The sequence below is a fragment of the Brienomyrus brachyistius genome, chromosome 2, assembly GCF_023856365.1.
Source record: "Brienomyrus brachyistius isolate T26 chromosome 2, BBRACH_0.4, whole genome shotgun sequence".
NCBI classification, from domain to species: Eukaryota; Metazoa; Chordata; class Actinopteri; order Osteoglossiformes; family Mormyridae; genus Brienomyrus; species Brienomyrus brachyistius.
In genome coordinates, this window is record NC_064534.1 from 25287850 (window position 1) to 25427163 (window position 139314).

General features: G+C 38.7%; 2 protein-coding genes across 2 annotated transcripts in view; both read left to right on the top strand.

Moving 5' to 3' along the window:
• The first annotated feature begins 40661 nt into the window (after window positions 1-40661).
• On the top strand, window positions 40662-121306 carry LOC125725646 (EGF-like repeat and discoidin I-like domain-containing protein 3). The gene is made up of 11 exons (XM_049002517.1): window positions 40662-40993; window positions 57879-57953; window positions 65050-65079; window positions 69685-69813; window positions 92210-92323; window positions 93686-93867; window positions 98028-98183; window positions 99536-99680; window positions 99936-100120; window positions 112946-113101; window positions 119434-121306. Exons 1-11 carry the CDS (start codon window positions 40930-40932, stop codon window positions 119581-119583), a joined length of 1386 nt encoding a protein of 461 aa, XP_048858474.1. The 5' UTR covers window positions 40662-40929; the 3' UTR covers window positions 119584-121306.
• Window positions 121307-139114: 17808 nt separating this feature from the next.
• LOC125719993 (hyaluronan and proteoglycan link protein 1-like) overlaps window positions 139115-139314 on the top strand; it is a 17412-nt gene continuing 17212 nt past the window's right edge. The window contains exon 1 of the mRNA XM_048994929.1: window positions 139115-139230. The gene's annotated coding sequence lies outside the window, so the exon portion shown is untranslated. The remainder of the gene's footprint in view (window positions 139231-139314) is intronic.

A 139314-nucleotide genomic window follows, 5' to 3' on the forward strand; every position in this document is an offset into this window, starting at 1 on the left:
TTCCTAGCTTACTCTCCCACCATGTGTGCACCTTACAGTTCGGCGTCTGACCATCTTGTGTTTTGGCTGTGTGTATTTGGGTTCAGTGCTCATTGGGTGCTTGTCATAATCCTGTTAAGGGCTGCAATTAGAGAGTTCTCCCCAGCAAGCAAGTCTCCTTGTCCTTCACTGCTCTTGTGATGTTTCATTCTGCCTGGTGCTACAATATGTATCAAACACGTAATATGAAAGTTGCATGGTGTGCATTGTTCCCCATAGTTTAATGCTTGATGCACATTTAACACATTGGACATGTCTGTATCATTTCGGTTCATACTTATTAGTCCAGTTGTCTTGCTTAAGGTCACTGGTGGTGAATTTACACAGTGCAATTAAGAAATAAAGGCATGTAAGAATACATACAGTAATATGAAAGTTACATGGTGTGCATTGTTCCCCAAAATTTAAGTACAACATTACTTTACAGTAGGGTTTACAGGATATGCCTGTATCTCTTAGGTTTATACTTATTAGTCAATAAATGAATTCCATCATTTGTACTTTAAATGGACACAGCACAGTTATTAATGGTAATGGAGAAGTCCTGCAAGGTCTTGCAGAAGGTTTTGTGAGATTTTGCAAAAGTGCGTGTTTTTTTTTCTAGCCAACAATTTTTTTCCCCTTCATATTCCATTCACAAGATAGTAACTTGTATGTTACTATAATTTCCTATGTCGTATCCACAGAGAGACACACTCCAGCTATTTTTTATCCTGGATTTTTGCGCAGAGATCAAAAACAATGTTTAATTTTGTGCATGGAACTGATATCAGCGACTTGCATTTTGTGGACAGAAGAAAATCATCAACTAAATTCATTTTGTGCACAAAATTGATTTTGTGAATGATAGGAAATCATTTTCTGTAATGAAATATATGCCATAAATGATACACAGTCATTTATTTGACAAAATTGATTCTGTGGAATGCTATTGTACCCCAACCCCAAAATGCATTTTATCTTTTGCTGAGTCTCAGAAGGCACCACAAAATGCCTGATTTTGTCATCCATTTATAATAGATCATTATTGTCATTGTGTTACACTTTTTACCTCTACAATGTCAGTTTTTGCATATCCCATATCCCTTATAAGAAAACACAGATAAGTGAGTGCAAAGCTTAGGATCAGTACATCTGGCACACCTTATCAATAATGATATTACTCTAATGGTTATTGTATTTGAAATGGGAAACTTCTGGACAAAGACATGCTAAACCAGTGAGCCACAGACCACCACACTGCATTTGATAAATAACTCTGATTTAGACTATACATCATGCTTCATAAATCACAACTCCATAGAAGTTCCATATAACTTCTGTCACAGCAAAATCAAATCACTTATAACAAAATTCACATCACCACTATGCAGTAATCGATTGCATGACCACAAAACACTGATAATGTTACCTTTTGAGACAGATTTCTATTGCTTCTACTGTATGGGCTTGACATCTCCTCGACAGATGAGTCTGTTACTGATTGGGTGACTCCAACCTGACCTTCCCAACATCCCAACTATTCCAACAATTATCCTTGAACTTCCCCACATTACACGCACACCCAAGCCCGGGACCCCTATTTGGTAAGTTATATTGTAGGTTGTCGATTTAAACAGCAGTTTCTCTGGACTCATTCTTGTAAAAAATCCATAGCATGTTTGTATTCACGCGCAGTCATGGCTCATTACAATTCTGACATTGTTACATCACCTTTAATATAGTATATTTATATGTGTCATAATTTATTTAAATGTATTCGTTTGTTTGTTTATTCACTGATATCTCATGCATAGAGAAATTAATGCTATTGTGTGAGTTGTTGTTGTTATTACTAACATGGTGATGTTTCTAGTGCTTTTAGTTTCCACCTTGGATGGAGATTGCATTTCCTTTCCCAAATGGCATAAAAGCCAAGTTCCAATGAATTATTTAGACATTCCCTTGGGGAGGCAAGACGGATTGATTGAAGTCCATAGGCAAACTTTCTAAGGAAATATTGGCTTGCATGTTTGCTTAGAAGGGAAAAACAGCCTTGAAAGTTGAAATGGGTTGATTGAAATATTTTAGACTTTTTAGAGTGAAATGGAAAAGAGAAAATATATATTTATTGTCCCATGTCTCTGCAGTTTTTGACACTCCAATTATTGGAGAAAAACAAATTCCAACATTATAATAAATATAACAAACAAAAATATTTACATACACACGTCATAGTCCACATTATGCGGGGGGGTGGGGGTTCCTGAGGGGGAAAAAAAAACATAACTATATATATAGTACATTCGACCACATGCTTAGAAATTATATTTTATAGTCTAAATATATTAATTAACCCCAACATTCGCAACATCTCCTCATAGATGCTACAAAAACAGCATACTTCTTGACTCTTCTCTGTTTCAGCTTTGTAATAATCGCTTTTCCAAGACTGAGAATGTTATGGTAATGCTTTGATTTTAACTCTCAGGATTATATGTGCAGCAATATGCTTTGTAAATTTACACCAGTACTTCATAGACCGTAATAAATATGAAACATTTTGTGGGTTGTGTTGTGCTCCAGTCTAGGGTTAGAGCGCAACAGTAAGGGAAGGAAAAGGGAAGGACAGGACAACCAGGGGCTAGGAAAAGGGAGTCCTTTTATAGTTTTTTTTTTTTTTTTTTTGTTAATAAATTTATTCACAGACACGTTTACAACCACGAGGTAACAAACTTCGGGAGTGACACTGGTTAAAGTAACAAATAAAAACACATCTACCGAACACACACAGCCCAGACTAACTAAACTAAGGGAAACTAAAGTGGAAATGAAATGACAATTCCTATGCCTAAATTCCCTAACCAAACAGTAATCTCCACGTAACGCATAAACAAAACAGCAGTCACTCCTTACACACCTACAGTAGTGAGATATGAACAGCAATAACACTGCCAAAGCAAAGGTATCCGAAGGAATAGCAAAGAGAGTGGTCGATGTACAGGCAAGAGTTCGAAAACCAGGAGAGCAATCAAAGCGAAGGTGATGGTAAAAAAAAAAGAAAAGGGCAAGGCGGGAATCGGAAACCAGGAACGAAACAGTCATACACAGAGCAATCATACAAAGGCAAAGCTAAGGAAAAGCGAGCTAACAGGCAAGAAGTGAGCAGCAAGTAGCCGAAATGACGAAGTGGCGGCCTCTTCTGTTGCCGAACCGGAAACTGCTCTGAAGGCGAGAGAGGCGGGCCGGGTTGGGAAGGCAGAGTCGAAAGAATAGCGGCGAACATAAATGCTGCTCCCACGAATCTGAATAAATGACCATATCATCTAAGTAGGCCTCTTACGATCCCCAGTCTAGGGTTGAGGACCGTCAGAAAGGTAAAGGGAAAGGAGAGGGGAAAACGAGACAACCAAGGGATGGGAAAAGGGAACACGGGAAACAAAGGGATCTTTTTTTGTATATTTTTATATTTATTCACAGAAATTTTTACAAACACGAGGTGCAACAAACTTCGGGAGTGACCCAGGCCAAAACAACTAAAACGGCTAACACGTCCCAAACTAAGCTTATTGTAAAGGAAATGAAAACGAGAAAATGAAATGACGAAGACTAAATCTAACTTCCTAGCTAAAACCACAGTAAACCACACGTACGCATAAACAAAAAGGCAGTCACTCCTTACACACCTAACAGACATAAACATACAGGAAACACAAAAGCCAGAACAACAGTGTCCGAGGGAACAAGCAAAAGAATAGTCAACAGGCAGGTGGGAGATCAAACCAAAGAAACAGTCAAACCAGAGTGAAAGTACAAGAGGGTAAAGCAAAAGTCGGAAACCAATACATCAAAACTGTCATACACCCAAAATCCAAAACACAAGCAATCCAAACAGTGAGCAAAGTTCCCGCTGTACTCCTGCCATGGCCTTTTCAGTCTGGGATCTGGAAGCAGCATCGAAGACCAGGGGCGTGGCCAGGTCTGGGAGGCGGAGTCAAAGGGAGCAACTGGCGAATGGCGACGAGCAGGACCTGCAGGGCAACCCCTCCCCTGAACCTTACGGCAGGTAACAAGACCTCATAGTTTTGGACATCACCAAGCACTCTATGCATCAGTCATTGGAATGTAGCCTGGGGCATTACGTAATCCGAAAGGCATAACAGTATACTGTAAAAAGATGTCAGGGTTGCAAACGTGGAAATTTCTGAAGCACGGGGTGTTAGCAGAACTTGCCAATTGTCCTTTAATAGGTCTAACATAGTCACATATTTGGCAGAGCCAATGTGGTCTACACAATCCTCTGTGCTTGGAAGCGGATAGGCATATGGTTTGGTAATGGCATTAACCTTCCAATAATTGATACAAAAACAGAACATACCATCAGGCTTGGGGACCAACAGGCATGGGGAACACCAGGGACGACTACTAGGGACAGCTAGGCCAATTTGTAATAAATATGTGGTCTCGCGTAACAACTGTGACTGTTTTTATAGGTTGACCCGATAGGGGTGTTGCTTAATGGGAGTGTGATCGACAACATCTATGTCATGCTCACCAGCAGGGGTGTGTGAAGGGGTATCCGAAAATAGGGACTGAAATCGCCTCACCAGGGACGAAATGTCGGCTTGGACAGACCAGGGCAGATGGTCGAGTCAGGTTGAAAGGTTCTGCAGAGCTTCTGAGTTGGGGAAACGTGCACAGGGTAAACAGTTTCTTCCAAGATGCAAATCATCAGTTTCTGGCAATTAATTATTAACAGAGACAATTCCTATACAACCGGAAAGCGAGCGAGGTACTGACTGATCGAGGTAGGGCTTTAACATATTCACATGACACACACGAGTCTTTCTCCTGTGGTTTGGAGTTGCTAGTGCGTAATTTGTAGGGCTAAGCTTGATCTGTATCAGATAAGGACTGGAAAAATGGGCGCGAAGGGAAGAACCTGGCAGCGGCAGAAGGACGAGGACCTGATCACCAGCTTGAAACGATCGGTGTTTTGCAGATTTATCAAACTGTTTCTTCATCTTATCTTGCGAGACTCCCAGAGACCTCTTAGTTAATACCCTGATTGCTAACATGCAGGAATGGAGAACACCTACAAATTTGAACACATCCTGGGGAGATGGGGATACACATGTAGACAACCACTGCTCTTGTAACACCTTCAGAAGGCCTTGCACAGCATAAACTTGATTGATTCCTGTTTCACAAATCGCAAAAAGGAGGAGAGGTACACCCTCATCCCACTCCTTTCCGGTTGCGTCTAAGCATCTAAGCAAACCGTATGCAGCATCTTTTTAAAGGCTTGATGAAACCTCTCCAGCACCTCCTGACTCTCTGGGTGGTAGGAACTGGATACATAGTGACAGACTCCCAATTCATGAACTACCTGTGCGAAAATCTTGGAAGTGATATTGGAACCTTAATCCGATTGCACATATTTATGAAGCCCAAACCTGGTGAACTTAACTAGGTTCTATCACAGGTGTGCGAAGGCTACGTATGGGGATGGCTTCCGGGTAACGAGTTGCAGCACACAAAGTAAACAAATAACAATTACCTGAGTGAGTCTTCGGCAACGGACCGACCCAGTCTATGATTATATGTTCAAATTGTTCCCCGATTGCAGGGATTAGGTGTAACAGGGCAGGTGCAATTATCTGATTGGACTTACCGATAGCCTGGCAGACATGGCAAGTTTTACAAAATTGTTTCACATCCAAATTGACTCCAGGACTGTAACACTGGAACACTGTAGTCCACTCAAAAGGTGAGTCTCAGTGGGGACCAATGTCGCATCAGAACCCGATCGCGGAAGAATTACACCCTAGGATGCTTCTTCACCCCGGGTTCGAGTCTCCGCCTCCGTCACATGTGTGTGGAGTTTGCATGTTCTCCCCATGCCGTTGTGGGGTTTCCTCCGGGTACTCCGGTTTCCCCCCACAGTCAAAAATCATGCTGAGCCTAATTGGAGTTGCTAAATTGCCCGTAGGTGTGCACATGTGCGTGAATGATGTGTGAGTGTGCTCTGCAATGGGCTGGACCCCCATCCTGGATTGATCCCTGCCTCGTGCCCATTGCTTCCGGGATAGGCTCCGGACCCCCCGCGACCCAGTAGGATAAGCGGTTTGGAAAATGGATGGATGGATGCTTCTTCACGTCAGTCTTGTCCTCCTGTGCCAAGACCACTGCCTCCCTAGTGGAGGGAACTTCAGGGGAGGTAACAGGGCTATCAGGAACTGGAGTCACAGACTCAATTTTCAAAGGTTTTTCTATCACTGACCCAAACATGAGCATGTCCATGAGGTTGATATCGGCAAGCTTGAGCCACTGTGCTCATGTAACCATGCAAGCAGGGAGCACTTGGGGCAAATTCACAGCAACATCATTATTGGAAATCACAGGGTCTGGAACTACCTCGGGTAAGGGAACAATTCTTTCCCGCTAATAATAAATGTAATACCTGGGACTGGATCGCAACACGCACATATCTCAAGAAATCAGGAGTACACAAATAAATGGTGTGCAGGGGAATGCCAGCCACACACAAGTTAATACATTGTACTAAAACGTCAGTAAAAAAAATGACTGAGCGGGACTGAGTCCTGTCGGGGCAGGCAGCAACATGCACCTTTCTAGCTGCAGCACCAGCTTCCTTTCGCTTTAGCACAGGACAAACCTAGATAATATGACTAATTTCATGGCAATAAAACATTTGCATCTCTCCACGGATGGTGGTAGAGGAGTCTGTAAACACAGTTTGGTGAGTTAGTATAGTATAAACTCATCAGCGAGGGTGGCAACTTCGGAGAGAGAAGCAACCTTCTTCTCATTCAAATAAACTACCACTCGATCAGGAACAGTTTTTAAATTCCTCCAGCAATACCAGTTCTTTAAGCTGGTCGAAGTTAAACACCCCACTTGCACTGCACCACTTGCTTTCTCATGTGCAAACTTCACCTGTGTTTGGCGGGCGGATTTCTGAAGTTCCCTAAAATTCCTAAAAATGCCTCCGGTACTAATTCATATGCCCGAAGCACAGTAACCTTCACAGTATCATAATCGAGGCTCTGCTCTAATGCAAGAATGGAACAAACCACCTGTGCCTTACCCACTAGTTTGCATTGCAATAACAATGACCAAAGATGTTTGGGCCAGTTCTACATCAAAGCAATGCGCTCGAAAATGGAAAAGTAGGCATCCACCTCATTTTCCCGAAACACAGGAACAAGATCAATGTGTCGGCTCACATCAAAGGTCAACTTACCGGTATTTGGGGAGACAGGTGAACTCAAGGGAGAATGGGGACTAGGTCTAGGAACATCTGGGGCATCAGCTTGGTCTCAGGCGGAGCGGCCTGCTTGTGCAGTTGTACCTAGTGTGGTACCTTACGCAGAAGAGGCACCGGCTTTCATTCACCCATGCTCAACCGCCATAACTCCAGCTATTTATCAGCCTCGATTTCCACAGCCCGGAGACAGAGTAGCTGAGCCTGGTACTCCTGTCTCTTGATCTTGAGTTCGAGCTCCCTTAGCTTGATTGTAACTATCAGGTCTTCGTTGGTTAAGCGAGGATCTCCAAGATCTATGCGGTGTCCAAACCCTATATCGTCGCTGCTGGCCTCCACTGCAGCAGACAACCGAACTGGGTAGCAGCAACACTCGGGAACCCACCCAACTCAGGCAGAATACTTTGTCGAATCAATTCATCGAGCAGGGTTTGCTTAATAAGTCGCTTGGAAGCCTCAGCGGGAAGAAAAACATTAAAGAACTAAACTCCATGCATTAAAGAATTAAAAAAGAAATTTTTAGCAGATCGTCCTTACAGTACTCATCGAATTATTTGAGTGTGGGGTACAGGGTAAGAGCGATGAGGTTGACCCGGGCTATCACTAATACTGCCTGCATACTTTCACCATATGAGGCTGGGCATTGTTGTGCACCAGGAAGAACCCAGGACCTACTGCACCAGCATAGGGTCTGACAATGGGTCCAAGGATTTCATCCCGATGCCTAATGGCAGTCAGGGTGGTGTTGTCTAGCCTGTAGAGGTCTATTTGTCACTCCATGGATATGGCTCCCCAGACCATCACTGATCCACCACCAAACCGGTCATTCTGTTACAGGCACCAGACCCTTGCACATCTGTCATATGTGCTCTAGGTCAGTGATTCCCAACCGGGGGTACGCGTACCCCTAGTGGTACGCGAGCACATTACAGGGGGTACGTGGAAAAAATTTTTATATTTAATTTCCCTGATGATGGGTAAATATTATCAGCCATTCCATTAGCTGTGCCCTGGTATAGAAAGAAAATATAGTTATTTATTTTAGTGTTTTGCTCCTGATGTTCTAAGTTTAAATGTCTGTTTAAAGGGGACTCATTCAGCTTTTGTTATAACAAAGGGAGGTTTATTTACTTTTTTTTAAATTTAGTATTTATTTTCAGATTTATCATTCACTTTCGTGGCAACATATATATTTATGTTAAATTTAAACTGAAAAGAATAAAATGCCCAATAATTAAATGTTCAAGTTATGGAGATTTAATAAAATGTTTTAAATTTGATAATCAGTTGTACGTTCTACTTTTATTGAATCATCAACACATTTGACAAAGGGGGTACTTGTGGTATGAGAAAATCTCTCAGGGGGTACACAATTCAAAAAAGGTTGGGAAACACTGCTCTAGGTGAACCTGCTCTCATCTGTGAAAAACACAGTGCACTAGTGGTGGACCTGCCAATTCTGGTATTCTATGGAAAATGCCAATCGAGCTCCACGGTGCCAGCCAGTGAGCACAGGGCCTCAGGCCACCCTCATGAAGTCTGTCTCTTACCAAACAATCAGAAACATTCACACCAGTGGCCTGCTGGGGGTTATTTTGTAGGGCTCTGGCATGCAGTTCTCATCCTGTTCCTTCTTGCACAAAGGAGCAGATACCGGTCCTGCTGATGGGTTATGGACCTTCTATGGCCCTGTCCAGCTCTTCTAGAGTAATAGCCTGTCTCCTGAAATCTTCTCCATGCCCTTTAGACTGTGTTGGGGGACATAGTAAACCTTCTGGCAATGGCACGTATTGGTGCACCATCCTGGAGGAGTTGGACTACCTGTGCAACCTCTATAGGGTCCAGGTATCGCCTCATGCTACCAGTAGTGACACTGATGGTAGCCAAATGCAGATCTAGTGAAAAAATTGTAAGAAAAGATGAAGAGGGAAATGTCAGTGGCCTCCACTTGTTCAGCAATTCCTGTTTAATTGACCTGATGCTATTCTCTGATTAAAATGTGTTCCTTTTAATCTTTTGAGCAGTGTAAATACATTGCAGCTTACCTTTAAAATATAATATTTCTGTATTTGCCCGTTTACCCTCCTCATCTTCTCCTGTCGTCACCTAGGAGCCTGCCTCATCCCTTGCTGGTAGCTGCCAAGCTGATGCCCAACTCTCTGGCTGCCTCCTGGCCAGCTCCCAACTTTCCGGCTGTTGTCATGCTGGGTTAGGATGACCCAGATGATGCTCAGCCAGAGGAATTGGAGTGGAACCATTTGGGCCTGGCCCTAAGTCCCACTCCGTTGGTTCCCACCTCAGCCCCGCGCCCACCTGGTCTCAAATCTTGATGCGGTCTCCGGGGCAACTGACCGCCCAGAAGAGGTGTATGCCGAGTCTCCCTCACCAGGAGGGGGAGATGGGGACACACTATCCGGGGCCAGCCACCCAGCCCCTGGTCTGCCTGATGTTGCCTACCCAGGCACCTCTCACGGCCCTGAGGAGGGGAACAAGCTCCTGTTCCTGTTCCTGTTCCTGTCCTGCTGTCCCTGCAGCGCCTCTGATTCCTTCCCAGCAATTACCTCACCACCTGCCTGCTCTGGTCCTGTGGGCCTTTCAGCACCTGCTTGCTCTGATCCTGTTGTCCCCACAGTGCCGCCTGGTCCCACTGTTCCCTTGCCACCACCTGGCCCTGCTGTCCCCTTGGTGTCACCTGGTCCCGCTGGCCCTCTGCACCCCTTTGGTGCTGCAGCCATGATGGATCCCGCCTCATCGCTGAGTTTAGCCGAAGGAGAGCCACATCCCAAGGTTGGCCCCAAGCTTCCCATATTCACACCTCAGATCCTGTCCCGTCACCCTGGTCTGCCTTTGTTTCACGCTGGCCTGTATCTCCTGTGGTCCTCTTCTGTGTTTCTATCCTTGTTCTTCCACCTATCTGCCTCCTCAAAGACACTGTGGAAGCGGGTGTATCATGTGGGTTAACTAATGAGTCAATTTAATTCTTGTCTTGTAGTGTTTGGAATACAGAGAATTGCTGCTTAAAACCATCTCTGTTTTACACTGGGCCCTAAGCACTATATCCAGGAGCATTACCCTTAACTAATTAAGGAACATGGTTTTCTTTGAGATGTGTGGATAATATGGTTTGAGGGCAAGTACATTTTTCACAGAAGGTTATTCATGACACCCAGACTTTCAAAAATATATTGTTTCATTGACTGTGAGTCATGAGAAAATTCTGGGGTATCATTTAGACTGTATTACCCTTCTCAAACCATCTGTGGAGATGAAAATTACTGCAGCTCTGAGTTCCACTCCTGAAAATGTTCTGCACATGTTTTGCCAGAGAGATGCACAGCTAGTGTTCTTGTAGGATCATCTGTGCCACGAACCAAACAGGGGGATGCCCTCTTGCGTCACTCCCTCCACAGCAACCACACCCCTCAAGGGATTCCCACTGATGGAGACTCCATGCAGCACACAGCCCGGGATAACCAGTAATTTCAGTTTGCGCCTCCATTCCTCTTCCTAGCTCAAGCTTGTCCAATGCAAAGAAACATCACCCTAAACAAGCAAACACAGCTTTCTATTCATTATTCTTTCGTGCCAGGAATGTAATTAGGATTGTGTTGTTGACAAATGTGTTGTTTGTTAGTGAATATGTACACATATGACTGATGCTTTTGGCTTTTTGTACTTCAACATTAGTGGTTTCATACAGGAATTTTATCATTTTAACTCATCACTTTACTCCAGGGTGGTTTAGTTCATGTTAGTAATTCATGTGTTGTCTTGTTTCTTCTCTCATTTCACCAATTAAGACTTTAGATATGTGTGCAGTGAGAATTACACTTCTTATGGGATTTCCTGTCATCTTGGATGATGATTAAATTCCTACTAAAGTCCTCGCCACCCCCAAAAAATGAAATAGTTCATGATTGTATCTGATTAAATCTGTCAGTTACAATAATATCTTTTTTGTTTGTTCAACTTAATACATTATCTTAATTACTTCAAATCCCTGTAAGCACTCTATTTTCCTGATATAGCAAGTGAAGCTTTTTTATTTAAATATGTCACAATAGCACATACAGTATGGGACCCTTGGATGCTTTCCATTCTGGTTGATTGACAGGTGCCCATGCAAAAAAGGCAGTATCATAGACAGTGGCCACTGGTCAAAACTTCAGCATCCAGATTTTGTACAGCTGGTCAGCAAATGCCCACTGTGCTCCACCTCTAATTTGGCACAGCCAATAACAGTGTTTATGACAGCTGCAACCACTCTCCCAATGTTCACATCTTTTAGAAACTGCCCCTTCGACAATGCCAGATGTCATGTCAAAGGCAAGGACGGAGGCAAAGGCAGGCGTGGGGAAAACCAAAAGGGGCTTTATTAAATGAAACTACAGGCAGGGCCAAAGGAAACAGACGATGAGGGGTCAAAACAGAGTAGGGAGGATCAGGCAAGAACACAGGGCACACTGGGGAGCACATGCAGGCTGCAGCATCAATGATTAGACTGGAGGATCAAGACAGGGAGACACTATATACATCACTGACAAGGGAGCAGACGAGAAGCACCTGGAGTGATCCACACGAGGGCTGTAAGGAGAGGTAAGATTAACAGGTGTGGCTTATTAGTCACACAACAGCGAGAACGAGGGGAAAGGGATGCAGGGCGTGACTCCAGGGAAGCCTGGGTATTATGACTCATTGGCTCCAGTTATTGGCCAGCCTACTTTTTTGCTGTGGATGAACTCCTGTATTTGATTTCTTTTTTTACCCTGGATAAAATATTGCTACTTTTTTATCTTTCTCTCTCATATCTCCTCTCTGCTTCCCCTTGTTTACGTGGAATAAAACCTTTCACCAAATCTTTTGAAACTGCCATTTATGCTCACACCCTGCCCCAAAGAACATATTGACCTTCATTTCTCTCCAGAGTTTCCGAAGTGTAAATATATTGGTCATGTGCATCTATAATGCATTAGATGCATTTAAATATTATGTGATGGAAAGGGCTTTATTTGGAAACATTTCACATTCATGATGGATGCTTTCCCTGTCTACTCTGACCAGATGTAATTCATTGCTTTTTCTGCCTTGAATGCCTGTACGTGAAGATTCTGTATTGGAGGATGTAGAGGTTGCTCTGTGGGCCCATCCCTTACTGTTTCCTTTGTGCTTCACTTCTTTTGTAATTTTGGTTTACTGGTGTAATTTCCATGTCGATATTTTTTTCCAGTATGCTAATGCTGTTAGGTGTTTATGATGTCATTTGTGTACAGGGGCCACGTGAGGGCCGCTCCATGCATAAGTTATGCAACAGTAGTTGTCCTCACTGACAATCCTGAAGATACTGAGCAGCAGCCAAACTCACTGAACCTGATTCACTCTATGGTTTCTATAGTTGTTGCACAGACTAACCCCGCACATACCGAGAAGGGATTCAAACCACTGGACAACAGTGCGACCAAATGAGCCACCGTACCATACTGGAAAATTTAAGGGAATGATGATGATGATTATTATTATATTATAGTTTTGCTTGAACAAAACATTAACAAAAGATAGTAATTTATAATATATAATAATGATTATTATATGTTTCATAGGGCAGCATGGTGGTGCAGTGGTTAGCACTATGGCCTCACACCTCTGAGACCCGGGTTCGAGTCTCCGCCTGGGTCACATGTGTGTGGAGTTTGCATGTTCTCCCCATGTCGTCGTGGGGTTTCCTCCGGGTACTCCGGTTTCCCCCCACAGTCCAAAAACATGCTGAGGCTAATTGGACTTGCTAAATTGCCTGTAGGTGTGAGTGGATGGTGTGTGAGTGTGCCCTGTGATGGGCTGGCCCCCCATCCTGGGTTGTTCCCTGCCTCATGCCCATTGCTTCCGGGATAGGCTCCGGACCCCCCGCAACCCAGTAGGATGAGCGGTTTGGAAAATGGATGGATATGTTTCATAAAATGTCAAGTCATTTTTACTTATATAGCACATTTAAAAACAATGTATGTCGTGCCAAAGTGCTGGGTCCTTTTTCAGGAAGCAGGATTCCTTGCTTAGTCAGATACCTTATCATATTTTTTTGATTTGGAGACCTGTCATAAGACAGGATAAACTACCAATAACAATAATGATAGCAGTTTTCACATGTCGGCGGTGTGCAGCTTTCATTCATTCTGTAGCAGGTAGGATCACAGAAGCAGTTTCACTGGAACCCACAGTGACAGTTTCATTGTTTATGCCCTTTTACCATTGACATTTGTAAATATTGTAAATAAAGTTATCATTGAGTTTTCAATTTGATCATTTAATTTTCAGTTAATGTTCCGTGATTTTTTGTCTCACTAACTAAGCTGTCTACAGCCCTATGTTCAAAATGGTCAAATCATTTGAGAGGGAGTCATGCTGGCTGGAGAGGATAATAGATCACAAAAAAAGGTAGAATTTATATAGAAGTTTATATATTTACATATAGTGGATATAGAAAATAATCACCTCCTTCTAAATACTCCCATTTTTTGCTTTACAGCCTTAGCTATTTCTAGTGATTAAACAAGTTACATTGCCTACTGACTCTATCACATAATAAGCAGTTGCTCATATATTGATTCTCTATTACATATTCATTAGAATGATTTAAAGAGCAGTTTAGGCATTTACAGATTCCTCCATTGTGTGCAAAAAAGCATTATTATTCGGGATATGTGTGAAATATCCAACTGATCATTTTATATTTTAATCAAAGAAGCCTGACAAAAAAAAAACTACATCGTTCTGGTAAACTCAATTTTTTAAAAGGAACTTTAGAGTGAGCTCAGGAACAAGAATGATTCCATGGTCTAAGTGGTTTGACAAACAACCTTGCAGACAATAAATTAGAAGCACTAAGGTTTTTTTGGTGTCATAAAAAAAGAAAATGAAAGAGTATATGATCCACATATATAAATTCCTGTGGGGGTAGGCAGCAAAAACCAAAATGGGTATTTCAAAATAGAATTCAAAGCATAACATCAACTACAATTTAGTATGAGAATATAATTAACATAGAAGAATGCATCACCTATTAATACTATAGTGTTACATTTTTAATCAAATGCAGAAAGACAACATTTCTTTCACTTATAGTGGAACCATTGTCTTTGTAGTAATTCAGCTAATACCAATATAAACAAAAACCAAACAATATGACAGGTGTGTTGGGGGTTGGGGTTTCCTTTTCATGTAAGAGGGTCAGAGTAGGGAAGGCATGAAATCATGAAAAATGATGGAGCCATTTGGGCAGACACGAAAAGAAAAATAATCTGGGTGTTTCAGTATGAAATGGTAAGACCACAGCTTCGCTAGCACTTTTAAGAGGCATCTAGACTGTGACTCAGCTTACTGGGGCAAAACCAAATGAATCAAAATAATTTATACATAATCTGCAGAGAAAGGAATAATTTTCATGCCAAACTCCAGTCAATTCATTGTTACGGGAAAAATTAAGACCTTCTTCTCTTCACTCTTTCAAAAGTCCAGGTAACTTCCCTGAAGATTTTAGGTAACGGGGGTGCATTAAGCACAGTGCTGGGTTCTCTGAAGATTTCTGTCACCACAACAATTGATTTTTTGCCCTGTAACAATTCCCCGAGACTAATAAAAGTGGAGAGTGGTGAGAGGATGGAAGAGCTTTGTTAGTCTGTTAGATGTGAGCTTTCTGTACATTGCTTAACTAAAGTATTTTTTTGTCTATTCTTCTGAGTGCAATTTTTTGTCGCTACTTTCTTTTCTTTGCTCTGTCTCCTGCTGTCAGTTATCCACCCATTCATGCAAACTATGAAAAAGTGGATAATGTAGACCTCCCAGGACACACGAGGAAGATGTTTTACTTTAACCCCTTAACCATCCCTTCATATTCAATTTATTCTAATAACTGATTATTTTCTTATTATATTGCTCTTAAAGTAAATTGTCATTGTGCAGCTTAGATTAATATTTGAGGTATAATGGATTGTTTAGTGAGCAACATATCACAATAGCAGCCCATTCTGTCATGCCCTTAAAGACTTCAGTTGTACCCAAGCAGAACTGCAGCAGAAACAACCCCCCATACCTGAATATTAGATAATATGCTGGTCCCCAATTGTGTGTCACAGTGCCACATTACTGGGCTGGATACTTTAATCCTGGGGAATGCACCATTCTAAGTGATGGTGTTGATTTTGAATGTTCTTTATGTATTTTTAACTTCATTCTACTACTTGTTCTTTATGTATTTTCATTCTACTACTTGTTTTGCTACTCTGGACTTTTCCCAAAATCCTGTTAGTTAATGTCTTGTCTGGTAAGCTATATTTCACTTGTAAATATACATTTATTCCTGCCCTTCAGACCTTTAACACATTCCAAATAAAGTTGCCATGGGGGCAATTTAGGGCTAGTACTGAAGTAAAATAGACGTGTTTTGAAACAGGTGACGTCAACAGGTGATTGTAATCATGATTTGGTACATAAACAGCATCCAAGAAAGGTATAATCTGTTAAGGGCAAAAATGGGCTATGGATTGCTAGTTTGCTAACTAATGCATGAGAAAAGCATTGAAATGTTTAAAAACAACATTCCTCAAATAATGATAGAAAGAGATTTGGATATTGCACCCTCTATATTGCATAACGTAATTTTAAAAATCAAAGAATCTGGAGGAATTTCAGTGTGTAATGGATAAAGGTGCAATCCTAGCCTGCATAACTGTGATCTCTGATCCCTCAGACTGTACAGCATTAAGAATCGTCATTCATCTATAATCGACATAACCACACGAGCTTAGAATTACTTTGCCAAGCATTACGGTACATAATTACAGTACATCCATGAATGCCAGTTAAAACTTAAGGCTCATGTTAGCCATGTCTAGCAGCGTCATTGACTTCTCTGGAGTCAGAAGCATTTGAGATGGACCATCGCACAGTGGAAATATGTATTGTGTTCAGAAGAATCAATATTTATGAATTCTGGATGTTGTTATACTTTCAGGCGGACCTCAGTTTGGAGAACCTTCTATAAGTGAGATGGATTGTACAGCATTAAACCAGTACTGCTTCTGCAGCAGCTGTTGTGGATTCTGTTGAAGACAGAAATAGTCAGTTTTGTGCTGTGTGCGTTTCACTAATATCTGTAGTGATCTTTTCTGTACTGTGGTGTTACCATACCAGACTGTGATCTCACTACAGGGAATTGCTGAAGGCAAACTGAAGGCAAAGGGCGACTCTAATCCTCATTAGATCCTTGAACTATAAACATAAATGAGACTTCACAAGCCAAGTATATAACCCATACTACAAATTTGCAACTGGTTAGAATAGTACATGCCATTGCAACAGTCCTACAGACATAACACTCGTGCCTGAAACAATAGAGCTTAAAATACAGTTTAAAAAATCCAGTCAAGCACACACACAGCTGCATCAGACTGTTAAGAATTTAAGGAATCTTAAAATCAGTACAGGAATAATGCAAAGTATGATTATGTTTTGAAAAAGTGCATAGTCTGCAGTAGTGCAATATATCAAGATTATTAAATGTTGAATGTATGTATGAATGTTTAGTAAATATACTGAGATCAAGCGCAAAATTATTCTTTTTACAGAAATACAGCAGATGCATTATGTCTCAGCAATTTTATTCATTCATGAATGCCATAGCTTATGGGAAGAAGTTATTTAGAACTTTTTGAGTGTGTGACAGAGGGAAGGAGTCCAAACAAGCGATAACCAGGATGTGAGAGGTCACAGTGATTTTCACAGTCCTCATGTTGGCTCTGGAAATGAAGAGAATTGTTTTTCTTTCTGGTGAGGACATGTTTACAAGGTTAAGCAGGGTCTCAAAGTGTTCTTTCCATTGCTCAACACGACCATACTCTAGTGCATCATCACGTCTGCTCAAAAGATCATTGGCTGTAACCTCCCTTCCCTCCAGAACCTTTCCAACTCCAGGGCCAGGAATTCAGCAAACAGAAGCTTTGCCAACTCCCCTCATCCTGCCCACTGTATCTTCCAGATTTTCCCTACAGGTTTCAGATTCAGGTCACTAAAATCCAGGACCAAGGCCCAAAAACAGCTTCTTTTCCCCTAGCAGTGGGCCTTTTTATCAATTGATGGCACACACCAACCAAAACAAACACAGACAATTACTACTGATGGATATACATTACGGGGTGGCATGGTGGTGCAGTGGTTAGCACTGTTGCCTCACACCTCTGGGTCCCAAGTTCGAGTTTCCGCCTGGGTCACATGTGTGTGGAGTTTGCATGTTCTCCCCATGTCGTCGTGGGGTTTCCTCTGGGTACTCCGGTTTCCCCCACAGTCCAAAACCATGCTGAGGCTAATTGGAGTTGCTAAATTGCCCGTAGGAATGCATGTGTGAGTGGATGGTGTGTAAGTGTGCCCTGCGATGGGCTGGCCCCCCATCCTGGGTTGTTCCCTGCCTCGTGCCCATTGCTTCCGGGATAGGCTCCGGACCCCCGCGACCCAGTAGGATAAGCAGTTTGGAAAATGAATTAAAAAATAAATGCATATTTATTTTTTAATGTCATTGTAAGTTGATTATATATTTTATCTTTCATTATTCTGTAATGTTGTTTGATTTATATCAGTACTAACACCAGTCAAGGAGGAAGGTGAAAACATGCACTTAAGTGTTGTTAAACCTCCTTCTTTCATTTATACAGTAATGCTAATATGACTATATTAGCCATTCCCTAGGCTAGATTGACCAAACATTTCTGCTTGTTTGCAACCACCTTGCTGTCCCTGAACTGAGACCAAGCTGATTTCACATTTGTGGATATTATTTAATCAACCAAAAGCATATCCTTTGCAACTTAATGTTCCTGGATGAACTTGCTCAGTTAAAAGTATTGGGAAGTCTAGGAGTAACTAGAACAATACATCACTGAAATATTTTTAAATAGTCTCTAAATAAAAATAAGTTGGAGTCAGATTTAATTCAAATTGATTTAAAGAAATCATCATTCTCCAAGTAAGTAGAAGATGGTTTATATTTGGTACCCTTTTGAGCACCTTATGCACTTCCTTTTATGAAGGCTGAGTATTGTAAACTTCGGTGCATACCGGTGCATTCACCGGAGATTCTCTGTGGCACCTCACACACACTGGAAAAAGCTAGACAGTCTTATCCTGGCACTTTTGAGTGGTGAGCCCAGAAGATGGCTCCACATAGCCAGTTCAGGCTTGGATTCCATGGATGGCACGGCTGTCAGGCACTTTCTGGTGAACGTTAACCCGAAAAAAGGCTCCAGGGGTGGGTCCCATTAACCCTACCCTGCGGAGGGTATCTTTATTGTTTTTGGTGCCTTTCATTGGGGATCTCCATTGGACCATAGTTTTTCTGAAAGACACATCCCACAAATTGCCCCGCATCAAGATCACAATCCTTAATGGCTTAAGATAAAAGCATACTGTTTTTTTGGATGTGCTCCTATAGCTCAACAAGTAGAGCACTGTATTAATAGCATGAAGGTTGTGGGTTTAAAACCCAGGGAGAAAGCCTATAATTGTAACCCTTTCCTCTACTGTAAGTCACTTTAAAAGTCATCACAGTAAATCATGTATATACAGATTATGTTTCAGGGGTCCTTGGAATCATCCTAAGTTTCCCCTGCTTTACAGCCCCCCTGTGTTATGTAGTTGGAGGCATTTTTTTATTATTATTTCAATACACTGACTGTTTTCAATTGCATTATAAATGTTCCTTGTGAAGCTCTTGAATTTCTAAAATTAAGAATAAGCAAGCATTATTTGTATAATCTGATATTTTCCATAATGTGTGAGGAAGACAAAAGGTCCTCTCCTTATTTTCATAACCTTCAGAACCTTTACAAACATTGCCACTGCACCTAAATTTTATTAGTAGTCTATTGTTTGAAATGCAGTGTCTGTTCTGCACAGAACTTTAATATAAACTATGCAAGTCTGAGTATTCCATTACTCTCTCATCCACCAATTTTTTATTTTTTTTTTCATGCTGGCATATATTTTAATCAAGAACGTTTGTTTTGCTCTTCCATCCTGCACTGAATATGCAATTGAAAGATGAATGGACCTTTGTTATAGATCATATTATTTTCATCATGTTTTGTGCAAACACATCTTGGAAAAAAGAAATACTTCTCCTACAGTCATCCTACTAATTTCAGAGAAACCACCCAGAATGCTTCAAGAATGATAATGTTATGGCAGCCACAATACTCTCAGGCAGGCTGTTAATTTCTAACATGTGCAGCTCAGTGAAGTATTACATAGTGATTTATATGTATAGAACAAATGCCTTTATTTAATTCAGACATTTAAAATTGATAAACGCCTATTCTTTTAGACCATCTGCACTGTTAATAATCATGCAGTGAATGTACATCTTGACAGTTATATTTTCAGTGATGCAAGTAAATTACAATTTTGTCTTTAACATTATATTAATTTGAACTTTTTAAAAATTTTCTAGAAACAAATTTATTTAAAGAGATACAGTAGTAGGAGCTGTGTGTTTAAATAATTTTTATATTGAAAAAAGAAAAAACTAAAAATCAGCATAGATTAGCATCCATTTCTCTTTTGTAATGCTGTTATTGGTGATTTATGCCTCGTTAAAATAAAATTTTGAAATGCCTATGACTAATCCATTTGTCCATCTTCCAACTGGGGGGGCAGGGGGGGGATGGTGGTAGGGAGCTGGGAGGGAGCAAAAAGCAAAGACATGGACTGTCTGGGGGACCATGAGGGCCGGGTTGAAAAACTGTATTAGACTTTAATTATTACATGACAATTTTATACATACTGATTTAGTGCATGTTCTCGCTATGTTATGAGCATTCTTTAGCATGAAAACTAAATATTTTACTACATACATTTATATCCTGTACCTCGAGGAAACAAGTGAAGTTAACAAACCTCTCATGATGCAAAACAATTAAGGGAAAATAGATATATTACTGCTTATCACTTAGCTGTTGTTCTGAAAAGACCAAAAAGGTCATCAAAGGACTTTATTAAATGTATTTAACACTATGCTATTCTGTAAGGTATATAACCCTGAATAACTGGCTGAAAGATTTAATTATAATCTGCATATTATTAATAAAAATGTAATCCTTACCAAGAATTAACAACAGCAATAAATGTGAGTAGAAATCGCTTCACTGACACCCCATACCAATGACAACACTCTTCAAGCGTATGAGATCTGAGGTGCAAGCCTATTGTATTGTTATCCACAGATACAAATGGTTTACTTAATTGGTTTAAGCTAGTTGTTGTTATTCACAACTCAGGTAATGTATTCTATATGTCAGTATTGCTTTTTTATAGCTTATAGTAATAAAAAGCCATGATGCAAAATTAGCACTACAGTGAACAATCTAGCTCCATTTTATTATTTGTTATGGAAAAACAAATGCTGTAGATCCAGATTATTGTTATGTCCTTGTTCTTGTATGATACTGGAAAAACTGTTCCCTGAATAAGCTGTAATTCAATAATATGTTTTCACAGATTAACACATTGGTATTCAACATCCTAGCTAAGATTTTGCTAGCGCACAGTCTCAGCTTGGATTCTGATTTAGAATTCTACACTCAAGCATAAAAAAAAATGTTTGTATGCCTTAACTGTTTCATCATAGATATGGAAGTGTCACACAACAATGATGAATGACTCAGAACAGCAGGACTGCAGAACGGAAGGACACGGGTGAACAAGAGTAGCGACGTTAATGACAAGACTGGGGAGCGCAGAACTGGGAAGCACTTTTATACAAGGACTACCAAGGGAGCAAACGAGAGGCAAATCACACAAGGGCCGGAATGAGAAGTAAAACAAATACATCACAGGCATGTCTCATTAGAGCTGCATTAGGGAGAAAACAGGAGGGACAGGTAGGCAGGGCATGACAGGAAGCATTTCAACACTAAAAATGTTCTGCAGCTGTGCAGTTATACTTGAATTTCATTTGGTACGTGTTTACCATGTTTTTACACATGGTATTCTGTAAGTGTTTTAGCCAGTTTTGCCTGCACCACAACAGTTCTACATTCATGCTTGAAATTTATTCATGAGGGTGAATACCCAGCAAACAACAATTATGATGAAGACTAATTTAATATACAGGATAAAATGTGTGCTATCAAATTCTATTTCAGCAACATAACACTGAAGCTGAATTTAAGCTGATGTTTAAGTAAGTCTCATTGTCTGCTTGGCATCGCATTTCAGTGCATGTTGCTGACTTTAATACTGCCTGTCTAACATGTGACATCTATTTAGCTTCTGCATGAGTGCTTGTCACTGTGAAGGCAGTCAAGATTTCTACCTTGTTGAATCCAGATATTCTGTCCACTGATTACTAACTAAGCCAAATATTTTCTGAAGCCGTTCTCTGTATCCACTGCTGTTCCAGCTATTAGAGCATATCTGAATGGAGGAAAAGCAAAACGAGGGGACTGAGGGCTGCCAGTATGCATTTCATCAGCTGTGTTTGGTGACATGTTAGCACTTTGAGATGCAGGCAATTACCTCATACAGGACACTGACCTTAGTGATGTGGTGTTGAGTACTATCCTTTTCCATGCAAACCAGGACAAAGTAAGCTCAATTAGTCTGTGATTATATGGCTGTCGATGATGAGTTTCTACAGAAGATTCATCCTCAGTTTTAGCACAATTGAAGCTCAATTGACTTACCTCATGCACAAGGCTAGAAAACAGTTTGTTTGCAGTAGTTGCTACCCTGTTGCAGGTTTAATACAAATGCATATGTAGGAAACAGAGAACTGTTGACTATCAAACTAGCACATTAATAATGGAATGCTGGTTGGAGAGAGTGAATAATTCTTATACAGTTCTGACAAATCACTGAAACTAGGTTCAATGTCAGTTATGCATCACCCAGAAATGAAGGTTCTTCCTTAATACAGTCCCTCAATCCCTCACATTATTCCATCTTCCTTCTGCCTAATGGCACCTATTATATGGGAGATTATAGATGGCCTTCATGATGCCCTCTACTGTATATTGACCCAAGTCCATAAGGGACCCCTCCAAATGTGACCTACATTCCAGCCAGCATTCATCCTCAAATGCTCCAGTGGGTACATAGACAGTCACCCCAGTCATCACAACCTCGGAGCTGTAAATCTAAAAGTTCTGGTGGCCAGATTTGGCTAGTGGTGGGGATTGTCTCTTCCTGTCCTGTCTATGTGCAGGTATTGTTCCCTTCAGATGTTCTCAAACTTAAGTGTTCTCAAAGTATCACACAAAAACAATGGTCACACATGGCAACAAAAATTATGTTCGATCAACTCCTCTCAAATCGTTTCACTGCTGTTTTGGTTGAGGTCAGTCTATTCTTTGCTGTGTCATACCCCTCTTCCAAACACCATGAAGCTAGAAAAAAGAATTTTCAGGCAAGTTTTTTTTTTATTCTTCAGGATACCAAAAATCATTGTCACCGACCAAGGACTGAAATCCACATTGTGTGTATAGAGAGCTTTCTGTAAACATCTGGGAGTTACCTTTTGTCTCTTCTGGATTCAATCCTCAGCTAAACTGAGTGCTTACATTATGATATCAGGTGATGTTTGCAACATTATTGTTCTTCCAATCCAACTCATTGGAGTCAGTATCTTTTGGGCAGAATCTAGAACTCAAAGGTTCACAACATACAGAACCCTCTAATTCAATGTTTCTCCACATTTTTGCTCCGTCCCAGTTCCCAGCAATCTTGCACTAAGCAATCAGGAATGCCCATTACCCCTTTTCAATTTGTTCTAGGCTACTTGCCCCCACTATTTCCATGGAAGATAGAGGCCAGCAATACATGGGCCATCCATCCATCCATCCATCTTCCAAACCGCTTATCCAACTGGGTCGCGGGGGGTCCGGAGCCTATCCCGGAAGCAATGGGCACGAGGCAGGGAACAACCCAGGATGGGGGGCCAGCCCATCGCAGGGCACACTCACACACCATTCACTCACACATGCACACCTATGGGCAATTTAGCGACTCCAATTAGCCTCAGCATGTTTTTGGACTGTGGGGGGAAACCGGAGTACCCGGAGGAAACCCCACGACGACATGGGGAGAACATGCAAACTCCACACACATGTGACCCAGGCGGAGACTCGAACCCGGGTCCCAGAGGTGTGAGGCAACAGTGCTAACCACTGCACCACCATGCCGCAATACATGGGCCATTGAAGATTTATTTTAAAAAGAGCAGTCAATAGTGAGGAAAAAGTAGGAAATCGCCGCCTTCACCCATCTCCTTTCTTACATGCCAGACAATACATTTAGTTGTTCACACAGGACGTAAAAGTCTGTTTTGCCTGGTGATGTGTTTCTCAGGAGGCTAAGCCACTGTGGTTGTGAGTATGGAGGTCACCAACTCAATGCCTGGTCTCAGCAGAGTAGTCAATTCTGTGGGCCCTATAGCAAGGCCCTTAACCCCCAGCTCCCGGAGCACTGCATGCAGGCTAACCCTATGCTGTGACACCATACTCATTCCATTACATTTGAGGTTATGGCCCTGAGAAGAGTCTGTGCTTATAAAATCCTGACCCCTTCCTTTATTGAAGATTTACACTTTTCTCACCCATTATACTGATCCTCCCCTCCATGGTTGCCTGCCTCTAGGGCTTCCTGATTTTACCAGGGATGAGTAGTTTCCTCCTGCAGATTTTAATCCAGAAATGGTGAAGTGGTGTTTAAAATTACCCTTAGTGTGTGACTATGCTGGTATACCAGTGCTGTATGATGACCTGACATATCAGCCATTATATTCTCTGTCTCATGCCCTGTGCTTCTGTGCAAAGGCTCTATGCTTTCTATGCCACTTCCTTAAATTATTTGGTTAGGGAACACTGGAAGGGGGGTAGTGTGGGAGGTTACCTTGCAGAATGCAGTCAGAACCATGTATGTCAGCTGTAACCATGGTTTGCTAATCACCAGCCAAAATGAATGCTAAGGAGACAAGACTGGTAAGTCACTATTGCTCCAATCTGATACTGGGAAAAAGCTGAAAGATGAGAAAGTGGGAAGCCAGGTCTGCATGCTTTACATGAGTGTCCTGCAGGGAGCAGCACCCTGGAGCACTGGGGCTATTAGAGGAGGACCACCCTGAATGGACTGTTACTTCGCTGCAAGCCAACTAGTGTGCCCTGAGTCTCCTTGACTGTGACAAACGTTTAGACCCTAACTCATCTCTTAAAAATAAGATATTCATTGCACTCTTACAATACCTGAAAAAAAACCCCACTTTTCTACAAGATGTTTTATTTGGAAATGATGAGTTGTTCCTGTGGAAAGAAAGCAACTCATAAGTTTCATAAAATCATTCCACATACTTCTCGGAGACCTGCATCCAGATTCCATGGCTGACAGAATAATCATATCACTTTTGGACTCGTAAGTAAGGTCCTTAGACCCAGCTGCTTCAGGCATGGTAGCCTATTCTCATCTTTGTCCCCAAGTTTTCTTCATTTGTAAATTGCTCGATTGATGTTTTAATAATTTAACCACAAAATACATTTACTGTTTTTCTAAGTAAACTATATATCTTTAAAAGAATTTTTTTTTTCATTCAGATTCCTTTTTAAATGTTCAGTTTAAAACATGAAAAAAACGAGAGGACCTTTTGTTTATTGCAGAGAAAGAATCAAGTCTCTCTGTCCATCCATCCACCCACCCACCTTATCTTGGTTAGTCTTGGCACCCATCCCAAATATCAATATAAGAGAAAATAATATAAGCAGTTTTTCTGGCAGCATGAGGTGGAATAGATGGAAATGTTGTGATAGTTCCATGGGTGGCGCGTATGACTCACAACTCCTGGTTTGACTCACGTCTGAACCCCACCTCTGCTCTGTGTGAAGGTGAGAGTTTATTCTCCTCATGTAGTGTTGGTTTCCTCCTTCAGATGTAGTTACTCATTGGCAGCCCCCCCCACAAAAAAATTAATAAATTGATTCCGATTTCTTTATTCTGATAATCTGGAAAAATGAGTGTGAATTTCAAAAACAAGAAAATAGCTATATGCAGGAGTAAACCTGAGGCATATTACAACATTTCATTTACAAGGAGATATATAATTTTTCCAGTTATATAACTAATTGTAGATATTATAGGATCTGTTTGTCGCAAGGGTTTTTAATTTTGATATTCCACTAGCCCTGTCCACTGGCTCACTGTATATGATCCTCTAAAAATAAATACAGTATATGCACTGCATTTAATATAATATTGCTTTCTGGTTTGAACTGTGATCTCATACCCTCAGGGATTTAGATTTATGTTCTAGGCTGGATCTGTACGCATGGAGTTTGCATATTCTCCCATATGCTATGGTTAAGTCCCTCTCACAATCCAATGACATATATTTCAGATACATTTTTGCTTCTAAAGCTTTTTAAATATCTGTAATATGAGTACTTCTCATGCCCTGTTCTCCATGCAATAGGCTCAAGACTCACTGTAGCCCTACACAGATATGTGAAAGGGGATGGATCCAGCCAAGCATACAATTACCTGATAAAAATATATGTAAATATGTATTCATGTTTCATCCAATTCCTCATTAAACATTGGCTTATAGGAAAATAGTATTAGGTTGCTTAAAAAGTTTTTGAGCAAAGTATCTTAGAAATTTGAACATCAAAGTATATTTGAATTTCAAGAAACTATATGGCTGGAGAAAGAATGGAAATATAAATAATTAATAGATGTGCTGAGAATAAGTTTTACTAACTGGAGTGGTAAATTGATTAATGAAAAATCACAGGTAATATATCTGTAAGGTATGTAAACTTGTATAAACTTTTGCTAATATTAAAAATGATTTAGCACTTGATGCTGAAATTAATTTGTGATATGGTTTAATTAAAAGCTAACTAGACACATATTACAATGGAATTCTTACAGTCTCATGATTAGCTTTTTAAAACAAGATTGTGCTATACCTTTTCCATGGCTAAAGTGTTTGTATTTTACAATGATAAATCAATCCCTTTGTGAAGTCTTGTCTTTCTTTGTGAATTAGCCTGCATCCCATTTTGGCTGAATCTCAAGTGAAACATTCACTCGGCAGCTTGATCTGTGCATGCTGTCCACTGGATATTCCATTCTGTTCCATATTACATTTTAAATCATGAAAATTCAATACCTATACATTGAAGAGGAAAACTGTTTCCTCACTGCAAAAGACTTTCAACCAATTGTTAAAAAATATAATTATATTAATGATTATGTTACTTTGTTTGGTTACTTTTGAGTCCCTGGGGACTATGTACAAAAATACCTGGAAATTCCAAAATTACTCATGCCATTTTTTTGTGTAATTGTCACGCCTGCATTGGCGTAGACCCAACTGTCCTCAAACTCACCTGAACCACGATGTCACCAGTGCATTCCCAGTAATTAGTTACCTGATTTAAGCCTTGCGCTCACCTAGTCCAGTACAAAGTAGTATGATTGCACTGTACTGGGCGGTTCCCATGATTCATGTTTTTCACTTCCTGAACTTGCCTTTGTGCTTTCTTGGATTTGGCATCGACCTTCTGCCTGTATCTAAGTTTCCCCTTCAACTTATTTTGTTTCTTTACCTGTTTGTGAATACAATTTGAGCCTCCAAATTAAACATCAATTCTCCCTGCGATTGGATCCCTTCAGTCTGTTCATTCCGTAAACCTCTTGAATTAAAGCTGAAAGTCTACACTTCAATCACATCTCGATTGTTTCATTTCAAATCCATTGTGCTGGTGTGCAAGAACCAAAATGATGAAAATTAAGTCACTGTTAGGGTTACCACCATACCACCTTATTCCATTGCAGAAGTTGTATAGAGATGTGAAATGCAATTCTGTTTCTCATGCTGATGGAGAGTCCCACCCTGAGTCTAGATAAACATATGGCTACTGTACCTATGGACATTAACTCCAAAACCTATCAGTTCAGATTAAATGCTTAATATTGAGAATGAGGAATCCAGGTCACTAGCTCTCTGCCACAGGCATGGCTGTTCCTGATGTCCTCTCTACAGTACCTGTAGGAGATTGCATTACAATCAACCATACCTACTGTATAATCAATGTCTTCAAAGCTGATTTTCATCAGTGTTCAACCTAAATAAGACTTTGAGTATTTGACTTCTGGTCCAGAGTAAGGTCACAAGAAGCTTGTTCAATTTCATGATCAAACACAGTGCAGGTGTGACAGCTGTGTAACGCTGGTCTTGTAGCCCAGCAAAGATTTTCCACCTTCAGTGTAGGAAGATTCTGAATACATTACATCATTGTCCACAAAATGATTCTGTAGTTCATTCAGACAACCACAAGTATGAGAATCTTTCCCACCCACCCATCAGCCTCCAGTTTCCTGGCTTCATGGGATTTTATTTAGTGTCCTTTTCCATCTGTTTCTACTTTGAACATTATGATTCAAACTCAGAAAACTTCCTCTAATCAGAGCTATTGCAGTTACTAGTCAGTAATAAAATACTAACATTATGCTTATTGGTGTTATGAAGGACTCAGGGAATCAGCAATCCAGACAAAAAGGGTCCACCACAAAGCAGGGGTCCTATCCAGCTGCCAGGTTATCTATCGTATGATCCTCAAGACTGTTACAAAAGCAACCACAGAAAGCAGGGAACCAACGGGAATTAGGGCTGGTGACTCGGCTGGCAGTTCCAGGACAAAGTAAGCAGGAGAAGGACCCAAACGCTGAGAAGGGCTCGGAAAACAGGAACTAGGAAATGGGACTCCAGAAAGCTAGGATCGAGCAGACAGAGAGAGAATCAGGAACGCCATCAATCATTCAACCACATTTCCAGAGAAGAGTCAGAGGGGGCATAAAACTGCAGGCTGGGAAACACCTTGAGCCAGGTGCCAGCCCAATTCAGGGTAAACACACTATGGGCGACTTAGAGAAACACAAATGTACCTACCTGCCTGCCTTTGAATTACAGAATGAAACCCATATGGATAATGAAACCTATGTAAACTCCATATACAAAGAGGAAAAGTATCAAATTTACCCCTCCAATCCTGAAGGTGGGAGGCAACAATTCTACCCACTGAGCCATATATACCCCTGAGCAATGAAACCAAAAAAGACAGGTTTGCACAATTTACACCAGGTGAATGCTATCTTTTCCAGGGCATTCCAAACAAGGCTGAGCACCTAGCAGGGCACAAAGCCGTCGATATACAATTTCCTGACCCGAAAGCAGTGTCTATGCCGATTTTCTGATAGGCATAACAAATGGTTAAAATTCATCCATTTTCTATACCCACTTGCAATAAGCAATGAGGGCCTGAAGCCCATCCCATAGGCAGGGAATAACCCAGAACAGGGAGCCAGGACGATGCAGGGCATGCTCCTCACTGTGCGGACGGGGGCGACCCAAGGGAATCCCCACCACAAGACATGTAGAACATGCAAACTCCACACACATGGAGCCAGGGCAGATACTCACAGTCCTAGATGTGTGAGGTAACAGCGCTAACCACTGTGCCACCATGCTGGCCGACATGTAAAGGGGGAAAAAAAATCAACAATATTTGCATTGCATCAGTAGCCTTAGTGGAAAAAATTATAAGTTGTTTGTCAACACTTAAGTAGCTTTCAGCTCAATATCTGTTCATGCATTTTCCAGTCTCTCGTCCAAGCCACAATTATGCCTGGTCGAATCCTCAGCAGCAAATATGCTTGTAATGTGTTATTTGCCGCACTTGTAAGTTGCATTTAACCAAAGTTTCTGCTAAATGTGAATGACATATGACTGCATACAATGAGCAGTATATAAACAAACAAGATCCATACTCCTATTGGTACTAGTTATAGTTATAAACCATTACAGCTTTACCTTACTGTAGTGCAGCAGCTACGACTAGCCTACTAAGAAGCACAGGCACAGAAACAGCAGTTAATCTAACTGCATGTTTTTGAGCTGAACACATGAACAAACCTGCAAACACAGAGAAGGAATTGAACCCACAGTTGTCAGCATGTGAAACTACAATGGTAATCACAAGAGCCACTTTCCCAACATATTACTGAAAAATAATTCAGAACATTTTTGATACCATCACGGGTGTTGCTGAGGAGTGCTCTGTTACAAAAAAATTACCAGAGATAATTGAATTCGATATATACTGTGCAGATATCAACAGAGAATTAGATCAGTCTTCTAATACATTCCCTTGACATTACTAGAAAAGACTTCTACTCCTCTTTTGTATTGTGAGGCTATGGTGTGTACATTTTATGAACTAAACAAATGGTTCCTATCTTTTTTTCCTACTATCCGTGTCATTATCGAACCCATACATTTTTGTCTCCTACCATTTGATTTCGAACTGTAAAAAAATGCTGGCAGTGATGCTGGACTCCCTTTGTCCTGCATTGGTTCTCGCTTCAAGGGTAAGGGACAAAGCTGGATTCACAAATCCATTGTCAAACCCCCTACAACACCAACCCGGTGAGTAGTTGGTTGGTTTGGTTTAACATTTTTCAGAAGTGCCAAGAGAAATCTACAATACATCTATAATACATTTGGTTGCTTAATTAGACTCCAGTGGCCAGTGGGAAGTTTTCCTTATAGTGTGTAATATAATATTATTATATAATACTATATATCATTGGTATTAGCATTATCATTAACAATTACATTACTGGGGAGAAGCCATGCAAACTATGGCCCTCATGAGAGGTACCCCGCTTGGAATAAGGTTATTATAACCCAGCTGGGCTCAGCCTGAAATGGCTATTTGGAACTATCTTGTCGAAAGGACCGAAATGGATGAGACTGTGGAAATGGACACTGATTTGAGGAATGTGTAATGTTACCACTCTGGCAGGGAAGAACCTATGTAGCAGATGGAATGGTACACTCAGTGACAAAAAAAAGTCATGCACTCAGATGGAGTGGTGGAAATTAAATGAATATGCATGTGGTGAAAGGTCATGTGACTGCATCACGATGATTATAGCATCAAAATAAACGGACAACAGAGTTGGCAGTATGGGCACACTGCTGATACCATGTCAGTCTGGTGTGGCACTCCCCCGGGCCTGGATGCATGTGGTGAAACGGTGTGGAAGGGAGTCGTACAGCCATTCTATCCTCTCTTGCGGCAGGTCGACTGTTATAACTGGCCCTTGAGATCCTACAGATTCTCACTGGCTCTGAGTTGAAGTCCAAGCTGATCTCACACATGTTCGATTCGGGAAAGATTGGGGGACCTGGCTGGCCACAGGAGGACCTCAACATGATGCAGGCAGTCCATAGACACACCTGGCGCTGTCTTGTTGAAAGACTGTACCAGGGTGCTGTCTCAGGAGGGTTAAGTCGAGCGGACACAGGATGTCACTGACGTAGCTCTGTGCCATCAGGGTCCCCTGAATCACTACCAGAGATGACCTGAAGTCATACCATATGTCTCCCCACACCATGATGTCAGGAGTAACGCCGGTGTGTCTCTCCACAGCATTGGCAGGATTGGTCCTCTTCCCTCGGCGCTGCCATACGCACACACACAACAGTCATCTGTGGTAATGCAGAACCGAGATTCATCACTGAACATGGTACGGTGCCATTCGTCATCAGTCTATGCCTCCCGGTTATGGCACCACTCCAAACGCAGCCGTCTTCCCACTGGTGTTAACGGCAGCCTATGCATGGGACGGTGAACCCATAGTCTGGCTGATGCCAGTCGTTGAGACACGGTGTGGATGACACACGGTGTTGTAGAGAGTCCAGTACCTGTGTCCGGATGGGAGGCGCAGATGTCATGGGATTTTGTAATGCCAAGCCCACTCTGACTGTTTATGGCTAAAAAGCTCCATTACGTTTCATCATTCCATTGAATTGGGTTCCAGTAGAAGTAGTAGTAGTGTTTTGCGAACTCCAGGTGCTTAAGTTTAAGGTTAACTGACAAAAAAAAGCACTTTTTCTGGCATGCCTTCCAAATAATCTGTTAGCATGAAGGTAGTTTCTGATAGGTTTTCGGAGACTTGGTAACCCCAAGATTTTACTTGGTCTTGTAATTTACCAACAGTGATCCTTGGGCATTTTTTTGCCTCTCTTATGATCCTCCTCACTGTACATAGGGGAAAAATAAACTTCCTCTAACAGTAGAAATAGGCATTTTCAGGCGAGTAGCTATTTTCAATACCCATTCCCTGACTTATGAAGATCAACACACTTCTCCCTCATTTGGTTTGCATGTTCTCTTATCTTTCCCATGTTGATGGATGACTAAGGGAATTTGGGCTCTGTGTTACCTCACGTTTGTACCCCAGTTAATCAGGAAGTCATGGATTAATGGTTGAAGGTTCATATTTCCAATCATCTCAAAGATGTACAATTTACAGGGTAAACATGCTTCAGTTACATTGTATTCACTACAATTTTCAGGGCTGCCAATAATCGTGGCACATTTGCTTTTGTTAAAGAGAATTATTTCTTGATTTTTTTTTTCTTTGAATAAATTTATTTCAATGAAAGGATAGATTTTTCTCATTTTTTTCAGTGTGACATGCAGCTACTTCACCAAATGGTGGATTTTTCTTCTAACCCTTTTTACGATGTCTTTACAAGGGTGCCAATAATTGTAGAGGGTGCTGTACATGTATGCAAAGTAAAATTAAACTAAATACTTTGTGCAAAAAGACACAAGGTAGTGCAAATATGGTGGATTCACAATGCAAATGTAGACAGTTTTTCAGTCTATGTTGTGGGTAAGTAAGCAAAATAAAATAAGTAGCTGGTGCTGGATACGGGTGGATGGGGGTGACACACTAGTCTTATTTTCCATAGAAAGGAACGTCTTCAGCATCCTGACAGCTTTGTGGATGAAACTATTTCTCAGACTGGTGGAGTAGGCATGGAGGCTCCGGTACCTTTGCAGGTTAGGCGGGTGTAAGAGCGGTGGGTGGGGTCTCCCACAATGCTGACTGCTTTGCGGGCTGGGCGGGTGTTGTAGATGTCTAGGAGGGAGGGGAGTGGTGCTCCAATGATCTTTCCTGCTGCGTTCACTATGCACTGCAGGGTTTTTCTATCATTGCCGGTGCAGCTTCCAAACCACACAATGATGCAGTTTGTCATATAGCAGGGGGCTAAGCAAGCTGTGCAGTGGAGTGTGTCAGTTGTGGAAAATTCCTGCTGACATGCATGTGTTAGGCTCTGCTAGTGAGCAAGTCCAGGATCCAGTTATAGAGGGTGGCTCTAAGCCTCAGGCCCAGGCGCTTGGTAGTCAGTCTGGATATGACAGTGTTAAATGACAAGCTGCAAATAATAACCTGGCGTATGAGTTCCTATTTTCCAGGATGGTATGGAGGGCAATGAATAATACCATCCTAAGTGGACCTCTTGTGGCAGTAGGCTAACTGTAGGGGTTCTGAAATGTCCAGGATGGTGCCTTTACTGTGTTCCTGCATAGACCACTTAGAGCACTTCATTTTAATGGGTCAAATGCCACTGTTTTTGAAGCAGTTTGGAATCATAGAGTTTCTCAGAGAGAGATAAAAAAATGCTGGTGAAAACAACTGCTAAGTAGTTGCTGCAGATTTTCAATACATGAAAAGAAACTCTGTCCGTTCAGTCTGATTGCGGATGTTGACGCACTTCCTCACCTTATCCACAGAGTGGAACTGGGTTCATGCGGTGCTGCATGAACTTCAACGTTTATTAGCATGCTCAAAAAACATTTCATTTGGGAGGTATTTTCTAGTCTCTGTGATCCGTCAATGTCTGGATGCCCTGTCATATCTGGTATGAAGCACAGATACTGCCCAGTTGCATTTCCACTTTGTTGCTGAATTGCCATTTTTATATTTTTATTTTTAAGAACTTTTGATTTGGAAATGTGCAGATTGTCTTTCTAGGTATGCAGTCATCCATGCAGCTCCTAGCATCGGTTCCTCTCTAGTACCTTAGCATAGGTTCCTCTCTAGTACCTTAGCATATTCTCAGACAGATAGTTGCGTACTCATCTAGGTCAGAGGAGGAGTCTCTGCACAAAGCCAAGCCTGCAGGATCAAAAGTCCTGAACTTTTTCCTGTCTCTTGTTCCCAGCACTGCATCCTTCTTGACACCAGATCCACATACTTCAGCCTCTTTTTATACACAGGAAGTAACAGCACAGAAGTGATCCGATTGTTCATGGTGTAGCAGTCATCCATAATATTAGTGCCCCTAATGGAGGATGACATGTGCGGATGGTACTTGGGAGAAACTTTCCAGAATTTTTTTATGTGTTAATCTCTACTGAAGTCACCAGCAGTAAAAGAACTTATTTCAGGATGCTCATTTGCATATTTGACATGATGATGTTATACAGTTTAGTGTAATAATGGTATATTCTGGTGGTCATAAAAACCGTTGAGAACTCTCTAGGCAGATAGCACTTGATCAGCAGATACTCCAGGTCAGGTGAACAGAACTATGAGATATGAGATTCACATCTGTGGGCAATGTATTTTTTCCTGGATGATTCAGGCCCACCAGTGTGGTAGACAGAAAAATCTGGTGGTTGGATTTCAGTCTGACATGCTGGCAACCAGCAATGTCTTTGTGAAACAGAAGACCTCAGCTCCCTTTGAAAATGCTGGCTGTGAGTGATGCTTTGAAAATGTCTGCCTCTGAGTAAGTGAACTGACTAAGTAAACAATGAGAAGAACATGACTGTAAACATACTACCAAAGAGTCTGTGAGGAGCAACATGCAGTGAGAGGTGGATCCATGCTCAGGCTGTTTTTAGCAAGAATGGAGAAGTACTGACCAATTCTGGGGATATAAGGAATAGGAACTCCTCAACTTATTGGATATGCCCACTCGCCAGGAGACAGTGTTGGACCTCTGCAATAGCATACAGGGATCGAGGTCCCTGTTTTAAACAGGGATACCAGAAGGTGCGTTCCAAATCAATCTTCTCGGGCTGTCTGAGAATATGCCAAAGTACTAGAGAGGAACCTATGGTATGGTACGAGAGGGGAGACTCTATCCAGTGGTTGAATCTCAGGTTTAGGAGGGAAAATGCAGATTCCTACCTGGCCATGAAACTGGACCAACATTTCGTTCTCATGCAGCTCTGAGGGGTTTTCGCTGGAATATGCTTAAAGATCACATGTACATGTACATGACTGTGTTCCCTGACTATAGGAGGTGTTTTGGTATACAGGACAATTGTGCTACCAACACATGCTATTACGTAGGTCTCTGCATGAATCTAGCAAGTGTTGTGCCTGCGTCCTTGACACAGAAAAGCTATTTAGAGTGTGTCTTACCCTCTATCAAGGGTGTGTCACTACTAATGTGATTTTACAGGCTAGGATATCAAGACATAGTCAAGGCTGAAAGGGTGACCAGAATGAGCTAGAGGTAGCATCCTTGCTACTAGAAGATGATGTTGTGATTCTGCCATCATCCAACCAGGACCTACATTACAATACATATGTGAATCAGCTAAGCTAGGATGTTTGGATTAAGATGTTCCACATGAGGTGGGTCAGGCATCTTATAAGGATGCCATCTGGGCCTGTACCACCAAACCGGACGTCCAGCTTACCCGGACAATTTGTCCGATATAAGGTAGTCTAGGTAAAATGTAAATGAATGTAGATAAAGTCCATTTAAACTGGGGTACTTCAAATCTTACAAATTATCTAGCTAAGCAAGAAATCCTGTTTTGTGATACAGGCTCCTGCTTGGTTCCCCAGGTAGCTATTCATCCCACTGGATGAAGCCCCTGAGGAAGATGCAGGACACACTGGAGGAAATGCATCGATCTCATGCATGCGGTAACATTAAAACCATCAGCTTAATATCGTGTAGTATCTGGGGCTAGCGTTAGCAGGAGATCCTTTCAGTTCCATAAACTGGGGCTGCCGTGGATTAGACTTCTTTTTCCAGCACATCCCACTCGATTAGATTGACATCTGGGGAATTTGGAGGCCAAGCCAGCACTTTGACCTTTTTTCATGTTCCTCAAACCATTCCTGAACAATTTTTTGGCAGGGCACATTATCCTGCTGAAAAAGGCCCGTGCCATTGGGGAATACTGTGGCCATGAAGGGGTGTACTTGGTCTGCAGCAATGTTTGGGTGGGTGGTAAATGTGAAAGCCAGAACCCAAGATTTCCCAGTAGAACATGTACTAGTGCATCACACTGATTCCACCAGCTTGCAATTTCTTCACCAGGTAAATACATCTTTAACCTTGTCCATTTTTCCTGCCTTCAACACATCAGCTTCAAGAACGAACTGTTCTCTTGCCTAATATATAATGGCAAGTGCCTTTGTAACGAGAGAGTCAATGGTTTTCACTACACCCGTCAGTGGTTTTAATGTTATGCTTGGTAACTGTGTATCTCCCAACCGACTTGGTTACATCCGGTGATCCCCCAGAGTGAGTGTCTGTCCATGGTCTCAGTAAGGGTGGTCTGAGATGACCTTCTTGCAGTACTTCCATTGCAACCCTCAAATTGAAAATCAATGTGTAAAAGATGAAGCAGATGAAAAACTTAATAATATTGCTATTCAATTATTAATAATCACCCCAACCATTTCCTAGGTTCAAAAAAGCAGTTTTACATTAATTCTTTATGCTATTGCAAAGTAAACAGTGCACTAGCAAGTAAAATACTCCCTGGAAGTACATAACTGTAAGAAATGACTTGTTTCTATAGTGTTTGTTTTTAAATAGAGGAAAATTAACATAGAATTTCCTTTTAAATTTGGTCAGACCAGATGGTACTTTGAATACAGTCTTGTTGATCCCCCTCCTTCAGAAGTCCCACCTATGAGGCATATTTAGTACAAGTCAGTTCGGTCAAAGCAAAGGGCAGAAGCCATCCAATACCAATCCCAGTTCATTGGGGCCAGCTTTCTCGACTTAGTAAGATTGTTGAAGCTGGGATGATTTATCAAGCAATGTTTGATATTTTGTTTCCTGAAAAATTTTGTTTCCCAGTATGGGAACATTGGGATCTTTTTACAGGGAAATACATACCTCCAGTCCATTAACTTTTAATGATATACAGGATAGCACTGTAGCAAATGAGTCACAGGCTGTCGGAAAAGTTTGGGCTGAGATTCTACAGAAAAATGATTTGTATGCCTTTATGAAGATGGCTGGGTGCTTAAGTAGTGATAACAATGGACTTCTATGTTCCTCAACTATCTACTCAAATGATGCAAGCATATGTACAATTTCCAATGAAAATTTCAAGTTTTGTCACAATTGTACACTGTGCCTTTCCAACTACATCCAACACTGTGCTTAAAAGGAACTGAATAATACAAAGCGAAACAAAATAATACATAAAAAGAGTTTATTTATAATAATAAATATGCATAAGACAGCAATAAAATAAGATTGCAGAATAAGATAAAAATAGGAAGCAATGGTATCTCCATGCAAAATGGGAATTATTTCCTTGCCAGACATATGATGAGTAATGCTTTGTGAATGAAATACTGTAAGGATTATATTACTACTGGAAATGTAGTTTATCTATGATATTAGTATTGGAATATACATTTACATCCTGGCCAACAATTTGAATGAAGGCCATATAAATTATCTTTATGCATAAAGTGTTACACATCAAGATGATTTATAAAGTGAATAATGAATTATGATTGATTTAAAATGAGCTTTTTAAAACTTTCAGCCTTCTCTAAGGAAACTTAATCTGGTTTGGAGAGACATTAAATTAGTCTCGAGCTTAGATGTCAAATGTGAGGGTTGAAGCTTGGCGGCATACTAACTTAGTGGTCAGCGTTGTCGCCTCATGCCTCCAGGGTGGTGGGTTTCACTTCTGCTTTAAGTTGTGGGCGTCTATACTTTTTGCTTATTTGTGTGGGTTTTCTTTGGGTTAATCTGGTTTTCTCTTGGATTCCAAAAACTTGCAATTGATTGAATCAGTGTCTCTGCATTTCCCATTGTGTATGAATCTGCCTGTTGCTGTGTACCATGCTTTGTTCCATAGGTTGCAAGCCAATTCGCATATATAAGTGGTTATGCAAAATGAGTAGAGATCGAGACATAGTTCCGTTATTAATCTTTAGCATAAAAACCAAGATTCAGTTCAACTACAAATTTGGCCCACCTACTCCCTTAATGCTTTGTAATGAAGTCTGAATGTTGCTTAATGGTTTCATATTTAAATTTTGATACTCACAGGTAATTTTTACTAGTTTGTCTCTGTACAGCAGCTCCTTGGGAGAAACACAAGCAAATGCATGATGAGGCAGAGGATTTCAGCTTGAGGAGATGTGTGTGATGGCTCCACAGTGACCAGGGATGTAAAAAGTACTTAGGATTTGATGACTGGAATACAGTGCTTTGCCAAAATATACCCCTTTAAAAGTATTGATTTGGAGTCAGTCAAGAAAAAGCACACTCTCACCTCCTGGACTATGATATCATACACAATATTTTCGATGTTATTTCACAAAATGCATGATTACAAACTCCATCAAAATTCATTTGAGGTGGTAAATCAGGCACTTGTTTTTTTAATCCGAGGTAATGTCCACATCGCATACCAAATATTGATATATACCTTATATTTTTGAGCATAAAACACAATTTTAGTCTTTTGGACAAAGAAGTTCTCAGCCAATTGATGAGGGAACATAAGTAGATAAGTAGCTAGAGAAGAGTGTGATTATGTTGAGTGGGTTGTGTGCCACAACTGGGGAAAATCTAGGCTCTCTTAAAGCTAGAGGTTTTGTGGATAATTTCAGCAGGACTGCGCATATATGTGTATATATATATAAATTTTGTGACGGTAACAGAAAAACAGTTCAAGCTAAAAATACTATGATAGCTTGATTCAACATTATTTCCAACCTCAGTATAACTTGAAATTGTAGGTTTCTATTCTCCATGATTAGTCCAGCTGTATTAAGAAATATGCCGATGTCTTTAGTTCACAGATAATTCCTGTTAGAGAATATTTCAGGTTTTCTTCTACTTTAAGTCTACTTTAAATGTATACATTTAAAAAAATAAAGTCTGATCATCAGCACTATGCAATATATGAGTTTTTAAATGTAGAAAAAAGTGTACTGGTCACTGACTGTGATTGACAAACCCTTAGCAGACAGTTTTTAAACACCACAGAAAGTATGAACTCAAAAATTACTACCACAGTGAATCAGTACTTCTGTGACCTAGTCTCACAAAGTTCAAATTTATGATAGAACTGTTTGCAAATTGGAAGGATCAAAGACCAATGCAAAAAGATACATAACTTGGTATAATGAGCACAAACTGTGGACCAGATACACAGGGGGGTAACTAGAAATTTTGGGTCCTTTACAAACTTAAGCCCCTCAAACAAGGGTGGTGGGAGGTGGACCCACGTGATAAATGTTACTGAGCAGATGTATAATGTATCTTGGGTGTCTCATATTTATTGTATCAAGAGGCTCCTGTAAAGTCCTGGGACCCCCAAGTCTGTCAGGGTATCCATGCCCCTCCAAGGCACCTGTTCCCACAGTGTTAAACAAGGTAGCAAATCTATAATGATATGGGAAGCCATCTTTATTAGGTCTACAAATTCCTCTGCATGATTGTATGACAACTGAGTAATATGAGCCTAGGTACAGCTTAGGGTATGAACTCCGTGACCTCATAATGTTCCCCTGTAACAAGATGATAGCACCCTCGAATACACTACTGAACAAATTCAATCAGGGTGTTTGTATGAAACCCCAGAATGAACTTAAATGCTTTCCATCTATAATAACAAGACTAAACATCTTTGAACTTTATTATTTGTGCAGTGCAAGATCAATAGGCAGACTCCCACACTGGGAAACAAAATTTACAACATTGGTTGATCAATCACCCCAGCTCCAACAATCTTAGAGTCAAGAATTCCGAGCCGATAAGTCAAGAAATCTGACCATGGTGAACTGCGATTGGTATTGGATGGCTGTTGCCCTTTGCTGTCACCATCTCCAGCATCCCTTAAAAAACTAGAGGCTTTTCTTCTTGGGACAAAAATGATTATTTGTGGATGGATGGATGGATGGATGGATGGATGGATGTAAGATCTGGGACTGCTGGGAGGGTGAATGAGAAGTTTATTAGCACCCTGTTTTGTATTGAAGTGATTGGTAGATGAACGGATAGAAAGACACATGCTCTGCTATAGAACAATTAGTTAATGGTATTATTTTATATTAAAGCATCTTGCATTATTCCACATTTTTCAAGAGCTTCATGATCAATGCAACCATAATTAGGCAGTACCTGCAAGTAGGTGTCATCACCTCTTTCTGTCCTGCATATTATAAATATGCTACATTATAATTACCTCCAGTCTTCCATTCCTTTCCAGTTCTTAAATCAAAATGACTTTTACTACTTTTACTTACATGAAAGCATAAAATGGAAGCATAGTGAAAAACTGAAATATGTCTCTTTTTATCTGTTTAACTACTTCCCACAATTCCTGAATCTGTCTCTTTAAAATAACCATTGCTGCATCCACCCTGCCTCACAAACAGCTCTTTGTCAAAAACTCAGTGCATACTTGGCAGCAGATGTAATGCATTACAGTATTGCAAAATGCCATTTTATTTGTTTGCTTTCTAAGTGAGAGGAAGGCATGCACATTTTGATTTGTCTATGTTAACATATGTTTTAGTTCAGTACACATTAAGACCCGCAATGGGTTGACACCCCATCCTGGTTTGATCTCTGCATTGTGCCCCAAACTCCGGACCCCCGCAACCTTGAATAGGACAAGCGATCACAGAAAGTAGATGAACAGACACACATTAAGATACTATGGTTTATTTTGGATACCACTGCTGTTTTGCTTTTCTGCTAAGGAATTGAAGAAATACTTTTCAGCCATATACAATGTAACATAACAATTGTTTTGAAAGACCTTTTTTTTTTTACTGTGGTAGTGCATATTTGGAAAATTCATCCCATCCAGGGTGTACCTCAGGTTTGTGCCTGTCCTTGGGATCGGCTCAGGTCCCACTTAGGACACTCACCTTCCCTCCACAGTTCTATATAGCAGTACAGAAGCATTCCTGTGTACTTATTCTGTTTTAATTTTCATCCGTTTTAAAGGTTTTCTGTTGCCTTTTCCTAGTGACTACAATCCTGAGCAATAAAATCATCTTGGCCCATCCCAGCTAGATTCCACGTTGTTATGTATTGGCAGTGCTAACATGTGTGGGGAGGAGCAGAGGTTGCCTTTATCAGCAAAACAGCGCCCCGATTGGTGTTCCGCCTCCGTCTGCTTACAGCTCTCTCTCTCTCTCTCTCTCTCTCTCTCTCTCTGTGTTTGCATGTAGAATAAGATCCACATCCCACAAGCTCACATTCCCTCCGTTATTAGGCTATTACTGCGGTTAAGCGATCAGGGCAGAAAAGCTCAACCCTTAAAACATTCAGCATTGTAGGCAGAATTGTTTTTTCTTTGAAAAAACGACTTGCAAAGGTCAGCTCTGTGGATACTGTTATTTATTACTGCAGTTAACCATACGGAACTAAAGTTTTATTATTGTTTTATTGTTATTTTCTATAATCGTGGATCATATACCTGTAAAAGAGGATGGGACTGTTATACGTATTCATCGCCCTTTTCGTAAGCGCGTCTGTCCCACAGCAAGGAAAAGGTGAGTATAAGAGCAGCTCAGCAGTTGATGGGTTTATATATGAGCGTCAGTAAATCTGCGAGCGGCTTATGATGTTACCGCTCTGCTGGGTTAAGACTCCTGTGTTACTTTAACGCAGTAAAGTAGGTTAAAGTAAACCTTTTTTGATCTTCTATAACAAATAGAAATGTAGAGAAACGTAACATGATAATATGTGTGCCTTCGAGTATGCAGTTATTCTCAATGGAAACGAGAGTTTAATAACGATTAACTGCAACAATAATATGCCTAATAATAAAAATAATATATATAAAAACGTATGGTAACCTGATGAAAATTACGTTTTTTGTGTTCTACGCTTTCTTTTTGATGGCAGGTGGCTATTTTTATAACTGAATTTAAATAATATATATTGCCGTTTGATTACTTTCGAAACGCAGTTTTGTAAATGCCACACGAGTTGCGCACCTGTGAAGCTGCTTTGCTCTGCGTTATTACTTTTCTATGGGATACGTAAGAACATACGTAATATATAACCCAAATAGAGTATTTTTAATCTTTGAGAACAAGTAAAAATAAACATAATGTGCTCGTAGTTCAAACTAACTTGAATGTAATTTTTCGATGCACTGCCTTTGGTTGCGCTTTATTTATTTGTTTTTCCTTCATTGCAAAGTGAATCATTAAAGGGAGCACGCGTAAATTATTCCTGGTTCAACTGATTTGTGTCCGACGAATCTTCAGCATATTATTCAAATTTGTGGAATAAACCCAATACAAATTATAATGCGTATAACGTGACGCCTCAACTAGTTTTACAACCTAATTATGTATAAAGACTTTCGCTGGATTCGTGGAGTGCAGAGTGTATTTCTGGTTTTGTAATGCAGTTCTGATTTCAGTTTAAAAAGTTGTACAGGTAATGGTTGCAAAACGTGATGATGAAATGATGAATAGAATTATTTTTACTACTTTACAGTTTTGACATACATTTGAGAAGGGATTCTCTGCACCGTTACAGTACAACCTTCAAAATATAACGCATACAAGCGGATTAACCATCTGATGCAAATATCTGACTGCTTAGGTTAGGGAATCAAACTCCAGGTTGTAATCCAAGGAGTGACGTCACCGTTGTAATGAATTTACACATACTGGTTAAGGTCTGCTTTATTTATGTGATACAAATCTATCAAAATGACACTTATGTAGTTTATCAGCAGATATTATGGTGTTTAATCCCAGTAGGGTATTTCGTTTCTTACAGTTACTGTGTGAAATCACAAAATTTAAAATAGGATAAATGCTTCGACTAAATAAGACTAATAGTACAGTAACAGCAAATATGATGACATCTATTTTGAAGTTGCAGGCCTACGTTAGTGACACAAAATATAACTGCAAAGAATTTTTAGTTAGGTTTTCAGCCACATAATACTTTTATACCTTGTTGTACACCGTACACCTTGCTGGTTTGCCATTATCTATGATTACAGAATAAAAATCAGACGTTAAAGGAAATCAGCCTCATATTGCCAGGCCTACCCTATTATGTCTAGTAATTACCAATTGCCCTGCCCTGATTGCCGTCATGCCCTGCACCTGTGTTTTCCCCTCTATATGAAAGGGCTTAGGCCCTGGCTGATGAGTCGAGTGTTTGTTGTGAGTAGTAGTGTCTTTGTCTTCTTTGTTATCCCAATCATCTTATTAATCAACCTTGTATATTGTTTAATAAACCTTCTGTACTCACATCTGCATCCCAATCTCCCGACACCCGTGCGAAGCCTCTTTATGGCTGAATGCTCGACTTCATATCAAAGGAGTCAGCCTTGGCGCCCTGTTCCATCCTGTCCCGGCTTCAACCCTCTCTCTAGTCTTGGTCTCCCCCAGTCCAGTCCTGTTCTCCATCCTGTCTTGTCTCCTTTTGTGTTTATAAGTCCTACTTCCTCAGGCCAGTAATCCAGGGACTTCAGGTGGATGCCAACTGTGTGCCAACCGGTTTGTGGCACCTATAGCGGGGTGCCTGCTAGGGATGAGAATTCTAGTCATTTTTAGTGCTTGAGTACATAACGGTATGGTGAAATGACTGTAAAATAATATCTCAGTATTTTAGGAATATTTATCGATATTTGATATACTGTATGCAGCTCTGGAAAAAAATAAGAGACCACTCCATTTTTTAAAAAGAAAGTCTGCATTGTTTAATCCTGGTTCAGCTGGCGGAAGGCTATGCTGAGCAGCAGGTTGCTTCCAGGCTCAAAATTTGTAAGACAGCAGTACACAAGAACAATGTGAAGCAGGAGACACTGGGAATGACAAAAAAAACAGCCAGGCAGAGAGCAGAAGAGACTTTCTTATGGCAGGGAGAACTATCAAGTTGTCTAGCAGTGCCTCATGAATCAGAGGATGACAACAAGTGACCTTCAAAAGAATGGGAAACATTTAGTGGTATGATGTGCAATGTTAGGACAACTTCGTAACAGGCTCCTAGAAGTAGGGCTGAAGTCCCATAAAGCAATGAAGAAGCCCTTCATTAATGAGAAACAGAGAAGAGCCAGGTTGGAGCGTACAAACAATTGTATATTTTACACAGAAGCATACCCACAAATTGAGAAATGAGTGAAACTAAAAATGTTGCTGTGGTTTCTTAATTTTTTATTCAGAGCTAAATATTGTTATTGTTATGTTTTTTTTTTAAAGGCAGGGCAGATAGTCAGAATGAAACATGGTTTATTTGTGTATGTTAATTTTTTTACACATTATTATATGGAGAAAAAATAAATTAACTAAATATCCAAGTGCCTGAAATGTAAACAGATTTTTCAAGTGTTAAACTGTTAGATTGTTCAGTTAAATGTTTATATTCAAAATTGGACATTATTTTTTCAGTGCTGTTTTGTACCTCCGCTGAGCTGTTTCACATGACTCTCTGAAATGAATGAACGAAGAAATGAAAGAATGAATGAATGAACCATAACCAAGTTGTTCAAAAGTTAAATGTATGGAGTGAAATTGAAGCCACATAGCACTGCAAACAAAAGTGTGTACCAAAAGCGTGTAGGCCTATATATTGCAAACAAAACGAATATATTTAGAGATTTTTCTTTTCTTTGCCAAATTTTTTCAATATATATTTCTTGTGATAGTTCTTTTTACCTTTCACTTTTTTCGGTACTCATTTTTCTTCAGGGAATGTGTGTTTCCCTTTGCGTTGTATTTTTCTTTGCGTTTCAGTATCCTGGCCTCTTTTTGACACAGTGTGGGTAGGTAGGGGGTGTCTACCTACCCATTCCTTACTGCCTGCCTGATTTGTACTTCACACATGGGCAGCTTTTTTGAGCATGCGTACACTGCATTTTCTGGCAGTGCCCATGCATACACTGCATTTCCTGGCAGTGCCCACGCATACACTGCATTTTATGTTCTGGCACTGCCTGACCTGTTCATCCTGCTATTTTATGGCGAAACCATATTATCTACATATTTTACTATAAATAAATAAAATACATGTAGTGATACATAAACAAAGCCATTATGTATGGAAAAATGTATGGAATATAAGATACATTGTATGTTTTATCAGTTAGCACTACCTGACAGGGTGAAACCAGTCCTGCAGTAATTGGGGGGTGGGATGGATTGCGGAAAGAGAGAGTTGGGGGGTTAGATAACATGCTAATAGTGGCTGCACACTTCAAATAATATAAATGGAATCAACTTTGCTTCATAAATACGATGTTGTATGGGCGTCATATGTGTGATCACCATGGACCTCAGGCGGAGGACAACCGGGTACTGACCAGATCGTGCTGCCTGGAATGGAGTGTCCTCCAGGCAGCAAAATCCTGAGTCCCCCGTTCTCAGTCCTGTCTCCAGTCTCCCTTCACCTGTTCCTGGCCATTTTGTGACGAATATGGATAATCTGCAAATGTAGCTTAAGTATAAGCTGTGTGCCTTGGGGTTTGTGTGCATGTAATATAATCATTTAATGCATAAAAAATGGAAACGGGAAGGAAAATAAATCCCTCCATCTTCCAACTGTCTTGTCCTGGGTCATGGGGAGGTCTGGACCTTATCCCAGGCAGCATAGGGCACAGGGAAGGTTTTCACGCCAGGCAGGATGTCAGTCCTTCCCAGGGCTCTCTCACACACACACATACACACACACACACACACACACACACACAAATGTTGGGAAATTTAGAAACATCAGTTCACCTGACTACATGGAAGGGAAAGAAGATGGGAATACCCTGAGGGAACATGGATATCAGGGGAAAAGTATGCAAAATTCACACACATAGAGTGGGGGGAGGGATTTGAAACCTCAGCCCTAGAGCTGTGAAGCACTAAAAAAGATTAAAATTTGAATCTTATTTGATTTGCACACGTACTGTTTGTTTTGTATGTGAGACAAATGCATGACATCTGTTCTCTGTTCATGTTCTAAACCTGTCCACCAGTTGAAAATTCTTCACATGTTGAAAGAATTTTTTTTTTTTTACATTAAAAAAGTCACTTTATATACAGTCCACCCTTCTGCATTGCGACTTTCCCCATCACTGTTTCTGATACATTGCGGGACTGGCATAAGAAATTAAATGGTAAATTAAATGGTTTAAATTAATTATTAAAAAGTTTTTATGAGACAACACGAGGAGGCCAGCAGACGGCGAAACTTGCATATATTGCAAATAATTTAACAGATTATTTGTGTGTAATTGCAAATGTGAGCCATCTGTTAACAACTCTGCAGGTCGCAAATTGACACTTTAAGGATGGTGACAAGAACAATAATTAACAGTAATTATTAGTTAATTTATCTAAGGAGATTCTACGGACAGGGTGGTGCATGAGTATTACTGTAGCCTCCAGGGTTGTGGGTTCGATTTCTGTACCTAACTTAGTGTGTTGGGAGTTTGCACATTTTCCCAATATCTGAGTAAATTTCCATTGGGTGCATTTATTTTCTCCAACTGTCCAAGAATGTACATTTAGGTGAGTTTCTACTTATATATTGCCCAGTGTACATTTATGCATGCCATGTTTATGGACTGGGTTCTTCTTCAGGATGTATCCCTGCTTTTGTTCCTAAAGCTGTCTGGGGTAGGGTTAGGGTTCAGGTCCCCTCAGGAGTTAAATGGATGGATACATATTTAGTTCTTGTTCAGCATTTATTATGAAAGTACGAATTTAAGGTACCAATTTAATACATTGTTAGCTGGTGGAATGCAAGAAACAGCATAGTGTTGTTACCATATATATATATACACAAAATATCTGTGACCCCAAATGAGATTAAGCGGTTCCTGAAATTGGATGGGTGGATGGCCTGTGCCCCTTGTTCCTGGGATAGGCACTGGTGACCCCATTTGGGTTTAAGGAGTTATGGTGATGGATGGATGGGAAAAAAGTTTTAGTTATATTTTGCTTAGTTATATATTTTAGTTTTGTTTATATATATATTTGCCAATAGTCACCAGTTAACAAAGTTTTCATTTTAATTAGTTTCATAGCTGTTTTAACTGGTTTTGTAGTCCTGGATGTCCTACAAATTCTCATTTTATTTGCTTGTGATCCCTCTTATTATGGCACATGACAGGCTAATTTGGGTCTGTTCTCTAATAAATATGTACTCTATACAGGACTGGAAAATAATGGAGTAAATTTACTCATTAATGGAGTAGTTATTAAAGTAAAAAGGAAAAAGTACTACACATTCAAATCTATTGATTTTACAAAAAGCAGTCTATACTTTTAAAAATCACTGTTTACTGGTTTAAAACTGTATTGCACAGTGCAGAGTTACAGTGCATAACAATATGGAAAACTGAGTCACAAAAAGATAAATGGATTTTTTTTTTATTCGCAAAATCGAATGTTTATAACTTGGTCACAGATGGAAACCACTACAGTGCCAATTGCGATGCCTGTTCTAATATCTGTAATCAGCAATATCAGACTAGTAATTTGGTGACGGTATCTGACAGTCACTAACCAGCAATTGTCACCTTTGTCTGAAATGTAGGTTACATACAAAGCAAGATAAGAGAGTGATTTATAAGAGATTTACAATTTGACTTTCAGTTCAGCCATCTAGCGTATGTTTCCAACACCTCCCCAAGAACTTCTACGACAACGTAATACTTTCGGTGGTTGTTCACAGTGTAGAAAGTTTGTGAACCACTGCTTTAGATGGCCTGTGACATGTTTTTAAATTATAATTAAAATCAGACCACCAATCGATCATTTTTGATCATCACAATCAATCAGCACCACCAACCCTTGTCCCCTTTTGTTGTGAAAATAAAAAGCTCCCTTAAATACAACCAGGGAATATCTTCTGCCGCATCTTCTGATGACTGATCCAAAATAGTCTGGTTTTGAAGTCTAACTCTAGGTCACTGAGGTACAACTTCCATGGTCCTTTTTGATAGCTGAATGCATGTTATAACAACAGTGACCTGTGTCCACTGCTTGTTTGCACATTTGCATGTGTGCTGTATTCTTAGTTGGCAATAAATTTTCAGTGTACATTCCCACATCTGCTGACTGACAGTTGAAAAATATCAACTAGAAACATACAGAACCGTGACAGGTATTGTGCAGCTTTAGAAAGGAATGACAGGATACAGGGAAATCAAATACAGGGAAACTATTTATATTATTTACAGGGTTGGCACTGGTCCAACGTGCTGCGCTGCCTCATGGGTACCTCCAGTGGTACAATATTATAATAAGAAAAAATAGCATGTTTCATGGATGTAGTGCTTTATGCTGTTTGGGGTAGGCACTAGGCCACCCAGTGACCCTGTAATGGATAAACAGTTGGAATAGATAGAATATTGTTTTGACATTTGGGGGAAAAAAAACTAGGCTTTGATAGTGTACTAATGCAATGCTACTGGACAGGCAGCAACATGGGTGTAGAGTCCTTAGACCCCAGGAGTTCTTCCTGGATATGGAACCTCCACATCAACCCTGGGATTATGCCGTCAATCTGCTTCCTGGAACCATTATTTCTATTTGTCAGATTTATGCTCAACATATTTTCCATGCTAGAGTCTCAGGAAGCACTGGACCATGATTTCATCCGTCCATCCATCTCCTTCACCTACTACTGACAGCTCCTTCATTGTGGAAAAGAAAGATGCCATTTTTTTTTATCTTGTATTGAGTATCGTTGCCTGAATAACATTATAGTGAAATATTGTTACTCAGTAACTCTGGTTCCTGGGGTCCTCGGGCAACTTAGTGAAAGCCTAGACCTGCGAAGTCCTAACTTGATGTGAATGCACAAAGGGAGGGCAGTCTTATGGTCTTTTCTGCACCTTTGTTCTTCCAGGCCTTCATCAGTGGGGTTCTGCCTGCGTGCCATTGGGAAATCCGTCATTGTCTATTAGGCCTGCATGATGTGTAATGTTAATATTAACATTGCGTGCTATGCATATGCAGTTGTCACATTGCAAGAACGTGATAATCAACCGGGTTAAGATCCTCATTTTCATTAAGTTAGAGAAATGTGAATCTCTGAAACTCTACTATATGTGGAATTTTCAATGAAGGAGTACGAACAGACTTTCTAAATGTGGGAGCAGTGAAATATTGGCTTGTGAGTGTTAAGGTTTTACAGAGAATTCTAATGTTTGCTGACTAGTGTTCTGATTTTTACAGATTTATCCTTTTTCAGTTCTTTTGCAAAACAGCTCACGGACCTATTAATGGGAGGTTCTCGCAGGCTCATTTGGAGTAAAGATGCTGACAAGGACGTCAGGGAGTTGAAGAATAGATCCACTTGTGCTCTTGGCCCCTTGATGCAATCTGTCATGGATGTAGATGTTTCCAGCTCGGCAGTGGGGGTAGAATTGACCCAATGGCTGGGTGAGCCACCTAAGTTGCATAATATAAGCATTTTTGTAGGAACCCCTTACCATTAAGCTGGCCTTTTAGGGGTGACAGCCAGATGTGTTGTGAGCCTGGGGGATTTGGGGCTAAAGCCTCAGAATAATCTGAAGGAGTCCCAAATGATTTATTTAGCTCTGATATTTTAACAACCATGTTGTCAGTTTCAGAACCGTCGCCCATATGACATTTACTGATGCTGTGTGATGCTGATGCTTTTGTGGGGGGAAACCAGAGAACCTCGTGTGCAAATGCCACACAAATAGGGGCTGACACTTAAATCCTGGTCCCAGAGTCGTGAGGCAGAAGTACTAACCACTGTGTTGCTATGCCTCCCTCTACCAAGCAACCAAAACCCCAAGGCCCATATTCCACATAGGCAATGATTTTGTTGTGGATTTCCCCTGCTCTTAGGGATTGACTTCTATGCTTGTGGCATTGGATGGATTCTCTAAGGGATGTTGGCTAGTTCCATAAAAGGGCTACCCACTGCATTTGAGATTGCAGAGCTTCTGTTTTACTGTGTCTTTTAGACACTTGGACTGCAGGAGTTGATTAAGGTCTTGAGTTTATTTCTCAGGCCTGTTTGGATACCACCGTCAGACCAGAAATAAGTCAATCCACAAGCCTGACCCGATTGCAGTGTATTTTAAGGTTATAATCCACCCCCGTGTGCATACAAGATGGATGAATGGTCCAAAGCTCAGTGAGGAACTCTGGTTAGCTACCCATGGGTGTATCCAGTGTGCTGTGAGGCGAGAATTATAATGCAGACCTGTGCTGACGTCCTGCTCCTCAGTACCACCCCAGTCTGGAAGTCCAGTAGTCCAGTCAAGGTCTGTTTCAGGCTCTCATCAAAAAATTTAATTCACAGTTCACTGGCCTTTTCCCTATAGTTTGATAGATTAACTGTGTCCTACCACCTTAGATTACCTTCTACTTATGCAGTCAGTGCCGTTCTCGACTCCTGACATCACCAGGGACTGGGAGGGATACAGACTGGAGGAATGCTCTTGGGTTCAAACGTAAGATTTCTTGGATCCCACCCTTATTGAAGAGTTCCATTATTCCTATCCTGCCTTGCTTCTCACCCGTTATGAGACCCATATGCTTTGGGATTGTGTGCCCCCTACAGGGGAAGGAGTGTTCTGTAATATCATCCTCGATGCCCTCCGCACTTAACTGTGAAAATTTAAACCCCTGTGCCTATTCTGCAGTTGTTCGTCGTGATTCTTATTTCTTAGTTACAGCATACAGTTCCTGTTTTTTTGGTGTGTATCACTTTCTTTATGTATGTGTGATGTAAAACGTAATGTTTATTGCTTGTTTTGAGCCTGATCAACAAAAGCCTGCCTTAAGACTCTGAGTGCTTGAGTACTGGATCTTGGAAATAAAATGCTTGGATAAATTAAATGCATATGTGGTAGATATCTTTCATTATCACAACGGTACAGCTCAACAAAGCTCAAATCCTTTACATTTTAGTTATGAGATCACCCTTGTGGGTTGATATCCAGCCATACTTCCACAGAGAAATGTTTGCTCCATCCTCAGTATATTTTTTGTCATTTTTGATGGACCTCTATTTATTATGCATGTATACAGTGTAGATAAAGAATTTCTGTTTATAAAAATATTGCTACTGTTCTACAAAAATATTACGCCGCGATAGCTCGTTCGGTGGATTGACGTAACTGCTTCACTTGAAAACACTATTTTTTTTTTTTGGCAGGTTTCAGCATGCTACACTTTGAGACAAATATCTTTCAACTTTTCTGCCCTTTAAGTACCAAAGTCATCTTCTAACCATGAAATCATTCGCTTTCTTGTTTAGTCAGTTTCAAGTTCCCTTGACATGAATGGGAAATAGCATGAAGGCTCCAGACTCCATGACAGTTCCTGTCAAGACCTCAATTACATCCCGGAGTTCCTAATTTCTATGATTTGTCTGGATGCCTGCTGTTTTGTCTGTCCTTGACACTTTGAACACAATAAGGTCAAAATTTGTATGAAGTCAGTCCATAAAAATATGAATTAGTCCTCCTTATCTTAAATACAGTAAATATATAATAAACTATAAGGGTATCTGCTGATAACACTTAAGGTGCAAACATTCGCCTCACATCTATGTGAGTTTTGGGTTCCAGTCTTGTCTCGGATCTTTGTTGAATATGATTCATAGGCTAATTGGTGTCTATAAATTCTCTAAAGTGTGGAACGGGTTGTGTGAGTGCTTGTATGTGTATGTGCCTGTGATGTAGGGCTTACCAAGGCTCCTGGCCTCCTGTGACCTTTACTGGGATAAGTAGTTAGAGGATGGGATGGACACCTAAAGAGTTTAATAATATTCTCTAGAAGAATGCAAATAGAATGTTTCCAGTGATATTTTCATTTATTAATGTGCTTTTCTGTTATTGAAAAACAGAATTGCAAGAAACTGTAATGTTTGGATGAATCTATTGACATTGTAATTAAGGCCTGTATTTTGTGCACCTACATCTGTTCCACAACAAAGCATGTTCAGTACTTCATGAGTATATATTCCACTGTAACCTTTGTTACCAAATTGCCCTTAGGTGTGCATGTGTGTGTGTGTGTGGATGGTGTGTGAGTGTGCCCTGTGATGGGTTGGTGCCCCATCCTGGGTTGTTCACTGCCTTGCACCCTTAGCCCCTGGGATGGTGTTCAGACCCCCCACAACCCTGATTAGGATTTACGGTTACAGACATTGGATAGATGATTGTCATGTTTATCTGAATTTACGCAGCCTTTGTTTTGAGTGCTTCTTTAGGTTTGCCGGTCTTTCTGTTATGTTTTTCATATCCTCTTAAATGTTAATGTAGACCAAATAAGCCTAATGATGTCCAACAACCTTCAACTCTCCACTTTGTCCCCAAATATATAGCTCAATTTTAAAATTATGCCTTCATGATTTATAATATGTCTGATTGATGCATTTTAAATCTTTGCTCAAGGATTTCAGCTCTCGACGTGTATAACCATGGTGACATCTGTGCATGACATCACTCAACTATGATGTGCAGCTGTATCAGGGATGTACACAGGATATTAAAAGTATCTCAGGAAATTCCCTAGACTGTATGCTAGAGATTCACTGCCTTAATTCAATTTTCAAAAGTCACTTGAGAAATTTGGATGTTATTCAGTGGTGCTTACTAATCTGAAAATTTCCTACTTTCGTATGAAATAAGCACACATTTCTTAAATGCATCACAATTATGAGGTAATTGTACGGTAAAGTTGTACTAAGCCCTTCGATATAAGTTTCAGAAGGACTACTATAAACCAGTTCATGCACAGTTTTGGATTGGCGTGCATAATGAACATTGGTTTTCATACATGATCATAGCATGTTGAGCAGCTGAAGAGGTTTAATGTTATGTTGAGAACCAGAGGATATTCGGAATAACGAATGCGTTTTTTTTTTTCTGTTCCAACTGTGTATGGGTGGCTAAGTGGAATGTTTCCAGTGCAGATGGTCTTTGTCACAGATAACGGATAATCCCCTGTGAGGAGTACAGATGGTGAAGTCATAAGTCGTAAAGGGGGGGTATGATATCCCCACCTGCATATACTAGCTTGTGCTCCCCACCCTGTCACTGATTACAAAAATCTAAATGAACAGTAGCCACAACCTGTACTGCTATATTCAGGGGCGTTGGAATGAGTCTGACAGGGGATATGTATCCAAATTTGGCTTAATTCACCCCCCCATAAAAAGACCTTTGTGTTTACTGTATATTATTCAATTCTGCCATCCCCCCCATGTCAAACTTTCTATTATGCCGTTGATTATATTATTGCTTTGGGTTCTTCTGTTCAAACTTCTCTTCTGTACATGATTGATATACAACATTCACGGTTGAGTACACACCTTAGTTTTGGGTTCAAGGTTTGGTGCGATTTTGGTATAGCAGGAAAACAATTTGTTTTGGAATTTTTTTTATTAAGAGTGCAAAGACAGTTAAGAAGAGTTGTAAACCCATTAAAAGGCAGTGTATCTGTCAATGTATCTGAATAACAAGACAGTTATTTGTGCATTATAAAAATAAGTAAAAAAAAAAAAAGATTCTAAATGAAGACTGCATCATAACAATCAATGAACTAAATCCTGTTTAAATCCCTTATTCTTTACTATCAAGTACAGCCATATATATCCAAAGCAACAAACATCTGGTTATATTTTCCTGGCAAAAGTGCCTTAAATGCTGTGAAGAGGCTAACTTGCAGAGGCTGTTTCTGCCCTGCTGTAGTCATTCACACATTCAGATGCTGATGTCTCAAATGAGTTAGCATGTTGGATCTGTTTCCCAAAACTACTCTTATCAACTGTTCTCTTCAGTGTTGGTGAGAATAACTGGAAACCAGAATATTCCCAAACCGCCGATATAAGTGGTGTGGGAGGGTTTTTCAGCTCTCACTTTACCAGTATGACTGACTGTAACTAGCATTAGCCATAACCAACTCAGTTAGGATAATTTTTCCCTGTTCAACATCTACTTGTGAATTTAGATTATGCCCATGTCAATAAATGTATGTATTCATTTCATTGTGCATTCCTAACCAAAAATGAATTACCTTAAGACACAGGATGAATATGTGTACCGTTGTAGCCCTAATATATAAGTATCTTAATAATCCCCAAGAAGTGCCTCAGTACACAAGTCACAAGGTGGTGAAAAATGTTTACCATGGGAAAAGTACAGGGGTTATTCTTAAACTTCACATGGTTTAATTTGATCAAACAACAGCTTTGAGTACTTTCTTGAATCAGTTTTACATGTGCACTTGAATCCTCAACCCATATCACAAATCCTCAGGGTCCTGTGCTGGAACCTTATTTTAGTCTCTTATAATTTTAACCTCATTATTTTGATCGCGTATCTCAGGTTACACAACACTTAGTTCCGACCAAGAAATCTGATTGGACAAGAGGCGTTCTATCAGCACTCTGACATTTCACATCAGCTGCATCCCTCCACTTTACAGGTGTATCTAAAAACCGTTACATATGCCTCATGTCCACCAACACGGAGCCTGTGCTGGGCCGGTTCTTGCTCTTTGAGAACCTGCCTGCATTTCCACTGGTTTCAAAAATGAACGTAGGCAGAACTGATCGTAAAATAAAGGTTCATATGTATTCCATTTTGTTGGATTTATTTTTATCTGTTTCGGATTTTAAGTTTTTATAAGCTGCTGAACTGAAAAATGATGTTTTCAAAAGTATGACTTGTTCCACTCTCTATTGCCTGTATCCACTTTTGTGTTCATAAAGGCTCCCCTGTCTGTGTGTAGAAGTGAGTTTATTCTCGCTCGTTATGTTAGTGCTTTTAAAGATCATGCAATGAGTCTGCTAATAAATGAACTTTACTGTCCACCTCATGATCTCCCCAATTTGCTACTCCAAACTGTCATATGAAAGCAGTAACATAGTCAAAATCATGTGGTTGTGTTCCAGTATATCACGGCTGTGATTGTCTTCAGCAGTCAGCCTGTGGCCGAATCACAGCCGTGATATATCAGAGTACAACCGCACTCCTTCTCATATGTTATTGTTTAATTATGATGATATATGTCCTGGTAGATTGAATCGCTGCTGTTGACGCTATTGTTTCTGCAATGTCATATCTTTCCTTGCCATCAGTATTATGAGGTACTTAAACTTGTCCATTCTTACCCCTTGCCAAAAAGGAGCAACCCACTCTTTTCTAAGCGAGTACCATGGAATGAGATATGGAGGTGCTGATTTTCATCCAGGCCAATTCTCACTCCTTTCCAACTTACAAAAAAGCATGTCTCAGTCATCGCATTCAGATGAGGCCGCAAGGATGACATAATTTGCCAAAAGCAGAGGTTCTGCCACTCCTACAAAGTACATTTCCAGCCTTAGCTTAGACTTAGTATATTGTGAATGAATTCTGAATGAATTTGACACTCAGAGTTTAAGTGGTGCATGATACTAAGTATCTCCTGCTAATAATGAAAATTCTTTTGCACTCAATTACCCTCAACAGGAAATGTAGAAGATAAGTGAAAATGATATTTACCAACAACGAAACACAGATTTGTATTAGGTAAATGAAATATCTCTTTTTTCATTGCTCAGTTGCAGTGTTCAATTACATATATTTCAGATATTTAGTCTCAGTCAATTTTTGAACAATGAGCATAAGTTTTCTAAATTATTATATTTATTATTTTCGTATGCACTCCTAATCTTAATTTGTGCCATGGGAATAAATATGCTGAATAACATAGAATCAAAAAAATGTATTTTTGTTAGCAAACACAATGATTAGATTGATATTCACAGTGTCACTTTCTGTATTAATTTGCATGCTCTGAACGTCTGCTCTGGCATTTCCGTTTGAGCTTGTTACTGTGTTTTTATCTGTCGAATTTTGTCTGGAAGTCCTTCAGGTTCATTGGGAAATGTAACTTAAGTTTTTCTTAAGACTGTTTTTTTTCTCAGAGAAACAATACTTCAACATAGTGGTGAGATTAATTCAATTCAATTTATTTATATAGCGCTTTTAGTAGCAGTCATTGTAACACTGCACTTTACATGTAACCGGCCTGAACCCCACCAAGCAAGTCTGAGGCGACAGTAGCAATGAAAACTCCCTCTAGCAGGAAGAAACCTTGAGAGGAACCTAGACTCGGAAGGGGACCCCGTCCTCCTCTGGGTGACCGGGGAGCATGAAACTGTATTGACGTTAATTTCAGTCCATATAGATTTAAAAGTCCCAGTTGGTTTCATGTGATTATCTCCAAGGACTGCAGGTGAGGGTTCAAGCAGTGTAGTGTCGGCTCAGGATCAGCTCGGAAGAGAGAAGATGGAGAAGAGTTATTGCCCTACACCTAACCTAACCTCCGGCAGGACTAAAGTAACTATGGCAGCCTGGCTAAAAGAGAGAAGGAAGCACAGACATGAGGGTTTCCAGGGGTTTTGGCATCAAGCCAAACTACCGTCCACAGCTTAAGTGATCAGCGAAAGTGGCAGGACGACAGCACCGATCCCCCCTTTCACCTTTAATCTCAAATGACCATGAACCTCCAGATTATCATTCACCTTAAAAAAAGGGGATTTTACTATCCAAAGGACTGGCTAAAGAGGTATGTCTTAAGCCTTGACTTAAAAGCAGAGATTGTAGATAGCACTCTGGACCACAGGTTATTAGTAAGTTGTTCAATCAGCCAATCACTGCACGGTAATTATACCACTTATGGAATTTGAAGTCTCATTTCTTCCACACCTACCTGATACTATGGGGAAAACAGTATAATCCTTGTTTTCATACAATATGTGTTAGCTTTGGGTGTCTTGAGGTTTAATCTACAAAGTTTGTTATTGATTCATTTTCATCGATTGCTTCATTAACAGTTTACATAATGTTTGCGAAATAATAGAATCCCATGCCTTTGGATTTCACTTTGGATTTAATTTACTTTATGCTAAAGTGTTCCAAAATGCTAAAGTATTTTTAGCAAAAAGGCCTCCAGACTGTTAATGCTGATACATTAAGCTAGGCTTTCGTGTTTCCTGACATTACGTGACCACTAACCACTCCAGACATTCCATTGTGGTGTGTATTAATGCTTCTTTTGCAGATGGCACAATGAACTTGAGCTTTGGGCTGAAGATGATTCAGCTGAACTAGCAAAGGATCAGCTTTTGGGGTTTGGGGTTTTTTCCTCAGTGAAATATTTATGGTTTATGTAGCTTTTGGCATTAAAAATGTGAAAATATCCAGATGCTTGGCGACTGTTTGCTGTCATTTATAAACTCTTGAGCCATACTGGTAGTAGTATTAGCAGTATTTAAGAAAAGCTCACATATTTCGATACATATGAATATCATTCTTTGCAGTTTTTTCCTTTGTCATGTATTTAGTATTTTATATGTGTCACACATTGGTTACTTGGCCATATTTTTCATATTTGGATGTAAATATATCACTCAAAAAAACTTCTTGTACTGTGTGTGTGTTGTCAACAATCATGACTAAGTGAGATGTTTACAAATGCAGTTCTTTTTCTTGCACAATGCAGTTATTCATAAACCAGTCTACTTTTTATAATTTTTTATGCACTTAGCTTTTGACAGGACAGTATTATACTGCAATGTTCAGTGTTGGTTGTATTTACATTTGGAAGAATTATGTTATCTGGTTTTGATAGGTACCCCTTTCTCAAATGTTTCATGGAAACACTGATCACATAAAACAATATTAGAAAAAAAAAAGTTCGGAACATTGCAAACCTGTACTGCAAGAAGAAATCTTGCAGCAGTTGGAAAATTTTCTGTCAGAGAGAGAATTTGTTGGGAATAAAAGCCTGAAAATTACTGTCTGATCTTGTGGTGGTTCTGTTGTGTGCGACACCCCTCCCCCATCCCCTCTGTGACCAGAAGCCAAAACGATCATAGTGGTTTTCGATTTAAATGTTGCTGTGTACAGCATAGACAGCAATGGTAATGGAAACGTTTTAAAATCTTGTATAATACTTTGGAGGTTATCTTTTCTTATGTGGAGTATAAAAAGTAAAAACGAAAAATTCATACTATTTCTGGGGCTTTTTGGGTTTGCTGTCACATTAATACACATTTGACACTTTTCAAGGACTCGTTTTTAGGTGATTTCTCAAGAATGTACATTCTTAATACAAACTGCATGTATATCTGAAAACTATATATATTTATAAGTCCTCAATACACTTCTAAATGTTTGCAATGTTTAAAGTAACACATGAAAGGAAACTATCCGTCTTCCAACTCCTCCTCTAGTACAGGACTGTGGGGTGAAATAGGTTTTTGCTGTCATAAATTTTTTATTATGAATGTATTGATCTTTAGGAATATAAATATTTCACCAGGAAGGTTAACCTGTTATTTTATGCTATTCTGTCCCCTGGTAAATGAGGAACCCCTCGTCATTTATTTAATGGTGGTAGCAAAGGGGTTTTATCTCTTATATTTTTGCAGGGGAAGACTGCCAAACAGATGCAAGTGAGACCAAGGGCCCCTGCTTCATGTCGGTAGCTGATGAAGCTTTTGTATGTGAGTATTTTGTTGGTTTCTATTTCTGTGAAGGTGGATAAACAGAGAATATGGAAGCCCCAATCAATGGCATAAGTATCCCCAGTCTATCCTATCATTACTCCCCCAGAAGCTTGAAATCTTATAATCTTATCTTCTGCAGCTGACCTCCCATCCTTACATGACTTAGCATACGTTTCCATTCTGTTTATAGATAAATCCTTGTTCTTAAGTTAATATTAGTGGTTAGTGCTGTCAGCACAAATGTAATCACAGCAAATGTCAGCAGTAGGATAGTGTTCTGTCTCCCATACAATATTTAGATGCCACTTATGTTACGGATAGCAGATGTATGTCTTTTCAGATATTTAGTTACTCCTTCTGACATCCTGTTGACAATATCACACAAGACATGTGACTACCTCTATGATCTATAAAAAATTATATGAAAGTTTTCGTTATTGAATTATAATTTCTAATTAAAATGGGTGTTGCAGGTTATACTCCAGATACATTGGCTGATATTGACACCCAGTATACTGATAGTGTCATAACAGGGATATTTGTTATATATATTTTACATATGTTATATGTCTTTTCATGAAGGCATTTATTATTATTGTTCAAAAAAAATATACAAACTCGGACAAAAGCATACAGGTTGGAGGCAAATCCATAACCATCCCATGCAGGAGCACAGCAAGCCGGAGGAGTGCATTCCTCTCACTCACAGATAATCTCTGACCTCTGACAATTTAGGCAAGTTTTACATGTGCACTAAATAAACTATGAAGACACTGATACACAGAGACACTGTACAATAGCATCACTTGTAAACTTTATCGCTAGTTAGTATAAGACCCGTTTTTAAAGTTTGTCAGTTTAGAAAATTAAATAGTTTGAATGCATTGAGAAGATTGCATGTTTAAACGGATTTATGCATCCATTTAACTGCTTATCCTGGTCAGGGGCCTGGAGAGAGGGGTTAATGTGGACTGGACTGTTTTGGATGGCATTCTGGCACCTTCAGTTAATAAAGTTTTGTACGTAATTATGTCAAGCACGTTCAGTTTTCGTGTGCTGCAGCCTGGCTTTCCTTCCAGCTGAGCCATCGAAATACTCAACAAATCAGAGAGAAATGTCACCCCACAGCCCCACCCCCACGCTCAATTCACGACCTTTTTTCCTTCTTGCCAGTGGGTTCTTACATGCAGATAAACTACTGGTCACGATACTAACTAGCTACACAAGGGGAGTGAGTGTAGAATGGTAATTTCAAATGGAAAAGTGTTTAAACAGAGCTCAACAAACATCACCAAACGCACAAGCTGTTTTACGTGCGGCTGACATTTTGGCTAGCACTTTGCCTAGCTTAGCTAGAGTGAGATTCGACCCCCTTTGTAAGGCCCTCACACATTTTCATACTTTGCCCAATTTAGTCATTCCTTCATTTGAAGTGCATGTCTTTTGCAGACTGCTGGACGTAACTGGAGTAATTAGAATAAATAGAAGCAAGCTTGGGGAGAACTTGCTAACTCAAAAACAAAGAGGAAGATGAATCCATTACGTTGGAGGTGTCAGGACACCACACCGCCCACCGAACCATTTATAGCCCATGATCAGACTTTTCATTAGACATAGTTTGTGGTAGTCTGCGTGAAAAGAAAGATTATAATTGCTAGATAAAAGGATTATCGGCCACGTCAAATGTTAATAAACAAAATTAGCAGTGACACGTGATCTTTCACTTAAAGTTCAAAGAACAATCTTATTTTGCCACATATTTAAGCCTTAAACAGGCAAGTAAAATGTTAAACAGCTTAAACAGGCAAGTAAAATGTTGGTTACAAATTTTATAGCCACTTGCTGACAAATCATTGCAGTCAAAAAATATGCATTTATTTGAAAATAGGGTATTTATGGTCTAATGAAAAAAATTAAGTGCTAGATAAATTAACAGCAATATTGACATTTAAGAATTTGCAAAATGTTTTAAACTGCCATAAGTGCATTTGATACGATGACTATTTCTGCATTGCCTTGCATGATGCAATGTGACTGACCCAGTAACTGTGATTACCTGATGTATGCAGTAGTCCTCCTGTATCTGGGGGTGACGCGTTCTAAGACCTTCCTTGGTTGGCTGAAATTGCGGATGCTGGGGGCCCATCCACACAACTCGTCTATAAAGCCGTGACACACTGGCTGCATGGCATGTGTGTTGTAGCTGTGGAAAGTATTAATTTCATTTCAACGCCAGTGTTAACGAGTTATAGCAGCCACAGTGCCTGCGTGCGACACGCATCCCAGGTGTGGCTTACACCTCCTGGCAGAGGCTTGTCATCTAGTATGTTGGAGTGGCGTCTAATTTTTCTGTGTGTGATAAGTGTGATGATCGCGTTTGCGGGAAGCGGCGATCGTGCGGACAGGCGTGAAAGGAGCAGGCAGACAGGCAAATACGGGGCAAAACTAGGGGTTTAATCAAGGGACTGGGAGAGGGAAACATCGAACGCCAACTAACATCAATGACAGACAAAGGACTGAAATACACAGGACTGATTGAAAATAATCAGACACAGATGGGTACAATCGGGAAAGAACACGTGAGTAATCTGGGGGGCGTGGCACACAGGAGGATCGTACGAGCTGGACGTGACAATAAGTGGTTCTCAGCAGAAATTTATCTAAAAGATGCGTTCATATTCATTCTGACATCATACCAGCAAAATTGCGTAACTGACACCTATCATTATAGTTTCAGTGTCTAGGCTACATGTCATAGACATGAAAAAATATAAATATTAATTATTTTAATCATTTTCCAACTGCAGGTTATTGGAGGAGAAAGTTGAGGCTACGTGTGTAGCAGAAAATTCAAATATAGGCTATAATTATATTAATTTGATAAGAACAGTAGGTGAAGCACAGTTTTCAGATGAGCGCACACTTCTTAACTGTCTGTCTAAACTAAACATAAATTAAATTTATATTTTAATGAAGTGAAATATTCTATTATCTGGTTTGTAGTAGCAGCACTGCAGCAGCAACGTGACAGAGGTGACAATTTCAGGTCCAGAAAGTAAAAATCCAGACCATGATTTACTTTCAACCAACCAGATGAGGATGAGTACTCTGTGACTGTGACTCTTTATGCGCAACTGGTTGGTTGAAAGTAAATCATGGTCTGGATTTTTACTTTCTGGACCTGAAATTGCCACCTCTGTAATGTGGGCAGTGTGGACAAATGCGCAGATCTGCGCCGCAGCCGTGATCCACACACCACAGAGCTGTCCTGGGCCTTACATGATTTTTGTGCATACATATGGCAAAGGTTCATTTGATAAATTATGGACAGTAATACAATAGCAACATTAAATACAGTAATAAGTATACTGTACATTATTATACAGTACTGTACAGTAGTATACTCTCGATTGAAAGGGATTCTGTCATTATTGCCTAATTCTCAAGAGACAAGCAATGAAAAAATGTATCAAGGGCAATGAATATCATTCTTTTTATATATTTTATGATACATACACTGCAATAACAGGGCAATGAATGTGATCAGCGAAAACACTAGAGGCAGACTGGACTGGACTGGAGTTCTGCTGAGAGGCGTGGGTTTGGGGACAAAGGGAGAAGAGGCATGAGGCAGATTTCACCATGTTACAGCCTGTATTCACTTGGTATGGTTTGAAACTTAAGAACCGTTTATTTCTGGAATTTTCCTTTTTTTTCGTATTAATCGGGTGCCGGTAAACCATGTGTAACTGTAACCGAAGTTACTGAAATCGTGGATACAGGGGTATTTTTCCCACTGTATTTGTATGTTTTTTGCCCCTCCGTGACCATTACAATAATTCATCAATGATGTATAGCTTCTGCCTTGGATACATTTTAACCTCAGGCAACATATAATAAAATAGGGTATATATGCAAAAAAGTAATAAACTCATACTGTATAGTTTGACATACTTTGTTGATGAAACAATGCAATTTTTAAATTTTGAGTTTAAATTATGTGATATTTGGTAAAGTGCAATTGTTTAATTTCTTGCCACATGGGCTAAGAGTGAGTCCAACAACAATGAATGCAATTGTCTTAAAGAGTGTTTACAGAGCTCATGTAAAAACATGGCGGTAAACTTCAGGAAGAGAGGACTGATAGAAAACTGTAGAAACTGCTTGAGATTCAACTGCAACTTGAGATTGAGTTGAAATGCTCCCAAACTTTTCATAGTTTCTGCCATTTTCTACCACCTTTTTCTTCATTTCATTCCATTCAAGTGTTTTATCAAGTTATTAACCTTTATTTGAAAGGTGGCTGAGAGAATCAGGTAGTGCTAATTACAGCTCTGGAAAAAATGAGACCATTCTATATACTTTTTTTAAATCAGCTTTTTAAAATCCTCATTTAATCCTTGTTTTGCTTGTAGAAGGCTCTACTCTGAGGCTGTTTCCAGGCTCAAAAAGGTTCTAAGACAGCAGTACACAAGAACAAGGTGAAGCAGGAGACACTGGGAATGACCAGAAACCAGCCAGATAAAGGGCAGAAATGACTTTGTAATGCCAGAGATGACCGTCAACTTATCCGGTAGTGCCATGTTGAAGTTGAAGGATGACTGCAAGTGACCTTCAAAAATGGGAAACGTTAAGTGGCGTATTGAGCAATTCATAACAGTCTCCTTGAAGCAGGTCTGCAGACCCATAAAGCAAGGAAGAAGTCCTTCATCAATCAGAAGCAGGGAAGAGGCAGGCTGGAGTTAGCAAAAAGATGTATGTTTTATACAGGCACAAACCCATTGAGAAATGCGTGAAACTGAAATTTTTTCGGTGGTCTCCTAATTTTTTCCAAAGCAGTATATGCATCACAGAAAACTTAAAAAATTGCTCAGAGCGTTCATTAAAAGGTTCTAGACTAGTCATTCAGCAAAATTCTTATTCTGTGCACTAACGATGGCATGGTAAAAATATGAATATCTTAAAATATCCATAAACTAGGGGACCTAACTGCTAGGAACTAATTATGCTAGCATCATCTGATTACTAGCCCACAGATTACTGGTTATAGTGTGTATTGCCATATTTCAAAATATAATTTGAATATGATTTTTTGTATGGCGGAGATCCTAAGTCAGGGAATATGTAGAACATGAAGAAAACATTTAGAAAACAAGTTGATGTGGCAGGCATCACTTTTGCGGACAAAATTATTGGCATCCAACTCAATTATTCTATTTATTTTACAGAGAAATATTTGATTCTCTTTTCTTGTGTACATCATCTATATTTGGATGTATATTATAATGTTGGTTTCCAAATAAACATGCAGAAGTGTGGAGTTATGGAGTAACTTAACTGTTGAAAACATCAAATAACATCAGCAAAAATAAAAAAAATTCAATGCTACACATACATTACAGGAGCATTCTGCTTGTCTTGAAATTAAGGATCCAAAGGTATCCAAGTCTCCAGAGGGAATGTTTAGCTGGGTGGCCAAAAGTGAACCAATTTGAATCCATTGTCACTGGCACTGATGCAATGTGATCAATATAATGTATTTGGAAAGTGATATTTGTAAACTGACCATCTCTCTTCATTAAATATATAAATATATATTTTGGTGTGATGACCAACCAGGAATCATGTACTGTAGCAGTCACCAATCAGCACCACGCAGACAGACCATGGTTTCTGTAAACCACCTTAACGGGATGCTGACAAGAGGCAGTTGGTGGCTGCTAGTTGTCCTGACTGGGGGGGGGTGGCGGGGGGGGGGGGGGAGAGTGGGGTAGGGCGGGGGGGAGGGGAGTGGGGTAGGGGGGGTTGTCTTCCCCAGTATATTTAAAAGCTGATGCTGGGGAGAAGAACAGGGTGAGCCCAGGGTAAATACATTTCGGTGCCACTTTACAATAAGACCACCCATATAAACGGTTTATGAATGATTTGTAATCTGGTTATTAATTAGGTTGTTATACTTGTTTAAAATATTCTATTAATAATTTACAAAGTTATAACACTGTTTTCTTTTTATTGAGGAGTTACTACCATTTACAAGTAGCCAAAGGGAACCTTATTGTAGAGCGGTACCCAAATTTCTTATGCTTTCTGTCCACACTCAGCTGGCGAATAAGTGACCAAGTGGTTTTGGTCACCAGTCCTGTCCATTTCCCCCTCTTGTCCCCAAATAAATGTTGCCTCTGTAGGGGTATTTTTGTGCTCATTGTCAATACTCCAGTAATATTTTGAACTATTTGAAGAAGTTGGAAAATGAAGTAAAGGTCAAGACTATAATGCCAACTGGTGCAGGTCATTTGTGTACACTTCTCCATGGCTGTTAAAGTCAAGTGGAAAAACAAATCTTCATTCTTTAATATAAGGTTTAGAGTTTGTTCAACCAATGTAAAAAAGTGTTTTTTTTTCTCATTTGTTTAATACGATTTGATTTTTTAATTTTTTTACTGTGGTCCGTTTCACTTATAGTACTTAACCTGTAATAAACCATAGACTCCAAGTGTCCAAAAACATTTGTCTGGCAGTACATATCATTCTGATGAGGACATCGTTAATAACCTAAACAGAATGAAGCATACAATTTAACAAACAAGGCAGACTAAACATAGTCTTTACACTTCATTTAGAATTTGCATGACCTGAAGTAAAACCATATTGTACGAACAACAATGGCAATATTTTATGAATCTATAGGATTTCCCAGTTAGATTTCCCAAGTATATTTATTGTTTGTTAGATGCAAGTTAGCTGCCTTTAAAATTCCACGAACTTGCACAAGAATAACAACCTTCTTACCAACTGTAGCCAATTCTGTAATGCTGAAATCTTCGGCTGATCTAATTTATATATAGACAACATCTTATTTTTTCATTTCTAGTAATAAAACCATGACGTTCACATGCATGTTTAAAAAGCATGTTAGAGAGAAAATAGAATTTAGATTACTTGTGAATATGCCTTAATTCAATTTTGAGCAGAAGAAAAAAGTTTTAATATATTGTATGAATGTTTTGTTATGTTTACTGCTGGTTATTATAAGACTATTATAACTGCATGATGCAACCACAGCTGACAAACTTTCTCTTTCATTGTTCTACAGCAGCTGATGGTGAGGATCCTGGTGAAGCAGGTGGGATATATTTCTAGACCTAGTAACCGTTCATCTCCCCATATTTATCATGGACTCCCATGTCTTTTCATTCTTAATTATTTTTCAATATTTGCTTTGTAGAATCTTTGGAAAACTTTGCAGTAGCTTCAATTGGATTTTAACATGATAAAATTAGACGTTACTTTAGACACAAATGGATAATAACTAGCAAGTCAGTTACAGATCCATTATAGATTAGATATTGTTGGAAGGAAGTGGCATGATCATCGCAGGTGGAACATTCAGGTGTTAAACAATTGCCTTGTAATTTAGGATGTGCGTTTTGATTAATCTTGATTAGTTCTACTGGACAACATTTTTCTCAGTAGTCCTAGTTTCCTTGCAGGTCCCTTTTTGTATTTTAGTGTCATTTTCCTTCTCTGTTCACAATCATCCAAGCAGCAGGAGAGCAACCCTATAGGACCAGCCTGGGCAATTATGTCCAAAATCTGAGCTTCGTTATATTACTCTGTTAGCAAGAACTACATTTGTGCTTTACTATGTCAGCAAGTCCCATGGAAGCTACAATAGAAGAGTTCCTTTTTTGGAGATCCTCATTTCCATGTGCCGGTGTGGAAGTAGCAGGTGTTTTTGTGATTATTGATGGAACTTAAAAATAAAACTTGATCATATGGGCCTTGAAATACCTTGCACACTGGCTTTTGCTCAGGTCCATAGGATGATTTTGGCACAGTGTTCCCTGGGTAATGTACAGGTGTACACTTGTGCCAAATATAGAAGTGAGGATTTGTTCATTTATTAATTAATTTATTATGCAAGACTATAATTATGCACAAAGCCTAGATTTGTGTAGCATCTGTTCAGTTTTCATATTCACTGTTTATGCCATATAAGTCATAGAAAATTGTTATGGGCAACCTAGAGTTGTTATAGGCATCTTAATTTTGTTATGGGCTGGATACCCATCCGTGCACCAATGCTGTCAGCAAATCATACGTTTCTATACCTGTTTGTCCTTTGGAGGCTCATGGTTAAGCAGGATACTTTAGAAGAGCTAGACAAGGAGGCAGTCGGAATGTATTCTGAGCATTGTATTCACCGCACAGCCCTGTCACTTGTTGTACCATCAACTGTAGCTCAAACTTCCACTCAAAAAATATATATGCTTTTAATATATGCTTTTGCGTTAATTAGATCATATGTTTTCAAAACTAAGGGGGTATAGTAGGAAGAGAAATTAACATACTGTACATAAGGATTAATCCCCATGAGCTGGATCGATGCATCCTGAGTATTGCAATCAGTATCACGTGGTAACTCTACAGCGGCCAACTCCACACTGTGACTATCTATTTTGAAGACATTGTGGTGCCATAATTTAGTGAGGACCAGTGGACATACGTGCAAGGTTATGGGGAATCTAAAGAGAATTTAACAGCAAAAAGTAATACAATGACCATCAATGAACTGAAGGAACTGAACTGAAAAGGAACTTGCTGGCAGTGAGTCCACATGGGTAAATGAATGACTTCTTCTTCAGAGCCTTGCCAGTCCTCAGTAATTTTACTGTAGTTTACCCGTTTACTTACCATTAACTGTACTACAATCAAAATGTAATTAAAAAAGCTTGCTCATATAATTAATTTTCATATATTCACAGAGAAGCTTTCCTTGGGTTCAAAAATAGAGGAAGACCCCGGGAGATATTTTGAAGATTCCAAGTACAAGATTATTTCTGATTTAATTAAATACTTTTTGTCCCCCACCTCATAATTCCACATAAATAATGTTATAGCTTTAATGCCTTCACTATCATTCTAAAAGGTGTAAACTTTTGAAGATAAAGAACACCTTCTCTCAGAAGGAGTTTCCAAGCTTGTGACTGGTACTGTACCTGGAACATTGATGTTGTTAATTATTTTTGGGTGGTATTACGGTAATACGGTATACCCCAGTATTTAAAAATCCTGAAGGTGTCATTCTTAATACCATTACAAATACAGACACATCACTTTCTATGAAATGGAAAATGGAGATGCTACTGTATATTGAGGCGGTGTATTGCAGTGCTCCAGGTTATTGGTGATTGAAGCCTCACTTAAGTAAAAAAAAAAGTTAAAAAATAATGTTCAAATGCACACCTGTGTAGGTTAATGCCACAAAAACAAAATGTACCTGAGAACATTCATGATCCAGTGTGGTTATTGTACCTTTTTGGGGGAAAAGAAACCTTTGAATTTGAATGGCTGTTAATAGAGTTCACAGGTATTAGACAAGAAAATGCATTAAAAATGGTAAAAATATAGATGCAATGGAAGAGTTACATACGTACTTTGGTGGCTGATGACAGATAAAGTTCATGGTATTGGTGGTCAATGTTGTTTTAGCTGAACACTGGAATAGATTAATGATTCCACTCACTGGCCGGAGGTGTCATATCCTGACATTTATAACTATATCATCGAGTCTGCAGGTAATGTCCATTTCTGTCAGCTATGACTTTTTTTTCTGTTCAGAGTCATACGTAGCTGCCTTCTTAGTCTGTCCGCAGTGTTTAATTTACTGCTGTTAATGTGCAAATCCAGTTTTGCAGTTTCTTAATTGTGTTCAATAATGCACAATTTAAAAATAGTAATTATATAATGTAGACTTGACGCATTACCAGTGATAAAGTGTGCATTGCAGATAAACAATTTGCTCATGGCATTCCATAGCTTTCTTTCAAGGTCCTTCCGAATAGTCTGAACCTGTAAATATTGTCTTTGCCCTCCCTTTCCCTACTATAACCGAAGCTATAGGTGCATTTTATATATATTTGAAGGTTTCCCTATACTGTATAACCGAAGGTATAGGTGCATTTTACAGGACACAACACAGCAACTTTTATGCATGATCAAAACCTCTCCTGCTACGATAATGATTTGCTGCAAGTCAATTTTAAAACTAACATACATGAAACTACAGTAATGCGTATGTGGGGCACATAGGGCAGTGACAGTGGTATCAATAAACAAAGGGTGATCTTTTAAACCCTTCAGCAAGGAGTTGTCTCCTTGTTTTCCTAGCGCTTACATTCCACACTGATAAGCCTGGTTAGGAGTTTACAGTTTTTTTTCACAAATTCATATACAATCAGTTATATTATTCTAAATGTAGTCTTTATATATATAACAAAAGATATTCAAATTTCATACATGCTAGAATGGTCCGACTCCTATCACTTGCGCCTTATGCAAGACTTTCTTTAAAGGAGTACTGAAAAGCTATTTGATTTTCTATTATAATTAATTGTTATGGTTACATTTCTGGTTTGAGAGTGGCACTTGAAATTAATATATGTGCTGTTTTCTGATTGATGCAAATTTACCTTGCCTGTGCTCGCCTTTGTGCATGTGAAATTTATTAAAGATACTGTGTGTATTAAACTGTGAAATAAACATTACAAAATCATAGTAAAAAGTATGACTACCTTGCTTGAAGTCAAGTGATCCATGCAACAGGCATTTACAGTGTTTTGATTTAAATTGTATTTATGCCTTAATCTGAACTGTAAAGGTAAATATACAGACTGATAATCTGTGAAATTGCTACTGAATGGCTGCTGAACAAGAAACCAGTTTCTCCAAAAATCTTCTAACAGGAACTACATGGGGCAGGATACAATAATCAGGTTTCAGGGTGCAAATGGTTCCTATCAACTTGCAGCACATATGTGTAAGAGCAGAAGGCATAGCCAGTGGTCGGCTAGTAGACAAGCTATTAAAAAAAGAGACATGATTAAAATGGATAACCCATCCCTTATTTCTCAAATGGATTAGCACTAGCCCAAAGAACTCCACGGCCCAAGGACCTTGCGTTTGACATTGAGGGGTTCTGGTTGTTTTGGAATAGCGTGCATGTTTATACCATGGTGTGAGTTTTCCACCTCTATTAGCATGGTGGGAAGTGTTTTGAATATCTTGTGGAAGAATAGATCCTTCCTGCCAATTTTCACTTCATTACAGTTCATACCAGCACACACACTTTGGTGTTTATTTTTTGCATGGTAGTTGTTAATGCATAATGCATGTATTTTCTAATCTCTTTTGAACAACAAAACAGTGCTTATTATGAACAATATTTTGCAGTTTTAAGGTTACCGTTACCTAAGCAGAGAGAGAGAAGGATAGTAATATTTTATTTTGCATTTGGCTAGTGCATAGCCATTGTAAAATAATAGAAAAGTTGGAAATCTCCTTGATGGATGGATATAGTAATCTTTTCAGTTTCAAAGAGAATTTTGTCCCCCTCCCACACAGAATGTCTTAGATGTGCCTTTAGTTAGATTCAATTGTTTAATTATAAAGAAAATAATTTTTAACAGAAACGGTTTATGGAATTATCATCCAGTAAGCTGGAGATGCATTGTAAATGTGTAGATTTAATTTTTATTTTGATTCTGTTTGTTAGCTGATATAGGCTGGAGGTGACCCTACCACTTTTTTTCCTACATTAGCATGATGCCTTGTTCACTGGTTGCATATAATTGCACCAAACTTGGGTTTTATTATATAAACAATATTTTTAGAAGCAGTTTTTCAGAATAATCTTTGTTTAAAGCCATACTTTTTCTTGCCATTTTAGGCCCTTGCCAGCCAAACCCATGTCATAATGGAGGAGTGTGTGTAATTAGCGAGACCTACAGAGGTGACACCTTCATTGGATATGTCTGCACGTGTCCGCCAGGCTTCAATGGGATTCACTGCCAGCACAGTAAGATCATTTTTAATGCTGCTATTTTTATCATTTCTGTGAAATGTTATATGAGTATTTTAAATATGTTAAGATGCAAAGATTTTTTTTCTTAATGAATTGTTTGCACATTTAGTGAAAATGATCTGGTTCAAATTTTGCAATCGCACTGGATTGTAGCTTTGTGAAAATTAGTAAAAATGTAAAAGGAATTTAAATATGCTAAAAATCATTTTAACACAGAATTATGTTTGGATTGAATCAACTGGTTTCATAGCTACTATGAAAAACCATTCATGTTTGTGTTGGGGTGGCTGTGTGAGGAACTTTGTCTCCTCACACTGAATGCTTGGTCTTTTGAGGTTTATCTAGATTCATGCAGTCAGGCTTATAGTGTCTTTAACTTCCCCTTTGTGAATGATTGCATGTGCCCTACATTCTGTATCCCTGCATTTTGCCTTGTGTTGCTTGGAATAGATTGTAGGCCTCCCTGCAAGACAAAAAATACATGGTATTTTGTACAGCTGCATGCCTGATCTCTGGAAAAGCTTAAGCATTTTTATAGTTATAGGTCACAATACTGGTGCTCTTCGGGGCTAAACAAGCATAGGGAGAAGTTAGTGTAGGATGGTCTCCTGCTGATATATGCTGAACCGTTAGAAATGATCTGGATTTGCAAATAAATGGCTCCTGAGATGTGTTCTGCATAATATATTTAAGTTGTGATTGAATACATTTATTACATAATTAAATAGTTCATTAATCAAGTTCATTGCTGTAACCACAACAATAATAGTAAAACACAGATTGCATATTTCTAAAGACAGCCAACAGTCAGCTTGACATTCTCCCTAGGAGATGGTGTCCCGCAAAGATCAGTAGCCGAACATTAAGTCCTCACATGAATGGCAAAGAATCCTGCAGTCTTCAGTATCTGCAGTCTTCTCTTGCACTTGACAGTCTCTGTGTTCGTGAGTCTACTACAGTAAAAGCACTGAACAATAGTAGTGTTCATGGGAGGATACCACAGAGGAATCTATTGTGCTCCAAAAAAAAACATTGCTGCTGATCTCAAGTGAGCAAAAGACCACCTGGATGTCCCACACAGTACCACAACAGTGTTTTGTGGACATATCAGACAAAAGTTGTACATAGTGTTATTTTGAAGAAAGCAAGACATTGCATGCCAACAACAAAACATCATCCCAGCTGTGAAGCACAGTGGATGGAGTTCAATGGTTTGGGTGATTTTAATCCATGAGTAAATCGCCCGAAATGCTCTATTGAGGATAAAAAAGAAATTATCCTTTGGTGCCAAATTCTGATACCCAAACAGTAATTCTCAATGTCTGTGAGCTTAAAAGCATGCAGCATGCTTGTGTAAAGATGTAAAGTTGCTGGTGAGTGGAAATCTAACACAATGTTACACAAACACTTCATAAAGGTTAGAAGGAAAAACATATGCTGAGAGACAAACTTGTAAACTGGCTCCCGTGTGTGTTATCGTTTTAGTTTGTCGTGAAGTTTAAAAAATGTCCAAGAAATCAAAATTGTGGCTCGACAGGGTTTCAGACTGTGGTCATTTAGTCACATTTTGTGACCATTTTTGGAGACAGTGCGACTAAATTTTATAGCTAGGTACACCAGTGAGACTTGCAAATATGCCCCTCATTTATACCCAGATGTGCCCCCCATATAGTGGCTGACCACATTGTCGTATATCACATGAAGCACCTGGAGAGAGCGAGAATTGGTGTGTATGTGTAAGCATGTGTGTGTGAGCAAGATACTGTAGAGCTGCTTACAGCGATAACATGCTGATTGGTTGGACCACAAGCACCGACGCTATGGAAGTTACACAAGTTATGCGGAAGTGCAGGAAAAGAGACAGAAGTAACAGAGCAAAAATTGAGCAGATGGATTTATTTTTGTGCCTCAAGTCTGAATATCTTTTTTACTTGTGTCTCCATACATTGCTGGTGCTGGCAGTGAAATGTGCCAGTGTGGAAAATGAGATCGATCTGGCCGGATTTATTTATGAATTATAGACATAGTAGGTTGTATAAATTAAATATATAAAAAGCTGTGTCCTATTATGATCGTGATTGATCCCTCCAGTAACTAACCAATATCTAACAAAATGGGGCTTGTTTAAATGAAAGATTTGTGCTGTAATGTTTACTGTATTTTTGTTGTTGAACTTGATTAAAAAGAATATTACAATAAAGTATTGTTCAAGAACTGGTATCAAAATCAAGGTATCGTTCTGGTTCTGGTATCAAAAAAATTTGAATGATGCCCAGCCGTAAATGTGCGGCCCTGCAGGTTAGGAGTTAGGAGTCTGCCCAAGGCCAGAATGGTCATTGGTTCAAAGACTATAGCCTGTGATATGATGGGAATGGCAACTGTAGGGGCTCACTACTAATTAGGCAATCGATTAGTGATTGAACTTAAATTTCTTCTCTGTTGTCCAGGTTGGAACAAGATGGATTAGCCAAACAAATATAAATTCGATTATAAGAATAAGTGTTGTTTGTCCTGGCTTGATTTATTACTTTTAAAATAAAACAAAACAGCTATTAATTTCAAATGAACTTTGAGTATTTATGAATGTAGTATTTATGAACTAAAATCAATACCGGTAAAATATCTTATAAATGAGGAGCTGTATTGATTCTATGTGATCATCCAGTGAACGTTTGATATTTCAGCAATGTCAATGTATAGAAATTATAATAGTAATATGATAGGGAATTATTGGAAAGAATAGATGGAGAAAAGATTCTGTTATCCTTCCTAGCCAAGTATCTATTTAATTCATGGATGAGCAATAAATTTTGATCATTGTGGTCGCTTTCCCATTTGTAATGTTCACTGAGAAAATGAGTCATGCAAAAAATCCATATAGGAAGTACAAAGTTACTCAATTAACAAATAATACATGACATACATGATAAAGGCAGTTTTTAATTTCATAGGGTTGAAAAATCATTTTCATCCACCTACTCTCAATCTCAATGCCAACTTTAATAATTTTTCTATTATATATGTGACACATGATTTAATTCTTATTAATTTCTTTAGCCCAAGGGGTCTTGTAAACAACGTTGTTTTCCTGTTAGTTTCAAGAAAAGCCGTGGTGCGATTTTATACATTATCACCTTACAGTGGTTTTCAGTCGTTGCTCTTGGGCATATAATGAAAGTGTCTCTCTGGATCTACCTGGAAAGAAAATTTCACAAACTCTATATAAGGAATTAGCTGCTTATTTTTTTTTGCCCCCCCCCCCCCCCCCCCGCCAAAAAAAAGAAAAAACTCTTCTTTTGCCAGAAGCCCACTGCACTTAACCTGAAAAAGAAGGCATAGCTGTACCTGAACTATAAGTGATTCATCAAACAGGAAATGATATTGGCAACAAGCAAAATATGAAACATGGACTATTTGATTTACATTGTGAACCTAATTGAAATCGGCAGAAATCCTTTTATATTGAAAATGAAAGCATGGTCATAGCCTACTACACTTATACTTGTTCGTTCTTGTAAGCATTAGAATTAAGATACATGTTACAGTGAAATACATTGTTTGAATTTTGTGCAAAGCAACTGACATTACCTTATTAGATATATTAAAATTATTAAAATCCTAAGCCGCATTGCACGCACTTACGCTTCTGTGAGAGTGGGACAGACACACCCTTCTCTTGATGTATTTCAACTGATCAACAATGAATGCATTGCATGTTTTCTTGGTGGATTATGAAATGTTAAGTTTTGAATTCTGATTCATCTCGTATTTTTAGACACATTCATCCACAAACACTACCTACACTAGGTCAGGGGTCCCCAATGGAACTATGTGACCAGGACACTCGCCTAATTGGTAATTATTCTGAACTTAATGGGATAATGTGTGGGTTTTTAGTTGCTGGGACTAGCAGGTGGTTTGGAATAATGCAATGCAGCCTACGTTGTAGTGTTACGATTATGTAATTGATTGTATTGCTGATAAAACAATAATGCATTCTAAACTTTCTGTCCATGCTACTAATAATGCTAACATTTACACCATATCTATTGATTAGGCACAATTGTTCTGAGGGGGAAAAAGCCAAAGCATATATTTTAACTCCGGAGTAAAAATTAGCCTATCGTGACTTATCGTGATTTATCATTTATCGTGATTATCAATATTGACTGATATGAAAGTTTTTGGATTTTTTTGGCCATATCACCCAGCTCAACTGCTCCATTAGAACGTACTGGAGTTGGTGCAGATCTTGCTTTGGCCCAAAAATACATCTAGAATTCAACTATAATTTGCCTTGGCGTGTCCACCAGAGCCAACCCGCCCTATAGGCAGCATAAGCTGAGGGCGGCATTTGATTAACGGATCTGAAAAAATGAGTGAAAAAATAAGAAGAATTACCTCAGGTTGCATTCTGTGATGTTACATTTATTTAAGATTATTATAATATTTCACTCCTTTTTTTGTGAAATGGACGCTAGCTAGCTAGTTACCAACCAGATACCCTGTGCTACTGAAATGTTTTTAATACACATTTATTGACGAAATTTGTTTTCTGTTGCTCTGGGTGAGGGTGGTGCTCAACAGCATCTAACCTATGCCTCGTTTCCAGCAGTGTGGTGTAGGAGCTGGTGCCAGGCTTAACTGGATCTGTGCATTTACACCGTTAAAGATTGGCCCTGAGCCAGAAAATATAGCTCCAGTATGGCACCATGGAAAAGCCGGTCTCATTATTTTGAACTGTAACGTCAGGGCAAATGGGACAGATTACCTTGTGCATACCTTCAGCATGAAAAAAATTCAATTCATAACTGATATAGTTTTTTCTAATATCTCCCGGGCCAGCAGTGATGCAACTGGCCAGCTTATTAGCAGAATAACATTAAGCTTTTTTACTGTGTGAAAAACAAAGGATCGATCTGCTGCCCAGACTTAATAAATTACAAATATGTCTCTTATCGAGTAAATTAAATATAGTGATGCTCGAGTGGCAAAGACAAAAAGTAATTTTTTTATCAAATTCTTTTATTGTGCAATTCATAAAAGGACAGTGGTAAAACGACAAATGAGAATAAACTCACTTAAACAGACTGGGGAGAAATCCAGCCTTTAAAGAGGCAAAAGTGGATACAGGCAACAGAGAGAGTGTGCAATGAGCCATACTCTGAAATCTATGACACTTTATGAGGCTAACTTTCCCTTTTTGCCATCTTATAAAAACTTAAAATCCAAAACACGTCAAAATACATCTCGGCCTGCCACAAGTAGTTGCTGTAGTTGATGATGTTGACGCTGAAAATTCGTCTGCATGAATATTGTAGCGCCGGGCAGACCGAGGCAATGCGAAAGCGATGAATGACAGGGAGACTTGCTTGCTGAGAAGAACATGCTCTTTTATAGCCCTTAGAAAGACAATAACAGACACCCACCGAGCCCCAAGCACGTAATAGGGGGAAACAGGGAGGTCAGACGCTGAACTGTAAGGTACACGCATAGTGGGAGATTTATACAAAGCTAAGGACATGCGAGGTTTCACATAAGACACGGGCAAGCATACACACCACAATCAGGAAGTACAATTATTACCAACGACAATACAAGGGGCTATTTACAATTACTCAGGCATGCTTGACATGCAAACCCCACCAGTGCTACACTATTTTAAATCGAGGCATTGTTTTAGATGATGGACAGCTGGAATACGCAAAACCACATGTAGTCTATTCATATTTATTAAATTACCATTAGTACGGAGAGCTTTTTAATTCCTTCGGTTACTGTAGCTGGTAAATACACTCAGTATTAAAGCCAGCCTGCTACCTTCAATTCACCATTAAGTAAGTGTTTAAGAAAATATTTATGCTATGATCTGGGCTTATTCTACATTAATTAATGGTGCCAGTGTGTGTACCTTTGTGCTGGACTAGTTGGGACCAGTGTTATCATAAACTAAATTAAAATAATAATTTGTGGACTGAAATTAAAAACAAAACTATATTTACTCAGAAATGGACTTTAAACTGCAAAAAGTACTGCCACCCTCCAGCTTCTTTTTACCTTGTGTAACCACAATATCTCCTCCTTTAATAGATGATGTGGTTGCTGAGCTGTCCCTTTCTTGACTTCAGTGCTTATCTCTTCCATGATTTACCAAAACAGTCACATGTGGCATGCTCCGCTAACCCAATTTAATAAGCGTAAGGATTCACAGAATTTATACAGATTGCTATACCTTTTGGGCATCACAATACGCGTCTAATTAATATTTTAGGCATGCTACTAATCTGCTTATTGAGTCTTAGGCATGAATAAGATACAGATATGTTCATCTGCTCATATGTTCATACTGTTTATATAATCTAAAGTAGTTCAAAGTATAAATAACTACATAATTATTAGATACTGAAGCAGAAATAATTGAAAATCATATATATTAAATATAATTTGGCTTGTAAATGTCTCCTTGCATGCCTTAAGTAGGGAAAACACATTGTTTGATACATTTTCGTTGCCCCCCTAAATATCTCTGTGCTCCTAAGTTGTTCAGCGTAGGAGCACATGTGCTCCTTGGGAAAAAGAGCATCAAGCCCTGTGAGCATAAACTTTTCATGGAAGTGTGAGTGACTTTTTGCATGAGCTGCAAACTTCTCAACACGTTTTTTCCAATTTCTAACGCCTACACTCACAAAGGCAGAGTCTGACTTGCTAGCAAATAGTGAGTTTTTCAACAAACTCTGCCACAGTGGAAACATAAAACCCCTTTTAAAGTGGCACTGTAGTGCAGCCAGGGAAAATTTTCAAACCACTTTTGCCGAAAGGATAACATAGCGCAAGTCTGCACAACCATAAACTTGGAATGAGGATCTGCATGCTTTGTGCAGGTGAGGATATATGAATCATAAAACCCTTTTCTCTCCCTGATGTCTATGATCAGCTGGTCCTTAACATCTGGCTCAGTCCTCTGCTACAGGCATGGCAAGATAACCTGTTACACACAAAATATCTATCTATTAAAGAGCTACAAATACATGTCAGTAACTGTAAAACATATATGACTAATACATTTTTAAAAATTAACTCACTTTCTTGACTGCTTGGATTTTTGTAGTCATTTCCCCACACACCAGCTGGTTCCTTACCAGAGCATTTATGTTCTCACCTGCTCACCTGAAACTCCCCCACCAGCCTGACCGCTGCTCATCCTCCCTCTCTCTCTCATTCTTTGACCTGATCACCTGTCCCTCCTATCCCTCTCTGCTCACCTGAAACTCCACCACCAGCCAGACCACTGCTCACCCTCCCTCTTTCTCTCATTCTTTGACCTGATCACCTGTCCCTCCTATCTCTCTCTGGTCACCTGTGCATCCTGTGCCTCCTATCACTCACTGGTCACCTGTGCATCCTATCCTGTGTCCTCTCCCTCTCTGGTCACCTTTGCATCGTGTGCCTCCTCTCTTTCTCTGATCACCTGTGCATCCTGTGTCTCTTCTCCCTCTCTGGTCACCTGTGCATCCTCTCCCTCTCTGGTCACCTGTGCATCCTGTGTCTCTTCTCCCTCTCTGGTCACCTGTGCATCCTGTGTCTCTTCTCCCTCTCTGGTCACCTGTGCATCCTCTCCCTCTCTGGTCACCTGTGCATCCTGTGTCTCTTCTCCCTCTCTGGTCACCTGTGCATCCTGTGTCTCTTCTCCTTCTCTGGTCACCTGTGCATCCTCTCCCTCTCTGGTCACCTGTGCATCCTGTGTCTCTTCTCCTTCTCTGGTCACCTGTGCATCCTCTCCCTCTCTGGTCACCTGTGCATCCTGTGTCTCTTCTCCCTCTCTGGTCACCTGTGCATCCTATCTCTCTCTGGTCACCTTTGCATCCTCTCCCTCTCTGGTCACCTGTGCATCCTCTCCCTCTCTGGTCACCTGTGCATCCTGTGTCTCTTCTCCCTCTCTGGTCACCTGTGCATCCTGTGTCTCTTCTCCCTCTCTGGTCACCTGTGCATCCTCTCCCTCTCTGGTCACCTGTGCATCCTATCTCTCTCTGGTCACCTGTGCATCCTGTGTCTCTTCTCCCTCTCTGGTCACCTGTGCATCCTGTGTCTCTTCTCCCTCTCTGGTCACCTGTGCATCCTGTGAATCCTATCTCTCTCTGGTCACCTGTGCATCCTCTCCCTCTCTGGTCACCTGTGCATCCTGTGTCTCTTCTCCTTCTCTGGTCACCTGTGCATCCTCTCCCTCTCTGGTCACCTGTGCATCCTGTGTCTCTTCTCCTTCTCTGGTCACCTGTGCATCCTCTCCCTCTCTGGTCACCTGTGCATCCTGTGTCTCTTCTCCCTCTCTGCTCACCTGTGCTTCCTCTCCCTCTCTGGTCACCTGTGCATCCTGTGCCTCCTCTCCTTCTCTGGCCTGCTCTGCTGCTACATTACTTTCTTGGATCTAATATAAAAGCAAAAATGTTAAAAGGACATTAACTGTAAGTGGACTAAATTCAGCTTCACCATGGTGAGCATCATACCTTTACAGTGTGTCATATACCTGTATTTATCAAGTACCTTTGATATTTAGGTATTAAAAGCAAAACACATGAAAGGTGAATCCACTGTTATAAGCATTAAGTAGATTTCATTTGAGCACAGAAATAAGTATTATATAATGAACCAAACCATAGCTTGAGTAATTTTCATTGGACAAGGTTTTTCATTTGATGTTTTCTCTCTCTGTGCTAGTGTTTTATGCATGTTTGGTCGCTGCAAAGTGTTGCTTCAGGTGGAAATTTTGTCATATTCTTTCTTATGTTTAATTTATAGATGTTTAATTAGATTACTAGAGTTGTATGAACCTGATTAGTACTTCCTTTTGACAGTTTAGTAGAGCACAGTTTACAATCCACTATGCTTTCGATTTCATTGTTAACTTTGAAGTATTTTCACGTCGCAGACAGCCAGTAGGTTCTAAGTGTTCGTTATGTACTGATCCCATGTGTGTTCATCATTAATCGGTTGTGAGGGTTCATGTACTCCATGCAGGAACTATATTTAACAGTTAAGTAATTAGTTAATAATTAACTAATATAGTTCCTGCATGAAATATGAAATGACCCATTATGATTGATTAATGATGAACTAAGATTTAGTTACTGGTTATATTACGTAAGCGTGTACTACTACATTATTAGTATTATAAGTATATAAGTGTTACCGTTATGGCTTTTGAACATTCCGGAAATGGCACACTTCGTGAGTGGCACACAAAGCTAGCCTAACAAAAACTGCGACTTTTCCAATAACCGTGGAATGTGAAATACATGTTCCAATTTTAGCAATATTTCAGCTGTTTTCTGCTGAATTAATCCTGGCAGGTTTTCAACAGCACTGTCATTGGGTGCCACAGGGTCTGTTGCGATGTCATGTGATCAGCTGAACTGTTAGGTCTCACAGCATCAGCACTGTTTGATACTCGACATGACTCCACAAACCCAACGAGTCTTTGTGTATGTGGGTCAGGTTTTTTGTTTTTATGTGCACTGCATGAAAAAACTGATTTTCAGCTCTGGGAGTGGCTGCGAACATTGCTAAATCCCGGAACTTAACTGTTTACAGCCTATGAACTCTGCGTTCACCAGTGCCTTAAATCGTTGAGAACGAATCACTGCTGAGGGGGGAGGGTGTGGCGTGAATGACTCTATTTAGCATATGAGCAGCAGTAAAATGTACAGTTCACCTTGCTAGAGCTTGCCTCGCTCTATCACTGGATGAAAACACCACTTTCAAAATGAGAAACCGCTTGTGACTTGTTAATAGATCTGACACTATTGGTTACTTTCAGCCTTAAGTAATACTGTAAGTGGCAGCGTGTCAGTGGGCTAAGCCTGGTACAAACCCAACCTCAGTATGTCTATGGGTCCTTTAGCAAGGCCCTTAACCCCCAGCTCCCTGGGTACCACTATGAGTGGCTGCCCTTCATGGACAGCTTGCTCTACAAAGAGTAAGTTGTGGGAGGCATAAAGACAATTTCCCCATGGGGATCAATAAAGTATCAATTATTATTAAATAATAATTAGATTGTTTTAGGTACCTTGAGAGTGTTTGAGGCAATATTCTTAAAATGCTGTATAAACCTTGGTTTAAAATAAATTGTAGTTTTATGTATGTTTTTATAATATTCTTCGCCTTTGCCAATGGCATGGCATACTTACATAAGACAAATGTATTCAAGCCACAACTTATGATTATATAAATATACTGAACCAAGTCAATTTATACCAGAGATATTCTTAAAATGGAATTAGTACCTTTTAGAAAAAGTTATAACCCTCTGGACGAGTGGTATGCTGATTTGCATTTGTATAGCTCACAGCATTTTCGTTTACATGAGAGATTTCCCTAGACCTAGGGGCTGGCTGGTCAACCGTCAAGCTTCTTGGGCTTGTAAAACTGCCAGGAACTGAAATCCCATGTCAATTCCTGGTAGCTTTCTGTGGTTCATAGAATTTCCTGTGAATAGTCATTAACCTGCACTTCCACAACAACACAGAGTTGCTTTCTGACAGAAATCCCCCTTTTAATGGCACTGGTGTATTAAATGAGTGTGTGCACCTTTGTTTTGAAAATGCAGCCAAGAAACTACAAGCTACTCTCACTTGGTTTTGTAAATGTGTTACTAGATGATTCGCCTTTACCAGTTTAAAGCATGTGATGGAATACACAGCATATTTGGCTGGTTATCTCATTATGTACCAGTTTTTTTTTTAGAATTTCTGAATTGTGCCCCATTCCATTAACAAATTGGTATTTGAATTGAATTGGCTACAGCCTGTAAGATGTTCCATTTGAATGACGGGAAGGTTTTAATTTCATTTCAAAGTCAATAATGTCACACAACACAGAAATGCTATTTGCTCTTGCAAAGCATAAATAATTATATTTAAGCAATAATGAGGAGTGCAGTCGTACAGTATATCACCTCAGGTCAAGTGCCTAAAATAATCACAGCCGTGATATATTGCAGTTCAACCGCACGACTTTGAGTATGTTATTGCTTTTATACAACAATTCATCAGTAAGCATTTATAAGGTAACAGCAATAAGATACAACATATCTTGTTTGTTTATTTAACCATTTACGGGCCTACGCAAAACATAGTTCCCATAATGTCAAAGAAAGTGGGATGGGATCACGTCCAAACCTTCCACATACCCGGAAAATTCAGTCCATAACCGTTATAGTTTAGTCTAATCACCGGTGCCAGCAGTGAAACAACTATCCTGCTTATTAGCAGAATAACTTTGCATTGTAAATTAAAACCATGCCGTAGATCTAATAAATAAAATATTGTGGCGCTCGAGTGATGAAGAGATCATGAGGCAGACAGTAGAGTTCAGTTTTAAGCAGACTGTTGTTTTGTGCGATCCTTAAAACGATAACGGTAAAACAACAAGCAAGAAAAAACTCACTTGCACAGACAGGGGGGCCTTTATGGAGACAAAAGTGGATACAGGCAAGAGACATAGCGCAGCGAGTCCGAATATATATTTATTTATGTTATGTTAGGGGGTGGCATGGTGGTGCTGTGGTTAGCACTCTTGCGTTACACGTCTGGGACCCGGGTTCAAGTCTCCGCCTGGGTCACATGTGTCTGGAATTTGTAGGTTCTCCCCATGTCGTTGTGGGGATTTCCCCCACAGTCCAAAAACAATTGGAGTTACTAAATTGCCCATAGAAGTGCATGTGTGAGTGACTGATGTGTGAGTGTGCCCTGCGATGGGCTGGGCCCCCATCCTGGGTTGTTCCCTGCCTCATGCCCATTGCTTCCGGGATAGGCTCCAGCCCCCCACTACTGCGACCCAGTAGGATAAGCAGAAAAGTGTCATATTAAAAAAGTGTTCATATTAATCATGTATGTATATGAAACTTTTGTCTTGGTTTTTTTTATTTGCTGCCATCTTGGCTAGGACTTCCTGGAAGAAGAGATACCGTATCTCAATGGAACATTCCTGGTAAAATAAAGGATGAATAAAAAATAAAAATAATAAACTGCCTACAGCAAACAATACCTTGGATTTCCTCCCCTCTCCATTCTCTGCCGTCATCCCAAAATACAATGCACAACATGCAACACATTCTCTATTTGGCAACATAGGAGCATGGATGAGGTGGAGGAGTTAATCTCTAAACAGAATTCAACATTGGTAATGGAACTTGTTTGCTTTTTTGAAAACCAACACGATTCAAACAATAGTTATTTGCAATACTTGCAAAGTTAAGATCCACAAGCTGGATGGTAGCACAATGCATTTTTTGACCATCACAAAAGAAAACATCCAAAAGAGTTTGTTTTAATTTTTTCTTTTAGGTTTTGTTGTCTTATAGGTCTATTTTTTTAAAAATAAGGGAATTAGCTTGGTTGTGTTGTTTAATTTGGAAAATAGTCTTAAAAACCAACATGAAAAAAATCATGATAAGATTATGGATCATCATCCTCCCTGATATGATATTTTTTCCATACCACCCACCCCTATGTACTTGTACAATATCTACTGTATCTTCTACCTTAATTCCAGGGAACGCCTCTCTGTTTCTTTGCTGAAGGCACATGCGATTGTCGGTATCATTCTCGTTACAGCAGGACAAACAGGACGACAACTGATAGAGCAGGGGGAGATTTGTCTGGATGGGTGACTCTCCTGCTCCCTTCTGTATGTCCGTTTCCTGTTTGGCTGGCAGGTGCAGCTGGCCGTCCCGTTTGCTAGCCCCTTATGTTTCTCCTGCCCCTTTCTGTATGTCCGTTTCCTGCTTGGCTGGCAGGTGCAGCTGGCCGTCCCGTTTGCTAGCCCTTTATGTTTCTCCTGCCCCCCTCTGTATGTCCGTTTCCTGTTTGGCTGGCAGGTGCAGCTGGCCGTCCCGTTTGCTAGCCCTTTATGTTTCTCCTGCCCCCCTCTGTATGTCCGTTTCCTGTTTGGCTGGCAGGTGCAGCTGGCCGTCCCGTTTGCTAGCCCTTTATGTTTCTCCTGCCCCCCTCTGTATGTCCGTTTCCTGTTTGGCTGGCAGGTGCAGCTGGCCGTCCCGTTTGCTAGCCCTTTATGTTTCTCCTGCCCCCCTCTGTATGTCCGTTTCCTGTTTGGCTGGCAGATATAGCTGGCCGTCCCGTTTGCTAGCCCCTTATGTTTCTCCTGCCCCCTTCTGTATGTCCGTTTCCTGTTTGGCTGGCAGGTGCAGCTGGCCGTCCCGTTTGCTAGCTCCTTATGTTTCTCCTGCTCCCTGGACTGTCACATGGCTTAATGGGCTGAATGGGCAGTTATGTCATCCAGACTTCCCCTTCTGTTATATTGCCTCAACCAGTTGTAATTTAACATTTGTTACTTAGTGTTTTCTTGGTTAACCCTTCACAAAATAATATTAATAATAATAATTTCTACCTTGGGTCTTTAGCGATATGTATACATACACATACTACAACACTAAAAATAGTTTCTGAACAAATTTAATTTGTTACATTTTTTACACCTTTTTAACATCTATTTAGACTCCTTGGGTTTCGCTTCACCCCGTGACTTACACTCTGCTCTCATCGGCTGTAGCTCTGATGCTTTTCACACCCACAGGATTTGGAGTCCAGATATTTAACATGCTAGATATCTGGCAGCCATCTGCCATGCATCAGTGACTCCATCGGGTTGCCCTTTTGAACAGTTCACACATAGCGATCGAGTGCCGATTTACCAGCACCGAATCACACTGATTGGCTTCAGATCTCAGCAAGCGGAAAGTCATGTACTGTGAACTTAACTTTAGACTTCATTTTCAGTTATGGGATTGATGATTTTCATCGGTGTTACAAGCAAGAAATGTAACACTAATGACAAACTTCCGTAAAAGATGCATTTTCCAAAAATCAATAGCATCTTGACCTATCCATCATTAATCACACTAAAATCAATTTACCATTAAATACTTTTTTTGTTATGAACAGATTTTACAAAGACATAAAATCATCTGACATCAATGACACAATTTAAAGCAAAATTTGTACTTCATAGTATGTAATACCATGTACAGTGTTTCAACAGCCTCTTCTTCCAGTAAACTTTAACCTAGGATGTCAGTATCATCAATGGCGTGAAATTAAAGGACAACATTATTTTGAAAAAAAATTAACTTATTTTGTTTTGTTTATTTACGTACTTGATAGACCTTGTATCTATATTAAGTCTGAGAATATAAGTGAAAGATTTTTAAAAGTAACTGTAAATGTCACTGAAGCAGTATATATAATGCAGGGGACACGCCATTTATGAACCACTTGGAAAATTCATGGCGAATTCTAAAAAAATGTGCAAACCAATATGAAGTCAAACCCTTATATATAACTGGGTAAAAGTTGGCTTATAAAATTGTCTGCAACACGGGCCTTCTTGAAAAATTGAAGCTTTTCTATAACTGAAAAGGCAAGGCACATGTTTGTCATCATATCTGGAAAATGACTTACTTTATTTTAGTGTAGAGGGAAAAATGGCCATGTAGCTGAGTTAATGGAATGTGTCAGCTGAATTAGTGTGTGTAGAGAGTTTGTATGTTTTTCCCTGTTTTGTGCAGGTTTCCTCCTGTAGTCCAAAGCGAAGGTTAACTGGCATCTAAACTGGCCAAAACGTATAATTGCAAGTGTGCGTTTGTGCATGTATTGTGCCCTGCTTTGTGCTGTCCAGGGTATAGGCCAGCCCTGTGCTCTGTGCTACCTGTGACACAGAAATCATCTCTTACTGCACTGTGTTCACATGTGTGTGGGCAGTGGCCCACAGTAATGTTATTTGGATGTCTGAGGACCATATGTCTTATGCTTTATCCTTGAAGGTCATTAGTGTTTTTAAACTCTACCACACGATGAAATCAAAACTTATTTTTAAGGAAATTTACATGAGCTAGTTGTTTTTTGAGACCGATCACACCTGAGAACTCTGTTTACATGTCATGCACATGATCTGTCGCACACTGTGACTTGTTTACTTTACTGACGTTTTTTATTTAGAACTGTTTTGCATAAGTAAATGGAAGTGTCTTTAATTGCAGTACCTCTGCTAGTGAAATAGCAGATTTGTTTGTTGATTTATGCATAGCTTTGAGGCTGAAGGGACCATATTTTGACTTTACATTACGTTTAAAGCTCTTGAATTATCGACAGCTCTGAAAATAAGAAATTAAGCACTGAATTTCTGAACTGCTATGTCAGCCACTTCCCATAAATTTTGATCTGCACCTTTGCTTGAATGTATTACAACAGCTGGTTATTAAATATTTGCTAACTATGTATGAAGCGTTACACTTTGGGCTTTGCAAATAAAATTCAATTTTTTGCAACACTTTATAATGTAGGTATTATAAAGCCACCACAGCCTGTCATTTAAAGAGTAAAAGGTATCGGAAAAATTGAAGGCTGCACTTTTTTGGACATTAAGAAAGCAATGCAGACCTGTTGTGGAGTTTCTCAGTTTAAAACCTTCAGCCTCATTAATCATCTTGTAATTCACTCCCATCAGGTTCCTCCTGAATCGTGTTTGTTTTCAGAGCTCTACAGTCTAATGCTTTTATGTGCGATGTTATGGTGATGATGTTGATAACCTGCCAGTCATACCATGTGCTGGGAGCGTGTTTTGGAAACAATGTTGCGTCATTGGCCCACTATAGCGTCTGGATCTCATATGGATCCACGGCTTACCACATTTGAGTCCCTTGACAAGTCAGAAGGATTTATTGGCTCTCACCCCAGCATTAGCGTATTCTTCTCATTGCCCCACCAAACCTTGCAATACTCCTGGCTGGAAGCAGAGAGAATGGTGAGCGTGCTAATGGTACTGTATGATAGACAATGGCCAATGTCAAAAGTGTCAGAAAATGGACTAAAGAAAGTGGAGAATCCAGCTGCTAAGCCCACATGATGTGGCCTGTACTGTGAATGCAGAAGTGCCATCGGAACGAGTCCTGTTACTGCTCTTCTCCTTGATCATTGTTTACCTGGGTGGATTGATTGAGGGCACACATGTGGATTGTACATGTACCTGGACTGTAACATCAAGGGTAAACACTGACAGACCCTAAATAATCAATTACAATTTTTTCTGATTAATTAATAATAGCCATAAGAGACAAACAAAATTTTCCAATCATACCTTTATTTAGAAAAAGCAGGACAGCACACTCCATAGGCTATGGTACGTTTTTAGCAACCAAGTCTGTCGAAATCATTACTACATCACTATGACTAGTAAGTATAGCTGTGAGTTTGAAATAACATGCTTCAGTACTTAAACTTGCTGTTTGAGTGCATAAGTACATTGAGTACTTATGCACTCAAAGTAAGTTTAAGTAAGCTTACTGAAGTACGCAGTTTTGAAACTAACAGCGGGTTGTACGAAGAAAATATAAGCAAAGACTGAGTGAGTCGAGGAGGATGGGTTGTAAAGAGGTTCATATGTGCAAAAAATAAAAATAGTAAAAAATGTAATAGTAATTAAGTACTTAATGAATTTATGAATAGTCATTTAAAAAGTGTAAATATTTTGTTAAAATGCAAGACTATATAAGAGTAGACTTACAACATGCATAGCTGGGAAGGAGAGGACATGCCTCATAAGATTGATTTATTAAGAAGAGTGTAGAGAGAAGGGTGATTTTATGTTTAAGCATCATGCCAAAATTCTGATAGTGGACTTGTTAACCAATTCATAAATGTTACCCTACAGTAGACTCTGACCTTTTCAATGGTAATCATGGTGGCAGTGATAGCTGGGACAAATCAGCCTACCGTCACCTGTTTCTGTCATTCCATCAAAGTTTAAACTACAGTCCGTTTTTCTTTTGGAGCTAGAGGGTAGACATTGAGGAACACAGAAATACTCCTTAATGTTTATGTTATGGGGCTGTAAGCCACCTTCTCCTTACAAAGCATAGTGGCTTCGCCCCATTACACATTGTGGCTTGAATCCCATCCTCATCTGTTTGTGTGTACTATGTGTGTTGGCAAAGATTTCCTCTGGGCACTCTTAGTCATACCCTGTGCACAAAATTATTACAGTAGGTCAGTACTGTTCCTGAAGATTATAGGCAATTACATGCCTTTAACTGGATGCTTAAATGCTCTTCATTTACCATGAAGAGAAACAAAACCACATTAATTACTAAATCTATTTACAAAACAACAATATAATATTTTTTATATAATAAATGATAGGCCATTCTGTATAGTCAGGTTAATGTCCATTATAGCTTTTTAATGTCCATCATGAATCTTATTAACTGACCTAGCCAATCTATAGAATCCTATGGTGAGTGGGAAAAGGCATTGTCCTGCATGAGTATCATAGCTGTTTGGCCAAATGCTTCCTTCTTGAACCACTCTATAACGAAGGCATCCTCTCAAATTGAGAGTCATAGTGTTGTACGACTTGAATGTTGGAAAGTTCCAAGTGGTGGGTGCTTGATTCAAAACTGCTGATTATGTCCATTTTATTATCCAGCCTCGGGCCCATCCATCTGTTCCATCAAGAGTCAATCTCCTCTGTCGGGAAAACTTTGTGAAATTGATTTTTGGATGTTTGCCACTAAATATATAAATATCTGTTCCTGATTTTTGAGCGTTTTTGTGAGCTTTTGTGTCTTACCGAGTAGAGGTCATATTTCAGCCTTTATGACCTTATGCTCTCTCCCACACTGCACCTAGTACTTCTGGAGAGTCTATTCAAGTCTGCATTGGTGGCACTTAATGCTAAAAGGTTCCTGGATGGGGTTCAGCATTGAAACCTGGTGTCGGTATGGCACCAGTTCCTACACGATCGTAGGATTGTAAGTGTGTATTGCGGTATCAGACTTGATTTCAGATCTGTTTAGCCAGTGGGAAGCATCCATGGCGTGCTCTTTGATTCCAAATAGGATGTACTCAAACCAATCACTGAGCATTCTATATTCTCGATCATTCCATTATTAATTTGAGATTAATCTGTACTGAAGACTTTGGTATGAACAGAAGATGCAAATAAAAAACACAAACAACATTGCCCCTTTCTCAGCTGCGGACAACTCATTGATAAAAGTGTGTTATCCAAGTGTGTATATAACTTCCTTTTAGAGATAAATGTCATTTTTTTTCTCTAAGAATTCGGTAATTCAGTTTGTGACTTATTAAATGGTTACTGTATGCAAATACCATTTTTTATTTAACTGTGTGTCACGGAGTAGCTTTTTATGTGGCAGCCGGATGTTTGCATGTGGCACACATTCTGTGGGTGCACTTGGGAAGCCAATATTTGTCTCCTTGACCCAGTGTTGTACCACATGCAAATTGCCTCCTTTCTGTGGATTGGCGGTATTCTCCGGGTAGATTCTTTCAAATGTGACTTTCAGGTAGTGCAGTATGGTATATTTTTTTATTGCATCTAGCAGTTAGGTTTCCCAGTGTGATTTGCTCTTTACAGAAAATATATTGGGTAATGCCTAGTAGCTGCTCTGTATATATCTTTTTAAATGAGACCATAAACCTTATAAACTGTTCCTCCTAATGTGTGTTCCTCTAAATAAATTTCCCAGTATGAGAGTGTGTGTGCCCAGTGATGGACTGGCAATCCCATTCAGGGTGTTCCTATACTTTGTGCTCTGGGCTGTACATCTATCATTTTTGCATCTTACACTCATCTTCTGGAATTCACCTGGCAACATGGTACATACAACAGAGAATCTGTGCTCCATTCCTGACCTTAGAGGTCTAGAAATATATGGTTGAAGTGTCGGATTTTGACATTAGTGATCAATCTCAAGCTGACATGTTTGTATGTCCCGCTCTTTAAATCTCACACCTTTCCTCAAATCCCCTGGGAATTAACTGCTTCTGAGAAATACTAATGTGGGGTAGGGTGGAGATGGGGTAACCCAGATACCTATTTTAATTATATTACTATACATATCTAAAATGAAATCTCACTAACAAAAATATATCAAAAATCAGTTAACTGATTTTTTTAGATAGCTTAATGTGTATCAGTAGGGTCTTGCTGATGTCTTAATCGAGCTCCACAGCCAAGTATCTCAAGACATAAGAAATCTCATTATTTTAAATCCCATTCTCCACTGATCATATTTCATATCTACAACATAAATTATTTTCAAATGTATGACTCATTTATGTGCCCATTACTATAGAGCAGCAATATATTCTGAATGTCATTTTAATTATTAAATGCTCACGATAGATATTTTATGAGAGTTTTGCACTTTGGTGCTTGCATGTTCTTCCTGTGTGCATGTGAGTTTCCTCTGAGTCCTTTACGTGCCTTATTCATTGTGTTTCTCAGGATAGGCTCCAGGCTTAGCACAGTGAGGCTTTGGACAAGCAGTTGTAGAAGTGGTCGGGCAGATGATTCGCTTTAATGTGACTGAAGGTGCATAGCTAGTGTTTCTCCTGAAAACAAAGATACGTTTTAAGGATGTAAAGAACCCAAAATGAACTGCAGGCTTACTGATCCAGCTCCAAAATCTGCTTCTCCAGTGCAGTGCACAAGGCAGGGAATGTCAACCCATTGGCATATTAAAGCACAGGAAATTTAAACACAACAGTTCATGTTTCTAAACTGTGTGAGGAAACCCATGAAAACAGAAAATGCAAGAAGTACAAAAATGTTATATATATGTGTGTGTATGTACTGTATGTATGTATGTGTGTGTATGTATGTGTGTGTTGTTTTTACTGATTTGCAAAATACTTCTGAGACGGTTGGAATTTCTTGCAGGGTTAACACTGTTTTACAGGGCTTTCTTTGCACAGCAGTATCTACAATGATATACAGGTATGAATAGTATTAGCCAGCAGGAGGTACAACAAGGTATGTTAAAATGTATATGGAATACAGTAACAACTTACTCTGTTCAGCGTCCCTGGAGCCTGTCAGTTTAAGCCTGGAGCACAAGGCTGCCGTTCAGTGTGGCTGGATGGGATGCCAGTTCATCATGAGAGATACAGCCTTATACTACAGGCAATTTAAATATACCAACTAGTCCAACTGCAGAATGAGGAAGTACCCAACAGAAACCCACACAATATAAGAGGGGAGATTTAGACTCCCAGTCCTAGAGCTGCTACCCACTGAGCCATTGCATTGCACCGTGCAATTAAATTTAATTCAGTTGACCTTTATCACACTAATACCTAGTTTTCTATAGTCAGATAAGTTCACATTAGGAATTTTAGAGGAGAAAATGTGATGGAGTGTCTGCTGCAAATGTAGCATCTTGGCTCTGGGGCGAGGGAGGGGGTGTTGAGAGATGTCTACTTCCCATTCCCCCCACTTGGTTTTTAGATTGGCATTCCTAAAGCGGCCTTAAGATTTGTTTCCTTACTTTTAATGAAATATAGCTGTTCTTTGCCTCTGTTCTTCATCAGCTCTTGCTTGGTAGCAATTTACTTAAGGTGTCTGTCTTCATTTAGCTGAAATGTTTGGATGTACTGCAAAGATTTGCAACACCACAAAAACGTTTGTTAATATTTAAACTGGTGGCTTATTTTGTATTTAGAGTAGATAATATAAATATACATCTTTTGAGTTCTTCGTATTCATTTTTGTTTTTTGTATTGTTACTTTTTCCATCTCAACTTCATGGCCAGGACGACATTATGATTTTACTATCGAGGGCCCTTTTTACCGAATCCCTTGTTAACAAACTAATGGATTTATTAAAAGTCTCAGTTAACTTGATAGCTGTTGATCCTCTGTTTGACCAAGACTACCAGAAGAGGATGGCAGACATTGACCAGTGTAGCCAGCAGTTCCTGAGTGTCCTCGGTTCCACCACATTCTCCAGTGAATCTGGACTGGCTCCTGGAATGGAGCTGTAATCTGTTTGAGCTTTTTTTTGAACTTGTGTCACTTGTGCTGATGCCATTACTCCACTGCACTGATGGTGCCTTCAGAATATTTTGATTGTTTGCCCTTGGGGTCCTGCCTAACACACCATTAGAAGAAAGACTCGCAATAACTGACTGGTAGATGCTGTGTAGGAATGAGCTGCATGTGCCAAAGGATCTCACCTTCTGTGGTGACCTTGACCCGTCTTGTACAGAGCCTCCATGTTAGTCCTCCCCTTAAGTGTGTCACCAATGAGTCTTCACCATCGACAGCAACACGGGACATTGTGTGTTTGTCCATCTTAAAGTTCATCATCTCCTTTTCTTACTGATGTTGAGATAGAAATGGTTCAGTTTGCACCACCAGTTTGGCTTCACTAGGATCCTGTATTCATCCTTCTGCCCTTCACTGTCACACCCAACAATTTTTGTGGATTTCTGCAGGAGTCATGGTTCTAAGGTGTGGATGGTGAAGTTTCCTGTGGGGCCCTTGTGCTACTTATCATGTCTGAAACACAGTTCGTAAACTGCAAAATCTATGGTCTGTTAGTCCATTATCCAGGCCATGGTGGATGTGTCCATTTGCATTGCACTTTTTTGCATGGTGCATGGTGTTTAAAGCACTATAGTGACCAAAGAGCATTTTCATCACCATGCTTACATACTTAACCAGATGGGAGTGGGTCTTTGTGTGGAAAACTCCAGCGAGTCTAATTGTATATTGGCCAGGGGATGGAGTGGGCCAATTAAGTCTTTTTCAGAGTATTTATCGGGAGGAGTGATGTCACATACAGTAGAAGGATCAAGGAGTAGGGATTGGGCAGGAGGGATGGATAGAAGAAGGATCGCTAGATTTAAGGATGGATGGATGTTCTCATTTAATCAAATTTGATGAAACCGAAGTGCAGTGAAATGTGAACTGAACACTGCAGAAGCATATAAGCATATTGTTTATATAATGGTATGAAATAATTATCATATTGTTTAATCAACCATTCATTCATCTGATAATGATATTATTGTCTGTTTTTCAGCTTGTAATTTTACTACTTTTTTTCCTTAGATTTTTTTTTCAGGTTTGCACTACCTTTCAACTCAGAGGTATATACTGTAGCGTGTGTTTATTTGTTGTGAATGTATAAAGTTCAACAGTAGTACTTACTGAAAATGCTGTACACTATATGTGCCCTTGAGAGGTAAAGTGGGCTATCCCACATTTTTGACCCCTACTCCCTTTTTATTGAATATTTTCAATTTGGTAAGTTGTTATTATCTAAGTCATACCTCTATGCTACCTATGATATATATCAATTGTAGGGCAGACAGATTTTTTGAAAAAATTTCAGCTTTGGAGCTAATTTTCTCAAAACTTTGTTTCCTGTGGCATAGCCCACTTTACCTCTCAAGGGCACATATTATGATGGCTTCAAAGTACTGCTGGAGTACAGTGGCACACCTTTAATTTCCTATCATTCTGTAAAATAACAATTAAGATTTGTGTCTTCTTTGTGTTTTCTATACAGATGTGAATGAATGTGAAAGAAACCCTTGTAAAAATAGAGGAATCTGCACAGATCTGGTTGCAAACTACTCATGTGAATGTCCTGGGGAATACATGGGAAAAAACTGCCAGTATAGTAAGTGTGTCTTTATTTCTCACTTGCCCTCCTGCATACAGCTAGTGCTGTTCAAAATTCACATCTACAAAGTCAACCGTCACCATAAGCCCAGAGGCTTGAACAGCTGTGATCTTTCAGTCCGTCATTCTGTATCTGAGTCGCTTCCTATCTACATCTGTACATTGCGCAGGTTGAATGAATTAGTGGACAGAATGTGTAATTTCAGCTTCAAACGTTTGTGAGACAGCTGTCAGTCATACAGATGGACTTCATTAGCTCCAGGCAATTCCCATAGGGAAATCTGAAACCTGTTTGAATGTTTATCATTTTTGGATTCATTTTTTTTTCTAGACTTCAAGGTAATGTGGGATCACTCATGGTGTAACTGAGTATATATTTTTTTTTTTTGAGATGATGTAAAAGTACATCATACTGTACATTTTATCAGCAAAGCTAATTTGCTACCTAGATAGTGTCAACTCTGTTGCATGGTATGAAATTGATAAAGAATTACTAATTGTTACTTGCAATATTACAGTAGTTGGCGTAATGATGCATACAGTACCACTGATTCATCCCAACCAGAGGTTTCTAGTCTTACCTGGCCAGCTTGTCACAGATCTCACAACACAGAAATTATTTCAGAGATGCCATTTCACTTAAATCACATGTTTGGGGTATGACAGGAAACGAACTAAAACACAGCAAGAAAGAAAAAGCAAAAAAAAAAAAAAACAACCTTCACACCCAGGCCAGGAATGACAGACTCAATTATCAAGGTGTGAGGCCACAATGCCACTCAATTATGTAGAAGCATAATAGTCTAAAAAAATATTTGCACTTTTTTTATTTGTCCTGTGCAATTACAGAATCAACTTTTGTAGCAGTGTGTGACTCTGTGGGTTAGATCTCTGCGCCTGCGATCACCAGCTTGAATCACTTGGTCAGCCGAGTGGTTTCACTATCATCTTTGAGCTGGACCCTTAACTCCAAGGCCCCTGAGACTGGCTGACCCAGCTTTTTCATTGTGATTGGTTAAAACAAAGGACATGCCTATTAAAACCAGTTAGGAACAATACTGATATACACGTGAATATACTGCTTAAAAAGATGTCACATAAATTGTATCACCCTGAGAATGTTGGGAAGAGAACGAAGTGAGAGTCATGAAATTATTTCCATTCATTCACGAAAAATGTATGAAAACCCATCTGCAAAATGGGGCTGTCAGGTTTCTGGTACTGGTCTTTGGGCATTGTAGGCAGAACGGTTCAAAAACACAGCTTTGTTTTTACCTTTGCTAATTAATCTAAACTTTTTTTCCCAGCCTGTTTCTTTGATTATGTTTTGTTTATTTGTGCCTCTTATTTATCTTGAAAGAATGCTCTGGACCTCTTGGGATGGAAGGGGGAATCATTTCCAATCAGCAGATCACAGCGTCTTCTACTCATCGTGCATTGTTTGGGCTGCAGAAATGGTACCCATATTTTGCTCGGCTAAATAAGAAAGGGCTTGTGAACGCCTGGACCGCCGCTGAGAGTGACAGATGGCCATGGATTCAGGTAACAAATAGGGACCAACACCTATAATTGTATATTTACAGAAAATTGGCCTGTTTATATACCATTTTCAGCAGGGATATGAAAATTGATTTGATTATGGTGCTTGTAGTGAATGTTGCACAGGCTTTCAGGATCAGTCCCTGCCCTATCTGTCATCCCAGCTTGGCCAGCAGATGTCGCTGGCCATTACATTTCAAGTGTTTGAGTCCTGGGGGGTGTTCCACGAAGCAGGATTCCACGATTAACTGGGTTTAACTTAGCTAGAAGTTATGATTATCCAACATAAATGCTCCTTACCTAAATTCTTATTGGACAATCATGAGTTCTAGCTAAGTTAAGCCCAACTAACTGAGAAATCCTGTTTCATGGAACACCCCTCCCCCCCCCACTCCTCAAAATCCGGGTTATATTACTTTAAACAGCTTAAGGCGACTGTTCTTGTATAGTCCAGCAAACCGTTTAACTAACTTGTCCAAGTCCAATGTTTGTGGCAAAACAATTGCAATTTTACACAAAAAAAGGTTTAAAAAACACACCTTTACAAGGACCCAGAAACTTGACAAATTATTTTCCATTTTTCTTATTTCTTTCAAAAAGTCTCTTGGTCTGCAGAATATAACTCATTTTTCAACTCCTGCAAATCTTATCCATAAACATCTGTAAATAACATCATTTTCTTCCTTCAGGAAGTAACTGCCTATAGGTTTATGGCCTGTATGTCGTTTATAATGTCACAATTAGACTTTGAGAAGCATTTTCCAATCTCACCAATCCTTGAATTGACAATTCAGTGCATTCTAAAAGCATCTTTACAGTCCACTTAGACAGAAATCGTAAGTGATGCTACCATGTAGTCTATTGGAAATCTCTTTACTTCTTTTCTGTTTGGTGGAAGTAGAAGTGTTGCATCTATCCCGTTTCAGTAATTCTTTTCCTTAGTTAATTGAAGTTGGCCTCATTACGATATTCCACAAAGGTCAGCCTAAGGGCGTCAATTACGTCAACCACTTTGAATAGATCACTCTGTCTCAATGTGACCAAATTGATCAGAGGGTCTCTGCTGGCAGTGTTACCAGATTGAGCAATGAGTTCCCAAAAACCCACCCCAAGCTGTAAAAGAGAATGCCCAAACTAATATGAAACAATATTAAATTGATGATTTGATTAAGACAAATCTTCCCTAACCACGATTTTTACCTGTACAGTCCAAAGTAATTCAGCCCAACTAAATGAAAACTTTCAAAATCTAGCAAAAGTGGGAATGCCTACAAATGAGTCAACCAGTCAAATGAATGTCTGACATTATGATAAACTTGATGATGATAAACTTAAAAAAAAATACTGTTATGCCATTGCTTCAAGTAATACAGTACTGGGCAAAAGTGTTGGGCAGTGAAAAGAAATGTTTAAAGTTATTTGTCTGGGTAGTAATTGCACTTTGCTCAGAACAAAAAACAGATGAATGCTACTTCAGTTCCCAAACCTCTCCCCAGTGGCACCTTAAATAATATAATTATAAATAAAAAAAAAAGATTTTTAATTGATTAGCTACACAGCGTATGCTAGTGGTTGAGTCAAAAAAATATACGGGTTTGTGAATGGTTGCTGCAATAAAGTGGAGTGATGATAGCAGAGGTGAAATGGCTACGCTAACAAATCTTGGATTTTTTTGGAGAAGGAGGTTTGGGATGGCAGCTGTCACCGTGCCACCTCGTAGATCCACCACTGAGTTACATACAGTATGAGGGAGGAAAGCTTGAGGCCAGAGAGCAGGGAGAGGTAGCAGGCCTGGAGCAGTTGGGGTTAAGGGCCTTACTCAAGGGTTCAAGAGTGATATGACTATTCTCACAGGATTTGAACCCCCATCCTTCCAGAGACAGATGCCTAACTTTCTGGGCTACACACCACAAACAACAAGAAAAACACAAGAAAAAGAATAAACACAGGATAACAGAAATAAATCAACAAAATAAAATGTTTTTTTTTCTCAACGATGATTTTTAGTTTGTAGTTAGAATAGACTGACAATATCAGCTGGAGTCCTGTCATGTACCATTTGTAATATGAAAAAAATGGAATATACTTTGGTGAACATGAAATTGACGAGTGGCTTTTCTTCAAATGCTTTTCTTCACTTGCCACTTTTTATAATTTTGTAATATTGTCCATAGTAACCTCTCTGTAGAGGATTTTTTTAAGCAGCAAATTGCACATTCTGCACCAATACTAGATGTCCGCTTCTGAGTTCATGCTCAATTAGCAGTCAATCAAAGACCTATTCTGCTTTACATCATCTGTTATTAGGCTATAAAAGGTAACCTTTACCAGGAAAAGCAGGACAATTTTGTTGAACAATTTCTTTGGTCAGACCGAAACAATAGCATTTCAACTGACGTGTAAAAAAATATGTTTTAATTTTGGGGTTCAGTAAAAGTCAAAGAGAGGTTATAAAAATTATTTTATGAAGGGGTGCTTTATTTAAATATTTAGCAGATGCTTTTATCCAAAGCACGTAAGGGCCAGCCAGCATCTCTGGAGCAGCTGAGGTTAAGGGCCTAGTGTTGATGAAATAATTTTGCTGGCAGTGGGATTTGAACCCACAAATTTCTAGAGAAACGTATAGCCCTATTCCCTGAGTTTCATACCACCACCCTCATGGAAGTAAATTATTAAATGTGCAGTCACCATGTGGCAATCAATATATATGCAAATTGCAGCGCTCAATAAAGCCTATGAAAGTAGTGAAGGGTATTGCCATGAATTTTAATCCTTTATAAACGCATACGGTAAATATATTTTTCTAGCTCCACAAAAATGAATACCTAAAGCTGCTCTGTGCCCTGACCATAATGACATAATAATTGCATTTGTAGTCTTATTTTTATGATAGCCGTTTTTAAATTACATTGATTATATCCTTGGATCAACAAATTCCTTCTGTCGACAGACTGAACCTTAAAGGCCCAATTACTTTCCGAGTCTGCATGGTGTTACCGTGACTGACGGCTCCAAGCAATGGAACAAAATAGCACAAAATAGCTAAATTCTTGTAGTGGGAACATTCCACGCGTTCAAGATACTTTGCAGTGCAACATAAAATTAGTAGAGAAACATACCTCTATCTGACACCTGTTCTTTAATGGACATACTGTAGTGTGTTGTTGTTATGTCATCTAAGGAAAAACATATGGCTGTGGATAGTTTTGGGAACTGACAACAATTGAACAACCGAGTTACTTTCTGCATCCAGTTATGGCTGCTTACACTCATCGTTCCTCACAGTGTTTCACCATCACCAATATTTACGGGAACAAAGGAGTAATAAGACATTAGTGATTGTAAAATTTATTATATTGACTGGGTCAAATACTATATAACAATTTTTAATATATCAAATAAAGGGAAACATGCAATGACATATAGAAATCACTGGTGTGTGTGTGTGTGTGTGTGTATGTGTGCATGTGTTGTGTGTGTGCGTGCAAAGATGAGAGATTTTGATCCTCTGTGTCCAGGCATTCTTCCAGCAATGAGCTAATTAGTTTGAATGATATTTCTGAAAAGATCTAGAGCGAGTGATTATGCTTAGAATTTTGGGATGAACAGGGTCTCATTTAGTGTGCACTTAACCAAAAATCCATAAAGGAAATTCTCAGTAGTGTCGTGTTAGACTTCTGGAACTGTCTCTTTCCTCATATATTTCATAGAAAAATAATTTAAAAAAATAATCCCTTTTGTGCATGTTTTTAAAACAGTCTCATACGATTTTTTCACATGCATAACTGAAATATTTTAAAAGCATTTCCCTGCACTGTTAACCACATTGCATTGAAGTTATATCCTCTTTTGAAAAGTACTGCCACATTATAAACAGATGTTTGTGATGGTTCATATTAAATACAATGAAAATGAAGTGTGATTTACTTACATGGTTATTAACAATAATGGCATTTATTCACATGCAGTTATTGCATAACAATTTAAGACATATTGAAGAAGACAGAATATTACATAAATATGTGTAAACTTTGCCTGTGATCTCTGCCTTGTCTTCACCTTCACACTGTCACTGTCACACGACAAGGAACTTACACGCACAGTTATTTTTTTCCCATCCATCAGGTAGTGATTGGGCCATTGGTTCTTTTTTTTCTTTGCAGATAAACCTACAGAGAAGAATGAGGGTTACAGGACTGATAACACAAGGTGCCAAGCGCATAGGTAGCCCAGAATATGTAAAGTCCTACAAAGTGGCTTCCAGCGATGATGGGAAGACATGGACGACCTATAAAGATGAGAACACAGATGAGGACATGGTGAGTCTTTAAAAGCCTTAATCATCTCCTGCCTGTAACAAACTTAGAGTAAAATGTTCTTATGGGCTGCAATTTAAGTCTTGTTAGTGACTCTGTTAGCATCAGGGGATTGACTATGCCAGATACTGGAAGTTTGTAATAAAGCTACAAAAATTGGCAGGTATAACTGAAATGACTTCTTTCACCTCAGATTATCACACATACAGGCCAGATGGTGGCATGGTAAGTCAAACTAAGGGTATTGTTTTATTGGTCAAAACTCGCCTGCAGATACCATGGTACCTACAGAATTAAGTTAATTTAAGTGACTATAATTAGTAAGACAGATTTCTGAACACTTCCGACATGCTTAAAAATGCCCAGATAAAACCTGATTGACTGGCTGCTAGGGAACATATGGCATTGAATGTATTTTGTATTTCTTACTGCATTCAATTTGGAGTCCTGCAACTTTCATGTATGCAATATGGGATTTAAACCAACAACCATGGAGTTGTTATTCAACAGTGTTATCCACTGTGCCATCATATCTCCCATTGTGTGGCGCGTTGAGTCCAAGACAGAGCGTCCTTTTTTTAACCACATTTTTCTTTAACATGAATCTGAGTCTTTAGTGTACTGGTGGGGCATGGATATTGTGAAGACAAATGCTGTCTGTATACCACACTATTTATACTGTAGTGTATGCTTGAATACAAATTGGTCTGCAAAATTTCATGCCATAGGTTCAAACAAAGCAAAATTTGTTACTCATCTGCAAATCTGAAAGCCAAAATTTCCGCTTGCTGTTCAACTGACTATAGCATTCATAATCAATCACATTCCGTGCAGCAACATTGTCTGATTATAGTTTGTATAATCTTATTAGTAGCTACAAAGTATCATTATATTTTTGCATTTGACTTCCTTTTTTTCACTTTCTTTTCACAATGATGCTCATTTCAGTCACTGATTTTTTTAAGTTCTTCTAGTATTCCAAAACATAGAGATCTATTAATAGACATAATAATCTGTGCAGCCACTGAGGTCATTCTAAATCATCCATGGGTTTTAGTAAAACAATATTTTATTCTTTTTTCTTCACTGTTGTACTGTTTTGTGTTTTCCTCAAGTGAGTCGCAAAAATGTAAAAAGCTATATGATATTGTTCTGTAATAAAACGTTCATTTTTTATTCTCTAATAGTTTTATTGCTAATCCAAATAAGTATGCTATTTATTACAATGCACAATCTGCCATGCTTAATAAAATTGTAAAGAGTATCTTATTTTATTTGTGTGCAAGTGTTTATTGTTGCACATACTACTGTTATGTTTGGCACTTAAATCCATATCTGCATTTGTGTCTTTAAAGATTTTCCATGGAAACACTGATAACAACACACCCTTTGCCAACTCCTTCACACCTCCAATTCAAGCACAGTATGTGCGGATTTACCCACAAGTCTGCAGGAGGCACTGCACACTCCGTTTGGAGCTCCTAGGGTGTGAACTAACAGGTCAGTAGCTGCTTAAGGCAACAAATTATATGGATGTCTGATTCTTTCATATGTAGTAATACCCTATCAGTATTACCTTCAAATTCAAGATAGGGATCTGACAACATATTCTTGCACCATTGTCAAAAATATCTAGAAAAAAATGCATTAAACACATGCCAGAAATAATGTATTATGTTGAATAATTTACCTTGATGTGTTTGTAGTATCAACTTGATTTGTTTTTTTTTTATTATTATTATTATTGTTTTAAAGGGTGCTCGGAGCCAATGGGAATGAAATCTGGTCACATCCAAGATTATCAAATTTCAGCATCCAGTATATTTCGAACTCTTAACTTGGATATGTTCACATGGGAGCCGGGGAAGGCCAGGCTAGACAAGCAGGGCAAAGTTAATGCATGGACATCGGGTCACAGTGACCAGTCTCAGTGGCTGCAGGTAAGACCAATTAGGCATGTTTAAAATGTATCGGTAGATTTCACTCTGTCTTGTTATCTATAGCTGCACTTCTTTGGGTCTTGCTAAGATAGATGAGTTACTCTGTTATATTAGCATTCATTAATGAAACTGATAGTCCTGAGCAATGAATCATCCTGGAATAGCTTGATAAAAAGCACAGTACTTAAGAGGCAAGTAGAACAAGGTACTGAAGGTACTGGTAAACTTGTGATTAAAATAAAATTTATAATAAACTTATTATTAAATGATAATTTAAAACCTGTGTTATTAATGTTAATTTGTCTGGCCAGACATTAGAGGAGCAAATGAAACTGTCCATCAACATGCAAATATACATGTATTATGTACTTATTCCTGGAGACAGTTTGAAATTGAAACTTAAATAAGACTTACTCTAAACAGAATAGTAAATAGAATTGCTTTACACAGGAATGGGAGGAAAGAATAATGACTTTATTTATAGTTGGTTACAAAAAAATGTTGTTCTGGTAACAGCTTTAATAAATACAACATGGAAAAAGCATCAAGTGGGTATAGTGTTCAGGTATTATGGTGTGAATGAACAAACTAAGATAATGAAGTGTTTAAGTTGGATATTAGATTTTTTTTCTTATTTCTCAATATTAAATTCGAAGAAAGTTAAATTCATTTTAATTCATACCCTTTCTTAACTTTTTAGAAACAACTGTTATTTTATGCCTGAAAATCTATGCATATATCTGGCACTTGTTAGTCACCGGCCTGTGGTTGGTCTGTAAAAAGGAAAAACATTGTCACAGGGAGTGGGAAATGTCGAGCTCAACTAATTAATCATAGAGTAATTGGCCTTATAGCTATTAGAGGTGACATTCTAGAAATATAGTTTAGTGGCAAAGTACTTATGTAATTATGCATTTTAGAGAATAGTAAACATGGATTTAATATACTGTAGGTAGATCTTGCTTATTGCAATAATGTGACTGAGCAGCACGCAGCAAAGACCAATGACAATTTCATTAGTTTAAACACAATATGAATGAACTAGGCAGAGATGGATCAAGTAGCTTACTCATATGAACATAAAATCATATATTATGAAACATGACGCCAGTAAAACTGTAAATTACATTTATGGGTGTTTTTATTATTATTATTATTATTATTATTATTATTATTATGAGGGGTGGCATGGTGGTGCAGTGGTTAGCACTGTTGCCTCACACCTCTGGGACCCAGGTTCGAGTTTCCGCCTGGGTCACATGTGTGTGGAGTTTGCATGTTCTCCCCATGTCATCGTGGGGTTTCCTCCGGGTACTCCGGTTTCCCCCCACAGTCCAAAAACATGCTGAAGCTAATTGGAGTTACTAAAACGCCCATAGGTGTGCATGTGTGCGTGAATGGTGTGTGAGTGTGCCCTGCGATGGGCTGGCCCCCCATCCTGGGTTGTTCCCTGCCTCGTGCTCATTGCTTCTGGGATAGGCTCCAGACCCCCCGCAACCCAGTAGGATAAGCAGTTTGGAAAATGGATGGATGGATGGATGGATGGATGGATGGATGGATTATTATTATGTATTTTATTGCAAAACAGTAATGGAATCTGTTTGCAGGTATCATGGTGAGGTTTGTCATTTTGTCTGAGTTTATATTCTTAGCAGAATGAGCTTTACATATGTATATATCCAGTGTCTCTAAGTGAATCTGGGTAGTAGTAATGGTTTACTATCCCCCTTCTGTGTGGCTACCAAGCCTCTATACTTCAGTAACCATAAAGAACCACAAATAAACTCAATTGTACAAAAATGCTACCTAAACAAGGATATCGCTATTATGTTGCTGCTGTTTGTTTTTGGATGAATTGTACTATTTAGGTATTTGAGTATGTAAGCTGTACCTGTTTAATAAGGTATTTTTATTTAGTTGTGCAAGATTCTTATTTAGGTAACTCTGATTTGAAATTGAAACTAATATCACCTTAGATGAGTCTAAATAAATGGGACCAGTATGTTTTGGTATTATAATATAAAGCCTACACTGAGAATTGGGTTTTATGTTATGAATGTCAATTCTCACACTCTCAGCTTTACCTGTTATGCAGTGAATGACAAACCTGTTGAAGGTCAGGTTAAATACATGAAGTCTGTGTGCATTCCATCTTGTTCTCCTCTTACTGTGAGCCACACTGTGCATAACAGTTGCTTAAGGAATTGACATGATTTAGCTGCTTAACGTAATATTTAGTGTGTGTTAATTTCAGCCAGAATAACACATTTAGCTTCTTCAAGACATTGTTTTGCCAGTGATCCCTGTGACATGTATAGTTTAATCAGATTTTTATCTGTGTAATAACTGCCAATTTTAAGCAGTATGTATCAGAGAAAGAGATCTGTTTCTCGATAAGCATGCCATGCTGATGAGATGCTCACATTATGGTTCCATTAGTTTGTTGTGTTACCTTTTGCATGGAATTGGTCATAGTGCATGCAGCTCTCCCAAGCACAAAAGATAAACAGATAAGCACAATAGAATAAACAAAATAATAATAGTAACAATAAAAGTTCGATATTACAGGCTATATAGTGTGTGAAAAACATAGAATTTTTATACAGAAGCCAAAACTAAGGAGGAAATTGTGTTCTCTTTGTTAGAATCGAGACTGACACTTCCATTATGTAGAAACATCTTCTGAAGAATTTCTTGAAAGATGATATAAGTAGGATCACCTTGGAGAAGAAAAAAAAAAGATCTCCCTAAGGAAGGTGTGACACAGGAAGGTGTATAATTCCTGCCCCCCTCCCAAAAACACAGAAAAAGGCAGTCCATCATTAAAAATATCCCTTGCTATATTTCCCTTAAACACACACATTCATGCACACTCACACACACACACGCAAACACACAGGTTTGTAATTATATCTGATTTTTCCTTGCCTGTCCCGTGCTGCACATGCAGAGCTTGCAGGCTAGTGGAACTAGCTGCACTGAACACAGCATTAAGTGATGCACAATGTTTATGAACTAAGGAATAAATAATGGTATTTATTTTATTGTATATTTCCAAAGATGACATGTAAGTATGAGTGTGGTCCGGGAATGGTGAAATAACTGAACTGTTTCTGGTAAAGCAGATTGCAGTTCATCTCAAAACCTAGACGGAGTAGGTACCCTGACTGAACACTAGATAATATTGTGCTTGTTCTGTCTGACTTGTTTTCAGTGGTTTTTTATTTTTCTTGTTATTTTCGTTTTTTCCCTTTATAGATGTGCCTGGCACTGGTAGTACTTGATTGTATGAATCAGGCACTATATGTGGTTTAACCACCATTGCATGTGCTATCGTGGTATTGTGGCACAGACAGTTTTTTTTACATTTTTGACAACCCATTCAACCTTACCTGACAGGAGGTTAAAAGCAGAGAAAGCTCTTTTGTGATTATTCCATCATATGATTCCTTTCTGGTAGAGAATGAGCATAAAATGCTTTTTTTCAGTCATGGACCATTTAGGGCTCTAACTGAAACTGACCGACAAGACGCATGACTAAATGGCAAATGGCCTACACAGTCACAGCCTATTACCACCAATAAGTCTGGGGGAAATGACAGATGCCACGGTTTTTGCTACAGAATGCAAACTGTGTGCATATGGTGAGTGTGGGGGTGATAACATGCAATGTATCACATGAAAAGTCCTCCTTCAGGAGAAAAGCAGTTTCTCAAACCCCGTGGATATGAAAACCAAACAATATCCAAAGAACTTTGAACCATAAGAAATGAGAGGGAAAGGACTATCAGCAAAACTGAGATAGAGGTAGTCCCAATATTCAGAGAATGTACTGATTGTTTTGCAAAATGTTATAATTTTAGAGAGTCACATTAGCAGATAATATTCATACTGCATCCCATACAGGGTCTCCCCCAGGCTTGTGTCTTGTGCTGCCTGGGATAAGCATCAGACACCCCCATGACCCAGGATAAATGGATGGAAAATAGATGGAAAAGTAATAAAAAGTAATGCATCAGTTTTAATGCAAATGTGGTAACATTCCCTTTCTTATTGTAATTAGTACAGTAACTGACCTGTGAAACATGTACTGAAATTGTTAGGGATAAGCCGATCCACATTTGTTCAGTTCCAATCCGATTCCGATACGCAACTGCGGATACCGATACAGATTCCAATATAAGACCTCATTTTACTTTAATATTTGAATATAATAAATATGTAATTATACTTTATGGGTATAAAGTTTGGGCATGACGTCACAGCAGACGGAAGTCACTGTGCTCACAACCAGAGTAGCGTGAAACGCAGGCAGCGTTAAAGTTTGACTTGAATGCCGCAAAAAACACATCTACTGTAAAATGGGAATGAGGTCATGCGAAAATATATTTTGCACAAAGTAGGAGCTGTCTTTTTAGAGATTTGCAAAAACTAAATAAGCAAGTATCGGACGTGGATCGGTCATGCATTACCGATTCCTTATCCATCAAATCGATGTTAATACCGATCTGAATATCGTATTTGTGCATCTGTAGAAATTGATTTATGGACCTCCTAATATTCCCGAAGTGTCCTTTTTTAGTTCCTTGTATTGTTACCCCTGGCACATTTGTTGAGAATTTATCTGTTAATCACCTGAAAACTTGGATTTCTGCAGTTTTTATTTAAAATATTGCCTTTTAGCACTCCTTCCTTGTCAAATTACAAAACATGACATCACCAGACTTTATATATGTTTCAATGGCGTCAGTGTTTCAATGTATCTCACTATACTAAATGCATTACCTGCTGTTTTATCATTAAGCTTATCCCACTGGAGATAATAAAGAAATATATAAAGAAATATATGCTGTTGTTCAAAAAAATGACTGTTTCTGCTGCATGTATCTTTAATTGGACAAGCGGTTGGATGAACGGTTATTGTATATGTTTATCTGTGACCTTCAATTGGATTAGTGGGTGGGAAAATGGTGGGTGGGTGTTTATAAATGACTATGAAGTTGAAAGTGTAATGGCTATGTAGTGAGTGCACCCCCATATGTCGAAAATGTTTTTCAATCACACTTTCTTGGTAGTACAGCATGCTGCTGCAAATCCTAATTATAACATTGTTAAAACGTTTTTTATGTCATTAGAGTAAATGAGTTACCGTTTTGTTTTCCATGCTTCAGCTTTCCCATCCTGTGTGTGCTGAAATTTATTGTGTTCAAAATTTCTTTGAATAAGAAAAGTGATATGGCTTTAGTTTACCCTGCATCACCCTAAATTCGTCAGTGGTTTCTGCTTTCCAAGCTTTCAGTAATAATAGTGTGTTACAGCTCAGAGTGATGAATCGGTGGTTTTATCATCAAGTGTCTCTTTTTTGGCACTTAAATGAAAATATGCTAATTTAACCACATCACGAGTACAAAAATTCTTGTTGGAAGCTGAGACACTTTGCCCGTTAATTTTAAACAACTTTCTCATTTAGATTCTTGGCGATAGTCTTGTATAAGGATCTTCTCCATTTGGCAAGGACTGTGCGGTGTAACTGGCTTACAATAGAGATAGGGTGGATTACAAACTAGCGATTGTAGGGTGATCTCTTATCATTATTTTATATAGGGCCCTTTTCAGTTTTCTTTGCTCTATTAAGTTTTGGGAACATTTTGTTGTTGTACTCTGAGACAATGGTGATATTTTTCTCTTTGTAGAAGCATTTAGTTTTGACAATGTGCTATGGATAATAAATTTTGGCAGACAGAATATCAGATGCACTATTTCAGTTCCTACAATGGTTTCACCATACATGCTGGCAGCCCTGCTAGTAGAAAATTGCATTAATATTGTCATGACATGACAAGTGTCTGGACTAGGTGTCGGGTTGCATATTTTAAAGTCTGATGCTCCTGATGTATACAAAGTAGATCTCCATTATTGGGAGATAGCTGCAAAGTGTTCAGCTAAGGATATTCATTTATTATTCCCCTTAGGTTCATAGGAAACCTTGATGGAGACATTGTCAATAATCCAAGCTGGGCAGTGATGTCATACTAATGATAGCGTTGACAGGGTAGACATAGAAGCTTGGTCTTTGTAATGTTCCTCATCCTTGATGTGATGTCTATGAATCATGCACAAAAACAAATCAGTACAGATTGAATGAATGAATGGATGAAATAATATTACATTTATACACTTTTCAAAGCACCCAAAATGCTTTGCACAACCACTGGGGAGCCACTTCAACCACCACCACCATATTGCACCCACCTGGATGATGCAACAGCAGCCATTCTCTACTAGCATTCTCACTACAAAGGAGCTAAAGTGTTGAAGGGGCAGGAGAGAATTTGCCAGTTAGATTTAGGGGATGATTAGGAGGCCAGATTTGAAAGGGCAACAGTAATCAATTTTTATCTAGGACATCGGGGTACCACCCCTACTCTTTTGAACGATGCCCAGAGATCTTTTATGACCTCAGAGTCAGGACCTAAGTTTTAGGTCTCATCTGAAAGATGGTAGCATTTTTACAACTGGTGCACTGGGATCCACTCAAACCACAATAATAGGTTCCCCTGTTGACCACACCAGCAGCAATCCAGATTTCCTACTTGGTCTCCCATTCGAGTACTGGCCAGGTCCAAACCTGGTTAGGTTCAGATGGATTATCTAGTCTGAACTGCAAGTGGTATGGGTACTGTATTGGTGTTCTCTGGAGGGACGTTCAAGAAGAATTTGATGTCTTTCACATATTAGTGGTAGTGAGATCTAGAGAGGTGATGTACAAAGATAAGAGGTATGGGCCAAGAAATGGACCTTGAAGCACGCCATTCATTACCTGGAGTGATTTTGATGCCTGACTCTTCCCTGTGTCAAAAGAAGAATAAAAACTGACAACCTAAATGCAACTCAGAAGAAGGGTGTCTACAGCAGTATTTAAAAGAGAGTGCAGCTTTGAAATATACTGTTTGAACTATGACAGTTGTAGTGGGTTTAAATACTAGTCTAAATGATATTGAAAGAATTTATTTGAGTAATAAAGCTATAAAAGCAATGATTTATACTTGAGCAGGGCAGCAAAACAACTATATTGAAAGTGATACAATTCCAAAAAACCATTTCCAACACAAAACACTTACATATATCAGACTCGTTAGAAATACACATTACTGTGAAAACTGTATGGAGTGAAATGAAGGGCAGCATCCTTCTGCAAAAAAAGTCATTATTGTGGAACACTGTAGCATACAGATTTGAAGTAAAGATGTATGAATCTGAACAGAATTCAGTGTTTTAATTGACCTGTGGAGGGGGTTTATTTCATTGTTGGTGGGTAGGACTATTGTTTTATGTGCAAATGTACTTGTTAACATATTACAAAGAAACTTTGACTGTCATCACCCAAGTCCTGTTGGAACCTGTGACAGATTGGGCAGAGATTCATTTACAGAGCAATCCCTGAAGCCATTATTCTACCAAAAGCCAAAAACAATTTCCAGAATTCATAGTCATTAAATTGGCAGTACAGTCAAAAAAACAAACCAAACCATGAACAGAATTTTAATCCAAATGCGAAAAGTCAGGTAAACAGCCAAAGGGTCAAATACTGTAACACAGGTAATACTTCTAGACACCTGACAGTACCATAGTACTCACTGCAGTCACATCTAAAGATGTAATTGAGGAAAAGGAGGGAAAATCGGACGTGAGTCGTGAACATGAAATAAACTACCTTGCAGTGCACATGTGAATTAACTGAGTTAAATATGAATTAAATTCAAGATTGAAGCCATTAACTGTAAAGGTAGCAAAGGCCTCAGTAGTATACTGTACAGTATAAACACACTTGCCAACAAACAACTATGACATCATGGCAACCAAATATATCACTTGGTAAAGAAATATAAACTTGAATTTGTTTTGGCAAATTTGCCAACACTTCTCCCTCATGTCCTATTTGTTAGAAAAGCTCAGTGAAGTGTGGACTGTTAACATTGACCTTCATAAAGCTGTTTCTTTAGACATTGCCCTGCAGTTCCATTGAATTTGGTGAAGACCTATAAAAAATAGTCTAAATGTCCTTCATACGATGGATCAACAGAAAGTTTACAGGTGAATTAGAGCAAGATGATGTTTGAAATGTAAATCCTGACATACACCTACTCATTCGTGCTTCAGTTTTAGTGAAGAATGCAGATTTAACCCATTGGAAGTTCAGTTTTCACCACTTTTACCATCCAGGCAAATGTTTTATCCATATTTTGCTTTACAGTTTGACCTATGGGATTTCCCTTTTTCATTATCTCAATACTGGATTAATCTCATTTTGGGAAACTGGTTAAAAGAAATCTATTTCATGCTTCATTGGTTTCTTTTTGTCTTACTCCCAGCTGCTCAGTTTAGACATCGTGTTGCTCCAAGAAAATATCTTAAATGACATACAATAAGAAGTCACAATATTTAACTGTCAAGACAAAAGAAAGCAACAACAGAAGTTATTGTTGAGTCAAATTGTGTTTTGTTGGCAGATTGGCAAGAACCCAGTAAAATGCACACATTTTGTTTCTTTGTAGATGTACCCAAAGGATTGGCAACTTCAAAATCATAATCCAATCCAGCTTTATTTGTAAAGCACTTTAAACAACCTTATAAACCAAAGTGATGCACGGAGGAATAAATAAAAGAGAATAGTTGCATAAGTTAGACATTAAAACATTCACACACTTGAAAATACAAATGAGGTAAAATAAATTAAATAAAAACCTAAAACATTAAATGGGAGAAAAATCATAATCATAGGTAAAGACCAAGAACTACTGTGATCAGTGGTTAGAAGGTTATTCTCTTTGAAGTGTGAACATCTTGGTAAGTATTGTACCATAATGGTGAATGTGGATGGAAAGTGTTTCTTGCTGAAAAAGCATTGAGAGAAAAAAAATCATTTCTATTTAACATCATCTGCACCATTTTATCGTGATAAATTCATTAGGAAATCAAATAGTTTAATGTGCATGAAAATAATACAAAAAAATCATGAACTAATCCTGAAAAGCAGATTTAATAACTAATCTAAACTTAATGCATCCTTGCTTTGTTCTTTGCAAGCTAAGTATTCTGAAAATTCATAATTGCTTATGTCTACATTTAAGCAAATGGTTTAATATTTTCTTTTAACAAGAACAAAAATACCATGCAGTAGTTTACTGTATGTGAGTGCTTCAGCAAGCTACTTACTGTAGCTAAATTTATATAATCTAGCTGACTTGCTAAGTACAAGGAAGTTGCAGCAAACAGGACCCTGTGGAAGGTGATCCAGCTAACCATTTTCTTTGAAGAATGTTTGGTTTAATTAACCTTAATACTTAATGAGCTAAGGAAATGCAGCTGACGCCAATATAAAGTGTAACAAGTTTACAGTACTTTCTGTATGGAGCTATATGCAGATTGGATGGACAACAGAATTGTGCTCTTCTATCAAGCCATTTATTTTCAGCCGCTTATCTGGGACTGGGTCGAGGAAGCGGCAGTCTAAGCAGGGATGCTTCATTTTTGTGTTTTCTCTAAAGCAAAGGCTTAATGTTTTAAGAATTAAAAATTGTTCATACATTTTTTTAACTGTTTATGGCTGCATTTGCCATTAACATTCTGCAGGGTAAGTTCTGCTGAATACACCTTAAACCTGCCGTTTCTGTATCTAGTTTCAACACCTTTATAATTTGCTTAAGTCTGTTGATGACTTTTGTGTACAGCTTGAATGGAAGAAATGAGCCTTCTCGACTTTATATAAATGTATATAAATTAAATGACACTGGACTTAACCCTAAATCCAATACAGTGTTCCATTTCATGTATGTAGCCTTGTCAGTCGATCACTTGAAAAGTGTGAATTGTTTCAAATTCAGTTGCATAGGCTCAGTCACTGTCATCATATAGCACATACTTGACCTGTTGTACCGGGCAACAGAGTTGACGTAAGAACTGAAAGTGCTCCATTCAAATATATCCAGCATTGTTTGTAGATAATACAAAAGAACTGTACATAAATATTTCATGGATAAGTCTTGAAGTGTTTTTCACAATGGCAATTATGTTAAATTAAGTTTTACATGAATCACTTTTTTATTTTCTGGGGCAGTTAATATAGGCAGTCTATTCACATAAATATACCGAATGAGTTAACAAAAACAAGAGCTTGATAAACTGCAAGCTCACAGTGTTTCTAAAGAGCATTGACTGAATCTGATGTGTCAGTGTTTTCAAATTGTTTTTTGCAGTTGAAGGGCTTACTTTTAGTGCCTTACTTTAAATGCCTAACAGTGTAGAACTGTTCTCATTTCTGGTGGGGATGGACCAAATGCTTTAGTATTGTGTGCTATGCGGCAGGGGAACAAAATGGACATGGATTGGGTGGCTTTGATCGTTCAGAATGCTGTGAGTTTTCCTGTTACATTGCTTTTTGTAAATGTTTTGTATAAATGGGAATGAGGACTCAGTGACAAACTAATTTTTTTTACCACCTATTGCAAAGCCTTATCGTCCAAGCCTGTGTTGGTCCCAAAGCAGGCAGTGATACAGCAGGACAGTAAGCTCCCTGTTGAGCATATGTGGAATTACCCTGGGGACTGTTTAGCCTTCTTTGGGCTCCTCAGATACAGAGGCCTTTGTTGTATTTTTATTATCAGAGAAGGGTTGTTTGGGTTGATGGGGCTTGGAAGTATGTCAGCAAGAGAGTCATAAGTGAGAGTCATAAGAACATAAGAACTATACAAACGAGAGGAGGCCATTCGGCCCATCAAGCTCGCTTGGGGAGAATTTAACTAATAGCTCAGAGTTGTTAAAATCTTATCTAGCTCTGATTTAAAGGAACCCAAGGATTCAGCTTGCACTACGTTATCAGGAAGACTATTCCATACTCTGACTACGCGCTGTGTAAAGAAGTGCTTCCTTAAATCCAGCTTGAAATGTTCTCCCGCTAATTTCCACCTATGGCCACGAGTTTGTGTATTTGAACTAATGCTGAAGTAACTATTTGGTTGAACAGCATCCAAACCTGTTAGAATCTTATATACCTGGATCATGTCCCCCCTCAGTCTCCTTTGCTTGAGACTGAACAGATTTAGCTCAAGTAACCTTTCCTCGTATGACAGTGAACAGAGAGTGCAGCAGGCTGTGTATTTAGATATATTTACATTTTTCTAGTCCCTAAGACTTTATAGGGAAAGGCAAGGTATACCTTAGGTAGAATGGCGGTACATTACACTATACGAATACACAGTTACTCATATTCGTATTTACATATGCTTACAGAGTAACAAGTGATTCTACTGTAATTTGCTGCTAAGGAAACTGTACATAAAGTGAATGAATCATATTTTCTAATTGCAAATAACTTTTTTATTTATTTTAAAGCCAGAGGGGCAATGATATACATTTTTTAAACTTTCAAAAAATAATTATTTTTATTAATTTGCTGTTTAACTACATACAGTAATGATGTGTGATTATAAGTTATCTACCATCATCCAAAGGATGTCCGGAGCATTTAGAACAAATTGCCTTTAATTAACACACCATGCATTATACATACAAACTTTGCCCTTTAAAGACAGAAAGTCAGGCTAATTGATATCTTGTATTTTGTTTGTTTACTTAAGTATAAGGTTAGGACTGGGTAGGGGTTGCAGTTGTCATTGTTGGGATTATGGTTTTTCCCATAGAAATGAATAGACGGTCCCCATAAAGGTACAGTATGAATATAAACATGTGTGTGTCTATTTGTCTGTGTTAGGTTGATCATTTGTTGTGCCTTATGATAAGTTCACTTTTTTACAGTTCATTGTTTATTTGCTTTAAAATACGCATTACGGTTTAATTAGTAACTATGTTCATGTTGCCAAAACAATGATCCAATATTCCAATCTCAACTTTGAGTAAAAAAAAATGATACTGTATACTCACTTGATTGAAAGACATTCAATAGTCCCCTGCAACAAAAGTAGACTTACAGCCATGGAAATTTTTTTTATTCCTCTCATTTCCCAAACAATGGGTACACGTCTGTGTAAAATGTAATTTTTTTTTGCTCCTGTGTGGCTCTTCGCTGCTTCTCATTGAGGAAGGGCTTCTTCCTTGCTTTAAGGGTCTTTAGTCCTCCTTCTAGGAGCTACTAGCTGCACTTAATATTTCCCATTCCTTCTGAAGGTCACTTGTCATCTTCCGATTCATGAGAAACTGTTGGATAAGTTGACAGTCATCCCTGCCATTATAATGTGTTTTCCGCCCTTTTTGGTCATTCACACTATCTTCGTTCTCGCCTTGTTCTTGTGTACTGCTGTCTTAGAACTTTTGCGCCTGGAAGCAACTTTCTGTGTAGCCATCTGTGAGCACAATCAGGATTAAACCAGGATTTTAAAATGAAGTGGTCTTTTAATTTTTTCCACATCTGTATAATTGTTATTGTAGTTCTTTGTATCATATAATTCTTTGCCCTGTCTCTTGCATTATGAAGTCTTCTGTTTGGTTCAGATTACACATGTAACTACATAATCCAACCTAGTAATAATCACAGAACACAGCTGAACATGGAATAAAAGAAAATGATCACATAATGAGTTATGAAACTGAAGGTGTCTTTTGTCATTGCTGCTGCTGTTGTTACTTAGGTTTTGCTGAGCAAAGCCTGTTTTCAATATGCTATTAATAATTGAATGTAGGTTTTGTACTGAATTTTCAATGTCTTCATATATCTTTTTGAAATATTAGAAAAAGGTGCTGACTATCAAAAAATACGCCACATACTGTAAGAGTTTTTGTTTTATATTCTTCTCATTTTTGTATTCTTAGGTTGACATGCTCTGCCCAACGAAAATTACTGGAATCATCACACAAGGAGCAAAAGATTTTGGGCATGTACAATTTGTGGGATCCTACAAAGTGGCCTTCAGTGATGATGGCAAAAGATGGAGTATATATCAAGATCAAAAACAAAAGAAGGACAAGGTAATAACCTCATTTTATAACTTTATATACAGTATAAGGTCTCCCCTGTGATTTCCATGACAAACGGTGGCTTGTACCCCTGGTCAAAATATCTGTTTTTGTGAATCGCTTAGCAAATAAAAGATGACCTGATTTCTAAAACACATAAAGATATTTCTGCAATATTTAAAGACTCTTTTTATATTTTCATCTTTTACAATTTAAAACTAAAAGTGGAAAATGCCCAAAGCAAAGGTTTGGGTGTCCTACATGATCAGTACTTAATAAAACCCCCTTTGGCAAGTATCACAGCTTGTAAATGCTTTTTGTAGCCAGGTTAAACCTCGTTTCCACCAATGCGGTGCCTGTACTGGTGCTGGGCTGGTTTTCACTTGGTGCCTTTTGAGAACCAGTCTGCGTTTCCACCGGGTCAAAAAAAAGAACGGAACAGAAATGTTACGTAGCGGGAAGTGAAAGTAAAGTAAAGGTTCATCTGCATTTAGTTTTTTGGATTTATTTTGCCAAACCAAAAAATGATTCATTGTGCTCTATCTCCATTGCCTGTATCCACTTTTGTCTCTGTAAAGGCTCCCCGACTCTGTTTAAGTGAATTTATACTCGCTCACTGTTTTACTGCTGTCCTTTTAAGGATCGCACAATAAAAGTCTGCTAATAACTGAACTGTCCACCTCATGATCTCTTTGCCACTCGAACGCCACAATATTTTATTTATTTAACCTCTGATATATTTATACTTTATTAAATCTGGCCAGCAAATCGATCTTCATTCTTTCAGAGAAAACATCACGATGCAACGTTGCATCATTTATGTGAATTATACAAGTGTTTTAGTGCAAGTTAATATTTTACGTAAAATATTCTCGCTTGCTGTCCTTTCAAGGATCGTGCAGTAATGCTAAACACTTGCTGTCTGCATCATGATTTCTTCGCCACTCAAACGCTGTAATACAGTATGTAATTTATTCGAACTACAACATATTTATACTTTATTATTAAATCTGACAAGCATTTCGATCTTTAATTTTTCTCAGAATGAAGAAAAAAAGATGGTACCTTATTCCGCTTGTTTCACTGCCAACACCGCTGTTATTAGACTAACTATCGGTTATGGCTGAATTTTCTGGGTATACAGAAGGTTTGGATACCATAGTCCGTCCCACTTTCGCTGACGTTACTGTACCACATTCAGAGCCCAGCTTTTCTGTGGTTCCATGCTGGAGCCATTTCTCTGGCCCAGGGCCATTTTTTCGTGGTGGAAACGTGTGGAATCAGTGCAGGATTGGGAAAAGGTTCGGCACCAGGACCAGCACTGCATTGGGGGAAACAAGGCTTTAGAGTCTTTCTCTTCTTCTTTGTTGGTATTTAATTGAATACTTTCTTCTACTAGTGAAATGCTTTGTGGGCATGAATTATTTTAATTTTCAGAGTGCTAGGCAGGTGCTCAGGGGAGCCTATGACTGCTGATTGTTGGGACAGGGTTTGAGGAGTCAGAGGCTGTGTCCAAATTCAGGGGCTGTATCCTTTGAAGGACACGGTGTACATAGCCGTTGCAAGCTGTGTCTTTGAAGGGCCACACAATGAATCTTGGGATATGTTGGGCTGCAGATGATCCATCAAGTGAATCTGTAGCGACTCAGCAAAAGAAGCATGCATTTCTAGACTGTGTTTGAAGGAGCCGTTGAAATGGGACAGCCTTGTCATGCCGCTGTGAAAAATTCAGTCTTCGAATCAAACCTTAGAAGGATGCAGCCACTGAATTCTGAACAGCCAGAGTATTTATTAAGCTTGGAAATTTACATCACCTGGCCTTTTCTGATAATGATTGTGAACAAGCCAGAGCGGTAGTCCTAACAAGCTAAGATCTGAAACCCTGGTAAAAGCTTTCTGAGACCTCAGATCTCTTGGGATGTCTAACATTTTGCATGGTGAATCTTTCCTTTTCTTCCACTCTAAAATTCGATAGAACAAAAAAAATACACTAATCTTGCTTAAATTGTTGGAAAAAAAGTTTCATCCTTAACTTCCTGCTTTTTGGAGATCAGATCATCTACTCACTTGAGTATTCACAGTAACAGAAATTTTGACCAGGGGTGCCCCAACCTTTGCATGCCACCGTAAGTTTGTAAATGCTAAAGTGAACATTTGCTCTAATAGCTATAATCATATCAGACTTTTTTATTGCCACATGTTCAAGATGTCAGGTCAGGCATAAAAATCAAAACACACAAGACAGGGCTACATATTCATGTCCAACATTAAACTCAAGGAGTACAGTCTTTACAAAGACAGTCCAATGGCCAAACAGTCACAGAAATCTCTGCAATAGGCAGTGAACTCTGACTCTACCATACACAAGTTTAACTAAGCACTGTCATGGTGGGGAACCGTTTACATTAAACACAAAGGGGTGATATCTTGCATGATGGGAAATGCAAAATAGAATGCAGGCACATTTAGTGGCTCTGGTGAAACAAAAATAGTTATCAAGCACTTTAAGTACTTTAATTTTAATTCTTCAGGTCATTAGGCAAAGTATTATTGCAAATTGGAACATATACGGTCATTATACTGACATCTACTAGTGACAAGTAGACAAGAGTCTCATTTCAATATGCAAGTTGATCTTTGCATATACAGTAATTCAGTATTTGCAGAGTGTAAGAAATCACAAGTGTAAGTATTGGAAAACATTCGGACATTTGGCACTGAATGCAATGGATAATGTAGCGCTCTGTTCACAAACATCGCAATGAATGACATGAAGTAAGCTGAAAGATCTTCGAGGCAGCATTAATTTGTACTGTATATGCATTCTTGGAAAGCATATGTCTTATGGAGTATGCGTCTTTATAGATTTTCCGTATATTCAATATATTAAAAATAATTATCAACATCCATCCATCCATTTTCCAAACCGCTTATCCTATTGGGTCGCGGGGGGTCCAGAGCCTATCCCGGAAGCAATGGGCACGAGGCAGGGAACAACCCAGGATGGGGGGCCAGCCCATCGCAGGGCAGACTCACACACCATTCACACCTATGGGCAATTTATCGACTCCAATTAGCCTCAGCATGTTTTTGGACTGTGGGGGGAAACCGGAGTACCCGGAGGAAACCCCACGACGACATGGGGAGAACATGCAAACTCCGCACACATGTGACCCAGGCAGAGACTCGAACCCGGGTCCCAGAGGTGTGAGGCATCAGTGCTAACCACTGCACCACCATGCCGCCCCAACATAGCAACATGCAGAGAGAAATTTTATCCTCAGTTCATATGAAGTACATTATACTTTTTTTGTTTACTGCATAATTATCTTTTAGCTGTCATAGATTTTTTGACAAGATGTCAAGACAAAATGTACACAATGTACATGCATTAGTAAAATAAGATCAATATAACAGAAAAATGAACGATGCATGAAGGGTGTAAAACTTTTTCACACCACAGATGCAGAATGAATGCAGATGCAGAAAACTGAATGGCATTATATGTGTGCTGCTCAATGTATGTGTCTCCGTGTTTATTTTTTTCTTCACTTTTAAATATTCGTATCCTCTTTTCTTCAGTTAGCCTTGTTTATTATTTTTGTTTTGTGAGTCATCTTCCTGTTTGAAGTCATTCTCATAAAATTCACACTAACCAACCTCAGGCGTCTTGAGATTCTTGTCATGTTCAGTTATGTCTGACTTTTATTTCTTTCTAGAGCATTTCTCTTCTGTGTTTGTGCATTTCACTGTACACATTATTTTACACAATTTTGTACATAAGAGTTGCTGGATTCCTGCTGGAGCCGATCTTATCCTTCTGAGTCAAATAGACTTTGTCATTCTGTTTGTCTATGTAATATAAAAGACATTCAAGTGACATTCAAGTATTCTTTTATAGCAATAGACTTAAGGCATTGAAAGTCTGAAGCATAAAATGTGACCCTATTCTTTTATTCTTAAGTGATTGTATGAATGAACTTAGCTTATATATTTGAGTAACCTTTTTATGCAAATGAAAAATGTATGTAATGAACACTGGTGATTCACTGGATAATCTTAATTTTAAATTAGTACAATTACAATCACACTTAATCTTTAGGATATGTTTATTGAGTCCAGAGGCCTGCCAAGCACTGAATTTTCTTTACGATACTGGAACTGTGAATTTTTTTATGCAATGGTAATTTTACTTAAAGCAAGAATCTGGACACATTTGATTATCTTAATACTCAAGTTGAAATCTTAAACACAAAACCTTAGGCAGTGTCTAACTTCCACCCTCCTCTACTGTGCACCATTTTGTTTCACGCTGAATTGAGTTTTAATACAAGAGATTCAAATAATCAGACTGGAAGGAAAAAAAAAACATCCCTGAAAATCAAGTTTCTTTGTAATCAGTATTTCTTGGTCAACATTTCAATTTAAAGTAATAGTCTAATCAAAGATTCAAGAGCTGTTTGGGAGAGGGAAAATGAAGTTTCTTGAATGTCACATTATTTGCCAACTCTCTGGTTAATGATGCCCAGAGAGATTTATTAAGCACCAGTGCAAATCTGGGTGACAGAAGATTGGTACACTCTATGCGTGCAAAGATGTCCTGTGGGTTTGCCTTCTCACATGCGCTTTGGTTTTATTTTTATAGTTTAGTGTGAGCCCTTACTGTGAAATGTTATTCACACCGACAATATTTATTTCAAAGTAAGTGATTGATTTTGTAGAATCTACCTTTAGTGCATCCTCTCTGTCCCCCTAAACCGCATATAATTATCTATGTATAAATAATATATTGTGAATAATATAATAGCTAGATGTAAATCTGTACTAATGATTAACAGTGTTTATTTATGATTTATGGAAGTCCAGAGAGGAGACTCATCATTATTTCTTTCCCGAGATATTTTTCTTGTGATCTTGACATAACAAAACATCACAACTTTTATTTTTTTGTTTCCCTGATGTGGTGATGTAGATGATCGTCTGTTTCGCAGTGCGTGCCACAGCATCAAGCAACTACCTATTTTAACCTTATCTATGGCGTAGGAGAGAGTTTGAGAGTTTGGCAGGAATTTAAATAAGTTAAACTCAAAGATTTCTTTATTGGGATGTCAGATGAAGCCAAATTAAATATGCTGAACCCTGTGATTAATAATCAGTCTTACTCAAAATGTATTGTTTCTATAATAGTGTCCAATAATTCCCTTAACCACCTAGTAGAGATCTAGGGAGTAGTAATCATTAGACTACTTTGCAATCGATTATGGATTAAAACTTAATTCTATCTCACAATGTTCTCTTTTATTAGAAAATGCATTCAAAGATGTGATTCAGTTGCCCTCTTTTTTCTCAGGTGACAGACATGAATATGATAATTGTCTTTCAGCACTTTCAGACATACTGTTATTTCGGCTTCTGACAATGCATGATCAACATAAAATCAAATAAATTCGTCCATGGTAATTATGTGTAGCTAACTAAACTGCTAAACCTGTCACGAGATCACGGAGGAAAGTAGTGATCTCGAAATAACAAAAGTTTTCTCGATCACAAGAAAATTTACTTGTGATCTTTAGCTCAGGATCATGACTTATATTTTGTGATCTCTGGATAACAGGAAGAAAAAAAATGATGATGCATGTCTTTTCTGGACTTCTGCAATGATAAACATTCAACATATAGAAAATGTAAATATCTTTACAACTACTGTACATTTAAACTGAATTATTAACACTCAGAGTTTTTTCATTGTGCCGTATTTTATGAAATGGTAAGAATGGTTCGTCATCGCATTCACTATAATCAGGCTTGAAAATGTAATTGTTTAATTATACAATTATCACACTGGAATATTTTAAATATGCCAGTCTTCCTGCTTTTGCTATTTATTAAATGTGCATCATTTTTATAAGTAGCTTCCTTTTCTTAATGGCTCATGTTGACTTGGAGACATGGCTAATCTGATTGCTTGGGATGAAAGTGATCCAACATTAACACACCAACTGGCTCATAGGTTTAGGTATCATTACCAAGGAGCAAAATCCCATTAAGCAAAATCATCTCGAATTTACTTCCCTTCACTTACAAAGCAACATATGAACTAACTCAGCCCTCTGGTTCTACTCATTCACAACACTGATTTTTTTCCAGTTTCCTTTATTTTGTGTTTCAACAATATTCTAATGTTTTTCATATAGCTACTATGTGTTCGCGTCGCAATAAATGAAGATGCATTTAAGTCATTACGAACTACTTTAAACGTCTTTGTGGACATTGTTTTCCCTCATTGATATTAAACTGCAACTCTGTTTAAACACTATTACATGTTGTACTTGTCTCTTCATCAGGTGTTCCAAGGAAATTTTGACAATGACACACACAGAAAGAACGTGATAGATCCACCCCTTTATGCCAGGTTCGTACGGATCCTACCATGGTCATGGTACGGCCGGATCACTTTGCGAGTGGAGTTCCTAGGATGCACAGAAGAAGACTGAATATCTTTCTTTTCCCAGGTGTACTGAAATATTGTGTCTCACTAAATATTTCCACATGAACTCTGTTGAACATGTACAAAAAATATTTTCCAAGAATAAGTATTTTGTCATGGTAGACCAAAGTTTACTTTGTGCAATGGTTTGAAACTCTTCTTGTCATGTCAGTTTTCTTCCATATTATTATTATTATAATTATTATTTTTCTCTGCATGGAAACTTTTTGTTTGATATACTAGAGAGCGTGAGAGTACTGTACAGTACATGATCACATCGTTGATGAGACCTACCAGTGTCATGTATGAAATGATATATGACTATATGAAAATTGTATGAATTTGTTACGTTCCGTGCATGGGCGGAGATTGAGGATTGAGGAGCCAGAAATCCAAACAGGCAGATTTATTAAGGGGGGGATGAACAGGATTGACGAAACCAGCAACAAACATCAATGACGGATCTGGGCAACAGAGGAAGACGTGGACTGATATGCACAAGACAAGCCAGAATCACAGGAAACAGCCGGACACAATCAGGGAAGCTCATGTGGATGATCAAGGGGGCGTGGCACACACGAGGACTGGACGCACAGGTCATGACAGAATTAATGCATATGGTCAGAATTCAGCTGAATTCGGTTACTGACAAAAATTGCATAAAATATGATATTGGCCTTTTAATTTTAGTGAGATGACTATTATTTTGTTTACATGGTTGTAAAAAAGTAATAATTCCATACCCTGTACATGAAATTGTGTAAATTATAATGTATATTCAATTTAAAAGTATGACAATGAAATACACAGCCTCAAGATTCATCTGTGTCTACTTTAACATTTATGTACAATGTACATTCTGTGAAGATTTCAAATTAAATGCACTTGTCATTGAAAAGGTGACGCTGCCATATATTGAATGATTATATATCGAATCTTTCTTTGAGTTAATTACTTATTACAGATATTTTTGTAGCTTATTTGTAATTTTGTATTTTGTTGGTTTTTTTGTCATCTTGTCCTTGTTTTCTTTGGTCTTTTAATTGCTGTATTTATATTATTTTACCTTCTCTGCATATTGAATTGCTCAGGATATAAGTCACCTGTCTGATTTATTGCCTTTCTTTTTTTCAGAAACTTGTGTTAAAGGTCTTAAAGAGTAATTTAGTTCAGAAAAGACCTTCTATATTATGCAAGCACCAATATGCAGACAACATCAACATGGATACATATGGGAAGCTAATATTCATTGAAATGAAAAAGCTTATTTAGTTTCCAAACTCTTGAGCAGTGTATATTGTGTAGGGATCGGGAGCGTGACCACATTTGTCCCAGGAAGGAGAATGCTCCATGGTGTGTTTCAGTTGTTCGTTTCAATTACTTTGCCCCAAGCACCTTGAACATCATTGCTGATAGCAGTTCCAAGACCTGTAATCTTCTGTTGTTCTTTGATTTCTTTTTTTTATCACAGTATCATGCTAAACCATTCTTGTCCTATCTATGTGTTTTTGTACATACAGGTATTGTTTTAAAAAAAGAAATGCATTTTCAAAATATAAACACATAGACACATATTTGTCTGTATTTGTCTGAGATGATGTAAAAAGAACACTAACAGTTGTCGCTGTATCAGTGTATATCACTATATGAGTGTTACTTCTGCAAGTCTGTCATGAAAATAATTTGTTAAAAAGTATGATACCCTTGATAAAATTCAATTGTATATGGAATGTCTCATTAGTACAACCACTCACAAAGTCCAGATTCTGCAGTATATAATATTTCATGCAGTTTTTCATGCAATTTCTCTGCACTGTTTTGATGATGTTAGTTTTAGTGTGATAATTTACATAATTTACTCAGCAATTATTAATTTGAACTTGAATGAAACATTAAAAATGAAATCTAATTTTGCTTTCAAATGATGACCCCGTAGAGATATCACCTGAATTGACAAATTAGGTTTTGGTTTAAAATAAATATCTGATAATTGTTCCACATATGCACATGCATGGAATAAATGCAAGCTCATTTTCTATGGGAGACAATAATGAAATCCATCCATCCATCATCTTCCACTTAATCCGGGGTCGGGTCGCGGTGGCAGCAGTCTCAGTGAATAACAATAATGAAATATTTTTCTTAATTTATTTAATGTAGCCTGCTTAACTGACCATCTCTTTGTAAACTTCTTGCTTCACCGTGGTCCTGTTTTTCATAATTGCTTCACAACTTCACTAGACTGGATTATAATGACTTTTGCCTTAAATCCATGTTATTTTTAGTAGATTGCTTGTGTACTGAATTCTACATACAGGTCTTTTTTTTAATGAAACCAAAAACAGACCACAACTCCTGGCCTTTTTGTGTCTTGAATTTCATCATTTTATTGTAGAAGTATATACAAATTGTACTTGTTTTATGGTGACAGGATAAAAATTATAAGAGTAGGAAGGGAAGGTTTCCTTGGGTAGTGTCTACTGTGTTACATATGAAAAGTAGCTACTTATATGGAAGCTCTTTGGTAAATAAAATGCTGTCTGTGATCTGAGTAAATTGTCTATTTTGAATTGCAACAAGATGTAGAGATGCTTTTTGGTTGAAATTCAACTAATTAAATTGAATGATTCATGTTTGAAAACATGTAATTTAACTAGAAGGGGAGGCTGTCAAAATATTTGTACTCCTTGGATGGCTCCTACACCTGCTGCGTCCACCAGGGATATAGTTAAGTCACCCTATTCCAAGTCCGAGTCATGAGTCACGATCACCAGGTGGGGGTCATGCTATGAAATGGCGTGGAGTCCTGGAGCAGGGACGGCCATTGCAAAAGTCTTATTGGCCAATAAAAAACAAGGCATTTAAATCCCTCATGGGATCCTTCATTGATGTCATTGGAGTCTGTCCACATGGGTCTAAATCCTCTTGTTGACCTCACTTACGCCCTTTCTGGTGAAACATACGTGAATATGTCTTACCTGAAACTTGAACTGCATCTTTTCGATGAGGAGGTCTTGAAGCCAGAGACTGATGACTTAGAGAAAGACCATCAAGGCTATTGTTGTCAGTAAACTGAATGAGAAATTTGATGCTGCTACTGATGGCCTCCTGTACTTGGCATCCCTCGTTGGTCCTTAGTTCAACACATACTGCATGAAAGACGATAAGGTTGAGGCCAAGAATCCAGAGCTGTGGGTCATGCTGGATAAATGTCAGAGCACATCACAAACTGCTCTCACATTTAGACCTAATGCACTGGGGGGAGATGGAGATGATGCAGCTGCACCAGCCAAAATGTAGAACACAGAGCAGCTTTTTCAAGAAGTTCTACTTTGTTGCTACTTGGCAGAATACTGTTCCATATATCTTGTGTATATGACTTGTAAGACAAGTTTGCCATGTCTTACAGTCCAGCAGCCTCCTGATGCAGACAGCGATACCAATCCCCTGATATGGTGGAAGATCAACTGAACAACATACAGCTGTGGTCAAAAGTTTACATACACTTATCACAAACATGTTGGTCCTGGCAGTTTTGGGCTTCCATTGATTTCTACAACTGTTCATTTTCGGTGGCAGAATGATTATATAACACACAACTTTATAAAAAAAATAAAACTAAAAAAATTACAAATTGGATGCACAAGTTTATTTTATTGATGGCTTTCTGAAACCCACACAGTCAAAATTTTGCATACTGTACACCTGCTTAGATAATTCATGTAGTCATTTAACTTGGTCTCCGTGGCAACATAAAAAGGGCTCATTGACATACCTCATCAGATTGACCAATACATGTTGCAATGAGAAAGTCCAAAGAACATACTGCAGATCTGAAAAAGAGGACTGTATGCTTACACAAGTCCCTTGGAATCATTTCTATGCAACTACAGATCCCAAAATCATTAGTTCAGACAATTGTTGGTAAGTACACGTCATATGGAGCAGTCGTCTCTTTGCCAAGGTTTGAAAGAAGACCCAGTTGTCACCCTCAGCTGAGAAGAAAGTAGTATGCATGGTCAGATGCAACCAAAGAACCATCAAGATACATGTCTACCATGCTCTGGGAGCTGCTGGGACACCAGTGTCACTCTCCACAGTCAAGATTTTCAAGAGTTTTACATCTTCATGGGATGAGGGCCCGCTGTCCAAGGAAGAAGCCCCTGTTACAGAATCAGCACCTTCAAGCTCAAGAAAAGTTTGTGGCTGATCACAAGGACAAAGACAGCCTTCTGAAGGAAGGTTTTTTAGTCAGGTGAGACAAATGAGATGTTTGGCCACAATGCGGCTGCAGGGATTGCTGTCTGAGGAGTTGTTTTCCTTTTGCTTTCCTCTCAATGCCTGCAATTCTGACAGATTGCTGTGTTCCAAGTTTGCTGCTGGTGCCCATGCCATTGTGTGGTTAACGTGAAAAGATGAGAATGGCCTTTAGAATTCTTTTTTTATTGCTCTCTCGAGTCAATATACATTTACAAATGGTCTTTTTTTTTGTATGGGCTACTCGAATTGGGCTACCAAAATCTGAAGAATGCAGTTCCTCTACATTTAGAACAATTCTATAAACAAGCAAATATACCTAACCAATAGACATGGTGTAAATTGTAGTATTATTAGTGTGTTGTAAGTATCAAAATCTAACTTTTGTTTATTCATATAAAATACAATTGAGTTGGTAGTAAAAATACTGGCAACCTTTTCTTTGTACTTTTTTATCAGTTCAATAAAGGTTCATATGAATTAACAAATGACATTTTATTACATTTTGAGATTTGGGACTTTTCTGGAAATAGGAGTTGTATTACTCCAAACCAATTTCTAGTCACTGGCACCAAAACCCATATATGTACCCCATTAAGCGTAGAATGGTTACCAGTTAGGCAAGTGTCCTGGTAACATTTTGGCTATTAAATTATTTTGTGTTTATCCACATTATCATTCAATGTTCCTTTTCCACCACTATCTCCTAGTTTAGGTCTAGTTGCCACTTATCCCAAGTACATGTATTCTGGATATTCTACTGAATGGCAGTGCTTCAAGTGGTGAAATAAGTTGGCAGTGTTTCCGATTTTAAGTAGCACAAGTTCTCGGCCGAGTTTACTGTACTCAGCACCAGTCATTTGCCTGTTGGACTTTACATTGCCAAAGTACCATCAATTTCTTTTTACATTATCCACAGTTTCTGTTTTCTTCCAATATGTTATGGCTTCTGAGCTGTTGCACCGGCAAAGAAGGCTTAGTTTTCTCTGAAGGAAGGCTTGCCATGATATTACCAAAATAGTTGCTTTTTCCCATTGGTCCCATTTGATCCACACTTGCACATTACCACACTTGCCATTCACGTTCATGCACGTAGCACAAGTATTCAAGGGTATCCATTTCTCAGATAAGTGCAGCGTGCTTGACATGCACTTTATATGCACTTTAGCAAATACTGCATGGAAGCGGTCTTTGATTATATTATATATAGACAGACCACAATGTATCATGTCAGTGATGACTAATGTTTATATTCGGGGTGTAATGATTCTCCAAATCCACAGTTCCGTTCCGACTTCGCTTTTGAGCTATGGTTTGGTTCATAATTTCTGGCTTTTATTAATCACCAACATTATGAAACACTAAAGAGGATTATTATCCTTTTATAGAACTTCTGAAAACAAATTTCGCAATGAATGCTGAGATGCATTCAGCTATATTTTAGACAATTATTCATTATATTTCACATTATGTAATCGATAATCATGAAATATTCCAAAACAGGGCTGCCCACTGTGTGGCACAATTTAGAGAATGGTATTAGTCTTTTACTGTGTTTGCTTTATTGCTTTTGTTTTTGTGGTTCTTGGCACTAAAAAAATCCATAGAAAATTTTAGTTGATCCGTCTGACTGTGCGAATACACGTTCTCAAGAATCTTTCATTTTTATCATACTTGTATTCACTCAAAGACCACAGTCAAGAGCCAAATAACCACATCCCATAATGAGGGTGAAGAAGTCAAAATACACTTCCATGGCAAAAAAACAATATTTCCACATCAAACTACATATTAAAATGTATGATAATACTTCTTTATAACAAACCAGGAATATATCTAACAGCTATATAAAAATATTTTTAAATTCTTATACAGAAGCAATGGTCCCATAAAAATGAAATAAATTCATTACATAGAGAAAAAAACTTAGACATATGCAACATTTGAATTTCTCTAAGTTTTAAGGAAAATAAAAACATGTATTTTGGTTAAACCGCTCACTGATATGAAACCAGGTATCAAACCTAAATAAGAATCTTGCACAACTAAATAAAAATACCTTATTAAACAGGTACAGCTTACATACTCAAATACCTAAATAGTACAATTCATCCAAAAACAAACAGCAGCAACATAATAGCGATATCCTTGTTTAGGTAGCATTTTTGTACAATTGAGTTTATTTGTGGTTCTTTATGGTTACTGAAGTATAGAGGCTTGGTAGCCACACAGAAGGGGGATGGTAAACCATTACTACTACCCAGATTCACTTAGAGACACTGGATATATACATATGTAAAGCTCATTCTGCTAAGAATATAAACTCAGACAAAATGATAAACCTCACCATGATACCTGCAAACAGATTCCATTACTGTTTTGCAATAAAATACATAATAATAATCCATCCATCCATCCATTTTCCAAACCGCTTATCCTACAGGGTCGCGGGGGGGTCCGGAGCCTATCCCGGAAACAATGGGCACGAGGCAGGGAACAACCCAGGATGGGGGGCCAGCCCATCGCAGGGCACACTCACACACCATTCACTCATACATTCACTCCTACGTGCAATTTAGCAACTCCAATTAGCCTCAGCATGTCTTTGGACTGTGGGGGGAAACTGGAGCGTACATCAAACATTATCATCGTAAATGATAATTTTAGGATGTAGTTCAGTCCAGTGTCTCTCAGCCTGGTACTTGTGGACTACCAAGAAAGTCCATGTTTTTGCTCCCAGAGGCAAAAGGTTGACTGTCTGGGATCCATGAGAACTGGGTTTGAGAAACACTGGTTTAGTCATCTGGTAAACAATCTGTTTTAAGTTTTGTAAAAGCAGCGAATCCCGTGGTAAAGCATTATTACTGAAGCTGAAAACAGCTGAGCTTGCAATTATTTTTTAATGTCATTATCTCAGGATGTCATTATCTTGAGATGATAAAGTTCACTTTCTCAAGATAATGAGATCAATTAGCAGCATAAGCTACGTGTTTTAAAAGGCCTTGCAGCTTAAATACAACTTGCATTGAGGGTTGCTCACTGTCAAGCATAGCACATTTAGTTTAGTGGAATAACCTGCAAGGATTCAGACAATGTGCGTAGATTTGAATGTGGGTGTGTAAGTTTTTTTATATCAAATGTTCAGTGTTTTTATCACCATATCATCTTCACATGTAGAGTGATATGACCGCATTTCCCAGGACCATCGGGCCGCAAAGAGACAAGGATATGACATGCACTACATGGTAAAACACTACCCAGATACAACACTTAATTTCAACATTAAATATAAGGATGGACACATTAAGTAATACAGTTACAGGACATATAAGAGCAGCACTGCATATGGTATGATTGCCCTGTGGTCACATTATGTTTATCCTTTCAAAGAAAATAATCTTGCTATCTGGAGAAAACAAGCTTTGTCATCTTGAGAGAATGAGAATTATCTCGTTATCTCAAGATAACGGTATTACAGCAAATAATTGGAAGCACGGTGATCTCAGCTTCCCTCCTCAATTATTATGTAAGTCCTATTTCCATTCAGAGGAACCTTGAAAAGATAGTCTGGCTCACAGACATGGAGAATCTCAGAAAAGGATCCAAGATTTAATTTAGCTATTTTTTAGGGCAAGGGGGAAAGGCTACTAAAGAATGAGTGAAAAGAAATTATATAGTTTCCTGGGTTTTTAAGTTAAGCTACAGAACGTATTGTAATATTCACCTGGCAGAAAAGTTCTGTGAATGCAGGCTTTCTATAAACTATGACTATGTTCATTTAATGAGGACTTCATTTCGTTTTTAAAATTGCCCTAGTGATGTTAATGAATACTTAAGAAGCACAAGAGTGCTTGCTCACTGCTAATTATTTTTTTTTGTGTGTGTCTTAAAAAACATTCTCATTACCTGTTGGTGATGTAGGACGTACATTACTTTATCTTTATACTAAAATTATAGTCTTCATCTAAGCTTAGAAATAATGCTCTCTGTTTTTTTCACATTGAAGTTCATTTATTCAAGACTAGAGTGACACTGCCTGATGGGACAGAATGCAAAGATTTTGTCCTCCGGGAGAAGGCTGGTTGCAAAGAAAGAGGAAAACAACACCTTACATGGGCTTGAGAGCCGCTTCATTTTTATGCCAACACAGTCCTCAAAAGTGATTCTGGGTGTCTACAGCTCACCCTCAAATGGCTATCCTATATGACTGGGACAAAGCAATGTTATAATTCAATAGGTGCCCATGCGGCATGTAAATGAGTTCATATTTTTGAAGGAAAAGTAGAATAAATGCCCCGAAAACACAATACAAAGAAACTATGCTTACAACAAGAGATAAGCAAGTGTCATTATTCCAATAAAATTGTGTACATTGCTTGGAGACAGTTTTTAAAGTATCTTAAGATTACAAAATTAATTCGTTTCAGAAAACCCTGACAGTCGTGTACTATTTCCAGGGCTGGATTAGGGAGTGGGGGGGCCCCTGGCCTAGAGTCATTTTTAGGGTTCTAACTACTTGAAATATTTTCAAGTATACAAAATGCTCTGTGTGCTGTACAACTTAAAGGTTTCAAGGAGTCAAGTAACTGGCCAGTACACAGTCTTTAGTTTTTAAATAAATGGCAAAAATTTTTACAGAAAAAAATATAGGCCTACTTTCTGAAACTGTGAGAGGCAAAGCATCTCTTTAGCCATTGCTGCATGGTCCACAATAGACCTGAGCTGTTAAACCATTACAGAGTCTAAAACACAGTACACCTGCTGGCCAAACAAGGACTAAACATGTAGGACAGGGATGGATTAGGCATCGACCCTGACAGTAACCTTCCCATGAAAAACATTTAAGCCAATTAACAATAATCAGGTGTGAAATGTTCACATAAACGATAAAAAACACTTCCAACAGCACGTTAAACTAAGGTGCGTGCAGTGCAGCAAAGAGTATATATATGTTTTTTTTATACAAAAATAGCCCATTGAGATTATTTTGGGGCCCCCCACAGTTCAGGGACCCGGGCTACTGCCCCCGTAAGCCCTTGCTAAAACCTGGGAAAGTCTATTGGACCAAGTACACTGTACTGGGATAAAGCTGCAGAAAACCTTGAGAAAAATTATGTAGTAAAAGCTGCTAAGTGGTCAAGGGGGCTTATACAATGTAACACTTGTCTGATGGGCACTTTGCCATCCTGGAACTACTGCATACCATTTGCATTCAGAGAAAGCTCTCCATGTTAATTATGTCCACAAAGCTGAGATTTCTACCTCTCCAAATAATTATCATTTAGGGTGTGTAAATGATAGATGAGTACCTAATCACCAAAGGCCATTTTACAAGGCAATGAAAAATTCCATTTTAGAAATTTCACTCACCACAAATGCATATATATATATATATATATATATATATATATATATATATATATATATATATATATATATATATATATATAAAAAATCATATTATAGCCTTGTAGTAATTAACTTCAAACCCTCCTCAGGCCAAGTCTTTTAAAGTGCATATTTGAAATGGGTATTGTACCCATTCCCAGAGTGCATTGCTTAGAATTGTGCTGCACAATGTAGCTGCGGTGACCTTTTTGTAAGAATATGTGCTCTGTTAGCATAATGCAGTTTAGAAATCTACTTTCTCTCTGTTAATTTTAAGTTCAATTAAATATGACTGTGTACTGTATTAAGTCCACGTTTCTGTGAAGGAAGTAGTTGGTTTATAAAAAACCAAAACTGTAAAGTAGTTCAACAAAAGATAAAAGAACCACATAATCACACCAAATTAGTAACCAATATGAAATCTCACGAGTGTGAAAATCAGATAATACATCTACTTAAAGCTGTACTACAACAACTGAGAGTGCAAACCATCTTTCATTGAAAGGAGACAAAAGGCGCCACCTGCTGGTCTGTGACAAATGATCATTTAATTTTCTTTCAATAATACTGTATATCCATCTCTCCATCCTCCAATCACATATCCTGGTCAGGCTTGCACAGGTGCCTGCCCCAAGTTAGAGGATTTTCCTCTTATTTTTTACTGGGGAGTTGTGAGGTATTATTACCTCAAAAAGAGATTGAATGATTAAATCTGTACTTTTAATCTGTACCCATATAGGAGGTGAATTCAAGTATGAAAATTTGCTCCTGTTCCAATATTTCAAATCAGTTTAGTTCAACAAGTCAATTTCGGTGCTGAGAGCTGCATAAATATAAGGAGAAACATAAGTTTGATGAATGTGATTAATGGGCGTCTACTCGGTACAGTCGTCAGTTACATCCCAAAGATTAACCGAAAATCAGGCTCATTTTCGCTTATCTTCCCCTTGCCATTTTGATCCATCACAGAGCAGTGCTATGATGTATAAATTCACATGTATGACTAGTAGTATTCTACCTCTTCATTCAAACCCTTTGGGAGACTCAGGTGGGACATAAGAAGGAGGTCAATGTCTATAAAGAAGTGTGAAAATTTCCACAAGGCAGCAGAGGCATGCAGATCGGTTGACCAAATGTATTGAGGTTGCTGACTTAGCAGTGAATTCGCTTCAGTGTAGCTATGTGTCTTTTTTTTTGCCTTTCTGGAAACAGAAAGGAGAGAAAATTGCTTCACACAAAGATTCCTTTCATGGAAAGATCTGCCTGCTGGTGAATATACAGGCAACGATTGTTTTCGAGGAGATATATATATATTTGGGCCCCCCTACAGGTTTGAAGTTAATTACTACAAGGCTATAGTATGATATGACACAGTATATATATATATATATATATATATATATATATATATATATACATACACACACACACACACACACACACACACACACATATATACACAGTATTTGCCAGGTCCAGTTTTGCCACATATTCTTCTGAGACATTTGCTCTTTTTCTGAGAATAAGAGTACTTATTGAAGAACTACTTAATAAAGCCTGTTTGCAGGTCATTAATTCATTAGTGTGAGAAATTGGAAATGGCAGCGTAAAAGCGCTATCACTCTGACCATTTATTCGATAACAGTCATTAAAGATTGATGGACAGATAAATGAAATATATTACTCCATTTAAATACTAAACTATTAATTTTATTCTGTCTTTCTTTAAAAAAATTCTATCCCTAATAATCCCATTTCTAGATATGAAGAAATAATGAAGATGGTCTTATTATTCAACAACGCCTAAACAGTGTTTATATGTGCAGCATAATGTAAAATCATTCACTCCCAAAGATGATCCTGGGGAACCATTCTTATGACAGACCACCCACAAACCTACATCTGTCATACCCACACATTTCGTAATGGCGGTGGGTAGATGACCATTTTCTCAGAAGAAAACAGGATGACATTAAGAGAAGGACCACCCAAATTTATTTGCCTCTGGACACTATAGTTGATAGGTCTGCTACAACACACTTTTACCAAAGCTTGAAACTGGTAGTTATTGCATATAGTTAAACGTAGAGCAGTTTTAACCAAAAACATAACGTTACCATAGGCTTTTACATTAGATCTCATTTCTCAATTTCATGCCATGTTCTGTAAGTTTTATTAAATTTGTTAAGATTAATCTGAATTTGTTAATTCAATTCAATTCAATTCAATTTTATTTATATAGCACTTTTAACAACAGTCATTGTCACAAAGCACTTTACACTTAACCGGCCAGTTACTTAATGGAACATGCATACAGAAGAAATTCTACGCTGTCCATCGAATGGAATGGAATCAGTAACCAGAAAGTGATGGCCTCCTCTGGGCAGGGCGTGGGGGGTGACCACCTCTGGTTAGGGAGCAGCAGCAGGTTCTTCTGATTTGGGGTCGTCTCCATCGAGGGATCGTTCAGGGACGGAATTAAGGGAGCGGCCCAGTTGCACTATGGATTATGTTTGGGTGACACAGGGTCCCAGACGGAAGATTCCACAGGAGACTGTGCCCGCTTCCACCGTCTGCTCTTATGCTGACTTGACACAGCGGGATTGATGGTAATGAACCTTTCCTCCTCCTCCTCCTGCTGCAGGGGTTCAGCCTGCTGCACGGCTGAGAGTGACTGGGAGTCGGCGGCAGGAGCACTGGACAACTGGTCCAACCCTCTCCTTAGGAGCAGCACTCTTCGAAGACTCTCTTTGATGTTTTCCAGCTCCTGGGGAGGGGAGGGTGAAGTGATCACCACCAATGCCTTATCCAGCCAGTCCAGCAGGGCGCAAAGGAGAGTTCCAAGGGAAACGGGATTAGGGTGGGATTTGAGCAGAGTGGGCAGGCGAAAGCAATCAGGGCTAACCCCCCACCACGGCCACCTTCTGTAGGCCTAGGGTGATGTCAGGGACGCCCCCCGGGGCCGCGGAACAAACCAGTGAGTGAAATGTAGCATACGATGACATTTGTTTCAGTTTTATTAATTATATTACCAAGCACTTAGGAAAGGATACTATCAGTCGACTATATAAAAATGCATTAAGCATTTTTCTATTTCGGTTACATTTACAGTACATGTCTAAGTTTTACCATTCCCCAATCCCAACACATAATGTTTACTTGCAATTTGCATTTTCCCTGAGTGTATGTAGTAAATTTCAGCACTTATAGGTCAGTGTTACCAGCCCCCTGGGATATTTTGAAAGGCTGACAAAAGCCTGTAATATATGAACTTTGCATTTAATGATTAGAAAAAGCAAAAGAGGAATCTGCCATAATTTTACCTTTTTAAAAATATGGATCCGGTTTCCCCCCACAGTCCAAAGACATGCTGAGGCTAATTGGACTTGCTAAATTGACCGTAGGTGTGCGTGTGTGAGTGAATGGTGTGTGATTGTGCCCTGCGATTGACTGGCCCCCCATCCTGGGTTGTTCCCTGCCTCGTGCCCATTGCTTCCGGGATAGGCTCTGGACCCCCCGCAACCCAGTAGGACAAGCGGTTTGGAAAATATATGGATGGATGTATGGAAGCTGCTTTACAATATGTGTCTGAGAGGTTTTTATACACAGGGAATATGGCTACAATATGCCCAACCACTTTGCTGTCTAAAAACTGTTACCTTCCATGTTCATGATTCCTTGCAATAAAATTCCAGCTCCTCTCACCCCAGGCTGTACTGGCCCACACTGGAATTACCACTGGCAGCTCACATAACTGGAATGTCTCCCTTGTCATTTAGTTCTATGAAAGCCGGGAGTCCCCTGTCGCACATGCTTACTGGTAGAAAACTCTCATTCATTAAGGGGCACATATCCAGTGAAATGCATACAAGCACATGGTATATTTGAGTTTATTCAGCTGTATTCGGCCGTTTATTTACCTACTGATAGCATGCCATCATTCTCTCTCTAGGGGGCAGTATTGTTTTTACAGATCTAGAGAAGTGGCTTTCGTGATCCTTCTTTGAACAACTGAATGCTGCTTTTTCTTGTTCAAGGTTATAGAAGAAAAACATTAAGTCAATGCTGACTATAATTTTATGTCCACCGCAGCTGACTGAATGTGTGTGCAAGAACTTTCAGATGGCTAGCTGTTGGAGCTTGGTTAATAGATGCTGGATGACAGTCACATTGTTTACTGATTAGACCAGTGATCTAAAGCTGTAGCATGCATATGATATTTGGATAAATCTGGGAGAGGGAGGCATTAATCAAGGGAATCCGTGTATCTAGTATGTCAGCAACCAATGCAGTGCTGAAGCTCTTTAATTACATAACATAGAGCACAGTAGTTATGTTATGATGTGTGATGGTATTTATTTATTTGTTATCATTTTTTTTAGAAGAGTAGATGCATAGGAAACATAAGATAATAAAAGATTAGAGAGGATGAATATTTCTATGCTGACAAAGAAGGTATGAATTACAAAAAAACCTTTTTTATTGAAAGTGTACAAATGAAAATATACATTTTCTGTATAATCTGGTACCTGCTCTATGGATCTATGAATGCTAACATTAATTTATAATATTAAAAACATTATAAATCCACATCTACAATGAAGACTTTTCTCATTAATTGTAATTTTCAGGAAGGTAATACCAAGCATAAATACATTTATTGTTCCTGGTATTGTAGTTAATGGCATTTCATGAGAGGAGAACCTTTGAATAAATATTACTGTCCAAAAGAGATAGCAAGTTTCAATGCAGGGACCTTTTTGTGACTTTCAGGTTTTAACCGTTTTTACTTATGTAGGCATTGTAAGTATTAATCTTCCGTAAAGACTTCAACACCATGAACAGAAACAGGACTGAAATATGATGTAATGCTAAAACTATGGCTGTCAAACAATTATTTTTATCATGATTAATCGCATATACTGTCATGTTGCAGTACCACTGGAAAAAAGTTACAGTCTTTATATTCTAACTTATTTGCCATCCATCCATTTTCCAAACTGCTTATCCTACAGGGTCGCAGGAGTCCAGAGCCTATCCTGGAAGCAATGGGCATGAGGCAGGGAACAACCCAGGATGGGGGGCCAACCCATCGCAGGGCACACTCACACACCATTCACTCAAGCATGCACACCTACGGGCAATTTAGCAACTCCAATTAGCCTCAGCATGTTTTTGGACTGTGGGGGGGAAACTGGAGTACCCCAGGATAACATGGGGAGAACATGCAAACTCCGCACACATGTGACCCAGGCAGAGACTCGAACCCAGGTCCCAGAGGTGTGAGGCTACAGTGCTAACCACTGCGCCACCATGCCACCCCATAGGTATGCCCTTAATGATAAAATAATATTTTAGTTTTTAGTCATAGTAGAATGAATTTTGCATTGCAATAAGGTAATATCAAAACCTGGCAAGTTGTCTATTTACAAATAAAAGAGAATTTTTAACAGATGCTTTACCATCGCAAGAAACACAGTTGTGAGCAGATGCAACAACAATGAAATATAACATAATAAATCACACTGACAGGTACAAAGTGAAAACTAGAATGAAAAATTTTGATGAATGTCTTTACTCCATATGCAGAGGTTTAGAGGTTTGGAAGACATAAAGACAAGCTGATGTTCAGTTTCTGATGATTTGCGCCTGATCATCATAGATAATCATATATTTCTGGAATAGGTCTGGGTTTACAAGTATAGAATACAACAATGCAATAATTTATCTAAAAAATTAGATAATAGTTAATGCTTACATAAAATCTTGTATGGTTGTAAAGTTTCTACATGCAATTAAATATGTCTAGTGCATTCTTTCTTGTTCTTGACTTTTTATACTTTACCAAATCTTTCACATTTTGTTGTAGATTTCAGTAAACATAATTCAGTTCTACTGTGCTATGTACAGTGCCCTCCACAGTTATTGGCATCCCTTGTAAATATTTGTAAAAAGTTAGAAAAAAATCCACCTTTTGGTGAAGTAGTTTCATGTCACACTGAAAACTTGAGAAAAATCCAACCTTTCATTGAAATAAATCTAATCTAAGAAAAACTAATCCTGCATCAAGAAATAATTATTTTCAACAATTTCACACATGTGCCGCGATTATTGGCACCGTAGCATTTGATACTTTGTATAACAGTATAACAGCACTGAATCGTCTCTTGTAACACTTTATACAGTAAGGTTGGAGAATACAGAGCAGGGCATCTGAGACCATTCCTCTTTACAGAATCTCTCCAGATCACCCAGGGTCCGAGGCCCTTTCTTGTGCACTCTCCTCTTCAGCTCAGCCCACAGGATTTCAATAGGGTTCAGATGGCCATGGCAGAAGCTTGATTCTGTGGTCAGCTAACCATTTTTATGTTGCTTTTATGTTGGACATGTGCTTAGGATCACTGTTTTGCTGGAAGATCCAATGATGGTTTTAGCTTCCTGGCAACCAATTTTTTATTTATTATGTCCTGGTATTTCATGGAGTCCATAATGCCATGTACCATAACAAGATTTCCAGGGCTTTTGAGGAAAAACACAACATCACAGAAACACTATATTTTACAGTTTTATAGTAATTAATACAGCCATCCTTCTTTTTACCTTGAATGGTTATTGCCAAAAAGCTCAATTTTTGTTTATTCAGAACATAGAACATGTTTCCAGTCAAAGTAATAGTAGCATTTTGCGAACTCCAGGCACTTACATTTGTGGTTTACTGACAGAAAAGGCCTCTTCCTGGTGATTCTTGGGGATTTTTTGCCTCTCTTACAATCCTCCTTGTATGTGGGGACAAAATAAACTTGAATCCTCTTCCAGGCAGGTTTGTAACAGTTCCAGTTCATGTCCAGTTTTTTATTATTGCCCCAACAGTAAAAATGGGCATTTTCAGGCGAGTAGCTATTTTTAATACCCATTTCCTGACTTATGAAGGTCAACACACTTCTCTCTCTTTTGGTTTGTGCATTCTTTTATTTTTCCCATGTTGATGGATGACTAAGGGTATTTAGCTTCTGTGTCACCTAATGTTTGTACCGCATTTAATCAGGAAGTCATGGATTACAGCTTGAAGGTTCCTATTCACTCCAATCTACTCAAAGATGTACAATTTACAGGTGAAACATGTTTCAGTTACATCGTGTGCACTATAATTTCCAGGGGTGCACATGTGTTCTTGTTAAAAATAATTATTTCATTTATTTCAACGAAAAGTTGGATATTCCATGTTTTTTTCAGCGTGAGATGAAGCTACTTCACCAAAAGGTCGATTTTTTTCTAATCCTTTTTGCAAATCTTTACAAGGTGTGCCAAGAATTGTGGAAGGCACTGTCAATAGCATTGACAGAAAGACTGAAGAGTCATAACAAAGATTACATTTTGATACAGAATGCAGGATCTAAAGCACTCGAGTACAACATGGAATCATCGGGAGTTTGTTTTCCATTGTATCTTAAAGCATGCAAATGCTCATCTTGCACTGTGAGGAGCTACATAAGAGAAATGACTAGTCTAAATGACTGTTAGAGGATACATGCATGCATATACATGATAAAAATGTTTGTATTGTGTGGTCTGAAGATTGTAAACAGTAGTCACACTTACTCCCATGAAAGCTACTATATACTGTAGGTCTGACACAGCTGCAGAGTAAATTTTGTGACTGAAATTGTAATTTTTTTTTAAAATTTTAATTAGTTTCTTATTTGGTTCCTTATCCAAATAATAACCATGGGATGTTATTGTAAAGCCTTATTTTCCTATGCATACTTAATCTTGTTGTACTCTGAATGCTTAATATGTAAAGCCTACCCCAGGAAACAAATAGGAACATTAGTAGAACAATAGCTTTGTTTTTCCCATAAATACCATGTTAATTTTACCAGCCACATATCCAGTGCAAGGTCAAGGGTATGTGCGCCATTTAAATGATGAAAAATAAAAAGGTAACATTTAAACACAATGAGGTTAACGTGGCATGAAACATACTATAATAAAATAGATACTTTAGTATGGACAACAAAAGATGTAAGCACACATGCTTTTATAGCAGTTCTACAACCTGCCCGACCAGTTCCCAATATCTTTGACAGCACATGCCTACTTGCAAATTAGGTGACCTTCTAATTCATCCAAGCAGCATCAAACGTCGAACAAGGCTCAATGTTTTTTTTTTTCTTTAAACTCAGGGGTCACGTTAACACTGGTCAGCCTGATACCCATCTGTGTTTCACAGCTGTATCTACAATGTGCCTTTATTGATTGTAACAAGCTGCTGTAATGTTTAATTTAGTTGCCAGTAGAGTTTGCTCAAGATGTGCTGGTAACTAACAGCAGCCTCAGACTGTTTTTATACGTCTCCAGTTTTCACCTCTTTCTTCCCAACACTTGTCTGTTGCAGTGTTTTCTGCCCCTTTCCCAAAGCCCATAGAATAAGAATTATGTTGTTTATTCCGCATTTTAAGATTAAAAATGTTCCCTGCAACAACAGAATTGTATAGTTGAAAAGATAAAAAGGTAAAATTCTTATCTATTTACTATACAGACTGTGTGTATACATATAATATATATGTGTGTGTGTTTATAATACAAGTTCAATGATACAAAGACATTTCATTATGAGAAAAGAACCTTAACGGTTTTTAATTACAATATCACTGAAATATTGCTGTCGATGTTTTAAAATGTAATATCAGAAGCAGTACCGTACCTAACTTTTAAAGAAATCCTTCACAGTCCTTTACTGGTGGTGTGCTGTCATCTCATACCAGCAGCGTTGGGGGTTTAAAAAGGAGTTTGCATATTCTCCCAGTATTGTGTGGGATTACCCCTGCAGACTACTATTCCATCCAAGGTGTCTCCTGGCATGTGTCCTGCATTACCACCCAGACGCTATGCAGAATAAGTGGGATATACATCACGATTGAATTCCAACTTCTTGCAGAATGATAAATTTCAATTCTTTCTCCAAATGTACAGAGAAGCAGATACAGACTGAATTATACACATTGCTTGCATTGTGTATTTAAAGCACGTCCATTGGGATTCTTGGGTTTTCATACATCCCATTTTGTTCTACAGTTAAAGGATCAAAAGCACAAGGTTGGCCAGTATGCAGTACTCCTGGTGCAGCTGGGGTTAAGGGTGATGCTCAAAAACCCAACAGTGATTTGCCTGCTCTGCTGACCGCAGGACTCGATCAGGTGACCTTCCCGACACAAGCATAATGTAGATCCCCTTACCTGCTGAGCTGTACTCCAGCCTAAAAGAATTTCAACACATTACAACTAATATGCTTTTATTGTCATAAAAGGTGCAAGCACAATTTTGATAAGCAGCTGTTTCTAATTTGTTAAACTCATGTAAAACTGTATTTTGTTACTTATTAAAGCAGATTCCAGACATTTTAAATATGTGCGCAGTATAAACACATGCAATATATGCACAATTATAAAGATGAAGAAAGTAAGACTATACAAGCCTCATGTTTACAGTGTGGTGGTGATTATCACAAGCAAATGCTTTTTGTCTGCTTGCTTGAAGGAACTTCTGTATTAAGTTGACTTCTGTATTAAATAGTGTAGATTATGGTCAGTTAAGGTGAAAAGCGTTTTAAGAGATTTGCATCTGCTAATAAATCGCTAATATATTCAGAGTAGATGTATTAACACTTTCATTATCAATTACAAAGACCACAGAATAATACTACAGACAAAAAAACGTATTCCTATATATTCCTACATCTACTCTTAAAATAGAGTCTAGGGTGATGGCCACACACCAACTTTACGCAACTGGATGTTACGTGACACCTATCACAACAATCCAATGCTAATCGTATATATCTCGCTTATATTTAAGCTGCTTAACTTCTGTTATACGAATTAAGCAGAGTAGCAAAGATTGCCGTAGCACGTAGTTTTTGTCTATGACGTGTGACCTACTACATATGAGCAAGTCCGTTTACTCACTCGACGCAGTGTTTTTACTCAGTCCGGACAGGCGGATTTAGCAGGTAAGCTGACCACATTCATTTTTGGTTTGTTTCTGGTATAAATTTTTGTGACTACCGTCATCAAAGAGAAAATATATGTAAAAA

Coding starts and splice junctions, on each gene's coding strand:
- LOC125725646 (XM_049002517.1), top strand. CDS start 40,930: ATGGGACTGTTATACGTATTCATCGCCCTTTTCGTAAGCGCGTCTGTC. Junction 40,994..57,878: donor TGTCCCACAGCAAGGAAAAG/GTGAGTATAAGA, acceptor ATATTTTTGCAG/GGGAAGACTGCCAAACAGAT. Junction 69,814..92,209: donor TGGGATTCACTGCCAGCACA/GTAAGATCATTT, acceptor TTTTCTATACAG/ATGTGAATGAATGTGAAAGA.